The 123,972-nt window shown below is 40.5% G+C and overlaps 2 protein-coding genes, 2 long non-coding RNA genes and 1 other non-coding gene across 6 annotated transcripts; 2 read left to right on the top strand and 3 right to left on the bottom strand.

Moving 5' to 3' along the window:
* Nucleotides 1-3,049: 3,049 nt before the first annotated feature.
* Nucleotides 3,050-8,506, bottom strand: LOC114051009. 2 transcript variants are annotated; one of them, XR_003570102.1, is made up of 3 exons: nt 7,785-8,506; nt 7,383-7,641; nt 3,050-3,565 (listed from the first exon to the last, which is right to left on the bottom strand). It is a non-coding gene; the product is annotated as an uncharacterized LOC114051009 (long non-coding RNA). The 2 variants fall into 2 exon arrangements; XR_003570103.1 differs by lacking the exon at nt 3,050-3,565 and adding an exon at nt 6,356-6,765.
* A 17,374-nt stretch (nt 8,507-25,880) lies between these two features.
* ST6GALNAC1 (ST6 N-acetylgalactosaminide alpha-2,6-sialyltransferase 1) lies at nt 25,881-36,267 on the top strand. The gene is given in 8 exon segments (XM_027872983.1): nt 25,881-26,072; nt 30,656-30,818; nt 31,030-31,204; nt 31,731-31,869; nt 32,437-32,529; nt 35,534-35,628; nt 35,724-35,823; nt 36,040-36,267. Coding segments are annotated over 8 exon segments (1,185 nt in total).
* A 1,096-nt stretch (nt 36,268-37,363) lies between these two features.
* Nucleotides 37,364-95,767, top strand: ST6GALNAC2 (ST6 N-acetylgalactosaminide alpha-2,6-sialyltransferase 2; the record flags this gene model as incomplete). The annotated part of the gene is made up of 9 exons (XM_027872984.1): nt 37,364-37,749; nt 85,560-85,599; nt 87,216-87,390; nt 88,531-88,699; nt 89,209-89,347; nt 90,251-90,354; nt 92,342-92,425; nt 93,253-93,352; nt 95,089-95,767. Coding segments are annotated over 9 exons (1,365 nt in total), but the record flags the coding sequence as incomplete, so codon positions are not given.
* Nucleotides 95,768-96,159: 392 nt separating this feature from the next.
* Nucleotides 96,160-102,597, bottom strand: LOC114050741. The gene is made up of 5 exons (XR_003570072.1): nt 102,510-102,597; nt 101,715-101,807; nt 100,340-100,434; nt 98,814-98,964; nt 96,160-96,268 (listed from the first exon to the last, which is right to left on the bottom strand). It is a non-coding gene; the product is annotated as an uncharacterized LOC114050741 (long non-coding RNA).
* Nucleotides 100,516-100,592, bottom strand: LOC114051205. Its single transcript, XR_003570121.1, has one exon. It is a non-coding gene; the product is annotated as a small nucleolar RNA R38 (small nucleolar RNA).
* Nucleotides 102,598-123,972: the final 21,375 nt, after the last annotated feature.

Below are 123,972 nucleotides of genomic sequence, written 5' to 3' on the forward strand. Positions count from 1 at the left end.
AAGGAAAGCTAGACCTTTTTCCTTGCCTTATTCTGCCCAAGTGGGCTCGAGTCTGGTCCTTCTGCTCATTTTATTGCTGTCCTAAAATGACTAAGTTCATAAAGAGAGAGTTTTAAAGACTTTCTGTGGAAGTTCCCCATATCAAGTCAATTTGTGATTTGGAATTTTGTTTGAAGCCATTTCGTATAATACCTTTCTGAGCTAACTTGGAGCAACAAGCCTGGGCTTCACCTGTGGTGGATAGCATCACCCCCCACATTTGATCACATTTTTCCTACAGCACGGGAAGGCTTTTGCCCGGCCATTACTTAAGGATTAGTGTGGTGAAGTCTGCTGAACCAATTCTCCTACTTCCCATATTTCACAGCAATTATCTTTGAAAGTCACTCAGTTAAGCAGCTGACTAGACAAACAAAGCCCACACCCGGTAAGTCCCACCCTTCCCTCACAGGTCTATACCCTCTCTTGTTGACCCTCCCCCACCCACATCTCCTATGCCCATGCTGTCCCACTCCTCCAGGTGCCAATTGCCCCCAAATATTCCAACTCCCTCCTCCCAGAACAAATAGGCTTTTCAGGTCCCCAATCCCTGTGGCCTCATCCAATGTTAGGCCCTCATCTCCCTTTACCCATAGGAGCTTTCATCAGTGAAGTCCCTTCCATCTCCAAAGTAAGGCCTCTTTCCCTCATTAGCCTTTTCCCCTCTGCCCTACCCACTCCCCTGCGGCTCTTCTCAGTTTTGAGACCTCAGAGGCCACCTTTCCCTCATTGCTAACCCTTGATTTGGCTCTTGGGCACCTCTCTCCCTTCTTCCTATCCCCCTGCTTTGCTCCCCACCTTGCACACACCCTCCCACGTTGTATTGTGGTCCTACAAAAAAGCATTCAGCTGTAGGCAGATAATCCCATGTTCTGTCCATAATGCCCCCGTGCACCTCTTCACTGTCACCTCTACCAGATTTCTTCTGTCACTCCTGTCTCTGTGTTCTTTTAGGAAGAAGTCTCTCTTCTGTTCTCTGTTGCCATTCCTGTCCTTGCCTGCTGTGTTTACTCACTTTTCTGACATTGATGCTGTTTGGGGTGTTTGAGAAGCAAATAATCTCCTCAGTCCTGGTTTTCCTTTTGCACATGCTTCAAGCTCTTCTTTCTTATTGAACGTCCATCTTTTGTCCTGTGTGGCTCAGGTCAGACTTGCAGGATGTGTTCCCCTGGGACCCAGGAATGTCCTTTCCTTTGTATGTCAAGGTCTTTCTCCTGATGGCTGCAGAGCTTGTGGTTTCTGAATTTAACTGTTAAATCGAACCACTCTGTGTCTTGGAGTTTGCAGACTTGGATTTTGTTCTGGAGGCTATCTGTGAATTCTTTAGATTGGAGTTTCATTTTCCAGGTTTAGAAGTTCTGGGAAGCTCTCTCCATAACCACATTTCTCTGGGTATGACATTACGACGTTTTTTTGTTTGTTTGTTTTTGTGCCGTCATGTTCTGGGAGACCCCTGTCTTTGAGATCTGCATCATGTGTGCTTTAGTGTTCTTGGTTTTTGCTTCTCTCCTCCTAGGCTGTCCTTCCCAACTGTATATTTGTTTTCCCCACTGACGGTTCTCTCTTTTATTTCTTTGGAGACTTGCCATGGCAGATTCAAACGTTTCTATTCTGCTCATCATTAGTTTTGCTTTGCAGGACGTGAATTCTGCTGCCATGTTCTCAAATTCCACAAAATTCTCTGTCTCAAGGGCTGGATCATTTCCCTTCATTCTGCAGTATGTGTTCATTGATGCCTGATCTCATTTACTAGATCTGGAGGCCACATTTCCTTCTATTGTTACTGGTTTTCCTACTGATTGATCTCTTTATGTTCAGGGTCTTTGAGATTCTTTCTTCCTAGTACTTTCTTTGGTACTTTCAATCTTGATTCCCCCGCTCCCCATTTTTCTTAGCTCTCACTTCTGACTTTGTCCCCTCTGATTGTAGTCTCCTTGGGGGCTGGATCTCAAAGTGTCTCAGCCTCTTCCCACCCTGGGCAATTCACAGTTCACCAGCCAAAGAATCGGCCCCAATCTACTCTTGGGTGGTCAGAACTGGCCCCAGCTGGGTGCTGGGCTCCTCCCTCAAGCTTGATGGAGTGCTGCACAGCACCCCACCCCCAATGACATCTGGTGGCCTGTCCTACTCTCTCGGTTTCTCAACTCTCTGCCCCTGCGCTGGCAGTCCAGAGGCTGCAGGTCAGAGCACTGCAGCACTGGTGCTTCTGAGAGTCTGGGCCCGAGTATTTCCATGGCACTGGAAAGAGGGAAGAGGAAGGTGCAGAGGCGGTTCTGACAAGCCTGTGTCATGTTCTTGAGTCTCCTAGTGTAGGAGGTAGGAGAGGGGTGCTGAGTGAGCTCAAGGTCAAGGAGGGTCAGTGCCTGGGTTTTTTTCCCCCTCCTTCTTTTGTATTCTGGATGTCCTACAGCATGGAAGCAACTGGAGCTGCTTTTTCTTTGGTGCATAATTTCTGTTTTGGAGAGGTCTGAGAGGTTCTGGGGATCAGAGAGAATATCTAGACCACCATCTTGCTGCTTATGTGACCCAGAAGGCTCTAAACACAGAACCATAGATCTAGGCTGGAAGGAGCCTCACACCATCTTGGTACTTAGTTCAACACCTGCTGACTTTATGTAAAGCAGAGACAGTGATTTTTTGAGAGGGCTGTTTTAGCAGGAACATATGAACACTTTGACCCTACCATTCCTTCAGGGTTCCTATTTTCCCCACCCTAACTCACCCCTCCCCTCCACCCTTTTAAACAGAAAATAATAATGAGAGCAATTTGGGGAATAAAAATTATTTTCTTGTCAGCTTCTCAGTCACCAGCAAAGTAGAAATTTTGGTTTTGATTTTAGTTTTGCCTTAAGAAGAGAATTATAATGTGTCCCTTTGTATTGATTTTGTCAATTATTTTCATGTGTTGCTTTTTTTTCTCTTCTTTAGATGTCACTAACTAGCACAGTGGCTAGAGCATTGAGCCTGGATTCAGGAAGACTTGGGTTCAAATCTGGCTTCAGATCCTTTCTAAATGTGGGATCCTAGGCAAGTCATTTAACCTCTATTTTCCTCCATTTCCTCAACTGTAAAATGGAGAAAATATCAGCATAATAATTGTTATAGAGATAATGTTAGCCTTGTAAGGCTCTTATGAGGGTCAAATGAGATAACATTTGTAAAGGCCCTGAGCACAGGCAGTGCATGGGACACAGGAGGCACTCTATAAATGCTTATTCCCTTCCCTTCCCTTTTCAGGACAAGCATTCTTCCCTCTGGATATCATCTGAACGTGAATAGATCAGGGCAGACTTACATACTTTCTTCTCTCAGTAATTAGTCTTTACGATACATCGTTCCCAATTTTCCGCATCATATTTTTTTCCCCAGCATCAGTTATTGGCTGTGCTTTTCTGGAACATTTTCCTGATGTCGGTGCTAAATTCTCCAAAAATGACCCTTAGGAGGTTTCCTTTTCTCCATCAGGACTGAGGACCACCTCGACCATCTACCAGATTCTCTTGTGTTTTTCCTTTGGAGTCTCCAACTGGAAGAAGCAAAGGAAGAGAAATAACCTCTTTAGTGGTGTAAATGCCTCCTCCCAGATACGGAAATGCATCATGGACATTCTACCGAGGGAACCCGGAGAGTGTCATGAACTTGTAAAAATGGGGACCAGGTAGCACCCCCTGCTGGGCGTCGTCCTCACTGGTGAGTGAGAGGACAGGAGGAAGGGATGGGACGCCAAGCGGCATCTTAAGAGCCTGCTCACTTCTTTAAACAAGAGAAACGCCCCTCAGCCATGATAAGGACAGCACCTTAAGGTTCACATGTCCCACGTTTACATGATCTCATCTGATCCTCACAGCAACCCTGCCACGTAGGTGGTATTATTATGTGGAGGACGGCGATGAAGTGACTTGCCCAGGGTCACCCAGCTAGGAAGCATCTGAGGCAGAATTTGAACTGAGGTCTTTCAGACTCCAGGGTCTGTTCTTTCTCCATGGCATCACCTGAGATGGTGTGAAGATGCAGATGATGAACAACTGCAGCGTTTGTGCCCAGCAAAGGGCTGAGATCTTCAAACAGATGCACCCCAGTCCGGTAGTTTAGATGGACATGGGGAAGGAACTGATGTTCCAGTGAGGAGGCTCCAAGAAGCTGAGGTTGTGCTAGCCGCAGACCCGCCAGAGGCCTGTAGGACCGGAGATCTGTGCGAGGTCCCATCGGGGCTACCCTCAAGTTCAGGGTCCGGGGGCGGGGCGGGCCTGTTTTCCCCATGAGCAGGTGCACTGGGGCTGTTCCCAGAAGAATGGACAAGTGGTTACTGAGGAGACCGCACAATGCCAATCACTGACGCGCAGCTGTGAATATTGTACAGGGAGCCTCAGCTTCTTATGGGAAAATTTGGGATTGCATGTTTGTGGTGTGCTTGTCTTTACATGAAGGTGGTTTTTTTGAACAGCTAGAATGCAGAATATGAAAGCACACTGGTGTTTGGGTACATTCAGTGCTATGCAACGCATGCTGTGTTACCATCTAGGTTTGGATTGTTTAAGAATGGTTTGTTGGTATTGTTTTAAGTCCCCAAAAGCCCTTGATGAAAGGTTGCCCAGCAGCATAGCCCCAGATAGGACCATCCCTAAGGCATTGCAAGGTTTAACCACCTTAGCTGAGGAGCTGGCAGAAAACTCTGGGATAGAGAACTGATTAAATGGATGGTTAGAACCCTGGTTTGGCGAATGGAAAGGAAAGGAATGGCTGAATCTGTTTGGGAGTATTAACTGCTGTAGGATGTTGTGTGGTTCCATGCATTGGAGGACCACATCCCTCACTAAGATTACTCCAGCAGGACCCACGGAGGGAGTTCAGATGGAAGGCTCTGGCAATGTAAGGATGATGATCGAAAGTACTATTGAGACTTCCCCCAGTGATGGAGAATGCAAAATCAGGTTAAAGAGATTAGAGGATGAGGAAATTGGGAATGTGTGGAAGCCAGATCTTTACTAGAAAAGAAAAGGGGGGGCTTGTGAGAAAAATTTAGAAGTTAGGCTTCCAGAGCAGAACAAGGGAATTCCAACATCTCATGGACAGTCCCTCAACCAATCAGAAAGTGCCCCAAACATTCCGCAAACAACTAGTTCCTTAAGAAAGAGCCCTGGGGACTAAACCGAGTGCAACCTGTCTGGGTCAAGGACAACAGGGCAAAGGCTTTTCTCCACTGCGCTTGATTAAATAAGCTTATTGCATATTAACTGACACACCCCAGGGGCAGAGATAGCAGCCCTTTTTGAACATGGGAGGCATGAACTGGGAGGAGTTAACATGACATGGGATGGGCGGTTCAGGAAGAGCGTAACTCAGATGAGCTGGACCAATCCTAGCCCTGCTGGAAGGAGCAGGGTCTTCCTAACAGCATAAAAGGTGGCTCTGGCTTCTGCATGGTGCGCCTCTCCCAGCAGGGGGCGCACCTGATTCTTGCAAGAATCATAATAAAGGATTCGTCTTTCACTCAGGGTTTATCATGATTAAGAGCGAGACTCCACGTGGCATTGCAACTGGGAAAGCGATGGGCTAACTTCCCAGACCTGCTGTGGGGGTGCAGGGGCCTCTGTTTCTGACATTATATGTGACAGCTTCTGAGAAACGTGGAAGATTGATCGGATAACCGGGAGAATGATTTACGTACAATAATCATGTGAAGGAAAACCACTTCGAAAAACATCAGAGCTCCGAACATCATCAGAGCTGCAAACAACTGACTTCAAAAGATTAACCCTGCTTTCCACCTCTTGGCAGACAGACGAAGGATTGTAAATGCAGAGTGTAACTGATGCATGGATTTGCTTTGCTTGACTATGTAGACTTGTTTTAGGAGAGGACTTCTATCTGGATTGGGTTATTTCTATGAGATTCTTTAAAGGAGCATAATAAAACCTCTTTTAATGCCCAGAAGAAGAAAAAAGAAATGCGTTAGGAAACACAAACAGAGTGACTGTTTAAAATTTAACTATACACATATGTATATAGTTGTCTTTAAAAACAATCCGTATATAACAAATTCCATTGTTGCTTATAGGATTCTTTCTCTAGCTCTTATTATTAAAATGTTTGTGTTTGTTAAAAAAAAAAGAATCGTTTGTTGGAAGTGGTGGAATTCAGGGCTGCTGGGAGGTGTCAGTACACACAGCACTAGCCCTGGCGTCAGGAACATGTGACTTTAAATCCAGCCTCAGTCACTATTTACAAGCCGTGTGGCCCAGTGCAAGTCAGTCAACCTCTGTTTGCCTTAAAATGTGTAAAATGGAGCTCATAATAGCACCTCCCTCCCAGGGTGGCTAAGAGGATCAAATGAGATAAAAATTATAAAGCCCTTAGCATACTGCCTGGCACACAGTAGGTGCTTAATGAATGTGCGCTGTTATTATGGTGTTTACTGCAGAGTGGGATAAAGTTCTCTTTGATAGCTGGAGGTCCTACACTTGTAAATCAGTGAATGTTGTTAGTCACAACCACAGCATTTGACAGGTCTGCAATATTGTTCCCTGGGGCAGAACCGAAGAATCCACTTGAGATACAGCTGGGGAAGGTGGGATCGAGGTCAGTGTGCATTCAGAATTTTCTGGATTTTTCACTTTGTGTGCTCCCGGTTTTCTTACTATGACAAATGTCCATGAAGCTGAGCCTTTCCAGATACAAAGAATTACAAAAAAGAAGGCAATCTATGGCACCATAAATCCCTATTATCTGCAGATTTAAGAGAGACAGAGGAAGGCCAGGATAGCTGACCCTAGCTACGCTTTCACATGTAATAGACACTCATATGTAACTGTACATATAAATAGACATACTTATACAGATGCGCATATATGTATACACATGTGCATGTGCACATGTGCATGCGTTCGTGCATGTATGTGTGTGCCTGTGTAATTTGGTTGGTATAGAGAGTAGACTGTCCCTGCATATAACATCGATACTGCTGATGGGCGTGGGTTGAAGGGGATTCCTCACCCACTTGTTAGATGGAAGTCACTATCTGGGACGGCCTGTGTGTGGGTTTGTGATGGATTCAAAAGAGGACCAGTTTGATTCCTGTGGTGATGCTTTTCCTTTCCCTTGTCCCAGTCTGACTTGCAAAATTCCTTATGCTTCTTCTAGGGGCTTTAGGTCATTTGTCTCCCACAACTGCCTCCCTCTCCTGCACATCACTTGATCTGGCTAAACAATATTTTTATAGATTGACACCAAAGTGTTTGTAATTCAGGTGGGATAGAGGATGAGGGAGGGGAATACAAGATCCCTTTGTAGTCTCCCTGTACCTTGCTCTGAGGTCTGATGTGTCTTCCACTTTTTCTACCTACCTTTGCCCAACCTCTTTTGATGCAGCTAGCAGAAAACATACAACCAGGACAAATTGTGTCTTTGCAGGAACAGAGTAGAGAGCAAAGCATTGAGGTCACAGTCTGTTGGTTCTAGATGGATGGATGGCCTAGTTCTTCTCTTGCTTTGCCCCTGGGAAGGGAAGCATCCTCCTGTCTCCATCAATGCCTAGAAGGCAGAGGAGGACCACCATGTTGCTGCTGCCTTTACAAGGAGGAAGACCAGATGACGTAGAGGTAGCTAGAGAGGCCACAAGGTGATGAGAAGGGTAAGAGAAGAGACAGATCCACACCATCCAACCAACCCTCCATCCATCCACCCACCCACCCACCCACTATTGAATCTTTTCAGTTATTGTTTGTCCCTTTCGTTCATCCACTTACCCTCACTTATCCTCAGCTTTGGAGGCGTGCTCTGTGCTGGGGAAGGGCTAAGATAAACCTGAGGATGTAAAGAGAACAAAGAAATCAGTGAATCCCCAAATTTAGACCTAATATTGTCCAAGAAGAAATCCTTAACTGCCTCCACTCATGTATGGAAGGAAGAGAGCCCTGGGAGCAGCAGCACCATCAGGTTTGCTACCATCAAGTGGCAGCAGAACCATCAGGCTTGCCATCATCAGGTAGAAGCAGTACCATCAGTCTTTCCCAGGAGGCATGTCCAGACTCTATATTAGGATCCAGAGGGGATGGGAGAGGGCTGCTCACAGTCCATGGGAACCAGGTAGGAGGCTGGCTGCTAGGCTGCTGCTCCCTTCCCCTGAAAGAGCAAGAGAAGAGGAGCCAGCCCACCCACCCAAGCTCTCTTGCCTTCTCCCATGCCTGGAAGGAAAAGAGCCAGGGGAGAAGCTAAGCCATCAGACTGATGCTTCTGCTTTGCCAGGAGTACCTCAGGGGCAGGGAAGGAGCAGGAGATACCCCAGGTTCTGGCTGCACCTTCCTGGGATAAACTCATAACCCAAGGACGAGCAAAGCAGCTAGGGTCTGTGTCCCTTGGTCTCTCAAGGGCTGGAGGATTATGGTGAAGGCTAAAAAAATCGCTTTTGAGATGAAACTTTAAAAATAGGTGTGATGGGGGCAGCTAGGTGGTGCAGTGGATAGAGCATCGGCCCTGCAGTCAGGAGGACCTGAGTTCAAATCTGGCCTCAGACCAAACACTTGACACTTACTAGCTGTGTGACCCTAGGCAAATCACTTAACCCCAATTGCCAAAAAAAAAGGTGTGATGAGTTAGGTTGGGGGAGGGGATGGTGCTCAACCAGCAAGAGAGCGCTATATTGGAATCAGGTCCCTGGGAGATGCCTTATTTGAGCTCCACAATTGGAGGTCCCCATCCATTATAGATTTACTTATTGCTTTTCCCCATATTTTTGATTAGCTTTTTCTTTAAATGCTTAGCTACTAAGCCAGCCAGTACATATATACTGAGTTCACATAATTTTTCATTATCTATGATGCCTTCAAGCCTAACCTGGTGTTGTTGCTGATCTCTTCTTGTGACCAGGTCTACCTTTACTCTTGCCTCATCTCAATTGATTTATAGCCCCCTCCCATTTTTGCATTCCCTGGAGGCACCAAACATTCCCTCCCAGATGTCAAAGGGCCTGTGGGTGCTCTGAGGGGCCTGGACCCTGCCTGACATCTCATGGGTTCTAAAATGTGCCATGCTCTTGACAGCAAGGAATAAGCCAGCAAAGGCAGAAGCCAGTTGGGTATTGTCCTGGTCTACTTCCAGTACTGGCCCTTTGATACCTACCTCTGTTTAGGTGCCCCAACACATCCTTGCTCAAAGAGCACAGGCTTCAGACCTTTTACTGGAACCTCTACTGGTCTCTGCAGGCCTGGGATGCATGGGGGAGCTCGCGGATCTTCCTTCTTGGTCTTCTTGAGCCCAGTCTTGTTGAGTTCCCTGTTATATCACTTCTGAAATGGATTTGGGGGTGCTGGGCTCCTCTGTCACCTTTTGTGGAACACAAAGGCTCTGAGTGCCCGAGATGTCTCAACTGGCTTTTCCGTTGAGGAAATAGACCAGCCTTGGGGAGATAGACTTCCTCTAGGTGATTCGATCAAAGAGTGGAAATGGGTTTGTTGGCATCTGTTTGTTGACTTTGGATGGAGAGACCCACTGGACACAGCAGAGGGTCTCAGAGCCATTTTGTCCAGTAAAAAGTTCAGAGATTCAGTTAGGAAAAGAATTCTGAGAAGACCTGAGTTCAGCCTAGAACTCCCAGCCTCCTCAGGCAAGTGAGCCCAAGGAGGAACAGAGTTTTCCTGATGTCCCATTAGCCACGAAGCTCAGCATGGAAGCCTGGCAGAGGAGAGAGAAGAAGCTTCATGGCTGCTGATTGGGGAGAATGAAGATGGTTTCACCATGGTTGTCTGAGGCTAGGGGGAATGAAGACCCTCCCTCTCTACTGGGCTCTTAGAACCAGCTTCCAGGAAGTTTCCCTTGACTAAGGAGGTCGAGAGCTGGGGGGGGGGGGGGGGGCGGGCAAAGGCCCTACTTAGAGCTGGTTTTCAGAGTAAGCCAGAAGGGAAGGAGTCTCTCCTTGGTGGGGGGGACTCGGTGCATAATGTGGATGGCTGAGATCTGGGGAGACAGCTGCCACCTCAGTTATATCCTTAGTGGATAGATTGTCCAGGGCATCAGGTAACCCTAAAAAAGCCTGGGTTGAGGAACAGCTATATTGGAGAAGAACACCTGGTGAAGGCAGTGGAGGCCAGAATGGACAACTATCTGTAGAGGGCAGGTCCTGCAGAGAAGAGAAAGCCCACATCGGTCAGAGACAGCAGCAGCTTTGCAGCACCCAAAGCCCAAGTCAACCTCCCTGTTCAGTCTGTTCTGCTGTCATAGGACATGTGTGTTCCCAAAAATCACTGGCTACACAAAATCACCTAATGAAAGTTACAGAGGTGATGGGAAAATGGGGTCAGGAGCACACCATTCAATCAGTGACACATTAAAAAAAAATAGGAACCAAATCAAGGCAGCAGCACAGTCTCATGCATTTAAATGGCTAAGAAATGATCAAATATTATAGTAAATAGTGGTTGAGTTCCCAGCCAAGGGTTGCTGCTCAGCCTGCTCCCCAGCACCCACTGGGCTGGCAAAGTGGAGTTGCTCTGGATAAGAGGGTGGTCTCAGTGGACCATAGTTCCAGGCCATGGTGGAAGGTGGGTAAGGGGGAGGGACAGATCAACCTTTCTCAGCACTCAGCTCCAACTGCTCCAAAGATTCTATGATAAATGTGGTGCTTTACCCTAACAAAGCCTGAAGTTTGCTTGTGGATGTTGGCATCAGAATGAGAGTTGCAGTTTGAGAGTTATTGGGAAGTGGTTCTGTCTTCTGTCTTCTCTGTTTCTCTAAGATGAAAGCCCACATAAGCTAACACAAATTAAAGTGTTTTGGGGTTTTTTTTTTAGGCAATTGGGATTAAGTGACTTGCCCAGGGTCACACAGCTAGTAAGTGTGAGGTGTTGGTCTGAGGCCAGATTTGAACTCAGGTCCTCCTGAATTTAGGGCCGGTGCTCTATCCACTGCACCAGTCATTCTCTATCACTCATATTGGAACAAATTCACATCCTCAAAATAAGTGTTATAGCAGAACTGACAATGGCCCTTTCTTACCTCTGATGTCTTGGCCACATGGTTTCATATGAGCCGATGGGCTCTAGAATCTAGAATCTAGAACCTGTCTAGAATCCCCATGAATGTTCACTCTTATGCTGCCTGGTGGTGTGTGTAAGAAAGTGTGTTGAGGTTTATGGGGATGGGTGATGGGATGACTTTCTCTGTCTTGCTATTTCATTAAAATACCTTCACTTTTATCTAAACCTGATCAACTGTGGACTAGCCAAAGCAAAACCCATGGGTAAAGGCTGAGGACATATGGTTTAGAGAGGATTCTGACCTACTCCATGCTTATGGTCTGAAGTAGTCTGCTGAAGGCCAGGGAGAGGGGCAGGGTATGTGCCATGACCTACAGATGCTTTTGGTTTAACCTCTCTGTATATGTACACACACAGACACACACACACAGACACACACACACACACACACACATCCATATCATTCACACCCTGTCTGTCACATCTCTAGAGGGTAACTCCCAGGGGTAGGACTGGCACCATGGAATGCAGCCAATCAGGCCTGAGCTGGGTGGGAATGCCCTGAGCTGGGCCAGTCTGCTCAGGTAAGGACAGCCCTGATAAGAGGCACACTGAGTGCTTTGGACCAGAAGTGTAGACACATGATGGATTTGCAGTACAGAGTGGCAAATTTCTCATTTGTAACAGTTAAAATAAGGTAAATGAGGCACTAAGTTCCAAGCATGATCAATTTATTAGTAAAGCACAAATTCACCAATAAATAGGATCTCAGCTTCTTAGCAAAACTAAGACCCTGAATGAGGAAGACAATTTTATAGGTTTTGGGGAGTATAGAACAAAGAACAGAACAGGTTAGGTGATGCCACAGGGTTGAGGACAACATTGGTTACATAGTGGAGGGAAGGGACCAATATGCTTGGTGGGAAGTTTGGTAATGAGAGGCCAGCAACAACCCCCTGCCTTTCCTCCGTTGACTAGGAAGTGTTCCTTGTTTGAGTCTACTTGCCAGAGAGAGACCCAGACTTCTTTGGACAACAAACCAGACATCCCTGAAGGACAGCTCCCTGGTGTCCTCTGCATCTCCCAAGGGAGCAGAATTCCTTGAGGCAAGAATAGAATAGTGATTGCCATGAGAACAGGATTTCAGAATTAACCCATTACAGGGCAGCTGAATTCTGAACTAAATTCAGAGACAGAGAAGCACAATTTAAGTAGTTACAGGACAAAATCAATTGTCAATAGGATTAAGAAGAAAATGATACAGGATCAATTTAAATCTCACATTGGAGGGGAGAAGAGGAAGCTCAAGAGAGTCATAGATGTAAGTGAAGCCTTCCTCCCTAGAATTTTGTGGCCATGCCCTCCCCTGGACACCAAGGCCAGCCCCCTTCTTCCCCATCTCCCTCTCTATTCCTCCTTATTCTGCTGACTCTAATGCCCTTTACCTACTTAGAAAGTGGGGCCCAAAGGTTTTTGTGTCTGGGAGAGAATCCTAGCTTCAGGGCAAAAAGCGTCTTTCTGCTCCTTAGGAGAACTGAAGGGGTGTATTGGGGGGTGGGGCATAGCAGTGGAATAGTCATCAACCCTGGTGGACAGAAAGGAGTAAAATTCAGTGTATAGAGCAGAGTTCAGATTATTGGTGTGATTAGCTTATTTGCCCTTGTTAATGCTCTCTCTCTCTCTCTTTCTTTCACACACACACACACACACACACACACACACACACAAACACAGACATAATATTGTCCTTTATAAACCAGGTGGCATTCCATAATTTCTTGGTGTTTACTGTTCCTGATCTTCTCAGTATATGACTGGAGGTGAGGAATGAACATAAAAAAAGAAAAGGTGTCCAAAGGGCTAAGAATTCCCCACCCCACACGCACCCCAGGTGGTCTTGGCTGCCAGCTGACAGACAGCCCTATCATGCCGCACATCTGTTGGGAGACTGACTTCTGAACTGTGGAGAGAATGATGCAAGAAGAGGAGAGGTGTGGGTTTTGTGTGGGGAAACTCAGGGGCCACCTTGCTGCCCACCACCCATTTGGGGAGAAGCTGACACATTCCCATTTCCTTTAATTTCTGGGGCACGTATCCTTAGAGAGAACTCAGAGTGGACTCCATGGAGGCAGCAGGGTGTTTAGCCTAAGCTAATCTGTGGTGATGTCCCCAGTGAGTGTATTTTTCCTAGTTATTGCTGATTTCCTTTCAAATAATAAGTGTTTATGGTGGAGTGGGAATTCAAGTGTCAGATTAAGTTAACTGGGGCTGGGGCAGAACTACTCCTCTTCTCCTCCCTGTGGAAGGGGGCTTTTATCCTGAATCATAAAAAGATTCCTAGCCCTAGGTGTCAAATATTTGATGGGTAAAACGTAGGTATAATTCCAGCCTGATATTCCTGGCAAGGGAGTGAGCAGCCACTTCCTCTTCTTACTACCCAACAAAGGTGGACCTCAAGTCTCTTCTGAGATGAGATCTCCAGATCTATCCGTAGATCCACTTATCAAGCTAGCTACCCAGCCTTTGATATACAGTCTTTACTGCAAGTGGGAATTTGTCTAATACCTAGCTTGTTGTCTGTTTAACCAACTTTCAGGTTGACAGCAATGGTGCTGTGACATCGGATTGGAACTGAAGAAGTAGGAGAAAACACCCTACCCTAGCAATGCTAGTGGCTCTGGCAGTTCAGGATCCATTTTTTCCTGGAGTCCTAACCTTGATGGGGTCTGGTAAGTTTCTCCTATTCCCATCATCCAAGGACCTCCCATTTGTTTGGGTTGAAGTCCAAAAGAAAATTCCCTTTAAGCTAGCTCTGGGGTCGGGGATCAAGTCGAAGTTCAGAAACTCCAGCTACTGTATCAGGTCCCCTCTGCTAAGTATCGATCTAGGAAAATTGACTATGGGTCACTCAGAAACTAAAACTAAAAATCCAGCTAACAAGACTGCTGCCTCTTATATGTCAAGTCATTGCCAATCTGGTGATCACAAGTACTGCTAGCACTGATGTCAGTTAACTAAAGATAACCCCAAATTACGTTGGCCACAATGGGGTTCTTTTGACCTGTCAAAGTTACTTTATCTTAAAACCAAATCAAGTTTAAAGGCCAACAAAACATCTAGCCAGGAGTGGAAATGTTTTCATCATTGGGTTGCTGAGACGGCTGAAGGAGAAGGAAAGGCAAGAAGCCTCTTCCCTTAAGGCTCACAAAGACACTTCAGCACTTTTTCCCAGGCTCCGAATAATCCCATCCCCCCTCCCCTTTTCCCTTAAAGGCTACGGTCCTGACGGGGACTCAGATCCCTGAACTTAATTTAAATCTGCAATCTCAGGAACACTCTGAGGAAGGCTCACAGGATCCAGTTACACTATCAGGTCTTGGATCCTTGCAAATTCCCAAACCCCCTTCTTCAGAATAATCATAATAGTCAATTCATGTTGGGGGTTTTCTAACAAGCCTGTAATTTCCTCTCTTTCTATCATTAAGTGCACACTATGTCATTATGTATTGTATTTGTTCTGTCAATTTGTCTGTCAGTATGTGTCTCTATCTATTACCTTGTATGATTTTAAAGGCAGCCAGAGACTTCTAAGGGCTGCAGCTAGGGAAACAACAAACCTATACAACTCCTTTTCTTGTGGGTCCAGGCCTGGCCAGCCTAGACCTACAGTGAAAAGTTAGATACAGCTAAAGACATCTTAGCAGATTCTGGAGGTTTTGAGATTAATCATTAAGGAAGTTGGGAAATTGGTCATTTTGGGATTGTTGGAGAAAACTCTTGAGACTGGGGGTAATTCCAGGAGCTCACCCTCTGCTAAAACACCTCCTCCCAATCCTGATTCCTCAGCATTCCCCACTCCCTCTTCAGAGATAAACATCTCAATATAAGGATTGTAAAAGAAAAGAGAATGCTGGAGAATTATAGGGAAAACTTAAATCAGCCTTCCCCATCTGGCAAAAGGAGGGGAGGGGCAGCTATCACAGACTAGCAGCGGTCCTAATGGCCCAGTGGTCCTGCGCACTTTGCAGCCCATCCCCTAGCCAAGGCCTGGGAGTGTCATCCAGGTTCAATACATTCTGCCCACCCTCCCCCAGCAGCTGCAAAAGGCACCAGCCTCAGTAAATTATGCAGTTGTGGGGAGGGAAGAGTTGGACAGGTCAAAACTATAATGAGATTCCCTAAGCCCTGCCACCAAGAATCATCACCACTGGGAAGGCCCTGGCATCAGCCACCCCAGCCCCTGGAAGGCCTGGCAATAGCATTATGAGGTGAGAAGCCAACTTCTACTCTTGGTAAGCCCCATACTTCTCTGTTTCAGTTTTTGAATTTATGGCAAGTTATTTTATCTCTGTTTGCCCTGTTTCCTGATTTGTAAAGGAAAAAATAATAATGGTTGTTGTTACGGGATCAAAATGATATAATGATTGTAAAGTGCTTAAAACAACAACTGGCATATGTTAGACAACATTATTATTATCTCCCTAATTTAATGTAATTGTTCCATACCTGATAACTTTGAAGTGGTTTTTAAATACCAGGAGTAATAAGATCAATAATTTCTGTATGTGATAATCTGGAAATACAACAGATTTCATCTGAAGTTTATTGTTTATATTACTACTACTTTTCTAAATTATATTGTATTTCTAAAACTCTCTTAGATTGTAAAATTTGAGAGACCATTGTGAGGTAGAAATGGTGCGTATGGTTTGGTCTTTTAAAAGGATGTGATAAAATTGGATAATTTGAGAATTGTTACCATTTAATGAGGTATATTTGGTTATAAGCAGGTAATTAATTGGTTCTGTTTCATGTTTTAAATACATAATATTTGCTTATGGTATGGCTATATTTCTGAGATTTTTTTATAGGGTGTGATCTGGTAAACAAATTGTTATCAGCTATGTTGTTGAAAAAGCAATTTCTCTTATAATCTAGAGATGTTAGATCAAGAATTCCCCCCCCCTCAAAAAGTAATAGGGGAGAATGAATGGGTTAGAATGAACTTCCAAGTTTTATTTACCTTTAAGAGGAAGTTTCACCTAAAATTCTTATCAAGTCTGTGTAAAGGTTTCCTGTGTTGTGGAATTCCTGAGCAAATGAGAATCCTAGAGATATGTTAATTTGGAGATTTATGGACTACCACATTCACTATCTATCTGAGATTCCAGAATGTAATAGGTTTTTCTAATTTCTAGTGATATATTTAAAGACGAAAGAAAAGATACCGAGTAAATTTTAAAGGCTTGATAATATTTGTTATTGTGATAAGGCTAATTTAAATGGGTATGTTCTTCATGCATTATAAAAACTGAATTTTTTCTTCATTACAAACACCTTTTTGACTAAGGAGCTTTGTGATATCTAGGAATTCTGTAATAACTAGGAATTTAGTTTGTTATAGTACTTTGGGAGTTTATTTATGTTGCCTAAGGACATCTGACATCAACTTAGTTTTAATGAATTCCAATTTTAAAGGTTTATTTTTACTTTAAGGTGGAAAAGAAAGATATCTATCACTTTAAACATTTCCAATTAATGTTCTTCATATAAATTTAGTGATTATTCTTCTTAACATCAGGATAAATTTTAAACTGTTTTTAAAGAAGAGAAATACTTTTAGAAGAAATGTCTTGTTCAATTTTTTTTTGAAGGCCTACTAAATTTCCAGTTGCAAGATAACTTATTGCTAACTTATTATAATGAGCTGTAAAGCAAAAGAGATCTTGCTGTTTTGATCTGAATCTGTAGTCATTCCATGGCCTAAGCAAGAGTTAAATTAGTGTTTGAACTTATATGTATAAGATTCAAATCCTGAAGTATCTCATTCTTCCAGAGTGAGTATAATTAGAGAATAAATAACCTTGTGAACAAGGACATAAATCCATCAACTTGTGAGGTTAGTTAGGTACCTCTTTGCTTTGTTTAAAATGGGATAGGATTCCAGTACAGATAGTTCTGTTAATGAAGAGTGGTAACTTATGAGCTCTTTTGTGTTAACTAAATGGGAAATCTAATATTATTTTTAATCTGGAAGTAGAACATGTGCAGAAGTTTATACAAATTTCTGAAGACTCACCTTAAGATCTTCCCATTGTTTAAAGGAATTATGAGAGCAGTAGTATTTTCCTGTGATCAGTCTCTTACTGTTACCAATGTGAGATTAAATTCTTATTATACGTGACTTTATGGTACAGCAATTTACTATTGTTTTGAGCTTTGATTACCAGGATAATTATCTGAGTTGTCATGAAGGCAATAGTAGAATGGCATGTGCTGCAGGCTGAGAACTACTAAAGGTGGATGTCTGTGCCTGGGAAGAGTTTTGAGGATGACCTTGGACACAGCCTAGGTAGGACCTTCCTGACTCTCTTTCCCAATTGTGCTATTTCCTTTCTGAGAAGGAAAAATTCCCCACCTGATTAATCCTGAGCCCTGCTTTTAACATCAAGTGACTACATGATTGGCTATCACATATGACTCATGCCGGAAATCAAATAGAACTAAGGAAGTTCTTTCCTTCTGATATGATATACGACATTGTCCCTCTTTTTCTTTTATAGCAAATTTCTATAATCAAGAAGCTCTGTAAGTATAGTACTAACTTTATTAAATAATAGATGGATACTGGAATATCTCTGAGTTACCATAATAGGATGCAAGTATGAATAGCTTACAATTTTAACTTACATTCATGACCAAATAATAATAATGTAGGGATAACATCCTCCTAAGGAGGAAATGTTTAGACAAAGTAATAAGACAAAGATGTAATGTGATAGATATCTAATTAAATAGGATAGCAAATTTTGAGAAAAGCAACAGGATTAGACTGACTCCTCTATGAATTATATGCAGATGTATATGATTGGCTTCCAAAATGTATCTAAAATAAAGATCCAAGCTTTAAGTATGTTTTGGTAATAAGACCTCAAATTTAGATTTTTACATCAAAAATTATATAGGATAATGGTAAAAGTAAGTGAAATTATTTCTTCTTTATTAAGATACCTGTCTGGTAATTTTAAAAGGCAGGAGAGCTCATTTTATGGTCAGACCATCACATTTTAAAAGATTCTTATACCAAGTACAGGATTTAGGTAAGAACAGAAGCAGCAGATGATATATGTAAACTGAAGTTTCAAAAATGGTGAACCAAATTTAAGTGACTGTACTAATTTATGATAAATCAGAATTATCTGGGAACTTCTAGATCTAAACCAGAGAAATAGAACTCCCTTTTTGAACTGCCTAAGAATAAAACCTATTGAACATGAGCAAGGAACTTAATGTTAGTTAACAGTGGTAATAATGATTGTATTGATTTGTATGGTTCATGTTTAAAGTTTTCTTGGTTATCTTGGTGACATGTAAATCTCCCTTCTCAAAACTAGTTTATTATGAGCCCTCTAAGTAGTTTAATCTGTACCTGACTCGATGTAGTTATGCAATTTTGTGAATTATGAGAAAAGTTTTGTTGTATTGTTTGAACCTAGCCCTGTGTGGCTGGAAAACTGAACCATCTTTATGTGCCTTTAACTAAGGACTTATGCTATTTTCTCTCAATTATCAGCTCATACATCTTCTAAGAGCCCCTATCAGGTCTATGTGATTACTCCCATAGCTGCCAACTTCTGGATGTGGACTCTGGGATTATCTGAAGACACCTGCTCCAAGTGGACATCTCTTTCCATCCCCTGAGGAAGAGGAAGGTTTTTTCCCCGCACCTTTCTTGGTCTACAGGTGAAGCCTTTGGCTTACCTTTGACCAAAAGGAGGAAATGACAATCATTTAAGATCAATTGAGCCCCAATAAGAGCCAAAAACCTGAATTAATCTTTTCTCTCTGAGTGAACTAAATACCCCTTCCTGTGTCAGCAACTATAGGACCAGATGGAACTGACCAGCATTCTTCCTGTTTGTTATCACTAAGCCCAGGATACCTGGGACCAGACACTCTCTTGAATATTGGGACTTTTCTTATCTTGGTATCCTGTGGACATATGTTATATAGGGAGAAACACAAATATCCTGGATCTGTAATTTCAGTCGACACTTTGACATTCTCCTATTTTATTGTATTTACAACCTATTCAACTAAGAAACTTCCTTTCCCATACTAGTTAAAAACATATGGAGGCAGTATTTTATTAGTAACACAGACATCCTGAGTCAGGGTTTAAATGTCCTCCAAAAATTGCTTGAGTCAATCAGAGTTACAGCTCTGATTCCATGTACATGTGCTGCTAACTTAAGGGAATAAGGAATAAAACAATATGAATTTACTTATCACCTAGCTTGTTGTCTCTTTAACCAACTTTCAGGTCAACAACCATAAACTTTTTTTTTTTTTTTTAAATAACTTGTTGGGGTAGCTAGGTGGCACAGTGGACAGAGCACTGGTAGCTGAGTCAGGACGACCTGAGTTCAAATCTGGCCTCCATCACTTTACATTTACTAGCTGTGTGACCCTGGGCTTAACTTAACCCCAAATTGCCTCACTAAAAAAATATATGTATATATTTATTTTTAGTTTTCAATATTCACTTTCATAAGATTTTGAGTTTTTAATTTTCTCCCCCTCCCTCTTGTCCCCCTTCCTGTATGGGTTTTTCTTGGTACTGGAGTGGTTTGCCATTTCCTTCTCTAATGGATTAAGGTAAACAGAAGTTAAGTGATTTGCCTAGAGTCACACAGCTAGTAAGTGACTGAGGCCAGATTTGAACTCAGGTCTTTTTGACTCCACTACCAGTGCTCTGTCCACTGAGCTACCTAGCTGCCCACAGGATAAATAAGAAGTAATTAACAGAGGGAAGGCACCAGAATTAAGAAGGGTTGGGGAAGGCTTCTAGTAAAAGGGACTTAAAAGAAGTTAGGGAGGTCAGTAGGCAAAGCAGAGGACAGAGTGTGCTTCAAACATAGGGGGCGGCCAGAGAAAATGACAAGAGCAGAGAAATGGAGTGTTTTGTTCCTGGAAAGGTCAGGAGCCCAGTGTCACTGGATGGAAGTATACCTGGCAGGGAGTGAGGTGTAAGAAGACTGGAAAGTTAGGAAGGGGATAGGTTATGAAGGGCTCTGAATGCCGAATAGAGCATTTTTTATTTGATCCAGAGGCAATAGGGAGCCACTGGAGTTTGTTGAGTAAGGGGTGGGGTTGGGGGATAGGGAGAGTTTGACATGGTCAGATATGCTCTTAACCTAGACCAGATAACAGGCACTGTGAGTAAAAAATGAGCAGAAATTCACAGTCAGAGATCATGACAAGATTTTTGTTGGATAAAGATATATGCGTCTAGGGGCAGAGTCATAGGGTATGACTAGCATCATCTTGGAGCTGAGTAACAGCTGTTAAGGGCAGAGCCATAACTAGATAGGCAGGGTCAGCAGGGATTTTGTCCTAGGTAATGATAGCACTTCAGGTCCTTTGGCAGCATAGAAACAACAAAGTTTAGCTCTTAGTTAGCAAAACTGATCACTTAAAATAGAAAGCTATCAGGTGGCAAGCTGGGGTGAATTCTTCCCCTGCTCAAACTTAAAACACCATCATTAGTCCCAATGTGGGGATAGAAAAGAGACTTAATTTTCCTATATTTTTGAGAGAAAAATCCAGGAATGCGGCCATCCACTAGCATGAATTTGCTTATTCCCCTTCTCCCTTGAAAAGAAATCATTCAGTATCTGTGAAAAAGACCAAAAAAAGAGTAAAAGGATTCATATGCATAAAACATTTATAGGAACTCATTTTGTGGTGTCAAAGAACTGGAAAATAAGGAGGTGCCTATCAGTTAGGGAAATGGCTTTTTTTTCCAATGGGGAGGGTTGGAAGGTCAAGGAAGAATAAGAATTTGTTGTTCAATTGTGTCCAGCTCTTTGTGACCCCATTTGGGTTTGTTGTTGTTTTTTTTTTATAATTAATTAATTTATTTTTAGTTTTCAACATTCACTTCCATAAAATTTTGAGTTTTAAATTTCCTCCCCCTCCCACTCTTCCCCCCCCCAAGATGGCATGAATCTGATATAAGCTCTACTTATACATTCATATTAGTTATGATGTAAAAAACAATTCGAACTAATGAGAGGAACCATGAGAATGAAGCAATAAAACAAACCAACAAAAGAAAAGGAGAGCAAACAGTATGCTTCCATCTTCATTCAGTCTCCATAGGTCTTTCTTTGGATGTAGATAGCAATTTCCATCATGAATCTTTTGGAGTTGTCTTAGAACCTTGCATTGCTGAGAAGAGCTAAGTCTATCAAAGTCAGTCATCGTACAATGTGGCTATTACTGTGCACAATGTTCTCCTGGTTCTGCTCATTTCACTCAGCATCAGTTCATATAAGTCTTTCCAGGTTCTTTTGAAGTCTGCCTGTTCATCATTTCTTTTTCTTTTTCTAATTAATTAATTTATTTTTCGTTTTCAAGAATCACTTCCATAAGCTTTTGAGTTTTAAATTTTCTCCCCCTCCCTCTCCACCTCCCTCTGCAAGATAGCATGCAATCTGATATAGGCTCTACATATACATTCCTATTAAACATATTTTCACATTAGTCATGTTGTAAAGAAGAATTAGAACCAATAGGAGGAACCACAAGAAAGAAGAAACAAAACAAAATAAAACAGAGGAAGAAAAAAAAGAGTAAATAGTATGCTTCGATCTGCATTCAAACTCCATAGTTCTTTCTCTGGATGTGGATAGCATTTTCCATCATGAGTCTTTTGGAGTTGTCTTAGATCCTTGCATTGCTGAGAAGAGATAAGTCTATCAAAGTTAGTCATTGCACAAAGTGGCCATTACTGTGTATAGCATTCTCCTGGTTCTGCTCACTTCACTCAGCATCAGTCCATACAAGTCTTTCCAGGTTTTTCTGAAGTCTGTTTGCTCATCATTTCTTATAGCACAATAGTATTCCATTACATTCATATACCGCAACTTGTTCAGCCATTCCACAATTGATGGGCATCCCCTCAATTTCTAGTTGTTGGCCACCACAAAAGGAGCTGCTATAAATATTTTTGTACATGTGGGTCCTTTTCCTGTTCTTCTGATCTCTTTGGGATACAGACTTAGAGGTGGTATTGCTGGGTCAAAGGTTAAATTGTTTCTTTCTGGCTGCTTGCAGTATTTTCTCTTTGATCTGGTTATTTTGGAATTTAGCTACAATATTCCTTGGTATTTTGCAAAGAAGAGAATAGAGGGTGAGCGAGAAGGAAGCATAGATAAGCAGGATAGCTTTGAAACTTATAGATTGAATTTATTCTTAAAAAGAAAAGCAAGCTATAAATAAGAGACATGAGGTCTTGTGTACAATTCTCTTTTTCTCTTCTACTATGTATGTGGAAATGCCCCCTTTTATTTGATGTTTAAGTTCAAAATAAAAATAAATTAATTTTAAAAAACAACAATAAAAGAGGGGTTATGTGCCTGTGGTGATATGATTTTCAACCTTCAGGAATAGATGAGGTAGGAATCAGATAGATGAGAAAGGAAGCAAGGTGAATTTGTTAGAACAGGAGTTTCTTCCTGCCATTCAGACCAACACTAGGCCTTCACAAAGAGGGGTTGGGAGAAGGGAGTCTCTTCTCCCTCTCAGTCTCTCACTTCCTCTGCTCCTCTGACAGAGGCTGATAAATGTGGCATTCATACATAGTTTTATATTAAGACAAAGAACATGAACCATCTGCTCTTGGGCGTAGAGTGAAAGCAACACCCCTGACTGCCCAGGCAAATAGGCATGACTGAACAACCGCGCTTACCACACTGCTGCTACTCAGAGATGTCAGCTCCAGACCAGCCCACCAACATGAGGTCCTGCCAGTGGAGACTGGGTCAGAGCTGGTGGGCCTTCCTCTGTATCTTATATATAGCAGTCTTCTTGCTCCTCTTCTCCCTTTCTTCCTTTATCAGGGAACCTAAATATTACCCTTCCAGGTAAGAGTCTACCCTTTCCCAAATTTCTTCTTTCTGAAAAAAATGAATAAAGCTGTGTGGCTTCCAAAAATTTGGGGTGGCAAACAGCTGGAGATCTCCTGTGGTTTATGTGGGCATCTAAGCAGTCAGGGATACTGCTTCAGATTTTCAGGGAGAGTTCTGAATAAGCAGTAAGGAAAAGGCCTAAGGAACTAGGGACAGAAAGAGGGACAGTAGTCCCTCCCCTCAAGTTACTTATGTTCTACTGGGGAGGGAGAGCCTAGGAAGATTTTGGGAAACAGAAGGCACAGATAGAAACTTTTCTTCTGAGTGTGTGTGTGTGTGAAAATAATTCCTGGAAGCTGTGTACTCTGGCCTCGTAGAGAAACAGAATAATAAAGGGTAAAGACCAACTGAGACAACCCATGCTATCTGAAACTTCAGTAGGCCAACGACTATCAGTGGCAGAAAATGAATGAGAGTTTGGATTCCTTCCAACCCCCCACCTTAATCCCCAACAACTGATGGGACACTGGCATCAAAGTTGTAGCCCAAAAGGTTTGTGTTGGGGTGTGAGTCCAGAGGATTGATCTCAAGATTAAGAGGTAGAATAGATCTTAGATATCATTTAGTGATTCAACCTCATTATTTTATAAAGGAGGAAACTGAAACCCAGAGAATAGAAGTGACTTCCCTACAGTTCGTAGCTCAGTCTAGATTCAAACCCAGGTCCTCTGACTCCATGTTGGAGTGGTCTTGCCTCTGCAAAACAGTCATTTTACTTCTCTGGGTCTTAGTTTACTCATCTCTAAAATGACAAGGTTGGACTAGAATGATATGTAAGGCCCCTTCCAACTGTAAAACCCTTTGATAAAATATACTATTGTGATAGAATTTAATAAAGGTAAACTGAGGCACAGAATTCCAAACTTTATCAGTTTATTAGTAGGGTACAAACCTGTTAATATAGTGGGTCAAATGGCTGCCTCAGTTAGACCAATGATCTAGAGGAAAAGGTGCAATCCCTTTTTATAAGCATAGAACAAAAAATAGAACTGGGCAGGTGAGGAAAATAATGCCGTTGCAACATCATAGGGGTGAGGACAACACCATTGCATGGAAATTGAGAATGAGAGGCTAGCAACAACTTCCTGCTTCCCACCTGTGACTAAGAAATGTTCATTGTTTGAGTCCACCTGCAAGGTTAGAGATAGTGGACCAGACTTTTTTAGATAACAAAACAAACATTATTGAAGGATAGCTTTATAGTGTAAAGATAATAAACCACACTCGCTGGCATCTACCTGCATCCCTCAAAGATAAGAGAGTTCCTTGAGGCAATAATAGAACAGAGATTAGCAGGAGAACAGAACTTCTAAACTCAGTTCATTGGCAAAGAGACAAAGAAATGTAGCTTGAGCAATCACAAAAATGGAGCAGTAATACAAAATAGAATCAATTACAGTTTAATATGAATGTATAAGTAGAGCCTATATCAGATTGCATGTCATCGTGGGGAGGAGAGGTTGGGGGAGAAAATTCAAAACTCACAATCTTATGGAACTGAATGTTGAAAACTATAAGTAAATTAATTATTAAAATCAATTACAGATAGAATCAATAGAATCAATTATTTTAAAATAATATTTTTTTCCAATTGCATGTTAAAACAATTTTTAACATTCATTTTTTTTTATTTTGAGTTCCAAATTCTCTCCCTTTCTCCCAACCCCTGGTAAGCAATTTGATATAGGTTATACATGTGCAGTCATGTAAAACATATTTCTATATTGGTCATGTGAAAGAAAACACAGACGAAAAAAACCCTACAAAAACAATAAAGTGAATTCCAATCTATATTGACTCCATCAGTTCTTTCTCTGTAGGTAGATAATATTTTTCAGCATGAGACCTTTGGAATTGTCTTGGATAGCTAAGGCACAGAGTAGAATCAATTATGAAGTGATACCAAATCAATTTAATTTCTTCCATATCTTTGGCAATGGGTATGGTAACACTTTCTCTTACTGAGTCAGGCCTGAAATTTGGCCCAGGCACAAGAATAAAGGCTATTTATATTTCTTCCCATCTGCTTTAACCTAGAACCTTGATACTGCCTTTACCTAAGATTTTGTTCCCAATCAAAAAGTTAGAGTGGACCCTTAAGGGAAGCTGTCAGCATCCCCAGTGAAGGCCAAGTTCTTTGAGCCAGGAAAAGGAAGAGAAGGGAAGGCAAGGCAAGGCAAGGGGAGGGAAGGGAAGGCAAGGAAAGGCAAGAGAAGGCAAGGAAAGGGAAGGTAAAGCAAGGGAAGAAAAGGCAAGGGAAGAGAAGGGAAGGGAAGGAAAGGGAAAAGAAGGGAAGGCAAGGCAAGGGAAAGGAAAGGGAAAAAATTTATTAAGCACCTACTATGTACCACAAATCATGCCATGCCACAAATATTATATCATTTCCTCTTCACAACTACCCTAGGAGGTAGGTGTTATTATTATGCCTATTTTACAGTTGAGGAAACTGAGGCAGACAGAGGTTAAGTGACTTGTCCAGGATCACAATGCTAGTAAGTGTCTGAGTCTGAATTTGAAATCAGATCTTCCATCTTCCTGACTAGCCCCAGAGGTCTATCTATTGTACTACCTAGGTAGGAATGGTCCAGGGACAGTCAGGACAAGGGGATAATTACAGGTTGAAATCCTTTTTCAAGAGGTCTTGCTGAATTCCTCCAGCTTCCCCTCCCATATTACTTTCCATGTATTTTATTTGTACCTACTTATTTCCAAGTTGTTTTCCCCATTAGAATATATTTTCTGAGGCCAGGGACTCTTTTTACCTTTCTTTGTATTCCCAGTGTTTAGCATGGTGCCTGACACATTCTAAGATCTTAATAAATGCTTATTTGACTGACTCATTAGTCAGGACAAGGGGACAGACAGAACAGAGGTCCAGGGGAAGAGGATATGTACAATGACCAAGGCCATGACCAGAATCCCAACACCTCTGCCAATCAGCAAGAGTGCTCAGACAGCTAGGCCAACTGCCTCTTTCCAAGGTCCCAGTCCCACAAGCAAGAGAAGGCTAAAAGTGGAAGACTTCCAGGCAGAGCCCCGATGGGACTTTGAGGATGAATATAGATTGGAAGAAGGAAGCCCACAAATGGTGAATCTTCCGGACAGCTTCTGAAAGTGTCACCTACTCATATGTGTTTTTACTTTCTTCACTCCAGCCCAGGGTTTCTTTTTTAGATTTTTTTATGATCCTGGCTCTTGGTCTGCCATTGAATGTAACTCGAAGTCTTCCTTCTGCCTTTATCCCTTTTTCCCTGTGATGATACGGATTGCTGTGTATAGTTCCTGGCCCACTCTTGAGAACATCTTTCTTTTAAAATTTTTTAAAAATTTAATTAACATTTTATTTGTTCCCCAAATACATGTAAAAACAAATTTTAACACTTTTTTTTAAATTTTGAGCTCCAAATTCTCTCCCTCTCCTCCCCCCTCATTGAAAAGGCAAGCAATTTGATATAGGTTATACATGTACAGTCACACAAAACGTATTTCCACGGAGAACATCTTTCTATCAGAATCCTGGGCATAACACTGATGTGTATGTGGTGGTGGTGGACATATTTTTCTACTATTCATTACTATAGTTCCCGAGTCCCTACTAGTGTGGTTCTCACTTACATGAAATCAGTCACTATGACACCAGTAACTCTTAAACACGACTTTATTGAATAAGGTAAATACAACAATAACCATAAAATTTATTCAGTAGAAGACAAAAGCAGGAATAATCATAACATTTACTCAATAAAAGGCAATAGTAATTAGAATAACATTTACTCAATAGAAAATAGGAGCAGGAATAAACAAAAAAAAATTACCTATAAACCTGGGTCACAGTTTCCCATCAATATACATGAGGTGTGTGTGGGAAAATGGATATACACTTACATGAACTTAGCAGGGATGCATATGAGTGGGGCAACCAATGTACTTGGGGCAACTCATGATTCTGGACAGCAAACCTGGATGTCCTTAGGTTTTTTAGAGAACAGTCTACATTATACATTACCTGGTGGACAAAATTTCTTTTCTGCTCCCTGCTCTTTTATGATTCTCATAGCTTTCCTACCTGGCATAACCGCTTCTTTACTCATCTCAGGCTGTTGAAGCAGTCACAAACTCTTTTAGAACACAGTCACCTTTGGCAACATGCTGAAAAAGTATTTCAGAGACAAGCAGTTCCCTTAAACTAAAGAACTGCTAAGCTCCTCCGATCTGCCTACAGCAAAGACGAATCTCTTATGGCAAAAGATACATGTTTTCCCCTTTGTTTCTCCCTCTCAAACCAGAGAGGTCAGTAGCAAGCCACCCCGCTTGTGTGAGAGATTATCCCGCTCTCAGACTGTAGGCGGCTCTGGGGAGCAAAAAGCCCAGATAGCTCTTCACAAAGCAGCAAAATTCAGCTGTCTTACATTGTTGTTGTGGTAGTGGTGGTTGTTGTTGTTTGTCTTTCATTCTCAAAGAAAACTAATGACATCACTCATGGAATGGGCATTGCCTCGGGCAAACTGTTCTCTTCCAATAAGCCTTCAGCAGCTGCAGAGTCTATCAGACAGCAATTAGCTCTTTCAGCTAACTCAGCCCCTATTGCTGTATTCTGTCCTCTATAAGTATCTTCTCTCAACACCTTCTATGCCTTCTGCAAACTATTTCTCCTGTACTCAGTCCCCTCCTCTTCTCTCTCTCTCTCTCTCTCTCTCTCTCTCTCTCTCGCTTCTTTCTGGCTTCTTCCTATATCTTCTGATGCCTCAAATCAGTGCCTCCTCAAAACTTATAATGAGATACTTAACAATTCTACTTACATGACTTGAGCAGCCCTTACATAATTCTTTAATCTCTAGTGATTTGATTTACAATTCCTCAGTTTAAAATTTTAGAAGTTAATTAAAATTTTTATTCTGAACACCAAATAGAATGATTATTTGCATATATTAGAATGAGGGGGAATTAGCTATTGCTGGCATTTATGTACCACCCTAAAGTTTGCAAAGTATTTTACATATGTTATCTCATTTGATTCTCACAACAACCCTGGGATGTGGGTGTTATTATTATCCCCATTTTATAAGTGAAGAAACTGAGGCTGAGGGAGGTTGAGTGACTTACCCAGGGTCAAGATTTGAACTCAGATCTTCCTTACTCCAAATCTATGCATTCTATGCATGGTACCATGCATAGTCATATGGACTATTTGTGCCTGACCTTGATAGAGCCTTCCAAGCTTGTACTGGTTTGATCAGCCACAGTGGGACACACTGTACTTGGACCCCAACCTAGTGATGTCATTTTGGTCCTCTCTGAGAACAAAGGACACCAGCTAACCAACCACTTAGCTGCTGGGGGCCATCTCCAGTTGTCCTGATCTATATCTGGCCACTGGACCCAGATGGCTTCAGAGGAGAAAGCGAGGCTGATGACTTTACATAGCCCTTCTTCACTTAAATCTAATTCACTTGCAAGTCGTGGCATCAGCTCCCTGATGCCATGGTCCTCTTTGAGAATGAAGAGGTGGGGGGAGCAGCTAGGTGGTACAGTGGCTAGAGCACCAGTCCTGGAGTCAGGAGGACCTGAGTTCAAATTTGGCCTCAGACACTTGACACTTACTAGCTGTGTGACCCTGGGCAAGTCACTTAACCCCATTGCCTAGCCAAAAAAAAAAAAAGAGAGAGAGAGAGAGAATGAAGGACAAACAACAACCTAGCTGCTAGATGGTGTTTGAAACTGCAGCTCTCCATCATGTACAACTTGCTTTCCATTGGAATCTTATAAAATTAACCTGTAGCATTTATTTGTTTTGTTTTGTTTTTGGCTAGGCCATAGGGTTAAGTGACTTGCCCAGGGTCACACAGCTAGTAAGTGTTATGTGTCTAAGGCTGGATTTGAACCCAGGTCCTCCTGACTCCAGGGCCAGTGCTCTATCCACTGTACCACCTAGCTGCCCCTAACCTGTAGCTTTTAGAAATATCCTTAATTTAACCTTTAAAACAGTCACATGTAAAAGAGCTATAGGCCACAACGTCCTGCAGTCATCCTTCACTCAGTCGTTCTTCTGTCTTCAAACAAGTCCTCAAAAGTATATTTACCTGAGAGGCCGTTCTCTTTAAGGCCTCAGTCTATGTTTCTTCTCAACATTTTAGCTGAGAGGCTGTTTCTTCACAAGTTGATTTTTAGCAGTGTTTCCTATGCAAATATTCTCCCTTCCCGACCTTCCAGTCACCAAAATGTCCACATAGGAAAGGGGCAGTGCCTTATCTATGGAGAAGGGGATCCTAACTCTGTGTGTGTGTGTGTGTGTGTGTGTGTGTGTGTGTCCTGGATCTTTTTGATAGTCTGGAGAAACCTATAAATCTCTTCTTAGAACAATGTTTTTAAATGCATAAAATAAAATGCTAATTATAGTGAAATGGTTATCTATGTATGTATCTATTTATCTCTCTATTATCTCTTTCTATTCTCTCTCTCTCTCCTCTCTCTCTCTCTCTCTCTCTCCTCTCTCCTCTCTCTCTCTCTCTCTCTCTCTCTGGTGTATACATGTATGTACATGTTCTAGACCCCAGGTTAATTTCCTGAATGAAGGAGATGGTCAAGATTTGAACCTTGCCCATCCCAGGGAAGGCCTGGAGCTTCAACAAATTGGGCTGTGTTTGTGACACCTGGCTTGGGCTTTTGGCTATAAGAAATATCCTTTCTGTGGTCAGTGGGAAATGCTTCAAACTTGTCCCCAACTCTGCTCCTAATGAATATCCAACCTCCACCTTACAGAGCATGACCCTAAAACACAAGTCACACACACATCCCACATGTTGAGTCTTGGTACTCCAATGCTATTGATAACTATGACCACACTCACGCATTTTTATTTATGCACATAAAATACAATGATCTGTGCTCATCTATTCCCATGTGTACTCATGGGAATATACACACCCACCTCTGTCTCAAGGCTGCCTATTCTCTAAAGATTGGCTAGCAGAATTTTTAGTGGATTCAATAAATTCACTCATTCCACAAGCATTTATTAAGTGCCTATAGTGTGACAGGTATTTTGTTAGGTACTGGGAACACAAAGACAAAGACAAAACAATTCTGTCCTCAAGGGGCTTGCATTTTATTGGTAGGGAACAACACATACACAGATAAGTAAATGCAGTATATATACACATACATGCATACATATAGATACATACACATACATATATGTGTGTGTAGATAGATACTAACTACTTGGAGAAGAGAGGGAATCATGGCAGGCTTCCTACAGAAGGTGGCACTTGAGCTGATTCTTTAAAAAAAAAAAAGCAAGAACTGAGGGATTCTAAAAGGTAAAGAGGAAGAAGGAATGATTTATAGGCACGGGGTGGGAAATGGAATAGCCCGTATGCGGGACAAACAGCAGATAAGTCAATTTGGCTCGAACACTAAGATTATGAAGGGGAGGAGTATGAAATAAGCCTGGTAGGTTGAAGTGTGATTGAACCTGGATTCCTTCCTGGGCCTATACAAATTGCAGAAGGCAGAGAAACCCTTGACCCCGGGAACAATATAGAAGTTGAGCCCCCTGGCAGGAACAGGGAGCAGGAGCCAGTGCCCTTCTTGGGTCCATGAACCCCTTCCCCAGCCTCCACTTAGGCCTCCTTATGCCTTTTCATGCCCAACTCAACCCTGGGGCTCCAGAATTGCCCTGTGAAGGTCAAAGCTGCCCAGTCCTCCTGACTCTGGGAACGCTTTCCACCTAACCTCACCCTTTTCCTGGATTTGGAACATTTCAACCTCAGTGAGTGGTATCGGCTGGAACATTTTAAACCTCCATTTGGCTTCATAGGCCTCAATTACTCCAGTGAGCTCCTGCATGGTGGAGGGCAGGGGAGGGCAGTAGGGCTGGAGAAAACAGAAGGTACCAATGATAGGAAGGGGAAGTAATTGTATGGCTAAGAGACTGGCATAGGACAGCAGGTGTGCATCTTAACCCTCATGCCTCTGCCGGAGATCTGTGAAACAGACTCCTGGGTGCCATCAAGGGCTCTGAGCAGAAACTCTCACTCTTTTAGTGATTCGAGAAATCCTGGAGAAGTTCCCACCTGTCTCTCAACAGCAACTTCTCTTGGCTGCCCGCCCCCAAACTGGGGGCTCCCAATGTATCATCTGTGCTGTAGTGGGGAATGGAGGCATCCTGAAAAGGTCTCGAGTGGGCCAGGAGATAGACAGGCACGATTATGTGTTCGGGTGAGAAGACATCCCATTCACTCCAGAAGCTACTCATCACAACCACAAATCTCCAAGCACCATCCCTTCCATCCATCCTACAAACTCTTTGGGGAGAAGATTCTAAGCAATGACATTTTCTCCCAGAGCACAAAACAATGCCCTATTTCTTTTTTCTTGGCTAGGCAATGGAGTTAAGTGTCTTGCCCAGGGTCACACAGCTAGTAGGTGTCAAGTGTCTGAGGTCAGATTTGAACTCAAGTCCTCCTGACTCCAGGGTCAGTACTCTATGCACTGCACCACCTGCCCTATTTCTGAAGCAGTAGATTTCTGAAAGCTGGAGACTCTGAGACTCCCTCAAAACTCCAAGTATGGGTAACAATGATGAAGGCAACATCTAGGAGCATAGCATCCTAGATTTAGAGCAGGTCTTAGAGATCCCCTCATTCAATCCCCTCATTTTAAAGAGACCACCTGATCTTTTTTCCCTGCTCCCCTCTTCACCTCCCAAATGTTTACTCAGACTGAAGTGGTCTCTCTCTTCTAGGGTGAATGGGACTCTGATCAATGGCTATGAAAAAGATGTGGGCACTCAGACTTCTTTCTATGGTTTCACCTTGCACAGTCTGACCATATTACTTGACCTGTTGAAGAATCAGGGTTTTCACCAAATGCCAATGGAAAAGGTGAGCCAGGTGTAAAATTAAAAAAAAGGTAAAGCCCCCAAGAAGCAGGGGGAAAAGAGGTCAGACCTGGTCCTGGTATCTTAGACTTCACACAAGTCTGCCACTGAGCCAGAGCCCCAGACATCTGAGGGAAAGGATGCCAAGATCATAGATTTAGATGACCAAAAGTGACCACAGAGATGATCGAGAGCCACCTCCTCAATTAAGAGATGAGGAAACTGAAACCCAGAGAAGTTAAAGGGATTTACCCAAGGTCACACAGATAATAAGTAGTAGAACCCAGGTCTTATGATCCAAATCTAGTATTCTTTCTCCTATGCCACATGAGATAAGGTAGAAAAGCAAGTAGACCAGACCTGCGGAAGGCTGGGATAGGAATATTGGGTGGCTCCCCATTAGAATGTAAGCTTTTTAAAGGTAGAGAATATTTTCACTTTCCTTTGTATCCCCCAAACTTAACACAGTGTCTAGTACCTAGTAAACACAACAGCATCTTATTGACTGACTGAGTGCCTTGGGACCTAGTCCCCAAAGGTAAGGCTCCCAGTTCTTAATCTGTATCCCTAGGACATCCACTTCCTGCACTTCCTTGAAGGGCATCAGGATTTTGAGTGGCTGGAGCACATGCTACATGACCAGATCATGGTAAAAGCTGTCATGGTACCTTTACAGTAGGTACCTTCCCTCCTCCCCTTGCTCCATGGGTTTAGAGCAGTGGTATGCTGGGAAATGTTTAACAACTGGCTCTCTGGATAAAAAAATTAAAATGTAATTTTAATTAGTAATGAAATATTAATTATTAAATTAAATTTAATTAAAATTAAAACTTTTAAATTTAACCTAAGAGGGAGGGAGAAAATTTGGAACTCAAATTTTTTTAAATGAATGCTAAAAATTTATCTTTACATGTAACTGGGAAAAAATAAAATACTATTTAAAACAAACAATGCCTAGTGAGGTAATAGCATTGTAGAATATCAATTAAGTTTACACCTAAGTATTATCCTGAACTCCTCACCGAATATGGCCAATCAGTTGCCAATTTTTACCAATTTGACCTTCACATGTTTTGCATTTGTCCCTTTTCACTACTTGCACACCCATCATCTTTGCTCAGGGCCTCACCTTCTTCAGCTAGACAGATTGAATCGGCCTCCTAATCGGACTCACTGTCCCAAATCTCTCCAACCTATCATTCATATAGTTGCCAAGGTGATTTTCCTGGCCATGTGACCAAACAGTCCAATAAACTCCATTGGTTCCCTGTGGCCTCTAAGATAAACTATAAACTCCTCTGTTGGACTTTTAAAGTCTTTCACACACTGGATCCAACCTCTCTCTCCAGGTTCATTATGTATTGTTCCCTTCAACAGATAGAGCCCTAGTTCTGGAATCAAGAGGTTGTGAATTCAAATCCAGTCTCAGACATTTATTGGTATGCGACCCTAGGCAATTCATTTAACCTGACTTCAACAGTTTCGTCACCTGCAAAATGGGAATAATAATAGCACCCGACTCCCATGGGTGTTGTGAGGAAAAAAATGAAATATAATTTGTGAAGCACTTAACCTTAAAATGTTAGCTGGTCCAGCAGTCAATAAACATTTATGAAGCACCTACAATGAGCCAGGCACTGTGCTAAGCACTGGGGATACAAAGAAGGGTAAAAGTTCCTGATCTCAAATACTTCACAGTCAACTGGAGGAGACAACGTCCAAACAACTAGGTACAAACAAACTACGTAGAGAATAAATTGGAGGTAATCAAGAAAGGCACAGAACTGATTCAAGAGAGATCAGAAAAGATTTCCTGAGTGGTGAGATTTTAACTGGGGCTTGAAGGGAGCAAGTGAGGTTAAGAAACAGTGAATAGGAGGGATGGATTTCTAAGCATGGGGAACAAGCAAGGGTCAGTGCCTGGATTTGGAAGATGAAATGTCTTATTCAAAGAACAGCAAAGTGGCCAGGGTCACAGGAGCCATGAGTGTGTGATCAAGTATAAGGTATAAGAAGACTAGAAAAGGTTTAGGGGGGTCAGACTATGAAAGTCTAGTTTAGTATTTCTTCTTTATGCACATATATCTTCAGATATTGCCAATAATATAATGGAAGCTCTTTGAGGAAAGGGGCTACTTCATTTTTTTTCTTTGTATTACAGGCATCTAGTATAGTGACTGGTATATAGTAGATACTTAAAATTTGTTAAATGATTAATAAGTGAAAAATCTGTCTTTTAAACTGGACTACTAGCTATTCCCTTATAAAACATCTCATCTTCTGTATTCATGCCTTCAAACTGGCAGTTCTCTGTGACCAAAATTACTTTTACTTTATTTGTCATTTATTTACATTATTTTTTTATTTTGAATTCCAAATTCTCTCTTTCCCTTCAGCAATGTGATACCCATTATGTATATGAAGTCATGAAAAACATACGTTTATATTAGTTATGTTTTAAAAAAAGCGAGGAAAATAAAGCAAAAAACATTAAAAAAAGAATGTTAAAAATTATCTTTACATGTAATTGGGAAAAAATAAAATACTATTTAAAACAAATAAATAACAAAGTAACAAAAAACAAAAATAAAATAATATCTCAATAGGAAAAAAAAATAAAGTTAATCTGCATCATTAACATTTTCTCCATTACTTCCTTAAATCTAGACAATAAAAAGACCTTAGCTTTAAAAGGCCAAGGTCTTCCACTGCATGTGGGACCATCTCCAGTCATCCTGATGTGTATCTGGCCATCGGACCCAAATGGCTCTGGAGGAGAAAGTGAGGCTGGTGACTTTGCACAGCCCTCCCTCACTTAAATCCGATTCACCTCACTTAAATCTGATTCACTTGCATGTCACGGCATCACCTCCCTGATGTCTTGATTCTCTTTTAGAACAAAGAACAAACAAACCAGCAAAACAATAAATCAAGCTCTGATTTGTACCCCTTTGCTGATTTCCAAGGTGTAAATGCTCACACTGAAAATTTAACAATCAGTTCTCATGAGCCAGTAAGAACTGGCTTGAGAATATCTCTGGGTTGGAGTATTAGGAGACTGGTTAACTTTCATGGTGCAGAAATTTGGGAGGAAGCCTTGGCTGGAGCTACCAGTTCACATTACACCAGATACTTAACCAGCTATGTGACTTAATCTCTGTCCACCTCAGTTTCTTCATTTATAAGATAGGGATAATAATATTACTGCCCAGGGTTGTTGTGAGGATTACACACACACACACACACACACACACACACACACACACACGTGCATGTGTGCACATGTGTATATGTATATATATGTATATATATATATATATATATGAAATACAATCAGACTTTTGGGGCATCTTGTATTTGTAAGACCTTAAAGCATTACATAAATACTAGTTATGATTATCATTATTTATAATCTGAAATGGCATATAGTATAAGCTTTCCTGCACTATTCCCTCCCAGGGAATATTGGAATCATGGAAATATAAGAAAGGGAGAGCCCAGGCACATCATTGTCACTCTCTAGACTCGAGCTTCTTCACACGTAAAATGAGGGAATTGGGTTAGATGACACCTAACATCCCTTCCTGCTCTGTCTGTGATCCTGTGTACCCCAGCTTCTCAGGGGTCAGTCCCTGTCTCCAGCCTAAGTGACCTGATCCTGCCCACAGATTCAAACCCCAGAATGCTTTTTCTTTATGAAGTCTTTCCCTTTGGACAGGTATTTGCTGATACATCCAGACTTGCTTCAGTATGTGAAGAACAGGTGAATACAAAAGGTAACTGGAGGATGAGGCCATGCTCCTTTCCCATCAGAACTCAGACTGCCTCTGACAGTGTTGGGACTGACTTTGCTCACAGGTTTTTGTGGTCAGAGATCCTAGATACCATCTACTGGCCTTTCTACCGCCCCTCTAATGATGCCTTTCTGCTGCTCTCTGCAATCCAACTGTGTGATCAGGTAAAGCTAAGATTTGGGGTGGTGGTAGGTGGATCCCCTCAGGCCTTCCCAGATGAGAACAGCTATTTGATCACACCTAGTGGGAGGCGAGAATGCACAGGGGTAGTGTACCCAGGATAGGGGAAGCTGAAGGGAGGGACCAGGGCAAAGACCACTCATGACATAAAAAGAGTCATAATTTGGACACCCTTTCTTCCCTCAACACCCTCTCCACAGGTGAGTGCCTATAATTTCATCACTAATGACTTTCATTGATTTGCTGATCACTACTATGACCCAAGGTGGAAAAAAATGCAGTTTTACCTCAACCATGACTTTATACTAGAGAAGAGACTGTGGAAACAATTGCATAATGAAGGTATCATCTGGCTATATCAAGGTCCCAAAGTCATTACACCACAGAACTGGAGGGTGCTCAGAAGTGGCCAGTCTGCTTTCTCATAAGGGAATATTGTGAAAGAAGAAGGACCACTTGTACCTTTGGGAAAGCTCTAAGCTTTGGTAGCTACTTGAACTGCCCTCCCCCTAACCAAGTAGAAAGGGCTCACTTCAGGCCAAGACCATGAAATTTATAAATATTTTGAAAAGAAAATAGGAGGGTCTAGTGGGTTCCTGGATTTAAACTAGATGGGGTTATAAATAAAGAGTTAATACCAAGATTTACTACCAGAAAGTACACCTACTCTTTTCTTCCCACTGTACAAACACATACACACACACACACACACACACACACACACACACACACACACATACCCTTTCCTTTCCAGAGCCTATGACTAGGTTTGAAACCACAATGACAGATGGAAATCACACTACCAGGGTCAGCCTGAAGTGCTTAGAAAAGTGTTGCATCCTTCGAACAAGACGCTAATTAGAGTCAGAACCATGGAAAATTCCAGAGCTGGGGCAAAATGCGGACACTCTACCTTTCTGCATCCAACAACGGAACGCAAAGTTTAATGCCCACAGGTCCCAGGACCAAGGCCAGAGGGGAGTGGGGGTGGGGGTGGGGAGCTTGAGATTGATTGGGTTGCAATACCAGGATGAGGCACGAGGGGACAGCATCTCTTCATCTCCCTGAGTAAATCGTCCGAGTCCATGTGACACTGCCCAAGAGCCCCTCTCTCAACATTTTCCAACTTCCCACAAGTAGCGCAGAATAAACTGTGTCCAGGAGGGCCCCTGGGACCTCGGAATCATCCTTGTTTTGCAATCTTGGGGAGAGGGGTAGAGAGACTGTGTGGGGAGGGCTGAGCGGAGAGCTAGACAGGGATTTACTGGGACTGTACTGGAGAAAGATATGCATAGGGAGACCATCAGTAGCAAAGGCGAGGCGGGGCGGTGGGGAGGGTGAGTGGCTACAGTTCTCTCCGACTTGGGCCCCTTGTTCCGTACTCCCAGTGCCCCCAGCTGTGGTTCCAGTAACTTCCTCCTTCTCCTCCTCTCTCGCCCCGCGGACTCACAAGCCTAAGCGATGAGATGGAGACCCAGAGGTTTGGGATGCATGGGGAGAGAGGGCGAACGCCTTCAGACTTAACTGCTCCTTGCATCCCTTTCCCGAAAAAGTCCGCTGAGCCTCGGGTCTAACCCCCTGGGGAGGAGGGTGGGAAAAGGAAAATGGGGAGAGGAAGGGAGAGGAAACATCAAGTTGAGGGCGGGGAGTAGAGGTCAGCACGGGAACTCCTCTCCCTTCCTGCCCATCTCTTCCTGGCCGCTCCTTGGTCCTGAGGCCAACCCCAGGAGAACTCCCGCAGAGCAAGAAGACGGTCCGATGGAGCTCCCCTGGCTCGGTGGGATGTGGATTCCAAGCGGGATGGTTCTCCGGGTGCTGCTCCTCCTGCTCTCGGCCGTCTCTTCTGGACTGCTGTTCATCTTTTACTATTCAGCCAACAATCTGACCAACAGCCCCCTGCAAGAAACCAGGTAAGGAGATCCAGAAAGGCAGTCGCTGAACCCAGGAGTGCAAAATTGCGACCTAGCGCTTCTTTCCAGCGGATTGCCACCGGGCAGCAGCCTGTCCTCTTCTGGGGACCCCCTAGACCTCAGTCTCTTCTGCTCTCCCTGATCCAGTGTAAGTGGTACCCGTTCATCGAACTCTTCCCCAAATTCTGTCTCTCCAACGTGGCTCCCCAGAACCTTTCGTAGTGTGAAAACCAGGCCTGAGGACGGTCGACCATAGAGGTCGGGGTTGAAGGGCAGCCTGTGCCAGGGCTAGTGGCGTGGGCGTGTCAGAAGGTGAGCTGCCCTGATATGCTGAAGATGAGGCTAAAAAACACTCGTGTTCTAGAGTGCTTTCTGATCCCTGCCTTTTTCTGGGTCCCCTTCCCCCTACCTCAACCTCCAAAACTCACAGGACCTTCCAGGACATTTTGCCCCAAGCTCTGGACAGATGCCATCTGAAAGAACACAGTCTTCCTCCATGCTTCCCTTCACTCTCTAGAGAGCAGTAAATATCTATACCCTGGAAGTAGAAAAAGAGAAAAGAAATTTAGACCATCTGTGAGGGTCCTTGCTTCCCGCAGCCTTCAAGATTTCAAGCTCCTTGAGGGCCCATTTCTTTGTAACCCATTCAGCACTTAGCCCAGTGCATTGGGCTTTCTGAGTGCTTAACCAATGTTTATTGAATTTTTATCCAAATTCCCTAGACTTTCTTAATCAGAGAGGCAGGAGCTGCAAGCTGAGACTCTCACAATGTTTGGTTTGGAATAATTCCCCTTGATACTTACTGATTGGAGGTATTGCTTGTAGAGTTGAGTCATAGAATCACAGTTATCAGAGAGCTGGAAAGAACCTTAACAGCATTGACTTATACATGGATATAACATACCTGAAAAGTTTTTTTGAAAACTTTCAAGGACAGAGGATACCACCATCCCCTGAAACAGTCGATTCCACTTCTTTTTTTTTTTTTTTTTTTGCTATTTCCTCCCATTTTTCCTGGCTCTGCCCCCTGAGGCTATACAAAATAAATCTAAACCCTCTTATACCTGACAACCCAGCAAATACTTGAAGACAACTACTATCCATCACTTCCCCCTTACCAGTCTTCTCCAGGTTGAACATGCCCAATTTCTTCCACGTGAAAGAAAAACTCTGTAGTCTTTGATTTTGGCACAGAAGCAAATTTATTAATTAAATTCCAACCATAAGTCTGCATAGAGTCGGGGCTCTTAACTTTTTTTTTTTTTTTTTTTGGTATCATGGACCTTTTTGACAGTCTGGTGAAACCTATGAGCCCCTTCTTAGAATAATGTTTTTAAATGAATAAAAAAAATACATAGGATTACAGAGGGAACCATTTAAATTGAAATAGTTATCATAATATTTTTAGAACAACAAACAAACAAACATGTTCACAGACCCCAGGTTAAGAATTCTTGAGAGATGGGGAGTGGGAGTGAAGGGATAAGGGAAGAGTTTCCCCCTACCTTGGCAAAGCTCTCTGCCGCAAACTTTACAATTTTATAGTAATTTTGAGACAAAAACAAATTCCATAGCGAAGTAAAACTAGACTTTAAAAGTACAGTTTTAGTGTTTTGAAATGTTAATGTTGGGAGGTATACCCTTAAGGATGTGATCTTCCTAGAATACCGAGTTCTAGTCCAGGGTGTAACCCAAGACCAAGGTCCACACAAAAGTGATTTCCCTCTAATCTTTCTCGGGATTCCAGTCCCTCCCTGAACTCAATTGTCCTATAAAAAGTAAGCCTGGTTAGATCTTTCATTCAAGTAAGGTTTAGAATTTTACACTACAACATGGAAATAATTTTTTAAAAAATATATATATTTATATTTATAAAAGGCATAGCATGTTCCACACTCATAATTGAATTATTCTTTAATATTTACTAGTTCTCCCATCCCAGTCAACCTGCCCACTCTATATCTGAAGACACAAAGGAAGGAACTAGATGATACTGGGGTACCCCTGGTTTCTAAACCCTGAATTATTTCCGTCTTCAGCATCCTTATCATTTCCCTCCAGGGATCTCCATACATCCATTCTTGCCTCCTTCTTTCTGTCTCCAGTTCTTAGATTTCATTCATATGCTATTGCTGATTGATGCATTATTTCACTTCCCTCCCCAACTAGTGGCAGGAGGGTTTGGGTCCCAGGTTCTAGACTCAGATATCATCATTTTAGTGTCTCCTCTCCCTTCACCACTGCACTGCTTGTTCATAGACAGGTTGTTACAGAGCAGAAGATCTTAACCTTTTGTGGCTCATGAACACTTCTGCCCCTTTGGCAGTCTGGTGAAACCTAATATGACTGTGATTTGTTGTCTACATTTATAATTGAAGAAAATGCTAAATTTCAGTTAGAGGTTAGTGAAAATAAAGATGTGGGGTTTTGTTTTCCCAATTCAAATTCATAGGATTCCCCTGAAATCTGTACAGGGAAGTACTCCTGTTACACAGGAATAGTCTCTGCTCTTAGGGAACTTATCAGTTTAAAGAAAGAAGTGATACATGCAAATTAATTAGAACAGTTGTTAACAAAAGCTGTATAACTCATATTCAGATCCTCATTCAATGTCCCGCTTGCGTCAAGCAACAAGTAAGACAAATAGGTCCCAGTAATAAATAATAAAAATAATTAATATTTATATAGGCTTTAATTTGGCAAAGCACTTTACATATATTATTATTTACATATATTATCTGGTCACGACAATCCAGGGAGATGGCTGCTGCCATTATCCTCATTTCATAGATAAGGCAGAGATTAATGATGACTTGTCCAGGGTCACACTAAGTAACCCAGAAGACTCCAAGTCCACTGCTCTGTCCAGGACCTTGAAGGGTGGTAGGGAAATTGAATTCAGTTCAACTCAATGTTTATTTTCCTACTTTGTATTCTTGGGATCTTAAGCATGTACAAGGCATGCGCCAAGTGTGCCCGGGTACATACTCTAGGTTTGAGACTCAAAGAAGAAAAATAGCAATCCCTGCCCTTGGGCTTACAGTCTATTTTAGGGAAGGGGGAATGCAAAGCACACATACATGTTGAAACACTCCCTCCTCCTCCCCTAGGAGTCTTTTTTTTTTTCTCTCAGTATCTAGTCTGAAGCCTGAAAAAAGTGATTTAATATTTCTAAAAAAAAAAGGAATGGTGGGGGGAGGATGCTAGTGTGCTCACACACATTTTTGAGTAAATATAATACAGGGTAGAATGTCATGCAGGTAATGGGGAGATCCAGACAAAGTGCTCAAGGTAAATTTGAGAAGGGAAGAAATTTTCATTGAGAGAATCAAGGAAGGCTTCATGGAGCAGGTGGTATTTGAGCACAGAGCCTTGAAGGAAAGGAAGACTTTTAACCTGCAGAGATGAGGAGGCACTATAGGCCAGGCATGGGGGAATAGGTTGCATGAGTGCATGGAAATGGAAGCTAGCCAGCTAAGATGGGGTGATGGCTAATAGTCCAGTTTGGCTGGACTCTAAAAAAAAGGAAGAGGACCCGTGTGAAATAAACCTAACCTGGAAGCGTGGAGCAATGCTTAGAATCCAGGGAAGGTTTCCAAAGGGAAGTGCATTTTGAGCCGAAGGGGGAGAGACTGGGTTGTATGGAACAGAGAGAAGAAACTGTTCCAGACAAATGATATTACATGTTAACACAAGTGGAAGAAAGTGTTAGGGCCTTTGAATGGGGGGTGGGATGAGCAGACTTATCTCTTTGTAGTGGGGATTACAGAGAGGAATAAGAAATGTGAGAAATAAGATGACAGAAGTGGCAATTTGTAGTGGGACCTGAAGGCCAAGTTGGCAGTTCCTAGTGCCAGGCACAGGGTGAAATCCGAGTCAAGGGATGTGGACAGACTTCTCCCTGGCAGCGGCAGCTTCCCCTGGGGGTTGAGGTTTCCAAAGGCATTTGTCCTGGGGTTTGCATTTGCTTAGAAGCAGAGCCGTCAGTGAATCCCAAAGCGAGTACAGAGGGAGTCTTTGGGAGCGACTTCTGTCTTACCTGAGTTTAAGTGAAATGCAAGCTGGCAAAGCCTAACGAGTTAGAAACGCTGTCCCCCTCCCCCACCTTGAACTGATCTTTTCTTCTCCTTTCAGCCCTATCTCTGGGTCTGTTAAAACTTTCTTCCCTATTCCTTCCCAGAGGGCACTGCCTTCGTTCTTCTGGAGAAGGATCTGGTTTCAGATGGACAGATTTACAAGCTTATTGCTCCACCGGTCTCAACCTGCTCCAGCTCCTGGAGACAAACTCTCAACAATGCAGTCTTTGTTTCCCTGACAATAACCCTTTCATCCTGGCATCCCTGTCAGTAAAACATTTTTGAGCATGCACCTACAATATATGTAGACTTACTTATTAAAATGTTATATTCATGTGCTACTGTACTCATATATTCTGTATATTATAAAACATACCCACAAAATAATTTGAAAGGATGAGGTAAAAATGAAATAAATAATATTTTTAAAATAATTTTATTTTATTAATGGAATAAAATGCATTTTTGCTCTCACCAAAAAGTTGGTGAGAGCAATGTGATATGTTTCATCATTTAAAAAACTGTCTTAACACTTTGTGACATGGGAGTCAAATGTCTGGTTCTAAGTTCATTATTTCAATAGGTAGTTTTAATGACTGTAATGGGCTGAAAAAGTTATATAGATCCAAATGGAAGGAATGCATTGTTCGCTACTAAATTATGATTCTCATTTTTTCAATTCCACCCAACTATTAATCAAAGGTTTATGTTGAAATTCTGCTAGTTAGCTTTCATCTTTCCTAATTTCAATGTTGTCCTTTGTAAAGGAATTGAAAGGTATTACATTTTTACATTGTTAATAAAAAAGTTCAACACCCTCGAAACTTCCTTTAGAAAGTTTTTACATAAGTAAAATTCTGTGCCCAAGTTTTTTAAGTGTACAAATGTAAGAGTTTTTATAGGTGACACGTTTACATTGCTTTCAGCAACAAAATCCCAGTTTTTAAATGTCTTCTTAATTGTAATGGCTTTAGAGTCTCCTTGGATAACACCTCCTTTTTTTTTTTTTTTTTTTTTTTTTGCAATTGGTGTTAAGTGACTTGCCCAGAGTCACACATCTAGTAAGTGTCAAGTGTCTGGTCTGAGACTGGATTTGAATTTAGGTCCTCCTGACTCCAGGGCCAGTGCTCTATCCACCGTGCCACCTAGGTGTCCTGTTAGATAACATCTCAGATACAATGTATACTCAGAGCAAGATTTATAGTTAATGACAATAGACACAAAATCATAATCTTTTAAATAATCTTTTAAAAATTAACAAGCATTTATCTCCTCTTGCTAACTAAACAACACAAAAGAAAAAATTAAATCCTTAAAATCAATATGCAGAGTCAAGCAAAGCAAATTCCCAATTTGCCTGTGTCCAACAATGTATATCTCATTCTGTCTACCTCTCATATAAGGAGATAGAGGCATGTTTGATTATTGGTTCTCTGTAGTTCTGGTATGTTGTCATATTGATCAGTGTTCTAAAGTCTTTCAAAGTTGGTTTTCTTTTCTTTTTTTAAATTTTAATTAAATTAATTTTTTGTGACATTTTAAGTTCTGAACTATCTCCCTCCTCTCCCTACTCCACACCAAAGAAGGACACCATTTGACATATATATGTACAACCATAATTAAGCATACTTCTATTTATCAGTTCTTTCTCTGGAGGTGGATAGCATTTTCCTTTATAGTTAATTTGCATATTTATAATATTCAAAATAACTTAGTTGCTCATGGTTGTTCTTTGAACGATATTGCTGTTACTGTATACAACATTCTCTTGGTTCTGCTCATTTCACTCTTCATTACCATTTCACGCAAATCTTTCCTTGTTTTTCTAAAATCAGCTAGCCCATCATTTTGTATAGCACATATAGTATAGTTCCAGTTGTTTTTCTTTATAATGTTATCATTGCACATATTCTCCTGGTTGTATTCATTCCATCCTGGCTCCGTTCCCACTGAGACCATCCATTTTGTCATCTCTTATGATGCAATAATATTCCATTACATTCATAAACCATAATCTGTTTACCAAGTCTTCAAAACGTGCCTATCCCCTGAGGGTCCAGTTTTTTGTTGCTATGAAGAGCTGCTATAAATGTTTTGCTGCATGTAGGCCTTTTCCTTTTTCCCTGATCTCTTTGTTGGCCTACACGCTTCGTAATAATACAGCTGGGTCAAAACCTATGCACAGTTTACATGCTTCCAATAATCGTGATCATTTTAAATTTTTTTATGTACTTTTTGTCAGATTAGATTAGATGGTAATTGTTTTTTTTTTTAACCTCATGATGGGGTTGATGAAGAGCTCGTATTAGGAATGGAAGCAACAGCTCTTCCATTTTCCTGTTGCTCTCTTCCATTTTCTTATTGTAGTCACATTATTAGTATTATTTTCAAATCATGGTTTCTTTGCAGGAATCTTTTAAAATCACTTTTCCATTTTGTGCAGATTAGTTTAGTTGAAGCCAGGTAATATAATTTTTAAATCTACTTACCTGGGCACATGTAAAGTCAAATATGCTGTAATATGCTGAAGGCCAATGAATGATTAGGTCTTACAGTCAACTCCTCCATGTTGTGGAACTCCTTCTGTTCCCCCAGGATACCTTATATACCATATATGACATAGGACCATCTTACAGACCAAGAGAAGGTACCAGTTTTGATTCCTATATTAAACGTGTATTAGTAAAGCTAGACTTCCAGGTCATGGGACCAATAAGATTTCACACTAAACACTTTCCCCAGCCCCCATTAACTTAAAAAAAAAAAAAACAGCCCAAGAAAAGAATTATGCAACTAATGTAGAATAATTACAGTTGTTGTTGTTTGTCCTTTGTTTTCAAAGAGGACCAATAACATTATGGGATAATGTCTTGACTTGCAAGTGAATTGGATTTAAGTGAGGCAGAGTTGCACAAAGTCATCAGCCTCTCTCTTCCTGAGTCATAGAAGTTCAGTGGCAAGGCAAAAGTCAAGATGACCGGCAATGGCTCTGGATGCAGTGGCATCTTTGATGGCAAGCTCTAACAGCTCTACAACACCTATTTCAGTCGCCTCTATGGTAATTGGAACAAATTGTTCTCATCCACTCATTCCACCGGGGAAGACTTTACGTGCTTGGGGTCAACACCACCCCTAACTCACTGATGGGTTTGAGACCCCTTGGTTACCCTCAACCTCATTTAGCTTATTTGCTGAGACAGTTTTACAGGCTGCAGCTTTTTGGATAACGATGAGACAATGTACCAAAACTTCTGGGCTGTGGCTAAAGCAGTCCTCATGGGAAAAATTATATCTCTAAAAACATAATTAACAAAATAGAAGAAGAGAGGGTCGTGGACTGAATATGTAGTTTAAACAATTAGAAAGCCAACAAAATCTAAAATATTACAAAAGAGGAAACTTTGAAAATTAAAGGAGAAATAGATTAATTGGCTACTGAAAAGAATATTTAGAACTGATAGGCATAGCCTGAACCTGTGATTTCACTGGTATAGGAAACTCCTGGATGAGGAAATGCCTTGTACCAATGCATGTCAGCAACTTCTTTGTAACCTACAGTCATAGAAAGCTACCTAGAACACTGAGAGGTTAAGTGATTTGCCCAGGATCACACAGCCAGTATGGGTCTGGACAGGACTTGAACCCAGGGCTTCCTGGAGAGTCACACTGACTCTCAGAACTGATAAATTGATAGAACTGATAGAAATAAAAGCTGATTCTTTGGAGAAAAAAAACTAGAAAATTTGATCAATCTATGTATTGATTGAAACAAGGGAAGGAAATTGAATTAACAAAATTTTAAAAAATGAACAAGGTGATATCATAACAAACAGAAGTAAAAAGAATTACCAAAATTTACTATACACAGTTTTACACCAATAAAATTGAGATTTGAAAATAGAGGATTGTCTATAAAGATATAAAATATACAAATTGATAGTAGACCAAATAGAAATTTAGCTGTAAGGAGTTACCAAAGGGGAAAAAAACCCCACTGATCTAAAGGTTTTACAGGATAATTCTATCAAATTTTTAAAGGACAATTGATACCTCCAGTATTAAAAAGTTATCAAAAATTGACTAAGAAAGTACTCTACCAAATTGATTTTATGAAACAAATACAGACCTACTACTTAAATTGGGAAATAATAAAGCAAAGAAACAGAATTATAGATAGATATCTTTAATGAATATAAATTTTAAAAATTCAATAAAATCCTAGCAATGCATGGAAGGAAGTAAAGTATAAGAAGGGAAATGATAGACTGAAACAAAAAAACCTTTGTGTCAAATATCTTTGAAAAAGGTCTGATATCTGAGATATACGGACAACTAATAGAAATATAAGACCAGGGGCAGCTAGGTGGTGCAGTGGATAGAGCACTGGCCTTGGAGTCAGGAGGACCTGAGTTCAAATCCAGCCTCAGACACATACCACTAGCTGTGTGGCCATGGGCAAGTCACTTACCCCCATTGCCTAGCCAAAAAAAAATATATATATATATAAGACCAAAAGCCATTCCCCAATAAATAACCAAAGTACATAAAAATGTTCTCAAAAATATTATGATTTGTTAACAACTATATAAAAAATTGCTTCACAGCACTGATAATTGTAGAAGTACAAATCAAGACAACTTTAGGTTTCATATCTCAATCAATAAACATTTTTTAAACACTTACTGTATGCCAGGCACTATACTAGATCTCATCTAGCAAATTGGCAAAGATGACAAAAGATGGGAATATTTGGTATTGAGGGAGTTGTAGAAATATAAGACAAATTAGAAGATAAGATGTAGAATGTCAGTTTCCAAACATCTGTCTAGTCACCGACATTTTTGACTGTATCCTCCCGTCCATTCCCACACCAATACCTTGTTGTTAGCTCTATGAATTGGTTCGACCATTCTGAAAAGCAACATGGATATGAGAAGAAAGTAATTAAAACATCTATACTCTCTGACCCTGAGAATCCACTCTAGGCAGTGGGGCTGAGTTAAATCAATGTCAACAAGAAAAGCCTCAGTTCACAATTGGGGTAAAGTGACTTGCCCACGATCACACAGCCAGTAAGTGTCAAGTGTTTGGTCTGAGGCTGGATTGGAACTCAGGTCCTCCTGACTTCAGGACCGGTGCTCTAGCCACTGCGCCACCTAGCTGCCTCCCACAATAATATTTATAGTGGTACTTTTGTGTAGCAAAGCACTGGGAAACAAAGTAGATGTCCATCAATTAGAAAATGGCTACATGAAGTATGGTACTAATGAATATAATGAAATATTATTATACTATAAGAAATGATAAATATGATGAGCACAGAGAGGCATGGGAAGACTTATATAAACTAATGCAAAGTAAGTAGAACCAGGAAGACAATATACATGATGAATACAACCATGTAAATGGAAAGAATAAAATAAGTGTAATGATTTGAAACTATAATGACCGCAAATTAAAAAGGAAATAAGCGTTTATTAAGTACCTACCATGTGCCAGGTGCTGAGCTAAGCACTTTACAAATATCACCTCATTTTGTCCTCACAACAACCTTGGGAGGTAGGTGTTATAATCATCATACCCATTTTATAGATAGAGAAACTGAAGCAAACAGTGGCTAAATGATTTGTCCAAGGTCACACAACTAGAAAGTGTCGAAGGGAGGCCCAGAGCTCTATTCACTGCCCTACCTAACTGCAATATGAGAAGGTACTTTCCCCTGCTTCTTTGCAGAGGTAGTGGACCATAGCTTTGAAACACGTCAGAGTTTTGTGTTTTGTTTTTTGCTTTTTGTTTTTTAATATGGTAGCTAGTTTTACTGAATTTTTTTCTTCCTCTTTTTTATTCTTTATTACATGGGTCGGTTTTCTGACAGGGAGTGAGGAGGAGGTTACAGTGAAAAATCAGGTGATTGGACAGATGTTTGGAAACTAACATTTCCTCTTACCTTCTAATTTGTCCTATTAACCAGGGTTGTTTTCCTCATAGAAGAAGGTCTTTTGTATCAAAGTTGTGATGATTACTCTTTTCTGTGTAACGTATCTTCACATAAAATTCAAACAGCTTTTCTAAAATAATTTTACTCATTTCAATCTCATAGATCAATAGTTCCTAATAAAGTTAAAGAGGAAAAAAAAGAAAATGTAGATGATACAAAAAGTATCAGTAATCATTTTAAAATACAACATGTCCCAAAAGTCTTAGTGCATTTTAAAGCTTTAATATGGACTAAGACTTCTGGGATACCCTGAATATAAATAAGCCTTAATTTCATTCTCTGTTTTACTTCAAAATTAACACACTTCTCTCATCTTAGACCTTTTCTTCTCTTGCTCTTTTTTTTTTTTGACTAGGCAATGAAGTTAAGTGACTTGCCCAGGGTCACACAGCCAGTAAGTGTTGTGTCTGAGGCTGGATTTGAGCTCACATCCTCCTGAATCCAGGACTGTTGCTCTATCCACTCGGCCACCTTGCGGCCCCTCTTGCTCTTTCTTTTGAGGAGACTTGGCTCCCTCCTCATAAGAGTGTACCCTTGGTCAACCATTCTAGTACTGGCTGCACTTTCTCTCATACTTCTGGACTCATAGATTATGGTGGGAGAGTTGGAATACCCTTGCTCCCCATTGACACTTCCAGACTTGCCCCCTAATACTTCCCTCCAGCCACTTCTTCCTCAACTTTGAGGCTTACACTATCCAAATTTATCACCTGATCCAAATCTTGGTGTCTGTTACCTAGTGATCACAGGACATTTTCCTTTCTTCACCTAATAAATTTAACATTTGACTTACAGTCTCTCTTTCCACTCCCAACTTATGTTGTCCTGCTATGGGATTTCAACATATTCATACTAATTTCCTCAAACACCTTAACTTTCCAGTTTCTCAATTAACTTATCTCTTAAGACCTGCTTCTCCACTCCCACCTCATCTTCACACAGGGATCTTGTCATCACCCACCAGTGTTACATTTCCATGTTCACAAACTCTGAAATTCCTTTATCTGATCATAGCATTGTAATTTTTCTGACTTTCTGGCTTATAACTTCTAATCCTGTTTATTGTTCTAACCATCATCTCTCATCCTTCCAACCCTCAGTTCTTTCCAAGGCCATCACCCCTGCACTGGCTACACTCTCTTCCTAGCTTAACTTCTTAATAAACTACTTCAGCTCCACACTGTCCTCCACTCAAGTCCCTTGCCCCTTTATCCTATAGCTGATCAGGCCAAGCCCTAACCTTGGATTATTCTCACTTTATGTCCTCATTCCTATTCATATGAATGGACTTAGAGAAAATTGTTAAACTGGGCTGACTGGATCCATTGCAAATTTATGTTACATAATCTCAACTGGGCCTTAATTGGAATAAGGCAGTCCTTCTACACCTCTCTACTTGATTCACCATCCCAATCACCACAGTCATTTTTCTAAATCTTTAATCTCTCCTCAAATCTCTCATGGCTGGCCCTGCTCTGACCCTCTTAGCCAAGTGTTGCTTCACATACATCACTGAAAAAAAAAAAAAATAAAGCCATGTATTGGACTCTCTTCTCCCCTCCTTCTTTATCCAATATCACTCAGATGTCTTTTCCTACTATTTCCTCCTTCACTCATCTTACATAAAGAGGTGACCCTTCTCCTTGCCAAGGTTGACCCCCTCTAAATGCACTAGTGATCCCATTTCATCCTATCTTCTCCAGCTGATCTCCCCCCTTTTATAATCTTCATTGTCACTAATCTTCAGTCTCTCCCTGTCTATTAATTGCTCCCGTGCCGCCTACAAACATGTCTTCCCCTACCCTAAAAAAACTTACTTGACCCATCCATTCCCACATGTAGTGCCACATTTGCACTACCTTTTGTGGCTAAATTCCTTGAGAAGGCTATCTACAGTAGATTCCTCCACTTCCTCGCCTCTCAATCTTTTCTAAACTTTCTACAATTTGGCTTTTGACTTCATTACTCAATTGAAACTACTCTCTCTAGCAACATTCCCAATGATCTCTGGATTACCAAATCTAATTCTCAATCCTCATCCTTCTTGACCTTTCTGCAACTTTTGATACTGTCAATCATTCTCTTCTTCTTTTTTTTTTTCTTTTTGGCGAGGCAATTGGGGTTAAGTGACTTGCCCAGGGTCATACAGCTAGTGAGTTTCAAGTATCTGAGGCTGGATTTGAACTCAGGCCCTCTTGACTCCAAGGCCAGAGCTCTATCTACTGTGCCACTTAGCTGCTCCCATTCTTTTCTTTTTGATACTCTCTTCTCTCTGGGTTTTTGTAACATTGCTCTCTCCTTGTTCTCCTCCTACCTGTCTGACCATTCCTTCTCAGTCTCCTTTGCTGGATCCTCATCCGTGTCATATATCTTCAATGTAAGTGACCCACAAAGCTCTGTCTTGTGCCTTCTTTTATTCTCCCTCTATACTATCCTGCTTGGTGATCTCATCAGCTCCCATGGATTTAATTATGATCTTTATGCAGATGATTCACAGATCTATTTTATCCAGCTCTAACCTCTCTCCTGACCTCCAGGATTTTATCTCTAACTACCTATTGCACGTCTCAAACTGGATGTCCCATAGACATCTTAAACCCAATATGTCCAAAACTGAACTCATTATCTTTCTCCCCAAACCCTCCCTTTTTCTGAACTTCCCTGTTACTACTGAGGACACTATTGTCCTCCCAATCACCCAGGCTCTCAGTCTAGACATCATCCTCAACTCCTCACTCACTCACCACACCCCACATCTAATCTGTTGCTAAGTCCTGTCAATTCTACCTTTGTAACATCTCTCATTTATGTCCCATTCTCTCCTTTGACATCACCATCACCTTGACTCATGCGCTCATCCCTTCCCACCTGGACTATTACAATAGCCTACTGGTTGTTCACCCAGACTCAAGTCCCTCCCCACTACAATCCATCCTCCACACAGTTGCCAAAGTGATTTTCCTAAAGATAAAGCATAAATCTGATTATGTCATCTCCCTGCTCAATATCTCCAATAGCTCCCTATTACTTCTGGGATCAAATGTAAATTCCTTTGGTTAGCATTTAAAGCTCTTCACAACCCGGCGCCTTTCTACTTTCCCATTCTTCTTTCACAACACTCCTTTCTAAACCCTTTACAATCTAGCCGGCTTGGTATTTCTCACATGTGATGTTTCATCCTTCTTGCCATGCTTTTTCCCTTGATTTTCCTCCAAGCCTGGAATGCTCTCCCTTCTCACTTCTTTAAGAATCACTGGCTTCCTTTAAGATTCAGCCCCCATGCCATCTTCTGTAGGAAAGCTCCCAACTGCTAGTAACTTTTCTTCTGAGATTGCCTTGCATATACTCTGTATATATCTTTTTTTTCAAATTTTTAAAAATTTATTTTGATTTATCAACAATCACTTCCATATGCTTTTGAGTTTAAAATTTTTCTCCCCCATCCTCCCCACCACCCTCCCCAAGATGGTGCACAATCTGATATAGGCTATACATACACATTCCTATTAAACATATTTTCACATTAGTGATGTTGTAAGTAAGAATTAGAACCAATATGAGGAACCATCAGAAAGAGGAAACAAAGCTCAACAGAAGAGAAAAAAAATAGTAAATAGTATACTTCAATCTGCATTCAAATTCCATAGTTCTTTCTTCTTTGTGGATAGCATTTTCCATCACGAAGCCTTTGGAGATGTCTTAGAGCCTTGTATTGCTGGGAAGGATTAAGTTTATCAATATTAGTCATCGCACAACATGGCTGTTATTGTATACAATGTTCTCTTGGTTCTGCGCACTTCACTCAGCATCAGACCATACAGGTCTTTCCAGGTTTTTCTGAAATCAACCGGTTCATCATTTCTTATAGTACGATAGTATTCCATTACATTCATATACCACAACTTGTTCAGCCATTCCCCATGTGATGGGCATCCTCTCAATTTCCAATTCTTTGCCACCACAAAAAGAGCTGCTGTAAATATTTTTGTATATGTGGGTCCTTTCCCCATTTGTATGATCTCTTTGGGACACAGCCCTAGAAGTGCTAGTGCTGGGTCAAAGGGTATGCACATTTTTATAGCCCTTTGGGCATAGCTCCAAATAGTGCTCTTCAAAATGGTTGGATCATTTCACAACTCCACCAACAATGTGTTAGTGTTCCAATTTTCCCACATCTTCTCCAACATTTATCATTTTCCTGTTTTGTCATGCTGGCCAATCTGATAGGTGTGATGTGGTACCTCAGAGTTGTTTTGATTTGCATTCCTCTAATCAATAGTGACTTAGAGCATTTTTTCATATGACTACAGATAACTTTAATTTCTTCATCTGAGAACTGCCTGTTCATATCCTTTGACCATTTATGAATTGGGGAATACCCTGTATATGTCTTGCATGTACATACATATATAGATATAGAATGTAAGTTTCCTAAGGGCAGGAAATGTTTTTGCTTTTTCTTTATATGACTATTGCTTAACACAAGGAAAGGCACATAAGGCTTATTGATTCATTTTTAGATAAATGATAAATAGAAGTTCTAGTATTTTCTTCTCATACCCCAATGAATCATCTTGTATAACCCCTTTTAGGCATCATTGTTTTAAAGACCAAGTATACTAACTTTACTCTGTGGCTGGAGTGGGGGGGGAGGGTACATGTATGTTTGAATTGGGAAAAGATGACTTGCTTCTGATTATTTATCTAATTATAGTCAATGTATTTGAGTTCTGGTTCTTTGCTCTGCACCATTTCTCACATGTCTTCTCATATTTCCTTGTATTTTTAACATTTGTCACCTCCTGGTACAATAATATTCCATGACATTTTAAAACACAATTTGCTCAGTCATTAACCAATATTGGCTATGCATTGTTTCCAGTTTTGTTTTGTTTTGTTTTGCTATTACAAATAATGGTGCTAGGAATACTTTTATAGATGTAATGGAGAGTTCATGAGGGAATCTCTGACAAGTTGAGTCACCCCCCCCCCAATCCACTTGATGAAATTACAGGGTGTGGACTTTTGTCATGTAGAATAAAAAACTATTAATACTACTGCATTCTCCATCTTAGGCACAAGTCTGCCAGAAACAATTTTGTTTAATTTAACACTAACCTAAATCCAAGTCACTTCTAGTTTAGAAAGAGAAATGTTTAAACTGGCATAATCCACTCATGCCCTCAAACATCTCTCTCCCCAAGAGGATTTGAGGTAATATTTATAAAGATCTTGAACAAGGAAAAGGTCATATTATGTCAAAATATAGTTTGGGGTTCATATTCCAGAACAATAGTCATTTAATTAGAAATATTCAAACTAATGAATTCCTTCCTAAACTACTGCCCTCAAAGATTGGAAGGGCTTCCTGTGATAAATAGGGCAGCTGTGGGGCCTGGAATCAAGAAGACCTAAGGTCAAATCCAGCCTCAGACACTTACTAGCTGTGTGACCCTGGACAAGTCATTTAACCCTGTTTGCCTCAGTTTCCTCATCTATAAAATGAGCTGGAGAAGGAAATGGCAAACCTCTCCAGTATTTTTGCCAAGAAAACCCCAAATGGGGTCATGAAGAGTCAGACATGACTGAACAACAACCTGTGAAAAATATCTTAATCTTTGAATGGAAAAGAAGAAATTACACTTCGGATGAGTATTAGTACCAATTCCCAGAAGGTAAGGATCTAAGCAAGACCAGATGTAAGTTTGCTTATCACTATTAAACCATGCAAAAAGAAGACCTTAGGTATTATTCTACTTTTTACACATTTTTCTAAAAGAAGGTCTGGAAAAGGCTTTTAGACTAGGGAAAATAGTATTTATTAATGTTTCCAGTTGAACTAAAAAAAGAGATTTTTAAATAAGCTTCCACAGCCAGAAATGGGCATTTCCCATGGAGCTAGACATCAGCTCTGGCTCAGCATTGGGACATGCACTTTGGGATGACTCTTAATCGGTATCTATGTGTCCCCATATTTCGGGGGTGGGGAGAAAATGATTGTCAGCTGAATCAGATGGAGCAACCTGTTACAAGAGTTGCTGCAGGAGGGGACTATAAGATGACTTTATTAGAAATAGCTGGATTTCTTTTGGAACACATTCAATGCTGTCTCCCCCTTGAGTCCCCAGAAAGGGAGGAGGAGAGAAAGGGGATTTCTCTTCCCTCATCACCCAGGGCCAATGGCTGCTGTAAACATATAATAGTCATCCTTGAACCAGGTTCTAAGGGAAATGCACCTTTCTGACAAAGGTCCATGCCCTCTAATTTCATTTCAAATGAATTGAGGAACTTAATTGAATAGGGGTTATCTGAACAACTCCTTGGCTATGTACCATAGCCATAGGTCTTTTTATTTTTTTCCTTTTGTCATTAACATCCTTAGGATATAATTCTGGGAATGAGATCATTGGGTCACAGGGTACGAACAGTCTTCCAACTTTTATTTTATCATTTCATATTACTTTTTTAAAGAATTTGACCATTTCAAAACCCCACCATCAGAAACCATTGATGTAATATTGCACATTGTCTCCTTTATAATTGTTTAAAAAACAAGAAGGGGCAGGAGGTGGGATAACGACTTCAATTTGAGACTGGGTCCCCCCAAAAGGATCCTCAAATACTTCGGTCCATTCATTGTACAAAGCACAAACATAACACCCTTCTGGGGCCAGTCTGCCAACTTAGTACTGGTAGGTTGGACCCCTAGAAAATGGCTGATTACTCTCATAGTTCCAGGCTTATGGGTGACTACTCCTATTACTCTAGCTCCCGAGCTTCTACCAGTGTGTTTCCTTTTAACAATCAGCTGGTACATTCAATTAATTAGTAGCAAAGAGATTTACTAAGATGGTATAGTAAGAACAGTTGGTACAACACATACCTACAGCATCTGTGAGAAGAGCAGCCCTACCTTAGAAGATAATGGTTGTGAGGGACTCATCTAGGAACATGGAAAACAAAGGGGTAACTCACAACTTTTGCCATTGATGAAAGTCCCTTTATCTATTCTGAATCCTCACACAGCTCACTTTGGGGCAGTGTCTTCGGCAGTGCTCTCTTACAGGAGGGAGGCCCACTCCCTGAAGCTGCTGCCCTCTAACTAGCCTGAGTGTGTTGTGCATTTCCACTCCCAATGCAGACACTTCTACCATTAGCCACTGTCACTATGGGGACACTGAGGCTTCCACCTTATAGGACTCCCCGGATCTTCAGACCTTTTGGAACCCACAAAATTACTTGGACACTCCTAATTCAAGATATTTGTTTGTTCACTTAAGATCAGAAAAGAATAAAGACAAAGAGACAGATGTGCTTATGGCCACCATGTCCAGCAAAGGGTATGGAATCAGTTACTCTTCCCCTCCCCAGATTTTCAGAGGCAGCTCAGACAGAGTGCTGGTTTACCCCTTTTGTATATCTACTGAGCCCCAGCTCAGCAGACAGTTAGGGACTCTTCATTATCATTTAGTTCAAGTCTCTCAGTCATGCACGATCAGAAATAGACTCTCCAAGTTTTCACCGTGTGGATTGGAATGATATGGGTAATATCTTTGCATGCTCTGAGGAACGGCCTCTATAGAGCATTTCACTCAGATTGCACAGGCGTGAAAAGTAAAAGAATATCTATTATCTAGACATATTTTTGTGTGCTGCCATCCTAATCAGAGACTTGCAGGTCTTCCAGGAAGATGGCACAGAAAGAATCTGAAAGAAAACTAGGTTCCTGAAAAATACTCTTCAAAAAGTAAAAACTAGAAAGACCAAAGAGAAGCACCATGACTAGAAATTCACAGGAGAAAATTAAAATCTACAAAAAAGATTTATATAATATGCAAACCAAAGAAGAGCTCCAGCACAATTGAAGAATGATGTATCATGGAATAAATGAATCAGAGGGGGAAAGCACCAGAAGAAATGCAGACTGAAGAGGAATGACTTAAGAAATTCTAGGCATTCATTACACAGCAGGTATAAGAAATGAAAGAGAAATGGAAAGAATAGATATTGGCAATGAATTTCAAATATCTTCACAGGTGGCAAGATTATATACTGGTATCTAGAAAGTCTCAAAGGGGCATATAGATGCAGCTAGGTAGTACATTGGATAGAGCACTGGCCCTGGAGTCAGGAAGACCTGAGTTCAAATCCAGCCTGGGGACATCACAACCCTGATTGCCTCAAGGAAAAAAAAAAGTCTCAGAAACTAAGCAAAAACAGTAAGTAGCAGGATATAAACTAAGTCCACAAAAAACACCTGCATTTCTTTCTTTTACCAACAAAAATCAGGAAAAACTGATAGAGAATTATAATTTACAGGAATGAATTTGGAATTAATCTACCTAAATATACAAAAGACATGTATAAACACAATTACAACAATTTCCACATAGCTTTTCATTTTTTCAATTAAACTATATTTTAATTCTATGCCCATTGAAAAAACAAAATCAAAAATTCTTGTAACAAATGTAGAGTCAAGCAAAACAATTTCCCACATTAGCTGTGTCCAAAGAAATCTATGTCTCAACCTGCACCTCACCTTTCTCCCTGTCAGGGGCTGATTGGTTAATTAAACTCTGGTTAATTAATGAGAAAAATGAATATCATAATGAGAGGTGGTCCTATTCTAATGAGGGGTTGGGGGATGTGACTTTGATCAGTCTTCCAGACCACCCCCAGACTCAGGCAATCTAGACAAAGGATCTCCCTCCCCACTAACCCAAGCCTGAGTAGAACACAATGGGCTTCCCTACATGGATGGGGTCTGAACAAGATTGAGGAGAAAGTTAATCCAATCTCATTATCAGCAATGTCCTTCAGATGCTGACTTGACCAGTAGAGAATGAGGAGATAGGAAGAGAAAAAACCCTGGATCTCCCCAATAAGTTGTTTTTTAATAATCATTTCTCTTTGGAAGAAAAAAAAGTCAGGAACTTCAAAGAAAAAAAGATGTAAAAGAAGTAGATTCAGTAGTATTACACCTTAAAATAAGGTGAAAGTATTGATGAAGTGTAAAAAGGATAATTTTGATCATTTTAAATTAAAATTTTCCTGTATAAATAAAACCTATGTAGCCAAAGGAATGCAGAAAATTGGGGGAAAACTGCCATAAACAATCTCTCAGGATGTGATTGGGTTGGAATATTGCTGTGGTGTATGAAACATGGAAAGACTTGGACTTGTAAAGGAAGATGTTATCCATCGTCAGAGAAACAGAAGATAGGAGGAAATAAGCATAGTATGGTCTTATATATACATATGTATGAGTGTATATGTGTATGTTTATAGATATCCATGTGAATATATTTATGTATATGTATACATATATCTATCCACACTTAATTGTAGACTTCTTTGGTGGGGAAGGAAAAAATAGAGTAAAAAGTGCACAGCAGAGAACAAAAGAAAACCAAAAAGGAAACAAAGAAAAGCTGGGCATCTTTGAAAACAATGTGTAGTATTTATTGTACAGGTTTTCTTGAAGTAGAAATTTATTGTTTTATAGTGAATCATCTCATGGTCTGCTATGTATATGACAATGATTTTTTTTTCTTTTCTCATTTTGTATTTAAAATCAAAATTTTTTTAAATTTACAAAAAAAAACCCAATCATTTCTCTCATAGCTTTCGTATAATGACCAGTTTTCTTTGCTAAGTTTAAAAGTTCAGCTGTCCTATAAGTCTCTTAATTGAGAGAAACCCATTATCTCTATATCAACAGCTGTCCTTGACCAATTAGAGGAAATCTGTTCATTCTCTACTACTAGTTGTCCTTGCACAATTAAAGGAAATATATTTTGTATATACCAGTAGTTATTCTTGCAGTATGCAGGTGGACTCAATCAATCAGTAATTTCCTAGCCACAGGACAGAAGGAGAGGTTGTTGCTAGCCTCATATTCCTGATGTCCTCCACATTTATGATGCTTCTGACTTTGTAACCAATCATATTTTTTCCCTATTTGTGATGCTACCTTCTAACTTTTGGATATTCCTCCTTTTGTCCATAAAAATTATCTATCAGCCTTCATTCAGGGTCTTAGCTTGATAAGGAGACTGAGACCCTGTTTATTGGCAAATTCGTGCTCTGCTAATAAATTAATCATGCTTGGAACTTCATACTTCAATTTACCTTAATTTCAATCATGACATTGCTATATGTTTCTTGCATAGAAAATGTTAACTGTAAAAAAGGATTACAGCACACATTATAGAATGATTAGAACAGAATTCAGTAACAGTTTTTAACTACTGTCTCATTCTGCCAGAAGGCACATAGGTAAGCTTCATCATGATATAAAACAGTTTTATGGTATTCTTAATTATCCATTTTACATTTCAACCCCAACGGACACTATCTGATCAACTCTGCTGTTGAAATGGGCCAGGCTTGGTCCCTGTCTGTTACAGAAACCTCACCTGTCACCAGCTATTTTGTTCTAGTGGACACCACTACTGCTATTGTTGTTGCTGTGCTGGGGATATTATAATCCTTCAGAGTTTTCAAACTCACAGGGTTGCCTAAAGACAACTGTGTCAGGGGCAACTAGGTGGTGCAGTGGATAGAGCACTGGCCCTGAAGTCAGGAGGACCTGAGTTCAAATCTGACCTCAGACCAAACACTTGACACTTACTAGCTGTGTGACCCTGGGCAAGTCACTTAACCCCAATTGCCTTTAAAAAAAAAGACAATAGAGACAATTGTGTCTCTGGATACTTGTTCACTTGAGTCAAGAAAGTACAACCACAAAAAAGGAGAAGTGGCCATGCACTTGTGGCCAACTGGAGGAATAGAGCCAGCTGCCCTTTCCCCCACCCACTTCTTGGGAGACAGCTTGAAATAGCCCCTTGCTTTGAAGTAAAAAAAATGTGGGAGAGTAAGTTGATCCTTTTATATATATGATAGAGAGTTGTCCAATGAGGACCCAGCACTTAGAGCATGCCCAATATGTCCTGCCTAGTTCTGATCCACATGGAGGCTCGTTGAGTATGCTTCTTGGCATGAGCAGTGGAGGTCCAGCAAAGTCGAAAGCAGAGTCTGCTAGCAGCCACAGCAGCTGAATCCAGTGAGCAGCGAGCCTCGAGAAGCAATCTGCTTGATTCAGCCCAGCAGTGAATGGACCCTATGTCATACAAACAAGGGAGGGACCTGTCCATCAGCTACACCATATCCCCATTTTGTGGGGACTCTGCAGAGAGAGAAAGGGATTTCTAGGGCCAGGGAATACCATCTCTCCACACCAGCTGGGGAGGAGATGTTTTGTATCAACCACTTCCAATTTGAGCCTACTTTCTCCGGGACCAGAGTGGGCACAGAGGAGAAAATGTGTGCTGGCTTGGGGGATGTTTTAGTGACTTGTTTTATTAAAGGAACTATGTATTCAAACCCTTAGACTCTGGGTGATCCATTATACCAAAAGTAGAAACAGATTGGAACCTAAGTCAATTTGTATTAAATACATAAAGTATTGCATGGGAATAACAATAGATAATAAACTAATAAAAATAAATATTGTATGGGAATAATTATAATAAATAGGTAAATCAAATTATGTTATTGTATTAGAATTATAATAATAATAATCAATTTTACATTTTAAACCCTAAATTGATCTAAGAAAAACCTAGACCTAAGTATGGGGCAAGTTCTTCTGCCTTTTAGAAAACTTCCTGAACCATTTGCAGCTACAGCATCAAAATTTCTTACATGTAGAAGGCACTCAATTCATTCCAAATGCACACTCCTCTGCCTGGCATTTAAAGCCCTTACAATCTGGAATTTAGCCTGTCATTCCAGATCACATGACTTTGTCTCTCGCTTCTATATTCCAGCCAAACTGGCCCACTTACATGAAATTTCATCTTTTGCCTTTGTGTCTTTGAACAAGCTGTCCCTCAAATCTAGAATGCTTTCCTCTCCTCACCCCGCCTTATAGAATCTCTTTATTGTTGTTCAGTCATATGTGTCCTACTCTTAGTGACTGACAAAGACACTAGGAAATGGTTTACTATTTCCTTCTCCAGCTCATTTTATAGGTGAAGAAACTAAGGCAAACAGGGTTAAGTGACTTGCCCAGGGTCACACAGCTACTAAGTATCTGAGACTGGATTTGAACTCAAGTCTTCCTGACTCCAGGTCCCTGCTCTACCCACTGTGCAACCTAGCTGCCTTGTAGGATCCCTAGCTTCTTTCAAAGGACAGCTCAACTGACACCTTTTACAGCCCCCACCCCCACCCTGGTCAATTATTTATGCTGTCTCCCACCCAAATCCCCAAATCACTTGTTATTTACTCTATATAGACTTTGAATATGTAGCAGGTACCCTTCCCCTCTTGAATCACACTTCAGTATGTAGAAACTTGGAGTATGCCTACTTTAGCCATGTGTGACTCAGGGGTTTGTGATAGAAGATGATGAATTCCCTAATTGGCTACTGAGCCAGAAGTCAGTATATATGTGCAGCCCTCCCTCTGACCTTACTGTCCCCAACTTCTATTCATATTGGGAGACTAGGTTCCCACGCTGCTTCTTCCTTTATAGTCTTTGAACTATAATCTTGAAGGATTGGGGTTTCTAATAATATAATTACAATTCACCATCGTGAGTGCTCCCCAATATTGATTAGCCAGTAGCATCTCTCCAATACTAATTAATAAGTTGCTCAATTATCTCTCTTTTTTTTTTTAAACAAAAAGATATTTACTAAGAAGACAGTGATACTTATTAACCCCCAGGTAAAATCAACGCTCAAAGTGATAAAAAGCAGTCCATGGGAAGTATAAAGGCAGGTAAAAACTACCGGAAAGATTAAAAAGCAGGAAACCTATTTTTATTTACTCCTTGTCTAGAGGACTGGGTCCCAGATCAATCCACTTGGGGACAAGGTTAATTCAAATGGCCTCAGGTTTGCTTTTCGGAGTCTGGCCTATCTTGCTGGCCATGACCTAAGTAAGGCTCATATTGCTTTTGGTCCCTCCAGCTTGCTGGGGCTCACCCATAGCTAACTCCACCCCTCACCTGTCCACCCCCAGTGCTTGCAGCCCAGAAGCCCCATAGCTGAGACCTGCCCACAGATGGTTGGGTCCTATGCCATTGTCTGCCTAGTCATCTGCAAAACAGGGTATCCCTGCCCTTTCCCCTGCCTCACTGGCCATTTCATCATGAGCTGTTGGATAGGCAAAGTGGCCCCATCTAGTGGGATGGTCCAAAGCAGAGCAGATCCTAGTCAGCTGGATGGGCCAGCAGCAGGAGTAGCCCTTTGGTGCTGTTTAAAGGGGAAGAGGGGTTAGCTTTGCTGTAGAACGAGGGGGAGAAAGTTGTATGGTGAGAGTGACTTCTTCGACCTGACTGCTCAGGTTATTGGTGGGTGGAGATGGGGATGGATTATTGTGGGTCAGAATATCAATAGAACCGGGGCAGCTTTAGTTAACCCCTGTGCTTCTGTACCATCAGCCAGCCCTGTTGTGAGCTAAGACTTTGTGGAGTAGATGTGGGCCAGTTTGAGTTAACCCTGCCTTCAAGTGGATTGATCTGGAACTTAGTTGGGAACCCTCTGGACAAACAGTATATAAAGCTAGGTTTAGGACTTTGGCAGGGAGCTTCTCAGACTTTAGGGAACTTGTTGTCAAGTGTTTTTTATTATTTTTTTTAAATCTCTACCAGTGGCTTTTATCTGCTTTTACCTTCCTGTGAACTGTTTTTATTGCTCTGTGGATTGCTTTTCCTTGAGATTAGAGAATGTTTTTATTAAAAGAATATTTATCTGAATCCTCAGACTCTAAGTAATCTATTGTACTAGATATAGAATCATGACCAGGACACTTTGTGTTTTATTGTTTTTACCTTTTACAATGAGATTATTATTTTCTTTCCCAATTTGTGTGACCTAAAAGTAAAACACACATTATAAATTTAAATACATTTTCTTCATGAAATAAGAATCATTAAATATAGTATTAGGATTCCAGGACATCCTGGGCAGTTAAAAGGTCAGCGATCTCAACTGTTGAGTTCAGAACTTCACCTTCCCCAAATGAACCAATTTACTCAGGAGACTCTAGAGTTCCAGGGTCTGAATTCTTCATTTCCACATGTGGACACCTTAGTACCTATAAACACCTGAACCTAAATGTTTTTGAAAAGGAAGCACTTCTTGTGCCCTTCAAAATAACATCTCAAGGAGAAAGGAAAGGAATGGTCTCACCAACATCTACTCTAGCCCCCTCCCCCCCAGTCCAGGGGGTTATGTACTCATGGTATAAGCCCACTGTCCATGCTGAGTATAAAGTGTAGTTTCCCATCCAGGCATCTGAGGAACTACCCTTACTAGCTGTTCCTAAATTGCCAATTCTAACCAATGGAAGAGTGGAAAAAGAAAGGAAGAATAAGAAATTCCCCTACCTAACAAAAAGGAGCATGACCTCCACCCAGCATACTGTACCCTCCCTTCAATCTCTCTCTAGTGTGGGTTGCTATAAAGTAGCCTTTTTTTAAAAGTTCCTGCTCACCATGAAAATGACAATGTCCTGAGCAATTCAACTCCCTACTCTCTGCATTTCCTATTCCTGAAGTGCACTAGTCCAGGTAGGAACTAGAAGAATGTGAAGGAAAGACCTGTCTATACATGTAGACTAACTTTTTTACATTAATTTTATAGTTTCTTTGTGTCTTAGCACATAGTCTATTTTTGTAAAAGTACCATTAATGCTGAGAGTATGTAAATTCTTTAATGTTCTCATTCAGAAGACACAATAAGTCTTTCAGCTCTGAGAAATCCTACAGTTTATTCCATTCTATATGGTCTTTTAAGCAAATCACTGTTATGTTTTTCCAGATCTGAAAGAAAAATATTAATATCTCCTGAAATTATTGTGATACTATGTCTTTTTATAACTCAGTTGACTTTACTAATTTAGATGACTTGCCATGATTAGTACTGGTATATCTTCTTTATTCATGGTTCCTTTAAGCATATTATAATTTCCCTGTTTATCACTCTTTGATATTGTCATAACCATGAATTCACTAGTGTTTATCTATTTGAGCCTTGGAGAGCCGTGGGACTGTGACTAAAAGCTCAGTCACTCTTCTCCCTAAGGAGAAAGGGAAGGACAAAAGCGTCTAATGTCAAGTGAGGATGTTAGAAAGCCTGCCGAGGGGTGGTAAGAGGCTCTTGGAGTAGGTGGTCACTGCAGTGGGGAAGAATGAAGGCTTGATAGTGGGTAGGGATAAGGTGGGAGAGTTTCACCACCACCTGACCCAAGAGACTTCAATTGTAGAGGTGGCCAAAGGAGGACATCTGGTCATATGTTCATATATGATATGGTTCATTAAATCCAGCCTACTCTTCTCTTATAGTTGAGAAAACTGGGCCCAAAGAAGTAGTGACTTGTCCAGGGTCACATAGCTAGTCAGGTGGGATTTAAACCCCGGTCTTCCTGATTCCAAGTATAGTTTTCTGTGCTCTCTAACACACTACCACAAGTCCCTCCTTGGCATAACTAAGAAGGAAACAGGAGAAGCTACTCATGTGAATAGCCAGAGAGGCCAGGCTTACCCCTACCCAACCCCAGGCTGCTGATGATATTGATATTACTGAGGCTGCTGCCCTGAGATGCTGAGGAAAGACACAGGCTGTAGCTAAATATTTCAGGGTCACCTGGATCCATGGAAGAAAAACTAGATGTCCTTGTTTGCCAAAAACTACTGTAATAGTCGAGGTTCAGGAGCTACTCTCTCCTCCCACACTTGAACTAATAGGTTGGGTCCCCAGAAGGTGGTTACTACTCTTCCCTTTTGGGTTCTAGGTGCTCCTGAGAAGCTAATGCTATAACTCACAAACCCCTATCCTGTGTATTCCTGCCAATATCATAGCTGGTTAGCTCCAGTGTCATCTAACCAGTTATTCTATTCCTCAATATCCATAACCAGTTGTTTTCTCCTTAATATCAATGAAGATCAATTAGTTTTTACAAAGGGACATATACTGAAAATGTGCAGCAATACCCAAAGTACCAAACCATACCCCTGAACTAGGGCACATTTTCACCTCTGTGTCTCAGTCCCAGGGGACAGTGGACTCAAACTTGAAATGGTAACTAGAGTACTAGATATTTACCACCCCAAGTTCGCTTCTGGGTGTGACGTAGCTGATATATGAGTTGCTCTCTTGCTTACAGGACATGGTGCCTTACCTTCCAGGTTGATCCACTGCGGACTTGGGTCATGCAGGTCAATCCTCAGGACTGTGTTGTCTCCTTACCCATTTAGCAACTGTGGCTACTGGTAGACTTTGCTATAGACTCCATTTTCTGGTGGCTCTTCCCATATTTTGAAGTTCACAAAGCCATAATCTGGTTCATTTCATCCTGGATATTCATACAACTAAGAACAGGAGAGAAGAAACACAACAGAGACATAAGAAACATGTCTGTAAGCAAGTAATGCCGCGTGTTTGCAGGCACATAGTAACTAAGTGGGGGAGGGTCTCCCCCACCTGGAGATCTGCAGCTTTTCTTCTACCTCACTCAAAAGCCGCCAGGGATAATTTTCATCTGTTTGTGCCTTTTGTTTGCATCCTCATTTCCAGCAGCTAGTTAAAAGGCTTTCTTTCATGCAATAAACAAACAGAAAACAATCAGAGAAGGGGCAGCTAGGTGGCACAGTGGATAGAGCACTGGCTCTGGAGTCAGGAGGACCTGAGCTCAAATCTGGCCTTAGATACTTGACACTGACTAGCTGTGTGACCCTGAGCAAGTCACTTAACCCGGATTGCCTTGCAAAAGAAAAAAAAAAGAGGGAGATAAAACAATCAGAAAATACTTATGCATCTTTTTGAAGTAGTGAGGGGAAAAGGCAGGCTCACCGAGACTCACTTGTGCATTGATACCAGGCAGAAAACGTTGTGCATGCTCTAAGGACTGTACCTTCAGTGGCCAGTCTCTCCCTTTCATGACACCGAGTTGTTCTGCATCCTCCTAGACTGACATGAACTGACAGTGTGGTGGGAGAAGGTTTGGTAAGTAGCAGCAGGAGAAAGCTGCTCTCTGAGGCAGCTGGGCAACTCTGCTCCCAACTGTTTTCTTCTGAAGCAAGTTAATGGGGCCCATTTCCCACACCCTTCACTGAAAAAGTAAAACTATGCATGCCTTTTCAGGGCTTTAAATAGCTAAGCCTGGATGAATTTGGCAGTTTAAGGCAATTATGGTGGGGACTTCTAAATCTGTACCTTAGGGCAGCAAGCTTCTTTCCCCTACCCTTATTCATCAGCCAAGTTGCTTTCAAGTGGGCTACTTGACTAGTAGGAGATACGAAATTCAGTAGGAATAGAGACATAAGCCAGATAGATTCAGAGAGGCAGCCATTTGTGGGAGACAGCAGCTTCCAGGAATGGGACCTCTGGCGGTAGAGAAGGAAGATGTGGAGTCAAAGAGCTAGAACTGACAATCGAGAGTCAAGCTGTAGAGCAGAACAGATTCTGAGTGCTCACCTGAGCAATCTACCCTTATCTTTTTTTTTTTAAGGCAATTGGGGTTAAGTGACTTGCCCAGGGTCACACAGCTAGTAAGTGTCAAGTGTTTGGTCTGAGGCCGAATTTGAACTCAGGTCCTGCTGACTTCAGGGCCGGTGCTCTATCCACTGCGCCACTAGCTGCCCCCACCCTTATCTTAATGCTACGTCCAGACTGAGAAGATTTATGAGGATTCTATGGGATAGAAAGGCCTCTCAGGCTATTTAGTATCAGAATAGTGCGTAGGCTTGGCCCCATGTATTCTCTACATGTGTACCTCACTACCATTATACTCAAAGTTTATATGCAGTTTCTCCATGGATCCTATGAGTGTCAGAGAGTATGTTCCATGTTTACAGGAGAGGAGGGAATGTTTCATAACTGTTATTATTAGATTATCTTAGTAAATGCTTTTGCTAAGATGTAACTTTATCTAATAGTATATTTTAAAGGGAAATACATTGGTGGGGGCCTGTGGGCTATAGTTGTAGGAGTGGGTACCCACAGGACACCCTGTAGCTCAAGGTAACAGCTAACCTCTGGGCACTTAGCCTGAGTACTAAGTGTAGGAGTAACCCAGAAGAGGTGCTACACTTTTAAAATCCTCTCTTTTATGAGTCAGTGCTTTGTCCCTAAGATCAGTTTTGTTTGCACTATGTTGCTGCTCAGATCAGACTCTGTTCTCCCCTCTCCAGTCCCAAGTTCTTTGAAATTATTGTAAATTTCTCTACCAACATTTTACTTATTTGGTAATCTATTTCTCCTTCTCTTTTGTCCCTTTTGTTTTACTACTCAGTTAAGCAGGCAATTCTGAATTTTTTCTCTCCTTTTCTTTCTTCCAACATCTTATTTTCAGTAAGATTCTTTTATTGCACCCTTCAACAAGAAGTTTTTCTTCCCTTTGTCTTCTTTTTTTAAAAAATTCACTTTTATTTTATTTTCAGGTACATATTCACTCCCTTTCACTTTCTCCTCTGTGGGCCTCCCCCACCCCTGTTGGGAAATCAAGAAAAGTAAAACCTCTATTATAAATAGGTATAGTCAGCAAAACAAATTCCCCCATTGAACATGTTAAAAAAATTTTTTTTAAATACCCCAATCTGCACTCTGAGTCCATCACTTCTCTACCTGGAGGTGGGTAGCATATTATATCTTGGGTTCTATGATATTGTAGTCAAGCATTATTCTGATCAGACTTCCTAAGTCTTTCAAAGTTGTTTGTCTTAATAATACTGTTGTTTTTGTAAGCATTGTTCTCCTGGTTCTTTTTATTTCACTTTGCATCAGTTCATACAAGTCTTCTGAAGTTTCTCTGAAACCATCTCCCTATCATTTTTTTCAAGCACAATAGTATTCAGTCAATAAACATTTCTTAAGTGTCTATATGTGCCAGGCATTGTGTTAAAATGTTGGGGATACAAAGAAGGGCAAAAGATAGAACCTACTCTCAAGGAGGTCACAATCTAATGAGGGAGAAAACATTACAATCAAGCTCGCTCTCTCTCTCTCTTTATATATGTGTGTGTGTGTGTGTGTGTGTGTGTGTGTGTGTGATAAATTGGAGATAATCAAAAGAGGGAAGGCACTAGCATTAAGGGGGTATCAGCCTGTAGAAGGTGGGACTTTAGATGGGACTTGAAGGGAGCTAAAGAAGTGAGAATACAGAGAGGAGTAAAGACTATTACAGGAGCGAGGAACAACCAGTGAAAATGTTCAGAGTCTGGAGATGTGGTTTTTTGTTCAAGGTACAGCAAGGAGTCCAGTATCACTGGATCACAGAGTACTCAGTGGGGGAGGAGTAGGGAGTAAAGTATAAGAAGACTGGTTATGAAGACTGTTGAATGCCATACTAGGCATTTTACATTTGATTCAGGTGGTAATAGGGAGCCACTGAACTTTATTGAATATGGGGGTTACGTGGTCAGATCTGTGTTTTAGGAAGATTAATTTGACAGCTGAGAGGAGAATGAACTGGAATTGAGAATTAAGTGGAGGATGAACTGGGAGAGACTTGAAGTAGGGAGGCCAACTAAGAGGCTATTGCAGTAGTCCAGGCATGCGGTGATGAGGGTCTACACCAGGGCAGTGAAAATGTCAGAGGAGATAAGGAGACATACATGAGAAATGTTATGAAGTTAACTTGACAGGCCTTGGCAATAGATTGGATATGCGGGGTGAGAGAGGAGTCAAGGATGACACCTAGGTCGTGAGCCCAGATGACCAGGAGGAAGATGATGCCCTTGATGGTAATAAGAAAGTTCAGAAAGGGAGAAGGTTTGGGAGGAAAGATGAGTTTAGTTTTGAAGATGTTGAGTCTAAGATGTCTATGGGACATCTAGTTTGAGATGTCTAATAACAAGCAGTTGGAGAAATGAGCCTGGAGGTTAGGATTGAGAATAGGACTGGGTAAGTACAGTTGAGAGTCATCTTACCATAACTTCTTCAGCCACTCCCCAATTGATAGGCAGCCTGTATTTTCCAATTCTTTGCCACCTCAAAAAGAACTACTATAAATATTTTTGTATATATGGGCCCTTTTCCTCTTTCTTTGATCTCTTTGGGGACATACCTAGTAGCAATAAAAGGTCGAAGAGCATGCACAATTCAATAGCTTTTGGAAATAGCTCCAAATTGCTTTGTAGAATTGCTAGACCAGTTCACGGTTCCATCAACCATAAAGCAATCCTTTGATGTACTGTTCTCCCACAGCACCTCTACCATATCATTTTCCTTTTTTGTCAGTCTTGCCAATCTAGCGTGTATGAAGTGGTGCCTCAGAGTTGTTTTAGTTTTCATTGCTCTAATTATTAGTGACAGAGTATTTTTTTCGCGTAGTTATAGATAGCATAGATTTCTTCCTTTGAAAACTGCCTATTCATATCCTTTGACCATTTATCAATTGGAGAAAAGCTCATATTCTTATAAATTTGAATCCACACCCTATATCTTTTTTTTGTGGAAAAATTAGGTTTAATTCAAAAGAAATGAACATGCATGTGGAACCTTAAGCAAGCACAAAGAATTCACAATCCAAACAGAAGTTTACATATATGTGAAATTGAGACAAGAGAAGAGGGATAATGGAGTGGCAGAGGAGGAGAAATCATGAATAATTAAAATGGCAAAAGTTGAGTTCTTTCCCCTTGGGAACTGTTAGACTATGAAAATGTTATGGTCCACGTATCTACAAGGGTTCAAGGTACACAAGCAATTTCTCAGCCTAATGCAGACTGACTAGTGCCCTGTCACCTCACAAAAGGAGGTAGGAAAACGGGTGGAGATACTAGACCTACAGCCTAGTCCAGAGGTAGAATACTGTACAGAGTGAATACTGGAGAGGAATGAGGTGTGGTTGGCCTGGGGCCCTCCTCAAATGGAGGTTCTTAAAAGAGCCATCAAATCAGAAGACAAGTCCACTAGGCAGAGAGTACTTCCAATAAGTGAATTTGAGGACTGGAATGAGCTTCAAAATGAATAGCCAGGGGCATAGTAGAGTAAGTCCAGGGTGAAGTCTGGAAAGGAATGAGTTAGTGATGGCTAAGGCCTTCCTTGATGCTGTTAGAGAACGAGGAACCTCTCAACAATACCACCCTTCCACCCCCAAACCCTTTCCAGAAATGAGTGGCTGAGACATCTGAGTGGAAAGGAAATCTTAACTTGTTTATGCATCTGAATAGTAAAGTTATCTGGACATGCTCCTTTTTTTTAAAAAAAATTAATTTATTGTGGTTTATCAACAAACACTTCCATAAGCTTTTGAGTTTTAAATTTTTCTCCCCCTCCCTCCCCACCTCCCTCCTTAAGATGGTGCACAATCTGATATAGGCTATACATATACATTCCTATTAAACATATTTTCATATTAGTCATGTTATAAAGAATTAGAACCAATAGGAGGAACCACCAGAAAGAGGAAACAAAACACAACAGAAGGAAAAAAGAGCAAATAGTATGCTTCAATCTACATTCAAACTCCATAGTTCTTTCTTTGGATGTGGATAGCATTTTCCATCATGAGGCCTTTGGAGTTGTCTTAGATGTCTTGCATTGGTGAGAAGGGTTAAGTCTGTCAATATTAGTCGTCGCACATTGTGGCTGTTACTGTGTACAATGTTCTCCTGGTTTTGTTTACTTTACTCAGCATCAGACCATACAAGTCTTTCCATGTTTTTCTGAAGTCTTCCTGTTCATCATTTCTTATTGCTCAATGGTATTCTATTACATTCATATACCACAACTTGTTCAGCCATTCCCCAATTGATGGGCATCCTTTCAATTTCCAATTCTTTGTCACTACAAAAAGAGCTGCTATAAATATTTTTGTGCATGTGGGTCCTTTACCCATTTGTATGATCTCTTTGGGAAACAGCCCTAGAACAACACCCTATATCTTAGAAATAAGACCTTTATCAGAGAAACTTGCTGCAGATATATCCCCTCCCATTTGCCTGCTATTAATTTTAGCTGTACTAGTTTTATGCAAAAACTTTTTAATTTTACGCATTCAAAATTGTCCACTTTGCCTCCTGTGAACCTCTCTCTCTCTCTCTCTTGTTTAGTCATAAAATCTTCCCTTATTCATAAATCTGACAGGTAATTTCTTCTGTACTTCTCTAATTTGTTTCTGATATTCCTCTATACTAAATTAAATATTCATTTAGATATTGTCTTGGAATACAGCATGAGATGTTAGTCTGTACCTAGTTTCTGCCAGACTACATTACAGTTTTCCCAACAGTTTTTGTTGAATAATGAGTTCTTAATCCAATAGCTGGGATCCTAGGGTTTATTAAAAAGTAGGCTACTTCATTAATATGCTTCTATATATTGTGTACCTAATCTTTTCCACTAATTAACCTTTCTATTTCATATCCAGTTTCAAGTTGCTGTGATGATTATGGCTTTGTAGTGTAGTGTGAGATCTGATAAGCTAGACCCTCTTCCTTCCCATTTTTTTGATTAATTCCTTTGATATTCTTGAAATTTTGTTCATACAGATACATTGTTATTAATTTGTCTAGTTCTATAAAGTAATCCTTTGGTAGTTTGATTAGAATAGCATTGAGTAAGTAAGCTAATTTGGCTGTTTTTATTATATTGGCTCAGCCTACTCATGAGCAATTACTATTTCTCCAATTATATAGATGTCTTTATTTATAAAAGAGAATTTTGTAATTACGTTTTAATAGTTCTTTGGAAAGAAGGACAGTGTGTCTTTTATGGTGTGACTTGGCAGGGAAACTCTCAAGTATTTTATAGATTCTGTAGTTATTTTAAATGGAATTTCTCTTTCTATCTGTTCTTACTGAATTTTCTTGGTAGCATATGGAAATGCCAATGAATTGTGTGGGTTTATTTTATAACCTGCAACATTGCTGTAATTGTTGATTGTCTCAATTAGTTTATTAGTTGATTCTCCAGGGTTCTCTAAGTAAACCATAATATCATCTTCAGAAAGTGATGATTTTGTTTCTTCATTGCCTATGCTTATGCCCTCAGTTGTTTTCTTTTTTGTCTTATTACTATCTCTAGAATATCTAGTACTGTATTAAATAGCAATAGTGATAATGGACATCCTGACTCTACCCCTAGTCTTATTGCAAAGGCTTCTAGCTTATCTCCATGATAGATAATGCTGGCTCTTGGTTTTCTATAGATAATATTTATCATTTTAAGGAAAGATCCATTCATTCTTGTGCTCTTAGAGTTTTTTGACAGAGGTGTATGTTGTATCCTATTAAAATCTTTTTCCCTCTCTGTTGATATAATTATGATATTTGTTGTTCTTGTTATTAATACGATTGTTTATGTTTATAATCTTCCTAATAGTGAACCAGCCAGTCATAGTTATTGTCATAGTATAAAACTTTGTGGTATGTTGCCGAAGTCTCTTTGCTAATATTTTATTTAAAATTTTTGCATATCATTAGGGATATTGGTCTATAGCTTTCTTTTTTTGTTTGTTTTTCTTTTTCTTTTTTTTGCTAGGCAATGGGGTTAAATGACTTGCCCAGGGACACACAGCTAGTAAGCATCAAGTGTCTGAGGCTGTATTTGAACTCAGGTCCTCCTGACTCCAGAGCCGGTGTTCTATCTACTGTGCCACCTAAGCTGCCCCAGTCTATAGCTTTCTTTCTCTGTTTTGACTTTGCTTGGTTTAGGTATCAACATATTTTTGTCATAGAATTTCCACATTAGTGTAGGAATCCCAGAAAGGCCTCTTGTTCCATAACCATGTCAGAGCTAAATACCTATGCCTGGAGGCACTGAGTTCTATGAGTTTCACTCACTCCACCTAGGATTCATCTTCTATTACCTGTACCTTTGCTATTGAATTGTCCCCATCCACAGGACTGTTCTTCTTATGAGGCTCCACACTATATCACAGCCTCCCTCCCTTCTGGGAAGGCCTCTGTGCTTTTGTCTACACTATGCCCAGTTTGTCCCTATTCCCAGAGAACCACTCCACTGAAATTACTCCTAGGTTAAAGTTGTCCTTCCATCAGCAGTGAAGGCTTGCTTTCCTGCCCATTGCAGCCCTGTTGGCATCTGTTGGATCCTTGACAGGTACCACAGCCACTTTTGTCATGCTGTATTTGTCTGTTGGGAACCTCTTGGCAGAATTAGACATGGGCCTGGAGCACATAGGGAAGCCTGTCACTGGCCTCCAAACACAGGCTGATTCACTTGCACTCATGGTATTTGTCCATTCGTCCGTGGTATCATGGACACCCTAAAGGCTGGGGGGGAAGCCTCCGCCATTATTGGGGAGGAAGGTTGTTTCTATCTTGACCAATCCTCTCAAATAGAGGAAGACTTTAATGCTCTAAACAAGCAAGCAGAAGATTTATGCAATGAGGTTAGAACATTCTGAAGCATGTTTCCCTCTCACCTTCCTTTCATCTATGACTTATAACTTACTTATTCTTACATAAAATCAAAATCATGTTTCAAATAAATATTACTCATAGACTTCAAGGGTCATTCCAACCTTCTTGGCCAAAAGGAGAAAGTGTGGAATTATGATTTTTATATTAATCTATATGACATGTGTAATGAATATACTAATAATTTAAAATTCTCAAGAACTGCCTTTTCCAACTTGTGAGTCAGAGCTCACAATGCAGCTTAAAATGAACAATCAAACTTTGACAATGCTCACAATCACTGGCATCCTTGTGCCTGCGTATCTGAAGTGAAGCAAATCAAAGATTGTAGAACCTGTTCCCATCACAGAACTCTGGTCCTATGACCCACCAAGTATGACCCACCATCCCCCTTCCCTTTCCCTTATGTATATAATCTTTGTCTTCACTTCAGCAAGGTAGAATTCCAATCAGGAGAATTTCTGATTTGCAAATCTGTTCTTCATAATGAAACTAATTAAACAGCTACCTGGTTACTGGCACTTTGTCTCTGGCCTGCTGTTCCATCCTTCTCAGGTTAGAGACTGGCTCAGTAAAAATTCTGTTAACAACTTCTAGTTGCACACTCCAATTATAAGATAATTTTCCTCATCCTTTTTCTCTGCCCACCCAGTGTTTTCCTCTTCCCCTATCTTTTCATTCTTCTTTTAAGATCATCAAAAACTAAAAGAACTACTCCCAGGCTCTCAGTCTAATTAGAATCTTTCTGTGACCTCTGATGATAATAGAGTTACAAGGGGATACAACATATCATATTCCCATATTAAAATATAAAGTTTATCTTGTTTAGTACTGTACACTTACTGCTTGTGCATGTTTATCTTTTTATGCTTCTTGATTCCTGTGTTTGTATTTCAAAATTTCTACTCAGTTCCGGTCTTTTCATCAGGAATGTTTAGAAGTCCTCTAATGCATTAAAGATCCATTCTCTCCCTGTAGGATTATATTCACTGTTGCTGAATAGGTTATTCTTATTTGTAAACCTAGATCCTTTGCCTTCTGGAGTGTCATATTCCAAACTCTGCACTCCATTATAATGGTGTCTGCTAAGTCTTGTATAATCCTGGCTGTGGCTCCTTGGCAATTGAATTCTTCCCTTCTGGCTATTTGTAGTATTTTTTCCTCTACCTAGGAGCTATGGATTTTGGCGAGTTTTCATTTTGTGATTTCTTTCAGGAGGTGATTAGTGGATTTTTTTTCCCCCTATTTCTGCTCTATCCTCTAGTTTTAATAGATCTGGTTAGGTTTCTTGTATGACTTCTTTAAGTATTATATCTAAGATATTTTGTTGGGGGGGGTCACAGTCTTTAAATAGTCCAATGATTATTAAATTATCTCTCCTTAATCTGTTTTCCAGTTCAATTCTTTTTGCTATGAGATAACCCACATTTTCTTCTATTTTTTCAGTCTTTTGACTGTCTTAATATTTGTTCTTGTCTCATGGAGTCATTAGCATCTATTTGATCAATTCAGATTTTCAGGGAGTTTTTTTTCCCCCTTGGGTTAAGGTTTTGTACCTCTTGTTCCAAACTGTTAATTCTCTTTCCATATCTTTCTTCTAAAGCTCTCATTTCTTTCTCCATTTTTTCCTCATTTGGTTTTCAAAATAATTTTTAGCCCTACCTGAAAATTTTATCTTTAATCTCTTCCATAAATTCTGGTTAGACTTGTGCCCAAGCTGATATTTTTCTTTGAGGCTTTGCTTGTAGATGTTTTAGAGTTATTCTCTTCTTCTAGGTTTGTATATTGAGCTTCCTTGTTACCACGATAGCTCTTTATGGTCAGATTCTCCCTCCTTCCCTCCCTATCTCTGTCTCTGTCTTGGTGTCTGTCTGTCTGTCTGTCTGTCTGTCTCTCTCTCTCTCTCTCATTATTCTAGCCTATTTCCTGACTTTGAATCGGGCTCTGTACACTTCTTGGGGAGGACAGGGATGTTTGAGCTGAGCTTTTGTCCTATTGGGACCTTCTTCTGTTTTCTTGGGGTATTAAGTACTGTGTCGTTCCAGGATTTAAGGACCAGCTCAGGCTGGAGAGCTGCAGGGTTACTGCAGCTCCTGATCTGAACTCTTGCAGTTCCTGAACCAGGTTTGAACCTGGACAATATACCTGTGGCCTTGTCCCTAAGTAAAAGTTACAGTGGGTTACCACTATTCTCAGCCACTATCAGTCAGCAGGAAAGCTCTTCTGGTTCGGTTACAGAACTGCAGGCTCCCTTTTGGTTTGGGATTCCTGCCCTGGTTATTCCTCTGCAAGCGTCAAACTGGGCTGGAGGCTACAGCCGCGTCGCTGCTGTGTTCCTGAAGACAGAGTCACACAGCCGCCGTCTGCTTCTGGACTTGCTCCTCGTTCTGTGCACAGTCTCCGGCGTGCTATCGCTCCTCTCCGCTACCCGGAAGCACGGGGCTCCTAGTTAGTCTATCCTGGACCTGTGACCCAGAACTGAGTAATTCGTGACAGAACTACCAGATGGCACCCATTCTCACATCCTGTACTAGTTTGGGGAGCCCTGAAGCCTCTCCCTGCCCTGATACTTCCTGCCCAGCTGCACAGACTAGATTCTTTTTCAGTCCCCGGGCGCTGGAACGCTCCATGCAGCATTCTCTTGGACAGACCAAGTTTCAACAAACCTCTCTGTCTAACTCCCTGTGCTGACCTGGGCTGGAAAAATGACTTGCTGTGACTTTTTTTCTTTGTCTTCCCATTCAGGACTTGGTTTGGTGCATTTTCTAAATCTTTGTGGAGGGATTGTGTGTGTGGAACTGGGCTCTATTTTTTCCTACTATTCCATCATCTTTACCTGGCTCTCTCTCCTGTGTCTTCTTCATTATTTCTCTTCCCTGTCAGTTTAACTGAATTTTCTTTTCTGAATCATGGGCTATATTCTTACTTATTCTTTCTTTATTCTCTCTGTGGGGTTTTTATTTGGGGTATTTTATATGGGGTATTTATTCTCTTTATGGGGTTAGAGCTTATAAGTACTAGATTTGAGTTCCCTCTTCTATACAAGTTCTATTATTGCTTTTGTAGATCTTATTCCAACCCCCCTTTTTTGTGCCTTACTTTAAAAAATATAAATGCATAGGGGAATCAGCATTTAACAAAAGGTTGGGCTGCGTGGTAAGAGTTGCTGTGTGTTCTAACTCACAAGGCCTGGCCCCACATCCTTTTCTCACCATGATCAGTTTCTATCCCAGAGACATTGCCATGGCATTTCTGACTCTGTGTCCCCGCCCACTACTCTGGATGCTAATTGTCACTAGGAACTCACATATCTTTTCACCTGGGGTGGGATGCTGCCCATGGATGCACGGGATTCTCTCAGAAAAGGCAGCCTCCCAACGCACAAACTTTCTGTAGACTGAAGCCATCACAAAGTCTATCTTTCCCATTGCAGGAACAAAGCTCAAAGAAATACTCATATCAGGACTTTCTCTCTCCTCTAGGTGAGATTCCCATGCCACCCCTAAACCTACCTTCACATCTCAGTTCCTCTCCTCTATCACCAAAATCCCATTATCCTATAGCACCCCCTTTTGTTGCAGGATAGTTGTGTCAGGAGACATACAACAGATGTGGAAAAGGCAGAATTGTTAGGACTTGAAACGGATCGGATACCGAGGGTAGTGGTAAGAGTGAAGAATTGAGGATAACACCTAGGCGGTGAGGCTGGGTGACAAGGAGGATGGTGGTGCCCTGATAGTAATAGAGAAATTCAGAGGAAGAGTTCTGGGGGAAAGATAATGAGTTCAATTTTAGACACATTAAGTTTGAGGAGCTGTGGGACATCTTGCTCGAGATGTCCAATGGTAGTTGTGAAACTTGAAATCAGGAGAAGAGAGCTTAAGTCTGGATAAATAGATCTAAGACTGATCTACATAGAGATACATGACAGTAGGAACTGATAAGATTACTATAATTTTTAAAAGAATCAAAATTGGGATATTCTAAAGGGCAATGGAGAGCTATATGGTGGGTATAAGTAGGCTGTAGCTTATTACCAATGATGTCTTACATGAAAGAAGAGACAATCATCTGGAAAGTATATGATAAGCTCGAGTGAGAGGAAACAGATGGACAACCCACGTAATGCACTAGGACCCATGGAATGTTAAATGAACTACAGGACATTTCCTTAGGGAAAATTTACAAGAGGATATGGACTGGAATTGAATAGGATGAGAAAGCATCGATAGGTTATAGTCTGCACTGGTGGAGGGAATACCCATATTGATAAAATGATAATTATTGAAGTATTATGCAGGGCATCCTGGTAGGAAGAGCTTCCAGTTGGATTCCTGCAGGGATGCTTGGAGAAATGTCAAACCTCAGGATTCAACCTGCTCCTCAAGTATGGGTCCAGAATAGAGGAGCCCCTTATTAGGCACTCCTTAAATGCTTGTTCCTTTCCCTTCGCCTTTATGAACAGTAATATTAAGAGTAGAGCCCCATAGGGTTACCCCTGGAACTTGAAGTAGTAACTACTCTCTGGGGATCCGACATAAAAGTACAAATGCAAGCTGAGGAAATAGTCAGAGAGGTGCTATATTTGTTTCTTTCTTTACTCACTCAGTGGATCTTCCTCCATTCCTAATGCACAAATGCATGAGGCTGGGCTTCAGGGCCACTTCAATTCATTCCTTATTGGGGACGAGGAGTTACCTACTCTCAGTTACCTCCAAGGAGATAGAACTAGTGCAAGTTGGTTTTCTAATCCTTTTCCAGAATTCTCCTCTGTTAATTTATGGGTTTTTACCTCATCCATACGTTATATCTTCTTATCTTTTTTTTTTTTTTTGGTGAGGCAATTAAGGCCAAGTGATTTGCCCAGAGTCACACAGCTAGTAAGTGTTATGTGTCTGAGGTCGGATTTGAACTCGGGTCCTCCTGAATCCAGGGCCAGTGCTCTATCCACTGTGCCACCTAGCTACCCCTATGTCTTATCTTGTGGAATTAGCTATGATTGCTTTATATCTAGTGATCCAAATCCAGTACACTTAACCAGTGTATGATATAACCACCTTCTAGGAATCCCAATTATTCATGATGAAGAAACTATAAGTGATAGCAAAGGAAGGGTTTGTATTTAACCCGGCTTCTTTGGAGTCCAAATCATAGACATTCTGAGAGGAGGAAGAGGAGAAGGACACCAACATCATCCACAGCCCCTTTAGCATAAGTATCTCTCATTGCTCTTTCCTAGACCCTCTTCTTCCTCTCTACGCTGTCCTTTGGTGAGCTCATCACTTCCCATGGGTTTAATTATCTTTCTTTGCAAACGATTCCCAAATCTTTTTAATGAGCCCTAGTCCTGAGCTCCAGTCTCACATGACTAATATTACCCACTGGACATGTTGAATTGGATTCCTGCTTGACCATCCATCCATCTGCATCTCACAGTTTGGATAACAGGCTATTGGATCTAGTTTTTCCTGTGTGGATTGTTAGGCCAATGTCTTTTGGGTCTCATTGAAGATGCTCTACACTGTTCTGGAGCTCAGAGCAGTTAACTAAAAGTCAACATGTATAGAGAACCTCTTTTGCATTTCTATCCTCCATGACAATAGTGAAAACCTTTGGCATACACTCCCTGTTTTATGACTTGCTCGATGCTGACTTTCAGAGGATCATTAAACAAGTTTATGGCGTTTCCTCTGTGAAGGAATCCTAAATAATCAGTTTTAGAAGGTTGGGAGAATGAGCTGTTGGAAGTCCAGGAACTGGAGTCAATGCCAAGCCTGGTGAGAAGAGATTTGTTTGACTCAGCTCCAACTGATAGTGTTAGAAGAACCTCAACCCTTCAGGGCACCCCTAGAACCCCGATAGGGAGAAGCACCTCATTCTAGGTGTACCTCTGAGTGGTGAGGATTCCAATGCTATGAGCTTGAGACCCATTTCCTGTATGTTCTCCCCAATATCAAACTCCAGTTACATTTAATATCTCCCTTACATCATTGATTGATCAATTGATTAGCCCCCTCAACATAATTTTTTTCATGTAAAACATATTTCCATTTTAGTCACATTGTAAAAAAAAAGCAGCAAAATAAAAGTGGGAAAATTATCATTCAATTTGCACTCAGAGTTTAAATACTTCTCTCTCTGGAGGCGGATAACATTTTTTCATCATAAGTTCCTTGGAACTGGATCATTGTATTTATCAGAGTAGCCAAGTCTTTCACAGTGGATCACCATTACAACATTGCTGTTACTGTGTACAATGTTCTTCTTGTTCTTTTCACTTCACTTTCACTTCAGTTCATATAGGTTTTGGTATGTTGGGTTTTTTTGTTTTGTTTTTTCTGAAACCACTTCCCTTGTCATTTTTTTGTAACACAATAGTATTCCATCACTGTCCTATCCACAATTTGTTCAGTCATTCCCCAATTGATGGGCATCCCCTCAACTTCCAATTCTTTGCCACCACAAAAACAGCTGCTACAAATAAATATTTTTGTACACATAGGTCCTTTACTCTTTTTCTTTTATCTCTCTGGCATGCAGACCTAGTAGTGATATTGTTGGGTCAAAGGGTATACACAGTTGTATAGACCTTGGGGGCGTAGTTCCAGATTGTTCTCCAGAATGTTCTCCAGACCATTTCACTACCATGTACCTATTTTCCTTCATCTCCTACAGCATTTGTCATTTCTGATAGGTATGAGGTACTACCTCAGAGTTGTTTTAATTTGCCTTTCTCTGATCAGTAATGATTTAGAGCATTTTTTCACATGATTACAGCTAGCTTTGATTTGTCTGAAAACTGCCTGTTCATATCCTTTGACCATATGTCAATTGGGGAATGATTTATATTCTTATAAATTTGACTCGGTTCTCTATAAATTTGAGAAATGAGGCCTTTATCAGATAAACTTGTTGTAAAAAAATTTTGATATTACTTCATTGTCTATGGGACTTTTTAGCAAAATGTAGTTTTCCTGATTATCTCTTTCAATTATGTCTATTCTTGCTTTTGCTTTGTCTGAGATCATGATTGCCACTCCTGCCCTCTTCACTGCCCTGAAGCAAAATAGACCGTACTCCAGCACAACTCTATTTTGAACTAATTTAAACTCTGTGTTTTGTTTTGTTTTGTTTTTGTACCAAGAGTGTCTCTTGTACACAACATATTGTTGGATTCTGGTTTCCAATCCATTCTGATATCCACTTATATTCTATGAGTTAACTCATCCCATTCACATTCATAGTTATGATTATGCCCTGCATTTCCCTCCATCCCAGTTTCCTCTTTGTCCGTCTTTTCTCTCTTTTTATTCTGTCCCTCCTCAGAAGTCCGTCTTGCTTCCTACCACTGCCTCTCCCAATCTGCCCTCTATCATTCACCCTGCTATGTCTCTTATCCCCTTCCCCTCTTATCTCCCTATTGGGTAAGACAGATTTCTAGGTATAACTGAGTGTGTACATAGATTCTTTCCTCTTTGAACCAATTCAGTGACAGTGAGGTTCGAACATTGCACCCTTCCTTTTCACTCCACTATAAAAATTCATTCTTGCACTCCCTCTTTTACGTGAGAAAATGTTCCCCATTCTACCTTTCCCTTCCCCCTTCTTCCAGTGCACCCCAACTTTCCTTTTTTGGAAATCATCCCAACATAATCAACTCACACTCATGTCCTCTGTCCATGTAGACTCTTTCTAATCATCCTAATAATGATAAAGTTCTTAGTAGTTTACATGAATCATCATCCCATACAGGAATATAAACATTTTAATTCCATTGAGTAGTACTCTTTCCTGTTTACTTTTTTTATGCTTCTCTTGAGTCTTGTATTTGAATGTCAGATTCTCTATCCAACTCTGATCTTTTTCATCAGGAATGTTTGGAAGTCCTCTATTTCCTGAATTTTTCCTGAAGAAGTCCTCCATTTCCTGAATGTCCATTTTTTCTCCTGAAGGATTATACTCAGTTTTGCTGGGTAGGTGATTCTTGGTTGTAATCCTAGGTCCTTTCCTTTCCAGAATATTCCAAGGTCTCTCTTTCTCTAATATGTAAGCTGCTAAAATTTGTGTCATCCTGACTGTGGCTCCATGATATTTTAATTATTTCTTTCTGAATGTTCGCCATATTTTTTCCTTGACCTGGAAACTCTGGATTTTGGCTATAATATTTCTGAGAGTTTTCCTTTTGGGATCTCTTTCAGGAGGTGATCAGTAGATTCTTTCGATTTCTATTTTGCTCTCTGGATCTAACATATTAGGGAATGTTCCTTTATAATTTCTTGAAAGATGATGTCTAGGTTTTTTTTTTTTTTATAATGGCTTTCAGGTAGTTCAATAATTTCAAAATTATCTTTCCGTGATCTATTTTCTAGGTCAGTTGTCTTTCCAATAAGATATTTCATATTTTCTTCTATTTTTTCATTCCTTTTACTTTGTTTTATTGTTTCTTGATATCTCATTAAGTCTTAGCTTCCACTTGCCCTATTCTAATTTTTAAGAAATTATTTTCTTCAGTGAGCTTTTGTATCTCTTTTTTCATTTGGCTAATTCTGCTTTTTAGGGAGTTCTTTTCTTCAGTGAATTTTTGTACCTCCTTCTCCATTTGGCTTATTTTGCTTTTTGAGTTTTTCTTCAGTGAATTTCAGTGCCTCTTTTACCAAGCTATTCTTTTTTCATAGTTTTCTTGCATCACTCTCATTTTTTTCCCAATTTTTCTTCTGCCGCTCTTATCTCTTTCTTTTTTTTTTGACGTCTAACTTTCTATTTAACATTTCAGAGAAAAAAAATGCTAGCATTGACATTTTCTTATGTAGTCCCTATTCAGATCACATGGAATACAATTTGGAAAATGCTGGTCTAAGTGAAAGAGCTTTTATTTATAAACCACTCACTGGAGTCATTGAAGGAAAGATATTCTCAATATAGGTCATGTTTATCAAGTTTCCTTTAATTTTGCCACAAGAGTATCTTCTGAAAATGCTGTTAGAAGAAATTGGGAAAAAATTTGTATCTTGTGGTTTTGCTGTGCTGATCCCCAAAGACATGTAACTGCCTCTTGGTGGTCTTTAGACAAAGGGAGTAGGATTAGAACTTTTGACTTTCTTTTTCAGGGTTTCCCCAGGGGGTTGGAGAATGGGGGGTGGGTCTTATCTCTTTCTTCAACTCTTCCAGGAATTCTTGTTGGGCTTACATCCAATTAGCATTTTTCTTTGATGCTTTGCTTACAGCTGTTTTCACACTGTTGTTGTCTTCTGAGTTTGTGTCTTAGTCTTCCCTGCCACTGTAGTTCCTTTTCATGGTCAAGTTCTTCTTGTGTTGTTCACTAATTTGACAGCCTATTTGTTGACTTTGAACTTTATCCTAACCTTGGCTTCTGCCCACCTTAGAAGGCACTGTCTCAAGCTTCAGACTTTTTTGTGTTACTGTTTTCAGAGCTAGTTTTGTGATTCTTCCGTGCTTCCAAGGTGGTATGATTCAGAGGGAGATGTGGTCACTGCTCTCTCAGTCTGTGCTCTGGTCTTTACCCAGGAAGGACCCCTGTTCGCCTATAGCAGAAAGCACTAGTGCTTCTCTTTGTGTTGGAACTGCAGCCAAGGCTCCTACTTTCTTGTGACTGATAAAAAGAACTCCTCTCCACTCTGGAACTGTGACCCTAACTGCTTATAGGCAATAGAATTGAAAATCAGTGCCAGCTGCACCCAGTGTCAGCGAAAGGTCCCCTGTAATCTCTTTCTGACCAATCGTCTAACTCCCTTATTGTTTCTGGACTGAGAGCTCCTGCAGCTGCTACTGCTGCTGCCACTGTCACAGCCTCCAAAACCCGTGACTGATACCGCCATTGCGTATGCTCTGGTCCTATCCCTACCCCAGTATTGTAATACACCTCTCCTACCAACCTCCCAAGTTCTCTTAGGCTGGAAAAATGTCTCACTGAATTTTTGTTGGCTCTGTCACTCCAAAATTGGATTTTATGAGTTATTTTAAAGTTGTTTGGAAGGGAATATTGGGAGAGTCCAGCTGGGTTGCTGTTTGTACTTCACCATCTTGGCTCTACCCCCCCCCCCAATATAATTTAACCAATTAATACCAATTAGCTATAACAAAAGGATATTTACTGAGAAGACACAGCAAGAACAGAAATTATAAAGCATTTCTATTCGAATATGTTAGGGGCATACTCTTTCCGCTACTACCTTAGGTCCTGGGAACAATGGGCTCAGATTTAAAATCAGTGCTATCCAAACCTTTGTCCCACCAAGTTCACTCCCCAATTTGGCATAGCTAATGGACTAGTTGCTTCCTCTTGGCTTGATCTCCTAATAATGCTGTGTCAAGCGGGTTACTCCTCACCAGGCTTGGCTGCCTACAAATTCTGACATGGACTCTAGTCTTGCAATAGTTATTTCCTCCTCACTCCAACACACCCAGGAAGAGTTAAAAGGGTGCTTTGGCATGCTAGCACACTTTTAAATGCACAGTTAGTTCCAGCTCTGCCTTCAATCAAAAGGCTTGCAATTGTAATAGACTGGAAACAGTTACAGAATACTTGCATGTACTCTGAATTAGGGGCCCAGCCGCTCCATTACACACTAAAATGCGCTTTTAGAAGCAGGCCTCCTAGCCTTCATACGGAATAGCAGCAAAGCATTCAAGCCCAGGACTCTCATTGGCTTTGTCTTTCATTGCATTCATTATATTATTGTTATTGTTCTCCTGGTTCTGCTCACTTCACTATGCATCAGTTCATGTAGGTCTTGCCAGCTTTCTCTAAAACTGCCCATTTCATCATTTCTTAAGGCAAGTAGAGAGAGTGCTGGGCCTGGAGTTCACATCTTCCTGAGTTCACATCTGGCCTCCAACACTTACTAGCTGTATGACCCTGGGCAAGTCACTTAACCTGGTTGCCTTAATTTCCTTAGCTGTAAAATGAGATGGAAGAGGAAATGCAAACCCCTCTAATATCTTTGCCAAAACCCCAAATGGGGTCATGAAGAGTCAGACATGACTAAAAACAACTAAACAACAACAACAACAATATTTCATTATGTTTATAGGGAAGGAGAAGGGCACAAACATTTATTAAATTGCCCACTATGTGCCAGGCACTGTGCTAAGTGCTTTACAGATATTATTTTATTTGATCTTCACAACAATCCTGGGAGATAGGTGCTATTATGATCCCTATTTTACATATGAGGAAACTAAGGCAACCAGGTTAAGTGACTTGCCCAGAGTTGCACAGCTAGTAAGTGTCTGAGGGTGGATTGAACACAGGTCTTGCTAACTTCACTTCACAACTAGCTGAATTTCATGTCAAAATTTCTTCAACCATTCCTCAGTTGATGGTCACTCCCTTAGTTTCTAGTTCTTTGCCATCACAAAAAGAGCTGCTATGAATATATTTGTACATATAGGTTCTTTCCCTCTTTCTTTGTTCTCTGAGATACAGACCTGGTAAAGGTTATGAAAGGGTCATGCAAAATTTAATGATTTTAGGGGCATGATTCCAAATTGCTCTCTAGAATGTCTAGATATACACGGCTCCATCAATACTATACCCATGTGACTAATATGGAAATATGTTTTGCATTATTTCACATGTATAATTGAGATCATATTGCTTGCCTTCTCAATGAGTGAGGACAGGGCAGGAGGGAGAGAATTTGGAAGTCAAAATTCAAAAATTTTATATTAAAAATAAATAAATAACAAATTGGAGGTGAGGGTAATCAGTACATCTATGTACTTTTTTCCTACAGTCCCTCTAATAACTATCATTTTCCTTTTTTTTTTTGTCAATTTTGCCAATCTGATGGGAATACGGTAGAATCTCATTATTGCTTTAATTTGCATTTCTCTGATTATTAGTCATTTGGAGCATTTTTCTTATGCTTCTTAACATCTTGGATTTCTTCCTTTGATAACTTCCTATTCCCATCCTTTGACCATTTTTCTATTGGAGAAAAGTTCTTGTTCTTATGAATTTCCCTGTGTATCTTGGATATGACCTTTATCAGAGAAACCTTGCTACAAAATTTCCCTCCTAATTTTTTGTTTCCCTCTGAATGTTAATGGCATTTGGTTTTGTTTGTACAAAGTTCTTAATTTTATATAATCAAAATTGTCCATTTTCTTTTCTCTGATCTTCTGTATCCCTTATTTGATCATGGATTCTTCCCTTATCCATTGATCTGAAAGGTATTTTCTTCCTTGCTCCTCTAATTTATTTAGTTACCCTAAATGCCTTAGTCATATAACCTCTTTAATCTAAAGCCTTTTCTATTATATTTGCAAAATACCTAGCAAAATATATTCCTACCAGCTTTGGTTAGGTATACTTCAGTTCTGTCCAGGAATCTGTCATCTCTATATTTGACAGATTTCTGGTCCAATATAAAGTAAATCTAATTGGTGGAGGAATTACCTACATGGACAAGGCCACAGATCCATCAAAGTATTGTTTTTAAATGAATTTTAAGTATTTTGGCTTCCGTGGTTTTATGTATATAAAAGAATATTGTTCAATACTCATATGCAATTTGTTTCTTTAACTGGATTTGTTCAGAGCATTATTAAGTTTATAATAATTTCATGTTCTGTCCTTTTTCAGTCATGTCTAACTCTTCATGACCCCATTTGGGACTTTCTTCGCAAAGATACTGGAGTGGTTTCTTTGTTGTTTTCTTCTCCAGTTCATTTTGCAGATGAGGGAACTGAGGCAACCAGGGCTGAATGACTTGCCCAAGTTCACACAGCTAGTGAGAGTCTGAGGTCAGATCTAAATTCAGAAAGATGAGTCTTCCTGACTCTAGGCCTGGTGATTTATCCACCGCACCACCTGTACTTGCCCTTTACAATAAATATTTTAAACAAAAAGAATCAAAGGCTTGCTTTTCTCCCATAACCTCTGGAGAAAAGCAAGCGTTTGATTCTTTTTGTTTAAAATATTTACACAATATTTTACACAAGAAAAACAAGGGAGATTGAGTGGTATCCAAGAGCTTGAGGAAATCAAGAGGATCAACAATAATAATAATAGTAATAATAACAACTTTCATTTAGATAGTGCTTTAAGTTTGGCAAAGCATTTTACATGTTATCTTATCTTCACAACAACCCTGAAGGGTAGGTGCTATGATTATCCCCATTTATAGGTGAAAAAACTGAGGCAGGCAGAGGTTAAATGACTTGTTTAGAGTCACACAGGTTGCGTCTGAGGAAGGATTATAAACTTATAAAATTATAAATAGCCTGGTTCAGCTCTCTATCCATTATACCACCTCACAAAAAGACAGGAGTATGGATCCTTTGTTTATCTGTTTTTGCTTTCTTCCCACAGGAACACATCATCTGTATCTACCAATCTTTGGACTAGAAAGGTATGATGATCAGCCCTTCTGCAGGGATGTAATAATCCTAGGTCAGGGGGAAAAAAAAGACAGGATTAGAAGGTGACCCTAATGAGATGATCCCAATCGAGGAGACACCTTTTGTAGCCATGCCTCTCTGGCACCTAGCACAGTGCCCAGAATATAGTGGGCACACATATAAACACTGTGATGTTGGGATTGATCCAGAGATTACACTGTTTAGTAACCTGCTCTCTGTCCCCACCCCCTAACAAGTTAGGCAATCCTATAGCCTGAGAGCCCCTTGTATTCTAAACACCTCTCTAGACACTGGGGGTTAAAACAGAGGAAATGATACAGAGCCCTCCGAATCTATTCGGATAGACAGGGCACACACTTATTGGGCAAAACTTAAAAGTGCAATATATAAAGAAGTCTAAGGTAACAACATCACCTGAAAATGTAATGATGTCTAAGATGATATAGTAATATCATCTGCTCGTAATATAGTAATAATTATTATAATTTATCATATCAAAAAACATTTACTAAGTGCCTACTGCATGTAAAGCACTCACTGCACATGGTTGGAAGGGGGCCGTGGGAAGGAAAGGGAATGTGGTATAAAGTTTAAGAAACACACTTATTATTTTCATGGAGCTTACAGTTTAGTTGCAAATATAGTATACACACAGAGAACTATAATAAGAAATAATGTAAAATAAATATATAAAAGAGGTTCAAAGTGCTATATGAGCTGGAGACTGGGGGAGGGCATTGCTAACTAGGAAAGATCAGGGAAAGCTTTGTGGATGAAATGGTTTTTCGAGTTGGATCTTGAAGAATGGGTAGGATTTTAAAAGGCGGGGAGGAGAACATCCTGCACACCTAAGAAATGGTGGGAGCAAAGACCAGGATGATAATAGAGAGCAGTGATGGTTTCTCATTTGTTCTTTGCATCCTCATGACCTAGATCAGCATTTTGCACTTAGTAGGTTTTTGGTAAATGCTTGCTGGGTGGATTGGGAAAGTGAAAGCTGGGCCATTTCTCATTGGGGTTAGTAGATCATGACATGTGAGAGTTAAAAAGATTGTAGAGATAGTCTTCATTTTATGGATGAGATCCAGAAAGATGATTTGCCCAACACGACACAATGAGTTAATGGCAAATTCAGGTGTCCCCATTCCCAGTCTTTCTACTAAACTGAATTGCCTATGAGAGCTGGGTGATGCCATTCTTAAAGGCTCATAAGTCCTAGCATGGCCTGATAAGCTTGAATTGTCTCTTGAACCATGTAGCTAGTGCAGGGGTGGGGAACCCGTGGCCTCAAGGCCACATTGTGGCCTTCTAGGTCTTTCGACTGAGTCCAAGTTTTACCAAACAAACTCTTTGATCAAGGGGATTTGTTCTGTGAAGTTTGGATTCAGTCAAAGGGCCACACTTGAGGACCTAGAGGGTCACATGTGGCCTCGAGGCTGCAGGTTCCCCACCCCTGCTGTAGCGCCTTGGGTGGAAAGAATGGTTGCTTTCCTATTCTCTTCTTCTCTCCCTTCCCCCATCCTCTGACAGGCCTCCTGGTTCCCCACCAGACTGTCCCGTCTTCATACTGGCCTGAACTCTGAGCTACGTCACCTCTCCCCCACAGCACCAGCCCTGCAACCGCCCACTGGTCCCTGCCACTCAACAACACTACCTTTTCAAGTATAAGTTTAACTTCAGTATCCCAGTGCTGCTTTATGGCAGGCTCTTCACCCAGGAGCTCTGGGACCAACTGAATCAACAGAATGCTCCCTATGGCTGGCGGGGGCTTTCCTACCAAGGTAATCTTTTGCTGCTGTCTCCAGCCCTGTGCTTCTTCCATTCACTGCCTCTCATCCCTAGTTCCCTTAGGTAAGATGGGATTCCCCTCATCCTTCCCACCCAGAAGCTGAGCTACATCCCAAGGGAGCTACAGTATTCACAGTACTGATTACTGTCCCAAAATTCAGACACCTGCTGAGCACTCCCTTCACTGACATTCTCATTCACCCCTAGGTTCTCCAAAGGAATCTTGCTAGAGCCAAGGATCTCCCACCCTTCTGTCTTTGGGTGCCATGGCCCCAGTCTGGGAGGGCTGAGGAGCTCTGTGGAGTATCTTATCTTTTCCTACTCGAAATGTTCTGATGTCCAGATACAGATAGCAAACATTCCAGTGACCTCAAACAGCCTTGCCTATTATTGTTCCTGCCAAAATTGTTGTAATTCCTAGCCTAGGGTCCTACCTGATAGAGCTCACCCATATCTACATCCCTTTTGCTTCTCTCTCCTCCACTACCCCCATTGTGTGTATCTAGTGTGGGAGGGAAGTCCAGAGATGCTGGGGTCTGGTTGGGGCAACTTTGTAAGGTCAGACAGAGCACGTCTCTATCCTGGGCATTGGTCATAGCTGTTTTCCTTCTCTTCTCGGAAAGTCCATGAAATGCAGGTTTCCCCAAAGACCACTGAGAAGAAAAGACCCCTTTGCCTTTTAGGCTAATCTACTGATCTGAGAGGAGGGACACAGGCATTGACAATGAGGCAGAAGGGTCCTCATTTCTGATCTTCATTGTTGTGTTCCCTTAAGATTATTATTTTTTTTGCAAGCTTAGGTTATTCTTCAATATATGCTCACAACTTAGGCCTAGCTAAGGATCCCTAGACCCTGGCCCTTCTGGATTCTTAAAAGGTTCAAGGGTGATGAGGAACCAAAGTACAAGTTATATTAATAGCTTCCCTTCCAAATCTGACACTGCCTTCTCCCCCCAGCCCTGCACCTTCTCACCAAGCCAACCTCCTTCTTTGTCTTGATAAATGGTCCATCGTTCCTACCCCATGTCTTTGCTGGTTTTTCTTTGGGTAAAAGGGCTAAGAGTCAAGAGCTTGTGATATGCCTCCCCCATACTCACTCCTTAGCTCCCCTTGTCCTGGCTTCCATCCCACAGCTATCGCTTCTACCATGAGCCTCCTGAATACCTCAGCCAATGCTCAGCTGTTTGATCTCTCTGTGAAACAACACCTGGGTTGCATTCGATGTGCTGTTGTGGGCAATGGTGGCATTCTCAATGGGTCCCGTCAAGGTCTACAGATTGATTCCCATGACTTCGTCTTCAGGTATGAGCCACAAAGCCCAGTCAGGAGAGAAGGCTAATGAGAAGATGGGGGGAGAGGTGATGAAGTGGAGGAGAATGGCTAAAAAAGAGAGGAAACAAGAGCATCTGGTCATAGGGGGAGAAGGGTAAAAAGTAGAGTAAGTACTGCAAATCGAGAACCTCCCTAATGTCTGCAGAACCTTTTTTGGCATGAAGAGAAAAAATAGCACCTGATTTTGAGGATCTCCTAATCCAATGAGAAAGATAGGACATGCTCATGGAAAAAGACTTAAGAACAAATATATGAATCAATACACGAAAATTAATATAGTAGAAAAAAAGGGATATGAGTGCCAAAAGAACATGGATGAAAGCAGCAATCCAAGATAGGAAGCATTTCCTTAATTTTGAAGGAGAGGAGGGATATGGACTGGCAGAGAGGAAGCTATAGGTCAACTTAGATAAGGTAAAATGAGTTGGGGATTAATGAGAAGTAAAGTTGGTATAACGGGGAACTCCTTTTCTTCTCAGGCTCAATGGGGCTGTGATTAAAGGCTATGAGGAGGATGTGGGCACCAAGACTTCATTCTATGGCTTCACTGTGAACACAATGAAGAACTCCCTGAGAGCTTACAGGCATCTGGGCTTCACTTCAGTGCCCAAGCACCAAGTTAGTACTCCCTATGGGACTGAAGACTTTGATTTGTAGAACACAGGCCCTTGGGCTTGGTCAACAGGTCATACCTGTATAGCTAGAACCCCTTGGAAAAATGAGGAGCACTAACCCTCATGCCCTTCAGACCCCAATTCTGGGCGTCACAGGAGATTCTGACACATAGCATAGAGCAAGGGTTTTTACCCTGGGGATTAATTTCAGGAGGTCCATGTACTTGGATGGAAAAAAAATTGCATCTTTATTTTGACTAAACTTTGGCTTCCTTTGTAATCTTATATATTTTGTTTCATGCATTCTAAACATTATTCTGAGAAGGGTTGGAGCTAGTTGGTAGTTCAGGGGGTCCATGAACTTGGATGGGAAAAAATTAGATTTCACCAGATACCAGATTACCAAAAGGGTACATGACACACAAAGAATTTAAGAAGCCTTGCCATGGAGACTAGAAGTTTAGAGAGGGAGATTCCCTATTGCCTCAGGCGAGACTCTATCCCTCAGAAAAGAAATGGGAAGTGGAAGTCAGTTGGGGTGTGGAGGGAGGGTGCAAATACACAGTGGGGGACATAGTAGGACTAGGATCTCCCAGTAGGTTTTTTGGTTTGTTTTGACACTGAGGGACTACAATTAAGAGCCCTTAATTAATCATACAGCAGATCAACCAGACAAGTGTGTCTTGTTGCCAAGTCTCAAGACTAACTCCTCAATCCAGAGCCTCCTTCTGGGCCCTGGGGATTATCAAGGATATCAAGTACCTTGCATCTTATCTCAGGGGATGGGAGTTGGAAGGTTTGAAGGTCATTCTCTAGTAGGCCAGCCCAGGTTTGGAGAGGGAGTATCTGGGCTAGATAAATATACAACCCACATTGCTGGCTCAGTTATCTCTTATCACTTTGGCAGGACCTGCACTATATCTTCATTCCTTCAAATATGCGGGACTACCTGATGTTAAAGTCAGCCATTCTGGGGGTGCCTGTTCCTGAGGGCCATGACAAAGGAGATAAGTAAGTAGAATAGGCCAGTTAGGGGTGGTATCGTGTTATATGGTGGGGGGTACAAGAAAAGGAAGGGGCAGGAAGCTGGAGTAGTTAGTAACTTGCCCAACATCCAGGGGGTGCATTGGTGGGATGGGGTGAGTGGAAACCAGGGAAGGCCACCGTCAAGGTTTCTCCAAGCAGGGTTGACTAATTCCCAAGGCAGAGGAAGAGGTTAAGACCTAAACTCTTCATTCCCATGATATCCCACCCTTTGGAAAAGTGCAGGTAACATCACTGCCAGGTAAATATCCTATTGGTCACCAATAACTTTTTTTTTGAGGCTTTTTTGGGGTTAAGTGACTTGCCCAGGGTCACACAGCTAAGTAAGTGTCAAGTGTCTGAGGCCAGATTTGGACTCTGGTCGAACCACAGGTGATAGGTGTCAGAGCTCAGTTCTGAATGGGCCAAGTAGGGATTTATTTATTATTTGTCTGAAGGATCTTTCAAAAACTAATCCAGCTGCCCAAAGCTAGGGTCTGGAAGAAGCCTTTCAGTAGTGGGGGTTCCTCCCTTGGTTAAGAAAATTGTTTTCAATGACTAAGAGAACCATGCTTCTCTCCCAACTAATAAACAGGAGAACAGATTGCTTACTGCTAAGCCTCCCATGAAATGCAGGCAAGACCAAGGAAATTCTGTATTCCTGTGTCTTCATTCAAACCTCTGTCCCTTCCTCACTTCCTTCCTAGACCAAGCAGCTTCTTTGCTCCAAACTGAGCTTTCTCCCATGAAATTCTATATGCCTGAAATGATTTCCTTCAGGGTTCCCCCTAACGTCTATCTAACTTTACTTAGCCCCACACCAATGCAAAAAAAAAAAAATCTAAACCCTAACCATTTTATACTCACCCCCTACAAAACTAAGGAGATTTTGAGGTTGGCCATCCTCTTAACTCCTCACAAGCATGCATAGTGCCCTGGACTTTGTAAGCACTCAATAATTACTAATTGATGATGGTGATGATGATAACAATGACTTTTGTGACCCGGGAGGGGTTTGGGCTCCTAAGAGAGGTTCACTCAGAGGCTAGGTTTTATATGATAGATAGTAGCCTCCCCAACACCAATGAACTCCCCCTCCCATTCCCCCATTCCTTCCCCTGCCCAATCCCCCATTCCTTCCCCTGCCCAATCCCCCTCCCAATCCCGTTCGGGCCGCCTTTCTCAAAATGCACCTCATGCAACACCTAGAGGATCTAACCCACAGAATCCCCGAACACCAACCCAAACTCCTCCCATATCTCCCTCTTCTCGAGCTCCATCCCAAACTCCTGGTGGACCGACTTCTCCCTCTCAACCTACTTCACGACCTCCTTCCCAAACTACCACCCCAGCTATAAACCCATCTCCCTTCCAAACCCGACCTCCCCCCCGGGGTCTTTCTCAGACTCCCACTCCACCTCCCTCCAAATCCCCTTCCCAATCCTCCCAAACTTCTGCCAATGCTTCTCCTTCTACAACAGTATGGCCTACTCGGACTCGGTCTCCTCTTGTCCCTTCCCATATTGCCCCATATGTTTCCCACCTCCTCACCCCAAACCCTTATTTTCAGCCACCTACTATTCCTATTCCTTTCACTCCTTGCTTTCCCTGTAACTACCCCTGCCCTCCTGAGAAATCCAAACCTGGAGAATCTCTCTATTTTCCACTCTTTCCTGCCCCTCCTCGTCTCCCTCCTCTTAAGCTCAGTTACCCAACTACTAATGGGGTGTTCACACCCCCTTGTTCTCTAACCCACCAGCCTGCTTTAGACTGTTTCACTTTAACAAAACCCTATCGTGCTCCTACCATAATACCTGCAGCTTTCTATACCCCTTTCTCTCGACACCATCCTCATCCCCGAGCTCATAGGTGGCGGCGTCATCACTCCCTTGTCCCAATATCACCATCATCTCCAACTCGGTTTTCTGATATTACTTATAATCGTTCTGTACATTTCTTCCGTGAAAACTCCTAGGCCACAGACCTATTTTGGACCAGACATCTCTGCGAGTAAATTCAAGCTGTTGCATCCAGAGTTCATCAACTACCTGAAAGAGAGGTATGGAGGGGCCCAGGGCCTTGGCCCTTTTCAATGCTGAAATCAACTCCCTGACCTTTGCCTCCATCTCCCTCAACACTTTCCTTCACCATTGGGTGGTCACTGCTTGATCCAGGCACTAACTAGCATCTTCCTGCCCTATCCCTCTCTACACTTCCTGTAGTCTGCACTTAACCCCAGGCCCCTCACCATCCTTAAGATTTGGGGCTTAAGGGAATATAGTCACTTATTCCTTTCATAGATAATCAGAGCTACTACTGTAGACCTCAGAAGCCATCTAATCCAATCCTCTCATTTTATAGATGAGGAAACTGAGGCTTCGGTCACACAGATGAATAAAGATCAGAAGAGAGATCTGAATCTAAATCTTTCATTTCCAGAACTAATGCTCTTTCCACTGTACCATGAGTTGTCTGCTACCTCTTGGTCTAGGGGCAAAGGATAATTTTAGAGTTGGGTTCAATAAAGAGTTCACTGTGGGATTCCCTCAAAGACAGAGCAGTGACAAAGGTAGGGTTGGTGGGAAGGAGGAGGGAACCAGGCAGGAAGAGATTGGGTTGGGCTCCATTATATAGCAGCAGCTTCTAATTACTACTATCAACATTGATAAGATATACAAATATAAGAAATGGGCTACCAGCATGGGAATATGACTAACAAAGGATGAATCCTAAAAGTCATTGAAGAAACATTTTCTAATTCATTTGTGCTAGTTGTTACAAAAATGCAATACCATGCATGGTCAGAGTTTTAACTGTCAGAGGCCTCTGATTTGCATGGATTGAACTTTTTATGTGAAAAATCATGACCCTTCTTTTTGCCTCCAGGTTTTTGAAATCAGACCTCATCAATAAAAAGTATGGGTACCTGTACATGCCCAGTACTGGAGCCCTCATGTTACTGACAGCTTTGCATACCTGTGACCAAGTAAGAAATCTCTCCTCTTCCTGGTACAGTCCTGTTGTGCTTAGACCACAACCATCAGTGAACCTGATTATTCCCTGTTGCAGATCTTTACTAGATCTTTAGGCCTATAATCAGTTTCCTGAGAAATACTCTTTAACTCATGGTAACGCATCCCAGCCTTTGCCTCCTTCGGTCACCGCCCCACCCCCAGGCAAAATCCCATCATCGTTTACCGAACTGCTATGGACTCATATTTTAGCCTTTTCCCATTCATAGCCCTTTCCAACTTGTTTCCCTTATCTTAGGAGATGTATGGCTGTGGATGAGCAGTAACTATCTTCCAATTTCTTTTAAAGAGAATAAAGTGGTCCTTGCCAATACTAAAATTATGGGGTCCAAAGCTTCACATACTACTAGTTGAGTATTTCTTAATAAACATCCCTAAGCATAGGCCCACACCAATATGCATCCTATTCTCACATCCTTTCCCCGTTTATTTGCAGACCTAGCAATTTATTACATTAATATCATTTATAACATAGTACTGGGGGGTGGGGGAAGAGGGAAGGGTGAGTAATATGGAAGACCTGGTTTCAAATTCCCCTCCTATACTAGCTGTTACAATAAGGAAGTCACAATCTCTCTGACAGGTTTTATTAATATTGGCATTGTCCTCACCATAACTCCCACTTTTCTTGACATTCCATCTCTCCCTATCTACTGGACCCTTTCCTGATGCCTACAAACATGACCAAGTCTCTCTCCTCAAAAACTCAACTTTCATTTCCTTAACCCCTACTCTTCAGTACCCAACTCTAGGCACACATACCCCCAAAGCTGTTCCATTCCCAGTGATCTCATCAATTCACACACCTTCGATTATCTCTATGTAGTCCTAGCTCTTCTCCTGAGTTGCCTATTGGACATTTGAAACTGGGTGTCCTACAAACATCTCAAACTCAATTATATCCTCAACAAAATTTCACCCCTTTTCCAAACTTTTCTATTACTGTTTTGGGCACCACTATACTTCCATTCAAGTTCCCAACTTGTCATCCTTGAGTACTCTTAATTCATCCTGCATATCCAATTAGTTGCAATCTTGTCTCAGTCACCCTAGGCACCTTTGTCTCCTCTAAAACAAGTCTATTTGGGCCTGCCCAACACACCTATCCCCTTTCCAACTAATCATCTGCACAGCTGCCATTTTCTTATAATACAGGTGGAATATCATTCTAGCATAGCTGACATCTTCCCCCTCCCAAACTCCAGTGGTTCCCTATTGGACGTAGGATCAAACACATGTACTAGGCACATAGGCCTTCTCGCTGTTATGCACACAGGATCCTGCATCTTACTGATCTATACCTTTGTTCTGGCTACTCTTTATCCCTGGAATTAACTTCCTCACATCAGTCACTTGGATATCCTGGTTTCCTTTAGTTCAGCTCAAGTACCTTCCTCATGAAGCCTTTTCTGATTTGCCTACACCCTGCCTTCCCATCCCACATGCTAGAGTACCCCAAACCCAAAACTACCTTACTACATTACTTTAATGTATATTCTGTACCTACTCCTACATATATGTTGTCTCCCTTGAAACAAAAGATCCTTGAGACTGCTGCACTACACAACTTTCTAAATTAACTTTTTAATAAATGAGTCCTTTCGAGCCAGGGACAGTATCTCCCCTTTTCATAGGATTATGCATTTAGTGGGAATAAATGCTATCAACTAATTTAACTCTTCTTGTGCAGGTCAGTGCCTATGGGTTCATTACAAGCAATTACCAGGAATTTTCTGACCATTATTATGAGCGCAAGAAGATGCCCTTGGTGTTTTACGTCAATCATGATATGCGCCTGGAAAGCAAGCTGTGGAAGAACTTGCACGATGCTGGCGTCATGAATCTATATCAGCGCTGAATCCAAAGCCAAGCCATGAAGTACTCCAATAGCCAAGCTCAGCATTTTCTTACAAAGTCACTTCCGTTTCTGATATGGAAAACCGGTCCTTGGTTAAGAATTAACAAATGGTTTGCAGAGGCATTATTTTGAAACAGAAAAATGCCCTACCCTACAATGGAGATGAAAAAAACAATCGTAACATGCAGCTGGGGGCATCATGCCTTGTTGTTGATTTTCCTGCGTTTTAAAATCACACCCTCTTTACCCCACAATAGTATAAAAAGCCAAAAAAATTTCTTAAACACAAAAACTTCAAACTCTGCCCAGAGACAACCGAAAAGCAATACTAAAGAACAATTCAACAAGAATCATTCAGTAAGATAACAGCAGGTCTCTGAGAATAACAAGATCAATTCCTGCAAGATGAATTTCTGCCCAATAGGGAGGGGAGGGGAGGCACTCCCACCTGATGAATGGGTGGATAATTGTAATTTGAAACATTTTACCACTCTGTATAATTACATAAATATTAAATGATCTTTTGCTTTTGTCTTTTTTTGTGGAAGGGGGGATTAGAGTGGAAGTCAGGACGTGTGGCAATCACAACTAGGATCCAAGAACTCTGTGAAGTTTTTTGACTGGATTTTCAGAGCAGTTGATTATAAGGATAACTGCCTACCAATCCTGTTTGCATAAGGCAGATGAAAATTCTACTGCTTTTGGAAGTCAGAACTGTAAGCCTTCCAATAACTGGCACCGAAGAAGCACATTCAGAAAGCCTATGATAAACCTAACAGCTTCTCACACTAACCTAAAAGGTTACAAATATTATTGAGCCTTCTTACCGATAACACTAATATTGCCCACTTTGCTGTTGGTAACAGATGTTTAGGTGAAAAAGATTTAGGAACTTAAGAGTACTTATTATGAAACATGTTTTCAAATCATTTTATTTTTTAAGCATATATATCAAAGTATATACACATATAGTAAGCCTGTGGCCACATGCAGCTTCAACAGTAGAAAATACCTGTCAAAAGAAAAAATGGCAAGTCAAATAGCAGCCAACAAATGGTCACCACATAGAAGCTTCCTAACCCCAGCTCAGTGTTGCAGGTTTGTTCCATATAGAATCTACAAGGGTATATAAATGGCAGAGCAAAGACTGGACTTTTGTATGGGCATGACCCTCTAAGTAGAGTACATGGTATTAGAGTATTAGAATGTCACAAGACCTTCAAGGTTTGAGCCACCACTTAATAGTTAAATAATCTTGGATCTATTAATCTTCATTAGTTAAATAAGATAGTTCACTTTATGAGGAGACTGAGATTTGGAGTGGCAGACTCAAGTCTTACGTGAATTCAATTCCATTCCAGTGTCCGCATTTTCTTAAATGGGGTTAAGACTTGTACTACCCATCTCATAAAGTCATGAAGTGTCTTATAAATTGACACACTATATAAAAGTGATTTTAAAAATGTGAGGAAAGTTCCAGAACTACTTACAGTCTGCTTTTTTTTTTTTAAAATAGGGAATCTAGAACTGTTAAGTCACTCTCTTAAGATCATCCTACACTGAAGGAGATTTCCTTGAATATTTTCACTTACGGTAGTTATATCCTCACAATCATCTTGGTTTTAAAGGATAGGTTTTGATTACTTTGCAGGTCAGCTGTCAACCATCAATGAACCTTTCACGCAACCAAATGAAGCTTTTCTTTTATAGTCATCAATCTGTCATTTCACTGTTTGATTTCAGCCTGTAAGTTAATGGGGTTCACTCTCATGTCCACTAAACTATAATCCAAACACAAACCTTCTCCAGTGGTTGAGCCAAAAATGTGACATTAACTATAAAATGCCCACACATAAGCACTCTTTTCTTTTAGTGGAAAAGAATCCTTCTCTATCCAAGTTCAAAATAGGCATTTAAATGTAGAAAAGCCAAGAAGCTATCCAGCACCACCCCCACAACCTCCGTGCTCTGCCCAAAGATTCTTAGAAGGCTGCCTGAAAGATTGCCACATGCCAGACATGCCATTCAGAAAGGACCCTGAGCCAAACAGCTAGGCAACTGCCACTGGGTGCTATACCACCACCCTGTTGTTAAAAGTCAAAGTGCTGACTTCAAGGGAAGTAGCCAAGAAGATTAGTGGCCGGATGTAAAGATATTTCAGGGCACTGTATTCTTTAAACTGGCTTAAAATTTGACTTGTCTTCCCTAATAAAAGGGCATTCCTACAACAAAATTATTTAACCAATGTCTTTTCACTCTTGACTTTAGTGCTACTTCTAAGCAGAAAGTGCCAGATAGCAGTATTTAGGTTTTATCTTACTCAAAGAAAATGATATGTAGGTATGTCACAGCAAACAATGACAAAATTTAATCTGAAGGGTAGAATGAGGTAGGGTTTACAGAGAATGGGTTCCTAAGGTTAGCTAGAGCAGTGTTTGCTAAGACTGAGTAAGGACTCAAGAAAGCTAACCCCAAACTTCTAGTTCTGAGATCTCAAAGGAACTCGCCCCTCCCCATGTTCCAGGGTGTAGGACATTAACTTAATGCCTATTAACGAATAAGGGTGCTACTGCTTTTCCATTTCATATTAGTTTACCTCCACTCCACCTAAATTGATAATCAACCTGCCAGTCACCTGACCTCTCCAGCCTCTCTTCCCTACTCATCCTTTGAAGTCCAAAGCAAATGCTATCTACTTACCATAAAGTCCTTCCTGATTCACCTGGACAGTAAGGCCTTTCACCTCTGACCTCACGTAATATTTTATTGTACAACTCTAATTAACTCTATGACAGTGACCCATGTCTTACATCACTTTCTGACATTCTGTCCAGGAACAACATTCTACACAAAGTATGTGCTTAATGTCTGTTGAAATGACTAGTGAATGAATAAATACAATTTTAACCTACTGAATGGTACAAATACTTAGAGGATGATTTTTCAAACAATCCACTGGGGATTTCTTTAGCTGATTACAGTCCATATGATGTTTTTACATGAGTCATTCTGTTCATGCTATTCAAAGGAACAAGCAGTAGCTACTTTCATCTGGTTGAAGGTAGAAAGAGCAAATTGGGACTGAGGAGCAAAGAAGAAAAAACTCAAAACTGAGTACCTGGGCTGAATCTCTCAAGATTCTAAGATGTACATTTGAATTGGGTCTCCTGATTTAGGGCAAGAACATTAAAACCACAATGGGCAAGCAGACTGTACACAATGAACAAGAATCAAAACAGTATATTTTATTCTAAATCTTGAATCCTCACAAAAAGGTGAACTTCATAATTTACATATTAACAGACTACTGCAGCACCAACCTACTAAGCCTCAGAAGTGATTTGCTTTCCCCTCACTTAAGTTTTCAGACAGGGATAACAAAACATCATTGGCTTTTCGAGCTTCCTGGGGACAAAACATTGAATTCTCATGTTTCAACTTGCCTTTAGGCAAAACAGATTATGACCCAGTCATAATATAAACCCACTATTGTGTAGTGTAGTCCTTACTGATAATCTGTGGGGCACCAAGCTTCAATATTTTTCAATAGTGTTTACCTGCTTTAGGGTAGAGAACAAGTTTTCTACTTCTCTCCTAGCATAGATACGCTTCTACTTTCAGTGATATTCTAAAGTCTTCCAGCTATAGGAGTAAAAAGGATCCTCAAATCATAAGCTTCTTTTCCCATCAGCTGAGGCAGACTGTACCCTACAAAAAAATTAACACAATAAAACACTCATCTAAGTCAACTCTTAAATCAATAAATCCCATTCTTTTCAAATACAGTATTTTAAAAGCAAGCCAAGCTTCAGGAAGTTCTCATTCCACATTTTTCTTTTTCAGACAGGGATAACTTCATAACATCACCACCTCAGCTCTCATCAATTCATCAACCTCTAGTACAGGGGTTCTTAACCTTCAGTCTGTGAACTTCCTTTTCTAAGTTTGATCACTTTCAATATAATTGGCTTCCTTTGCAATCCTATGCATTTTAAAACTTTTTTTCTGAGAAGACCATAGGCCTCAGATTATGAAAAAAGATCCATGACACTAAAAAGGCTAAAAAACCCTCCTCCAGAACAAAAGCACTTTTTAATATAACTAGTCAAAGACTCTTTTTATTAACATACCCATATTGTTTTTTCCTCACATTAACACTATAAGGTAGACAGACTGAGTACCAGGTATTGTTATCACTCATTCTACAGAAAATAGTAATTATTTGCTCAGTCCTATTATTTTAATAGATGTCAATCTAACGTGTCCTAGGAATGCATACTAGAATTGCTTTTCTTCTTCCCCCTCAAGTCATTTTGTAATGTATATATGACTAATTTGCTGGGTCTTTTATTACGTCAAGTAGCATAACAGCTAGTTGTCAATTAAATATACAAGACAAAAACAAAAACCAGCCAGGCAAATGAATTGTTTTGCAAACACCCCAAAAATTAGGACAAGAAAGCTAAGTACAAGTGTTGAGAAAACACTAAGTAATGAAATCATTTTGTGTTTTCAGGTCAGTCTATGTGAAAAGAAAAAAAAAGGGGGGGGTGTCATACCCTAAAGAGAGAGAAGGGAACTGGGACCAAGGAATTAGAGGGAGTCACACCCTAAAGAGAGGGGATAGGGTGTCATTGAAAAGCATTCTTATAGAGGACTGGGTATGTGTTTGCAGTGGCAGATAGGAACCTCTCTGTGGACTAGGGGGTTGTCTTCTCTAACTGTGTCCCCACCATAAACAGTTTTCCAACCCAGGAGATTCATGAGTTACTGGGAGTAATAGTTCTTTCACTCTTTTTCTATATAGCACTTAGTCTCCTATAGGAAATAAACCCAATGTTTTGATAAGGTCACAAAATCAGAGGTGGAATGGATTCTTTGAAAACATCTAGCATGACCTTTTATTAACATAACAAAACTAGTTAATGAGAGAACTAGACTAGAAAACCCAGGGCTACCAAATTTTTATCCAATATTTCACAAGGACTCCATGCCATTATTTATTAACGGCTAAACTGGCCAATAACAAAACTAAAACTTAAAGGAACCTACGCCATACTTCAAGACAATTTTAAATACTTACTCTTTGAAGGTGGAAGTTAGAAGATCCAACAATCTTAACATTTCCAAGAAGACTTTTTCATCTGCTTTTTTTCAGGGTCCAAAAGCAGACAGCATCTGGCATCCCAAAAGATATATACATAAGAATATTCAAACAAATATTCAAGTCGTGTTTACTCTTGAATTAAGTTTGCAGAGCTGGGCCTCAGCAGGACAGAATCCACACAAAAACTGCCGTTCAGACAGGGATAACTTTATAATCATCACTAGCTCAGCTCTCACAAAATTTTCTAATACCCAGGCCAAACCAAGTCAGGTTTTCCAAGTACTCCTTACCATCTGCTAGCTTTATGGCAGAAGGCGTATATACAACACTAGCATGGACCCTGAGAAATTCCTGGTCCTCTTTGGTGGCAAGGATCATTATGATAAAAAAAATTAGAGCAAGAAGCAAACCCAGATCATATAGTCCAACTTGTTCATTTTACAGGTAAGGAAACTGAGGGGCAGAGAGGTTGAGGCTGTGATTTGTGCAAAGTTCACACAAGTAGAAAGTGGGAGTACAGGTGCTTTGACTCTAAATGTATCCCTCTCTTCACTGCACTTGCCATGTAGGACCTTCTAATACTTTTGTGCATATAGTTTTTCCTTTTGTTTGAGGATAAGAAAAATGATGAAGTCAGATTTCTGACTGCCAGCAAACAGACTGGAGGATTTATTGCCAGGCAAAATCTGTGAGCCAAGTGCCCTATCTAAACTTTGCTTCCCCACCTCCTAAACAATGTTCTAGATATGTTAGGTGTCTTCTGTTAGTTGAACCCTTGGCTGGGAGGCAAGTATGGCAAAGTAGTTAGAGGGCTGGATCCCTAATCAAGAAAACTTAAATCTTTACAAGCTGTGTGACCCATGGGCAAGCCCCTTAAACTCTGAACTTCAGTTTCCTCATTTCTAAAACTAGAGGACTTTTGTGCTCCTTTATTTCTTTTCTTTTATAATTAATTAATTAATTTTTCATTTCCAACATTCACTTCTATAAGAGTTTGAGTTTTAAATTTTCAGTCCCCCTCCTCCTCCCCCCTCCCCACCATGGCATGCAATCTGATACAGGTTCTACTTATACACTCATAGTAAACATTTTCACATTAGTCACGATGTAAAGAAGAATTAGAACTAAGGGGAGAAACCACGAGAAAGAAACAAAACAAAACAACAAAAGAAAGGAGAGCAAATAGTATGCTTCCATCGGCATTCAGACTCCAAAGTTCTTTCTCTGGATGTGATTATGTGCTCATTTATTTCTAAAACCCCTTCCAGTTCTAAACATATACTCCTATGATCCTCATCCATTTTTACATAGACTCAATCCCATCACCACCATTTAGAGAAAACAACACTACCGTTTTCTGCTCTTCCATTTCTCAGTTTCAAAGGCCAATCAATCCCTTCTGGCATCAACGTGGCCTCCATTTTTCCCAAAGCAAATGAAAAGCCTGTGGATGACAAATAGGTTACTGATAGGAGGTTGGGAAGGAACCTAGGATAGGTTTAGGGGTGGGGACGACGGGGGAAGTAAGTTAAGAACTATTCTTGGGGCAGCTAGGTGGGGCAGTGGATAGAGCACTGGCCTTGGAGTCAGGAGGACCTCAGTTCAAATCCGCCTCAGACACATTACACTCACTAGCTGTGTGACCTTGGGCAAGTCACTTAACCCCGACTGCCTCACAAAAAAAAAAAAATTCTAATATTCCCATATTAGCTTCCTAATGCACACTCAGCGGATGCTCCTGCCCAAGGTGCCGATTAAGTCGGAGGTCACGGGGCCCGGAAAGGGCCGAGGGTTTCCCGGGGGGCCCTAAGGAGGCATTGGTCATTCGTACATCAAGCATTTATTAAGCGCTCCCCACAAGCTAAGCAGAGTGTAATCGCAGTGATATAAAGGCAAAAACAGAAAAACAGGCCCTGACCTAAAGGAGGTTAGAAGCTAACGAAGCAGACAATTTGCAAATAACCCCGGACGCCCATATGGAGCACAGCCAGTGCAAAAGCACCAACACGGGCGATGGGCTATCGCCTGGGAGGGTCAAGGGATGCCAGAGGGCCCGGGCTGACACGAGGAGCCTCTCCGAGCCTTGCCTTGGCTTTCTTCTAGGCGCCTGCACCCACTGCTCCCTCATGGAGCCCAGCATACCCACCAAGGCCCGCCGCATAGGCCGCCTCACTGGGGTAGGCTACGACACGCCAGCCACGTCCACGCCGTCCTAACCAGCAAAAGGCCGGAAACCGAAAGGACACGGGCCTGCCGTGATCTCGCAAGTCTTCTCCACCACTCTCGAGGGAAGTGTCGCGAGGCTGGCAAAGGACTATGGGAAATGTAGTCAGGAGAGACCCGTCGCGTGGCGAGCGGAGGAAGCTCTTTTCTAGGACGTGTAGGTATGTACTCCTCTTGAGAGGAAGTGATATAGGAATACGTACGTTGATAGCCCGTCTAGAAAGATCAGCTCTCTCACTTTTTGAGGCTGCTCTAGAGGGCATACCTTCCAAGCCTACTACTCATCCTGTGCGATTCTTACCCATGTTTTCGCATAAGCCATGGATAGAGTGCTGGACTGGAGTCAGGAAAATATGAATTCAAATGTAGCCTCAGATACTTTACTAGCCATGTGACCCTGACCAAGTCTGGGCATCCCTGTCTGCCTCAGTCTCCCCATCAGTAAAAATGGAGCTAATAACACTTAACCTTCCAGGGTTGTTGGGAAAATAAAATTAGATAATATATGCCAAGCCCTTTGCAAACTTTAAAGGGCTAAAGAAAGCCAACACTTATTGTTTTATCATAATAATGGCTTTTATTGTTAATGCTAGCTAGTATTTATGTAGTGGTTTAAGGTTTGCCGAGTGCTTTATAAACATCTCATTTTATCTTCACAACCACTCTGGGAGATAGGTGATATTGTTGTCCTCATTTTAAATTTTTAAAATTAATTTATTATTTTGGGGTTGTGATCCACAGTTTAAGAAGTACTGAAGGGGTTGAGAGTGAAAAAAGTTTAAGAAGCCCTGATCTACAGAATATTGTATTCCAAGATCTACAGTCCTGTCACATAGTAGCTACTAGGTCTTGTGTAGTAGGATTGTAGTATGCTTGTGTAGCTCCATGATGTTTAAATTGTTTTTTTTCTTGTTGCTTCCAATATTTTTTCCTTATTGTGGGAGCTTGAAACTTGGCTATGATATTCTGTAAGTTTTCCTCCTGGGATCTCTTTCAGGTAGTAATCAATGGAGTTTTTCTATTTCTGCTTTACTTTCTTGTTCTAGAACTTCAGGGCAATTTCCCATGATAATTACCTGTAATATTGCATCAAGATTCTTTTATTTATCATAATTTTCAGGTAGACTTGACTATTCTTATATGATTTCCCCTTGATCTGTTTTCCAGATCAGTTATTTTTCTGATGAGATGTTTCACTTTCTCTTCTATTTTTTTTGTTCTTTTGATTTTGTTTTGATTTCTTAGTGTCTTAGAATGTCATTAGCTTATAGTTAAAATAATATTAGGAATTATTTTCTTCCTTAAGTTTTTGCTTCTCTATTTCAAGTTGGTTGACTTTCATAATTTTCTTGATTTTCTTGGATTGCTCTTATTTTTTTCCTAATTTTTACTCAATCTCTCTTATTTGATTTTTAAAGTCCTTTTTAAGTTCTTTCAAGAACTCTTTTTGTGCTTGAGACCATTTGACATTTCTTGATGAAAAGGAGTGGCTTTTTTAGCTCCATAATCTTCCTCTGAATATGAACCCAGATCTTCTCCATTCCCACAGTAACTGCCTATGGTTGAGTTCCTTCTCCTTTGCTTACTCATTTTTGTTTATTCATTTTTTGTTTTATTTTGTTTTTAGCAGCTATTAGTATAAATTAAGTTATAGTCCCAAAGTGTGGGAATGATGCCCCAAGTCTCGGGTCCTTCTTATTGTTATCTTCTGAGTTCTATCTTGGTGCCCAACCTTAGGCTCTCCCCTCCACTCCTAAGCCACAGCAAGAGCCCCCAGCCACACTGTCACACAAATACTATTGTTTCCTGTGGCCCTTCCAGTGGCTGCAAACTACAGCTGTCCTCTCTGCTCTGGAACTGAAACCAGGCACTCTACTCTCCTGCAAGTACCCACAATCAACAGAGTCCCCACCCCTCACTACTGCACTCACCAGGTGTGTGCTAGCTCCTTCTTTCCTGCAGCCACAGCCTGGAATATGTCTGGTCAGCACAGCTGTTCCTGGTGTCCCTCGACAGTGGAAGGTCCTTCAATATTCTCCTACTTAGCCCTCAGACCCCCACACTGTCTGCAAAATGAAAGTTTCTAAGGCTGATGCTGCCTCCCAACCCAGCTGCCCCCAGGACTTCTTGTTTGTTGATTCTGCAGAGTCAGTCTGGAGGTGTTTGTACTTTACTCAAGCCAAACCTCCACCCCTGGAGGTCGGATCTGTCCTGGGGTCTTCTCAAATTGTCTTAGGAGGACAACTGCTTTATCCTGTGTTTATTTCTGCTGCTCTGAGGTGATGTTCTGTCTTTTTTTTTTTTTTGGTGGAGGAAATTTGGAGAGCCAAAAGTTTTCTGAACCTTCTCCACCATCTTCCCAGAAGCCTCTATCATTTATTTTTAACATTCTTTTTTTTTTTGATTTTGAGTTCCAGATTCTCTCCCTCTCTTTCACCCCTCTCCCACCCACTGAGAAGACAAACAGTACAATATCAATTATACATGTGAAATCATGGAAAATATTTCCATATTAGCCATATCACAAATAACAACAACAATAATAATGGAAGTGAAGAAATCATACTTCAGTTTGCACTCAGAGTTCCCTTCTCTCACCTCAGTGATGAAGACCTTTTCTGTCAACCTTCTAAGTTGTCTTGGCCTGGAAAATTCTTCCACCCCATCCTTTTGTTGGTTCTGCTGCACCAGAATTCATTTTGTGATGTTATTTTAAAGTTGTTTAGAGGAGAATTTGGAAGAACTCAGTTGAGTGTTTGTCTTTACTCTATCATCTTGGCTGTACCCCTTAAGAGACTCTTTTCAATTCTTGAAGGGAATAGCTCAGAAAGGAATGAATAACCATCATTGAAGGTTGTGATTTTTTTGTAAAGCGACTATTCTGAAATACTAACCCTAAACTGTATTTAACCCGAAACTAGGTTTTTTCAAGATTTCTATAAAGGTTATCTCACACTATCTTGAAGTAGAGAGAGATAGAAGGACATGGTAATACCCTTTTGGCCATTTCTTTTTCTAGACGTGCTTAGGTTTAATATAATGTTAAATTCATTCAGTAAACATTTTTTAATAGCCTACTATGTGCAGGCACTGTGCAAAGTGCTGGGTGTACAAAAAGAGACAAAAGACAGTCTTTGCCCTCACGGATCTTATAATCTAGTTTAACTAAATAAAAATTGTTTCTGGCAGACTTGTGCCTAAAATACAGGATAGAATATTAATGTTTTTCCTCAATGGTAGTCTATCCAAAAGAACATTGAGGACTTTCTCCTAGGTAATTTAACAGTAAATTGGTACCAATTCTGCCCTGCAGTATATTAACTGGTTCATTTTTTCTGGTCATATATCTCTTTAAATATCCTTTGCATTGCTTCTTCTGCACGATTCATCACTCATAACATGATGCAACTTATTTATGTCTGCCATATATTTCTCCACTGCCTTTTTGTAAGACACACATTTGATTCATTGGAAATTATAGTATTTCCAAGATTTGTGTCCATAGAGCATCACTGGAATAATATTGGTTTTTTAAAAGATGGGTTTTTGTTGTAGGGAAAAGCTTGGAGTTATTGAAATCACTGCTCAGTTTCCTAAATGTATACTGCTGTCTTCCTCCTATTCAATTTTGGGCCTGCCATGTGCAGTATCTGTCCTGATGGATCAGTTCAGGGGGCTTTCTATCCATGCATATTATAATCCAGACCAGTGGCTCTCAAAGAGTGATCCAGGGACATATCCCCAACGTCTGTGAGGTCAAAATTATTGTCATAATAATACAAAGACATTCAGATGTCTAATATAGCAAGTATCAATAAACATAACCCAATAAATAAACACTCTTTGGTCAGGGTCCTCAATAATTTTTTTTTATAATTTTTTTTTTTTTTTGGTGAGGCAATCAGGGTTAAGTGACTTGCCCAGGGTCACACAGCTAGTAAGTGTCATGTGTCTGAGACTGGATTTGAACTCACATCCTCCTGACTCCAAGGCTGGAGCTCTATCCACTGCATCACCTAGCTGTCCCTAGTCCTCAATAATTTTTAAGAATGTAAAGGAATCTTGAGACCCAAAAGTTAGAGAATCTCTCGTCTAGAAAATAGATATTCATTGTCCATTTGGTTTTCCTGTGTAGAATGTTATAAATTCCTTTGAGTGACTATAGATCTCATTTACCAAATTCTGAAACACTATGTCATCCACAAAGAGGAGGTTATGGAGCACCTTACTGTCCGTTACCATTCCATATATGGAATCTCTGTTTATTTTAGATACCATGCAGGCTGTCCTTCATTAATAATGGCAAACAACATAGTGAGTGCATATGTCTCCCTATTTTATGCCTTATTTGACATTAATAATCAAAAGTTTACTAAAAAATTCCATTTTAGCCCCTCTTTTTAACTCTGTATGAATCCTTATATTTCATGTATTGCTCATAAACAATAAGTTGTTAGGTTATGCTTCCAACCCATTCTGTCAGCCTCTTTCATTTTATCAGTTGATTGCATTCATATTCATCATTATGATTGTTAAGCATTTTCTCCTCCATCATATCCCGTTGTAATGTTTCTTCTTTTAACCCTCCACCCCCCTACTATACAATGAAAAAGAAAGTAGGGAAAATAAAAGTATAGGATCAACACTAGTAACTTATAATTGGAGTGCTCTGATCCTACTCAGCCTTTTTTGTTTTTACTCAACCCAGACCCAGATCACTGGGTCTTACCTTTCTTCTTTCTCTCCTTTTAATTTCTCCTTTATAATCAGACCTTCATAGTTGACTTTTTTGTTTGTGATTATTTCCTCCCCAACTCTTTTTCTCTTAAATCCTCTTTCCCCTCCCTATCCCTGAATATTCCCATTGGTTATAAAGCAGGTCAATATCAAGCTGTGTATGTGTATATATGTTCTATCTTTTTTTACCAGGTTCAGATAAAACTGAGTATCTTCCTTTTATTTCAACTTAGATGTTTTTATATTCTACTGACATGCACCAAATATGAGAAATAGCAGTTTTCTCCCTCATTTATTCCCTAAAATATTTTGTCTTCCCTTCCTTTTCTTTATTTTCTTAAAGCAAACAGAACAGCACACAATAATACTCATTCTCTGAGTTTATTTTTAATTATTCCCTCTTTGCCCCTTAAAGACAATGGAATTCTGAAAGGACAATGGGCTTTTCCAAGAGCATACTGTGAAATGTTTAAGAAGGGCTAGCTCTGTGGCACACTGGATTGAGCACCAGCCCTAGAGTCAGGAGGACCTGAGTTCAAATCTGGCCTCAGACACTTGACACTTATTAGCTATGTGACCCTGGGGAAGTCACTTCACCCCATTGCCTCACAAAAAAAAAAAAAAAAAAGAACTGACTTTCTGGTATGTATGTATATACATATATATATAATATATCCATAAACATTCATATATGTGTATATATACATAGATGTGTATATATATTCAGGACATTTTTAAGTTTAATCTAAATTATGAATATGTTCTCCATTGCTTTCTTAAGTCTAGAAATCAACAAAACAATAAATTGAGCCCTGATTTGTAATGTTTGTTCATTTCCAAGGTGTAAATATTGACACTAAAAGTCTGTATGATCTGGTTCCAGCCCACCCCTGGTTCTTACCCTATTAGTATGTCAGCACTTGACCAACAGTTAGCTTTTTCAAATTACTCAAGTGAATTTGCCTTTATAAGTTTTTCTTGTCCCTTTTATTTGGTTTTTATAAACTTTATCCAATTTTGGTTTTCTCAGCAAGACTATTTGAAAGTCTTCTATCCTATTAAAGGTCCATTCTCCCCAACCTCCTATAGAATTATATCCAGTTTTGTAGGAAACATTATTCTTGATGGCAAATCTTTTTCTTTTTGTTATATCATAATCCAAAATTTTCTTTCAATGAAACTAATTGCTACATAGTCTTGTATGATCCTGACTGTGGTAACTTGGTACTTGATCTTTTTTTTCTTTGCCACTTGAAGCATTTTTTATTTGACCTGAAAGCTCTGGAGCTTGGTTATGACATATCTAGATGTGGTTAGTTTGAATTTCTTTTGAGGGGGGTAACTTGTGAATTCGTTCTATTTTTATTTTGCCCTCTAGTTCTCATAGTCTGAGGCAACTTTCTTTTATCATTTCTTGAAATATGGTATCTACAGTTTTTGTTTGTTCATGGTTTTCAGGAAGTCCAAATGATTCTTAAATTATTTCACATTATCCTTTTTACCTAAGTCAGTTTTTCCTTCTTTTTTTTTTTACTCTCCTTTTTAGAGTCTTGGATCATGAGCCTTTATCTTTTCTCTGAATTCTTTGAAATCTATTCTTCTTGTGGCATTTGAAAAGGTTTAAGAGACATAATTTCTGGGTAATTCAATCATTTTATTAATAATGCCAGCATTTTAATAAAACAATGGTCATTTGGCCATCTCTCTCTTAGGCCAAAGACAATCATGACGGTGGGCTCACAACTTATATGTTCTTTTGGAAGAGGAGTGTTCAAAAGGATGGCAATCAACTCTGATTGGTTAACAATTAATGAGAGAATGAATATTACAGTTAGGAGCTGGACTTGAACTTTGATTATGTCATCCTAAATTTCACACTTCCCCCCACCCCCCCACCCCCACTCCAAGCCTTGGGCAATCTATTCAAAGAATTTATGCCCCACCCAAGCCATAGCAGAATACAATGGTTGCCCCACCTGGGTGGTGTCTAGATAGAGGAGATTAGTTAAACCTTCAGAGACTGAGGTCTTGAAATGAGAATTAAGAAAAGGGAGAAATCTGAATCTCCCCAAATCATTGTTAATTAATAATCATTTCTCTAGCCCTAAAGTCTAGAGCATAAACCAAGCTGTTTCTAATGCATTTAGGATTATAGATCCAGAGCTGAAAAGAATCTAAGAGGTCATCTAATCCAGTCCCATCATTTCACAGATGAGGAGGCCCAATTAAAAGATTTGCCCAAGATTATATAGATAGGAAGAGGCAGTCGGGGTTTGAATCTAAATCACTTGACTCCAGTTTCAATGTTCTATCCTGTCCAGCATACTATCTCTCAATTAAGAATATTTTCTCCCTATCACCACATTGCTAGACTGCACTGTCTCTTGTTCCCTAGGTTCCTGTCATTTCCACTTCACCATCCAGTTCCTTTGTTTTTACTCAGAATCAGATCCAGAATGTGCCTTTTGTTTCCCAGAAAGGATCCCATCCTCAGGTCTACTTTTAATCCAGTCTTCTCATTTTCAAAATAGTAGCAACTGCAACATCTCTGTGAAATGCTAAATTCTGTCTTGTGTCTCACGCACAAAGGAGCACATTAAATACCATTGAACCAGAAGGATATGGTTACAAGAGAGAGGTAACATTTTTTGGGTATATCAGAGGCCTTCCCATATACCAGGCTATGAATTGCCCTTCCTATGTCCAGTAGACTAATTGCATGCTTTGGGACCTACTTACGATTATGTGGTGGTCAAGCGTTGAGAGGTTATGGCATTTTGGTATGATGTAGCCCATCTGGTATGACTTATAAGTGGTCCATTGGCCCTCTCCCTATTCTATGACAGCGATAGGGAAGTGGTGCTACAGCAGTTCAGAGAAGAGACAGCTTCCATCTCATCCACCTTGCCTTTGACTCTCAAAGGGCATCCTGCAAATTTGGCACTTTAAAGGGAGTGGGAAAAAGTTGGCCTTTCTTGATCACAGCATAATGGCAACTGTGCTCACTTGGCAGCTAATGCCGGGGGACTCAACTAGGAGAGTTTGTACTTCGATCCCTGATTTCCTTTTCCTGTTTTGTGTTTTGTTTCACAAGTAGGTGACCAAGCGGCAATCTGGAGATGGATATGCCTACGCTTTGAGGTGACCCGATGAATTCGAAGGTGTCCATGTGTGGCAGCAGCATCAACCACAAAAACAGCAGTGGCTGACAGCAGGGGAAGTTTCTATGTCAGATAAGATGGTCACTGATAGGAAAATGGACTCAAGCCTGACCATTTTACCAGCAGACCTTTAAATGGAGTTGGTTAGACAGTGATGAGCCAAGGTTAAATGTAAAATGCCCAGTTAACAGTCCTGCAAGTTGCTTTATGTTCTGATGAGGTTTAAGCATTAGTCGCCAAGCAGATTGTAACATTGTAACAGATTCTAAGTCATAAATTGAGTTATATTACCTTCTTTAAGGTGTGTTTTTTTTGGGGGGGAGGGGGCATGAAATACACCACTTGTGAATATCTTATGTTTGATATTTCTTATGGTATGTAGAAATTAGTTACCTATTCCATAACCAATTCATGTTCTACATTCAATATCTTTTTCTACTTCTCTTTTGTGGGGAGATACCAGGATGGGATGCTTAATGAGAGGAAGACTTTGAGAAGTGGGAACCTAACCCATCTCATTGGAAGTAGGCTTCCCCCAGGGCTGAACCCAATCCAGCTACATGCCTTGGTGCAGAACAAAGAGTGGGCTCAGCCTCAGCTGGTGATCCAGCAACACTTCCTCAAAGTTAGATAGGGAAGGACAGCAAGAAAGGCATTGTAATAGGAAAGACAGAGTATTGTTTAGATAGGAATTATTGCTTGGACAGGAGGAGAAAAAAGACCGTAGACAGCAATTAAGAAAGAATAAAACTTGTAGCCAGTGTTGTTCAGGATACCTCTGATTGATTTCCTTCTTCCCATCCCACCCCTCTTGATGTAAAAATAGAAAATAAAGGGAAGAGAATACACAATGAGAGTTCAGATTTTAATTTAAATGTAAAGAAGAGTTTATTTACTGTCATTGTTACCCCTTTATGGGGCATGAAGAAATCTCTAATTGGGTTTGATGGAATTAGAAAGACAGTTTACTATTGCCAACTAGCAAATCAGTTAATGAGGGAGATGGGGAGGGGAGAGGGAGCCTTTAAAAAGCTAACCAGCACTATGACCAAAGGGCTATAAAACTGTGCATACCCTTGGATCCAGCAATAATACTGCTAGATCTATGGCCCAAACACATCCAAGAAGAGGGGAAAGGACCTATTTGTATAAAAGTATTTATAGCAGCTCCTTTTGTGCTGGCTAAGAATTGGGAATTGAAGGGATGCCCATCAATTGGGGAATGGCTAAACAAGCTGTGGTATTTGATTGTAATGAAATATTATTGTACTGTAAGAAATGACGAGCAGGATGATTTCAGAAAAACCTGGAAAGACTTACATGAACAGGTGCGTAGTGAAGTGAACAGAACCAGGAGAACATTATACACACTAACAGCAATATTGTTCGATGAAGCACTGGAAATGACTTAGCTATTCTCAGCAATGCAATGATCCAAGACAATCCCAAAGGACTAATGATGAGACATACTATCCACCTCCAGAGAAAGGACTGATATTGACTGAATACAGACTAAAGCATGCTATTTTTCACTTTCTTTCATTTTTTTTTTCTCTTGAGTCTTCTGCTACAAAATGACTAATATGGAAATATTTTACATAATTGCACACATATAACTTGTATCTGATTGCTTACTGTTTAAGAGAGGAGGGAGGAGAGTGAAAGATAGAATTTGGAACTCAAAGCTCTAAATAAAAATGTTTAAAAAATTGTTTAAACTAACCAGCCAGTTCCAGAGACAGGTAGGAAACTCTGAGAGGAAATTACTCTTCTCCACAGCTAGCTTTGCTCTAGATCGGGGGGGGTGTGTGTGTGTGTGTGTGTGTGTGTGTGTGTGTGTGTGTGTGTGTGTGTGTGTGGGTCCCCTCTCACTGGCTGGTAAAGCCTGTGGACGCCTTATTAGAATCCTGTGGATGCCGTATTAGAATCACATCTTTGAATACATAAAGTAAAATACATAAGATTATAATGGAGACCAGTCATATTGAAATAAAGCTTTATCAAAATCTTTTTTTTAAAGTTCACAGGATCCCAAGCAAAGAACTCCTTCTCTAGACTACCAGAGGGTCACACCCTGTAGAACTCTCCCTCCTAGAATTTGTCTGCAGAACTTGGCGAGTTATTTTTTCAAAGGCCCCTAGCAAGTTCTAATTCCATCAAGCTTCATTGAAGACCTCTGCACACTTCTATACAGGATATAGATAACAAAAAATATAAACCTTTCTTTCTGATTCATTTAAAACCTTAACACAACTTTTTTTTTTCTGTTGTCTGCCCCCTCACTTTCTGTGGTTGCATCATCTGGGGAGGGTTGGGGGTGCAGGGTGGAAGGAGATGGAAATCAGTTAATAGGGAGTGCCTTGATCAACTCCTAATAGTTATTATTTCAAACCTTGAACCACAGGCAACATTTACTGAAAGGAATTTTATTCTAAGACATGCAGCATTGGATGTTCTGCTAATAAGAATAGCAGTATTAAACTCGTATTCAAAAGGAGGCCACCCATTCACTGAAATGTGGAAAATTATATGCTAGCTCATCAGAACCTTTTTTCTATTTGTAATTTTCCCCAATAAGCATGTTTTTCTGTCTCAGTGATTTCAGAGGGCATTTTTGCCAAAATAACAGTGTCCTTGGAGCCAGAGAACTGTATTGTTGATCTATTATCCTTCCTATATAGAAAAGTAAAGCAGATTAGAACAAATGTTGAAATTTACATTTGTATAGCAAACAACAAAGCTCTTTCAAGAATTTAAAAAAAAAACTTCTACCCCTTTCTCCCCATGTTTGTGCCACCTTTCCTCCATTTTTTTTCTGTTATCTATCAACTCCTAGGTCATTTTCTAAAATTTTTCAGTTACTTTAGTACCTGACATATGGTCTTCTCTTTCACTCTGTCTCCCTCTGATTATTTTACCAGCAGACCCGTGGCTTTTGAACTTATATGGAACCATGATCTCATCGATTCAGAAATTTTCCATCCAGTGATCAAGATTACAATCCATCCATGCCTGCCCATCCCAGGCATATCTTGTCTATATTCTTCCATATGATTGCCACAGGGAATCTTCCCAACATTCTGGAGAACTTGATTTCTCCTGACATCACAAGGGCCTCAGTTGAGTGATCTGGCTGACTATTAGCCCTTCCCCTTGCCACTTAAACCAGACCATCTTTTTATCCTACCAGCGAGGTGACACAGCTAGACTTGGAATTCAACTGTGACTTCAGACACTCACTAGTTGTGTGACCCTGGGTCACTTAAATGCTCTCAACCTGAGTTTCTTGTCTGTAAAATGGGAATAATAATAGTACTTACCTTCTAGGGCAGTTGTAAGGATAAAATGAGATAAGATTTGTAAAGCACTTTGCAAACCTGAAAGCTCGCTGATCTTTTACTCCTTTTCTTCTTCAGAGTTTTCATTGATTATATGTCCTAGCCTGCTCAGACCAGCCATGTGCCCATTTTCCTTCGCCCTCTATCCAGTACTCATTTTTCATTCTTTAGAGGTGGTCGTATTCCATATCTCACTGCCATATAAGAAAACCAGTATAACATCAGTATTAACAAGATAAGCCTTTCTTCATGGGAAGTTTAGAATTACTATAATTTCCTGAAAGCAATCTAGCCTACTCTTTTCTTCCCTTTCAATTCTGAGTTTAATGCATTGTTTTTCTGAATTGTTTGTCCTAGATTTGTATATACTGTTGGATGAACTCTATAGGGTATCCATCCAAATGCATGTTGAAATCTAGGCAATAGAAATTTTTCATCCGCTTGGTCTTTTCTGTGTGGATAACTGTGCCAAACTCCTTTGAGTGATTACATTTCTCCTCCAGAAGGATCTGCAGTACTCCAGGACTTGACCAGCACAATGTCATCCACACACAGGAGTAACTGGAGGACCTCACCATCTACAGGAAATTGCTCTACAAGTTGAATTCTATGCTGAATTTCTCCCATGAATACCTTTGACGAGTATATACATCTTCCTGTTTTATGCCTTACCTGATGGGTACTATCAGAAGGTCATTGAACCAGGTTGTTCAGTGTTATTGTATCTTCCAAGGAATCTTGAATGATGTTGATGGTTGCCTGAGAGATACTTTGTTGTAAAAGAGCCTGTAAGACAGTGCTTTGTTCTACCAAATAAAATGCTTTTTCATAGTCAACAACTAATTAGCATAATGGAATCTTTTATTTTCTATATGTTTCAGTTCATTGTGAAATAGTAAAGATGTGGATCATTGTTGAATATCTCTTGTAGCTACTATTGATACCATTATTTTGATAATTGTTTAGTATAATTAATTATATGCGTAATTATATCATTATTTTATATGATCAATAGTTATTTTAATAATTACTACTAATACCATTTGTTAATACCATCAATTTGTGTATAGATGACTCATAGAATTTGTATAAATGGGAAAGTAGACACATATAGCTGTTGATGTCTTCATAGTTTTATTTGATGTTAAGAAGATTCAATATTTTTTTCCATACTCTTCCTCTCCTTCAAATTTCAAGTTCTTTCATGATATTTCGAACTTTTCTTTAAGTACTTCCAGGTCTGTGATGTTAAGATATTTTGTCATGCTTTCTTTAAAGTATTTTTTCCTCCACTGCTTTTCTCTTAGTTCAAGTTCAATGTTGGGACTAAATGAGGCACTTGTGAGTACATTTAACAGAAAAGGAAGTTTATTTACCCCTAACATAGCAAGGTTATTAACAGGGTTACACAGCCAGGATACAACATCTCTAGATGGCCCCCCTTTCCTCCATCTGGAAATATGGGGTCAGTCAGATATCAGAATATAGAGACTCACTCCGTCTCCAGCACCCACTAAGTCTAAGAGGCACCTAGCCCACATGGATTGGGCTTTTTATTGGCCCAAGGCCAGGAAGCTGTGTCAGAGAAACTGGGGTCAATCACCTTTTGTGGGGGGAGGAAGCTTCACCTGGGAAGCCACCAGGGAAGCTGGGGCTGAGGGAAGTTGTGTGGGAGTTATTTGTGTAAAGAAAACTGTGTCAAAGTAAGGTAAACTGCTCTCCTAGCACACTTGTTTATCCAGCTTTGACCTCATGGTTTGTCACTTCAGTTTTGCACTAGGCCATAAGAAATGATGAAAGTATAATTTCAGAGGAATCTGGGAAGACTTTTATAAATTGTCAATGAGAGAAGTGATTATTTCTCTGTTATATTTAATAACTAATTATTGAATCAGGACTGAGGCTTTTCCCGCATTTTTACTTCCACATCTAGGAATCAACTAGTGTGGGAAATCTTGGGCAAAGACTATGGATTGCTGCTCATTGAGTTTACTCTGACAGGTTTGGGAAAATGTGGATTCTCCCTTTTGTCAGATAGGTGACATAGAAATTGATAAGTCTCTTTGATCAAGATGTGGGTGATCCAAATTGTAACAGAGCTCACCTCTCATTATAATATTCATTCTTTCATTAATTATTAACCAATCAGAGTTGATTGCCACCCTTAGGAACACCTACTCTTACAAAGGCATACAAACTGTGAGCTCACTGTCATGAAGGGTCTTTGGCATTTGAGAGTGCCACTGACCTCTTTTTATTAATAAACATGCTAATATTATTAATAAAATGATTAATTATCTAGAAACTTTCTAAACATCACAATGCAGAATAAAGTGAAGAGCTAGAGGAGCTAGGTGGCACAGTAGACAGAGCACTGGGCCTGGATTCAGAAGACCTGAGTTCAAATGTGACTTCAGACACTAACTGTGTGATCCTGGGCAAGTCACTTAACCCTGTTTGCCTCGGTTTCCTCATCTGTAAAATGAACTACAGAAGGAAATGGAAAACCACCCTAGTATCTTTGCCAAGAAAATCCCAAATAGGGTCATGAAGAGTTGGACATGACTGTGATGATGGAACAACAACAAAATGAGCAGAACCAGTAGGACAAATTGTACAATAACAACAACATTATAAAAATGAGTAACTTTGAAAGACTTAAGAACTCTGATTAATGCAATGACCAACCATGATTCCAGAGGACCAGTGATGAATGCTACCACCTTCTGATGGAGAGGTGATAGACACAAGAATGAGACACACATTTTGGATTTCTTGATTATGCATATTTGTTCCAAGGATTTTGTTTTTCTTTTTTTTCCTCCTCGATGGGGAAGCAGACTGGGAAGGGGAGGCCAGAGAGGCTGGCCATCACCACAGAAATTCTCAAGATCCATTCATTCATCCTCTAGAAATTTCATTTCCTACAGTCTTAGCTGGGCATTAATTGCTGCTTAGTGTTACTTCAATTATTGATTCCTTTTCTCAGTCTCTACAGTGACTTCTCCACAAACTTTTAATAACAACTAATAATAATAGTTAGCATTTATATAATGTTTCAAGGTTTGCAAAGTGCTTTACAAATATTATCCCATATGATCTTCACAACTATCATAAAGAGTAGCTACTATTATTATCTCCATTTTACAGTCAAGGAAACTAAGACAGACAGAGGTTAAGAGGTTAAGTGACTTGCCCAGAGTCACACAGAGTAAGTATGTCTGAGGCTGGATTTGAATTCAGATCTTCCTAACTCCAGGTCTAGTGCTCTATCTACTTTACCACCTACCTAGCTGTCTTTCCTTCTCTCTTGTTACTACCAACTGTACCACTTATGCCCCACTCCCATCATATCCCTTCATATTCACAGCAGAAGACCTGACCTTGTACTTCCCTGAGAATTAAAGTAATCCAGTAGGAATTCCCACAATTACTCTCTTCTGTTCCTCAAATCTCATCAACACCCTCTCTCTCCTTCCATTTGGTTAGAAAAGTAGAAATATCCTTACCATTTTAGTTGCCTCCTCAATCCCATACTATTTGGTATCTTCTAAGAACTTACTCCGGTAATCATCCTCTCTCCTTCAAGCATCTTCAATCTCTCCCTTGCCACTGACTCTGACACTAATTAACAAGCATTCTCAGGTCTCCCCAAGTCTTTTTAAATTTTTTTTTATTTTTAGGCAATTGGGGTTAAGTGACTAGCCCAGGGTCACACAGCTAGTAAGTATCAAGTGTTTGGTATGAGGTTGGATTTGAACTCAGGTCCTCCTGACTACAGAGCTGGTGCTCTATCCACTGAGGTCTCCCCAAGTCTTACAAAAGACTTCCCTTATCATTCTACTTATCACCGAGTTTGCTCCAGAAAGATGAATTTCTTGATCCCAACAATTCTGGAAATCTTCCAATGCATAGCAGGCTTGAAATCTGCTTTGGTGGAAGGAGTACCTACACTATTGAAATAATAATAATAGCTAGTATTTATATGGCATTTTAAGGTTTATAAAGCACTTTACATATATTATCTCATTTGATCCTTACAATAATCCTGTAAGGTAGATGCTGTTATTATCCCCATTTTACAGATGGGGAAACTGAGACTGAGAGAGGTTGTGACTTTCACAGGGTCACTCAGCTAGCAAATGTCTAAGGTAGGATTTGAACTTGGTTCTTCCTGACTCTAAGTCCTATATAACATCTACTACATCACCTATTAGCCTCAGGTCATTTAATGATTTAAAATAAAGTTCAAACTCTGCTGTCTGTCATTGAAGGCCCTCCATCATTTGGTGTCACCAACTTTTTTTACCTCACATTCCTTCCCTCAATGCATTCTATGCTGCAGCCAACTTGAACCATTCTTTGTCCACCTGAATATAGTATATGTGTGTCGTGGCTTTGGGTATTGCCTGTGCCTGGAATGCTTTCAGTATCCCTTTTTTCGCTATTGAATTCCTAATGTTACATTTGAAAATTAAGGCAAACTGAGAGAAGAAGGCCCAAGCATGATCAATTTATTGGTTAAGCTGGCAGCAACCAATAAATTGGGTCAATGATCTCTCTCAATGACAAAAACCCCCAAGGTAGGGCTCACTAACCTTCACATAGTTTTGGCAATACAAGAGAACAAAGAACAGAGTTGGGTAGTGGGGAAAGACAATGAGATTGGTTACAGGGCAGACAGCATCATGGGAGGTGGAGACAACATGATTGGTTACATCAAGTAAAAGGGGCTAGCGCCTATGTGGGGCTAGTAACCACCCCTCTCTGTCATTAAGGAATGTTAATTGTTTTATGGAACCCATCTGCATCTTGTAATCTTTCCTAGGGGATCAAAACTACCGACTTGTTATCTTCTTTTTTTTTTTAACCATCTGACTTTATTTTATTTTTAATTTTTTAGGACAAAATCTTCTTTTGATTTGAATGACACAAGTAATTGCTCCAATTCTGTACTTCCCACTATAGATTCCTCTTCCTCCTTTTCTTTCTCCTCCTATTCTTCCTCCTCTTCCTCCTCCTCTTCTTTTTTTTAATTTAGCATTTTATTTTTCCCCAGTTACATGTAAAAAAATTTTTAACATTTGTTTTTAAAACTTTGAGTTCCAAATTCTCTCCCTTCCTCCTTCCTCATCTCTCCTCATTGAGAAAGCAAATTCAATATAGGTTTTGCATGACTACATGTGTAGTCATCTTCTTGAAAGAGATTAAAAAAAAAAAAACAACTCCCCTAATTGCACAAGAACAGTCAAGGACAGATGACATATCTTTTGGGGATGGTACTAAATTAACTTGTGGAGCTTAAAGATAACAAACAGATGTCCTGGAAGTATCCCAGGGGCTACTAGGGTGAGAAGTAACAACTTTTCTTTTAAATATAACTTTAAACTAATTCAGAGGGAAAGACAAATTCCTGAGCTCAACTCAAGGATGTAGAAAGGTGGCTTTAGGCAGTTGAAGGCTCAACTATGAAAATCATATGAGCACAAAATCAATTACATTGTAGAATCAATACGCTAGAAAATCAAGATAATATTTTGATCTCACTATTATTTAAAACTCAACTCAAATGTCACTTTCTCCAGGAAGCTTTCCATGAAAGTTGAAAATAACTTTTGCACTCAGACCTAACATAGTACTTTGTTTTATAACCCTCTGATGCATTTATCATGTGATATTTTGAATTGTGGCTATCTTAATTTTTTTAGCCCTTACTAGAATGGGAACTCCTTGAAGAACTTAGTGTCCTATCTATCTTTCTATCTCTGAGCAGCAATAAATAAATACTATTCTTGCCTTTAGACTCTATTGTAGTGTATGACTAATGGGGCTTGGGATCCTAGGAGTGTAATATTGACTGCCCAATAGGGACCCAGTCCTTTGAACATGTACAATCTGTTCTGCCTGGTGCTCACCTAGTAGATCAGACCTGCACAACTTGGCAGTAGGTAAGGGCCAAAATTAAGATATGCTAAATTTCTTCGGGCCGCAGATAGGTTTTTAATGGCTCACTTTGCAAGTCAAGGTATAATTAATGATTAGACTATTTTGCAAATAAACTATATTTTTCAAAAGGGAAATTTCAATTAATATCAATTAATTAAACTTATTACTTAAGATTTTTATTTATTATGAAATTGCTCCTCTCAGACTAAAGACAGACTGACAATGATTGGTTGCTACAGGTCACATGGCAAACAGGAGAGAGTGCTCAGTGACAATCTACCTGCCAAGTTACATGATGGGCACAATAGAGACTAGTGGAAGGAGAGTTAGGCAAGCCATGGACAAAGTACTCCTTACATCTTTATTTTCTTTTACATCTTCTATATTTTTTTGCAGGATGCCTGAAATCCTTTGGGGGACTGCAAGCAGCCTGTGGGTTGTATGTTGGATAGGCCTGTGTAGCTTCTTGGGGAGCCTGTTTCTGGACGTGCATGATGAAGGGTCTGACCCTCCACTTTCCAGCATGTGCTAGGTACATGACTGTTTCCTTTGTGCTTCCACATTGTTGGCTATTCACTGGAAGGTCAAATACTAAAGCTAACACTGAAATACTTGGCCATGTAATGAGAAGATGGGACTCACTGGAAAAGACCCTGATATTGGGAAAGATTGAAGGCAAAAGGAAAAGAGAACAGCAGAGGATGAGATGGATAGGGAGTGTCATGGAAACAATGAACATGAAGTTGGATAGACTTAGAGAGATGGTAGAGGATAGAAGGGCCTGATATGCTTTGGTCCATGGGGTCACAAAGGATCAGATTTGACTGGATGACTGAATAACAGCAGCACTGTCTAAACGGGGTAAGAACTCTCAGCCTGGGGAAGAGAGATGTAGCTCCAGTGGCCTTTTCTCCCCCCCCACCCCCACCCAGGCCAACATGTGACTTTGAACAGGCTGCACCTTGGTTTCTTTGCCTCCTTGTATTTATTCTTTCTATTCTTAGGTAAATGAATGTAGGAGACAGAACAAACTAGGCTTTGGTCTTGGGAGACGAAAAGGTCAGAAATGCCATCAGAGGTTCAGAAACCACAAACCATGCTATAGTCTGCCAGCAGCAGAGCCTGGTGAGCCGGCAAAGCTTTGAGGAGCAGACTGCTTGACCAACCCCAGCAGTAAATTAACCTGGCAGCCAAGAAGTCATGTCTTGGAAGCAATAGAATGACTCTGTCCATTTGATTATAAGCTCCTTGAGGGTAGGGATTGTCTTTTGGCTCTTCTGTTTTTTGGTGAGGTAATTGGGGTTAAATGACTTGCCCAGAGTCACACAGCTAGTAAGTGTTATATGTCTGAGGCTGGATTTGAACTCAGATCCCCCTGACTCCAGGGCTGGTGCTCTATCCATTGCACCACCTAGCTGCCCCCTACCTCTTTTTGTAAACCCAAAGCTTAGCACAAAGTAGGTAATTAAAAAACGTTGATTGATAGCACATTTGGAAGTGAACGTGGTGGGATGAATATTTGTAGGAACCACTTTATTGAGAAGCCACTGTTCACAGGGAACAAGGTGATAAAGAGACAATGTGCCTTAGGGATTTTTTTTTTTAGGGGAAAGAGTCTGTGTGTGTGTTTGTGTGTTTTTTTGTGGGGCAATTGGGGTTAAGTGACTTGCCCAGGGTCACACAGCTAGTAAGTGTCAAGTGTTTGGTCTGAAGCCGGATTTGAACTCAGGTCCTCCTGACTTCAGTGCCAGTGCTTTATCCACTGCACCACCTCACTTCCCTAAGAGTGAGCTTTTACTTCTGTTCTTGCTCTATCTTCTCAGTAAATATCCCTTTGTAAAAGCTGCTAGTTAAATAAATTTAAAGACAAAATAAATAAATGCACAAATTTAATTTATACATTTTAAAGTAAATAAATTTAATAACAAAAAGGTATTAATTGCTTATCAATGATATTAAGGAAATATAATCATGTTAAATGATACTGAGGCAGTAATCACTAATAAGTGCTACACAACAGAATGAGGGCTTAAGCTGACAGCATTAGAGAACCCTAATGCCCCTCGGGGTACCCCAAGACCCTAAGGAAGAGATGTAGCCAGCCATGCCCTGGCAACCTCAGCTGCTAGTGTGTGAATGGGTTAGTAAAATAAGAATCTTACTACAAGAGCATAGACTTAGAAATGGTAGAGACCTTCAAGGTTACCTGCTTCATCTCTCTCATTTCATAGCTGGAGAACCTAAAGCCCAGAGAAGGACTTGCCCAATACCCCTGTAGCAGAACCAGGATCTGAAACAAGGTCCTGTAACTCCAAATCCATCCAGCATTCTTTCCACTGTACCATGTTGCTTTTTCTAGGGGTATTTAGCTGTGGAATTTCAGGAATGAGTTCATGTGGTATGAGAGATATTTGGGTAATGAAACCTTCTTGCAACCCCTGAAACATCAATAAAGCTGATTCTGTATCTGATTAGGTACAGAAAGATACACACACACACACACACACATAAATATATACTATATATATATGCACATATACACACACACACACATATATATATTTACATACACACATATTTAATTTAGTATAATTTAATTGAAGTCTTCCCAGAATAGACCCACCAATTTCCCCATTACTCCAATCAAACAACTGTAGAATATTAATTAGCATTGAAGGGGACTATTTTAGAAATCATCATATCCAAACCTCTCATCTTACATATTAAGGAAATTATAGTTCTCATTTCAGAAATCCCACCATATAGTACATATAGTGCATAGTTCTGTGCAGCTGTAATTGTGTTCTTACATCTAATATTCTCTCATATCTTTGTCCTGTCTCCCCTAATCAGCTGTAAGCATCTCAATAGCAAGGATAAACAGGCACATCCTGCCTAATATCATTAATTGGTTCCTGGAAAACATGACTGTAGGTGAAACAAAATTATAGGGAGCAATCAGTTTCATAGGTAACGAATGAGCAGTTAGCCAAGATGTTACAGGAGAGGGTTTGTGAACTCATGGTGGGGTTTGACTATTAGGTATCCATCATGCTAATTGGAATCAACATTGGGGAGATTTATACAGGCAACTTCTCTGTAACTTACGGTTTTGGAAAGCTGCCTAAAGCACTGCAAATTTAAGTGACTTGCAATCATAGTTTGTATAAGAGATGGGGCTTGATTGAATCAGGTCTTCCTGAATCTAGGGCCAGCCTTCTAGCCAGCAAGCTAGACTGGCTTCAATGCAAAGACAGCCAGATTTCCTACAGCTGTTCCAATTCCAGATATTCTGTGCTGTTATCCTTATAAACCATTGAAATGTTCCAGAAACACCAGTTTATTCAGTAAACAGTAACTGAAGAAATTATGTCATTAAATATTATGATAGAAATATACATGCCAGGTAAAAAAAAAATCAGAATTGCTCACTAAAACATGAGTGAACTTTGTCTATGGTTAGGCATATAGTATGAATGCATGTGGTGTTTGACATGGTGTGGACAACAGAGAAAATCTTTCAGCACCATATTTATTATGTTAAAATACTCATTTGCTCTCTCTTCCCCAATTTTGGCAGAAGGACAAAGTTATCTGGCTGCCATGGGTATACTGAGACAATAAATACTTTCAGGCATTACTATAGGTAGGTATTTTGCCTGTGGTTCAAAGTTGTATTTCTTTTCTTGTCATTTTATTATTTTAAAATTTTAAAAGAATTTCCTTTAATGATTTAATTTTATACTTTGCTAAGATTTGCTGTATAAATAAATCCAGGAATTAAAGAGCATATAAACTTTTGTCAAACCTTACATCCCAATTTAGGGCTAGGAAAATATGAGTCCCATATGAGGACATGTTGTGGTCTGTATATGTGTGTATCTGAATCTATCAAATTCTAGAATTCTAGAATTCTATGCCCTCGAACCTGTTTTTTCTTCTTTCCTTCCTTACTTTCTTCCTTTTCCCTTCCTTCCCTTCTTCCTTCTTATTTTCTTCCTTCCTCCCTCCCTCCCTCATTTTCTCCTTCCCATTCCTTTTTTCTTTCTCTCCCTCTTTCTTTCTTTCTCTTCTCTTCTCTCTCTCTTTCTTTCTTTCTTTCTTCCTTCCTTCCTTCCTTCCTTCCTTTCTTCCTTTCTTTCTTCCTTTCTTTCTTCCTTTCTTTCTTTCTTTCTTTCTTTCTTTCTTTCTTTCTTTCTTTCTT

Source organism: Vombatus ursinus, unplaced genomic scaffold (assembly GCF_900497805.2).
Source record: "Vombatus ursinus unplaced genomic scaffold, bare-nosed wombat genome assembly UNPS02014801.1, whole genome shotgun sequence".
Lineage (NCBI taxonomy): Eukaryota > Metazoa > Chordata > Mammalia > Diprotodontia > Vombatidae > Vombatus > Vombatus ursinus.